The sequence below is a fragment of the Myxocyprinus asiaticus genome, chromosome 2, assembly GCF_019703515.2.
Source record: "Myxocyprinus asiaticus isolate MX2 ecotype Aquarium Trade chromosome 2, UBuf_Myxa_2, whole genome shotgun sequence".
NCBI classification, from domain to species: domain Eukaryota; kingdom Metazoa; phylum Chordata; class Actinopteri; order Cypriniformes; family Catostomidae; genus Myxocyprinus; species Myxocyprinus asiaticus.
In genome coordinates, this window is record NC_059345.1 from 49,709,694 (window position 1) to 49,853,872 (window position 144,179).

Below are 144,179 nucleotides of genomic sequence, written 5' to 3' on the forward strand. Positions count from 1 at the left end.
AAATCCGTTTCTCCCGTGTCTCCCGTTCGCTGCGTGTGAGGGACGCTGTCTGCATGACACGTGGAGCTGCTTCGTATGAAGAGTGTTCCCAATCGGTCCATTTCAGTAAGCAGGCTGTAAACAGGAGAAATGTTGGAACAGACCCGCAGAGATTGAGGAATAAGATATTAGGATTATAGCGCCATCTACTGTTGATGTAATGGCATAGCAAGTGATTAATATGGACCAGGATTTGGCAGGAACATTTTGTCATGTTAACCACGACGCGATTTGCCTGATCAAACAGCAGTTATAAATTCCACTCATACATTTATTTATTATTAATTGCATGGATACTTTTCATGAACTAAAATGCCACTTTTCATCGCAGTGTGTAGGCTGACATCTTAATCCTTTCTTTTCAGGGCAGAAAATGATTCTTATATTCTTAAAATTAAATTATAAAATTCTATTTTCCTCATTGCAATAAAACCATTAATGCTCCAGAGATGCCTGGTTAAATTTGTTTTGATATTCAGAACTGTTTTGTTATGATATTTAAGCATTGTTTTCTCACTAGTGATCTAGTTCCCTCCTCCCATCTGTAAATGGACTTCAGCACTCGAGCAACCTATTGAAGTGATGAAGACCCGCTTGATCCATTCGAGAGAGCACACTGAAGGATGCAGCACTGTTAATGTCTTACATTTAAAAGCGCGACTTGAACAAGTGTGGCATTATATAAATTGCTTTACAACCAACATATCTGATTATATCGCTGTGAAACGCTATGATCAACACCGAAGCGAGGTGAGTAGCTAATATCTGCGTGATTATATTTATCCGGTTTAAGTCAGTGGCGCACTATCGTCAGCTCATAGCATGCAGTTTACAGCATCACTGATTATTTCAGCTAAGATTTGGACCAAAACGTTTAGTGAAAATCACACCTCATGTAGGACATAAGACTCAATAACAGAGACTTTTGGGGGGAAAGGTTGCATTGTATTATTATTATTATTATTATTATTATTATTATTATTATTATTATTATTATTGACATGCAAAAAATAAATAAATAAATAAAAAAAAGCCACTATGAAATAATAGGCTAATATGTGCATTAATTATGGGCAAATTTGTAATAGCATAATGATCTAAATAAGTGTTAAGCAGAACAACTGCTGGATGTAATGGGGGAAATGCACACAAATGCAACATGATGTTCAACTTAAATATTATGCAATGATTCTAATAGTGTACCATTTCTGAAAATACATCAGGTAGATCTATGACCTACACTGTTCTCTCCTTATGGCTCAAAACTGTGAAGGATGTTGCCATTGTGTTCTATATTTAGAATCGTGACTGGGAATTTTTGCTTGCCGTGAAGAACACAGTGTTCTTGTTTCACGTTCTTACATCATTATCACAGTTCACACTCAGGGCAGCACATTTGACCTCTGACCTAGCAGTCATTTTCTTTATCATTGTGGTATTTGATCTTTATGTGCGTGCTCTATGTTATACCGCATAATTCAAGTTTTTGTTTCAGCACTGCAGGCTCCTCACTGTATCAACTGGTTACACAATCGCTCCTTGTTATGCAATGCTGGTTGAGCGTCTGTCATGCATTGTAGTACAGAACGGCTTGTTCCAATAATAATAATACATTTATATATATATATATACAGTATGTATATATATATATAAATATATACATACTGTATATATTAGGGCTGTCAAATTTTGTGACAAGGTTATTTCAACTCTTTCAAGGAGGAAGCGGGATACAGGTAACAATCCAACGTGCGTTTTTATTTCTCACTCAAACTTAAAGAATGCTTTTCAGCTTCAACATGATGACCACACACATGAACACACTGCTTTGTGCAACTCTCGCTGTCTCTTCCGGCTGTCTGGATTGCCCTTTTAAATCCCTCTCCGCTCTCATTACAAACACAAAACAGCTGTTAGAGGTGATTTCTCACAGGTGTCAATCCTTACTGTACTCACTCGCTCTCCACAGATGCTGCTTGGCCACGCCCCCATCACCACAATATTATTATTTGAGGGGCTTTCTCAGCAAATATTTATGTATGTGATTAATTGCGATTAATTCGATTAATTAAACGGCATACCATGTAATTAATTTGAATAAAAATATATACAGTATACACCGATCAGCCACAACATTAAAACCACTTGCCTAATATTGTGTAGGTCCCCCTCCTGCCACCAAAACAGCACCAACCCGCATCTCAGAATAGCATTGTGAGATGATATTCTTCTCACCACAATTGTACAGAGTGGTTATCTGAGTTACCATAGACATTGTTAGTTTGAACCAGTCTGGCCATTCTCTGTTGACCTCTCTCATCAACAAGGCATTTCTGTCCACAGAACTGCTGCACACTGGACGTTTTTTGTTTTTGGCACCATTCGGAGTAAATTCTAGAGACGTGAAAATTCCAGGAGATCAGCAGTTACTAAAATACTCAAACCAGCCCATCTGGCACCAACAAACATCCATGCGATTATCTAATCAGCCAATCGTGTGGCAGCAGTGCAGTGCATAAAATCATGCATATGCGGGTCATGAGCTTCAGTTAATGTTCACATCAACCATCAGAAAGGGGAAAAAAATTTGATCTCAGTGATTTGGAGTGTGGCATGATTGTTGGTGCCAGACGGGCTGGTTTGAGTATTTCTGTAACTGCTGATCTCCTGGGATTTTCACACACAACAGTCTCTAGAATTTACTCCGAATGGTGGCAAAAACAAAAAACATCCAGTGAGCGGCAGTTCTGCAGACGGAAATGCCTTGTTGATGAGAGACCAACAGAGAATGGCCAGACTGGTTCAGACTGACAAAGTCTATAGTAACTCAGATAACCGCTCTGTACAATTGTGGTGAGAAGAATATAATCTCAGAATGTTATTCTGAGATGTGGGTTGGTGCTGTTTTGGTGGCAGGAGGGGGACCTACACAATATTAGTCAGGTAGTTTTAATGTTGTGGCTGATCAGTGTATATACAGTATACTGTATATTAGTCACACAGGGCTGTATCTTTTGTCTTGTTTGTTCAACATTTATATCTGCCCTGTTTCATACAGGTCATCAATGAGACATCATTTTGAAAATTCAGTGTTGTCATTAGCAGCTCTTTGCTCTCCTGTATCTGTGCAGAGCTGTACTTTTGGATTCAGCTTGTGTGCTCCGATGGGTCAGGCAGCTGGCTCCAGGGCCTCTGTGGTGCTCCTGATGCCTCTCACCCACACAGGATTACCGCGGATGGGCAAAGGATGAGCACGGATCAGACTCAAGATGCAGTCCTTTACAAAGTGAGGCTGTCACCACCTAACAAAAGTGATGCCTACTTACCAAAGCCACATACAAGAATATATTGTCTTAACTGAGACTTCAGTGTTCTAATCTTTAACTACTGTACCTAATATGTGCTTATGCGATGCATGTGACTTTAAAGGAATAGTTCACCCTAAAACTAAAATTCTCTCACCATTTACTCACCCTCATGCCATCTCAAACTAGTATGACTTCCTTTCTTCTGTGGAACACAAACAAAGATATTTTGAAGGATGTATGATGTGTTTTTGTCCATACAATGAAAAGTAAGTCGATTTGGTCCAAAACTCTCAAGTTCCAAAAAGGAGGCATAAAGGCAGCATAAAAGTAACCCATATGACTCGAGTGGTTTAATCTATGACTACTGATGCAATACAATCACTTTGGGTGAGAAACAGACAAAAATATAAGTCCTTGTTTACTATAAATCTTGACATCTGGCCCAATTGGAACACAGTGGAGGAGTCAAGATGGTGATTGCATGTGGCTGCCTGGTACTCAATCCATCGAATGTATCATTATACATCAATAAGATGTTGAATTTTCATTTTCTAGGGTTTATCATCAACCTTTTCGTGACTGCGGTACATTTTAAAAGTATCCTAAAAAAAACTCAACCCGCAAATCTATAATTTTAACTACCGTATGCATTTAAAAAAAAGCCTAACTGGACGTGAAAACCGTGAACCTGGCAACACTGTGTCTGGTTTGTGTGCAGCGCTCTGTGCATATGTCAAACATGGAAGTGTGTGAACAAGCTTCTCTCATGTACATGCCAAGTAGACTGCGGATGTCAATATACAGTATAGTGAATATGGTCCTTTTTTAAGGATTTAATTTTTTCCACCCAATGCAACCATATCCCTTCAGAAGACATGGATTAAACCACTCAAGTCATATGGATTGCTTTTGTGCTGCCTGTATGTTCTTTTTGGAGTTTAAAAGTTTTGCACCCAATTGAATTATGGACCGCAACACATCATGCATCCTTTAAACTATCTTTGATTGTGTTCCGCCGAAGAAAGAAAATCACACAACTTTGGGATGGCATGAGGGTGAGATAATGTTTTTTTTTTCAAACTATTATTTAATTAACTGTAAGGATGTTATTGGGTGGATAGAAAAGCACTGATGAATGTAGAATAATCTGATAATTTCATGCCAGTCTTTGGTGTATCTTTGCTGCAGGATGGTAAGTTAACTGCAAAACAGGTGACCTCACTGGACAAAGAATCATCCATTCTGCACTTTCAGTATCAGCTAAGTGAGCAGTTGTCATGGGGTATGCAGACTGTACTCTCTGGCCACAGCCTCTTTGTTGGTATACCAAATGGAGAACTTCTCAAGGGCACCAAAGAAGGGTAGGAGATAAGTGTGGATTGTGCTCCTTCTGCCTTACTACACTGTAGGCTTATATGACGGAGCGAGGCATATTATAATTTTGTTTTCTCATATTATCATTAGGCCACTTTACATGTATTCATATATCAGACACTTTTATAATTTTTATGTAAAACATTTCTAATAGTAAAGGTAAAAAAATAAAAATACATAGTCTGTAAATTCAACATTTAGAAGTCTGAAACCGTTTAAAGCTGCATCAATAAACTGGAGCAATGCAAGTATATGCTAGTATACTGATAGAACAAAGGTCCTTGATGTAAAGGTGGAGCAAGAGCTATTTTAGCATGAAGGCACTGTACAGTGTAAAAGGATCACTGAGCCCCACTTCTGTCAAATTTAAAAGTTATGAATGTTTCAGAACTCTCTAAGCGTGACCTAAATGGTCTTGCATAACTAAATTTTTTGTATTCTCAATCTGTGTCCCAGGGGCAAATTCCTCACAGCCATATATTTTAACATTGAGATATTGGTGGAAGCACGTTTTCTCTATTACTTACTGCAGTTTTTCCCCTTTTCACCTCCTACAGACTCACCAGTGTTTTGGAGTTTGCAGAAGAGAAATTGAAGATCAATCATGTATTTGTGTGGTTCATGAAGAGCAGGCCAGATGCATGTAAGTTCAGGATGAGCACTGTGTATGACAAAAAGGCATGCTTAGTGTTTTTGCTTTGCCTTCTTGCTTTTATGAAAAGTTGCCATTTGTTTACTGTTTTAATAACATTTAATAACTTTTTTCTTTTCTGTCTTCCTCAGTACTCCTTACCAGAACATTCTTCTGCCTTGGCTTTGAGCTTGTGAAACCAGATCATCTAATAGCATCCATTGCAGGAGATTTGCGTCTCATGGTGTACACAATACAACAAATTCACTCATCAGAAGAATAACTGCAAGGCCTAAATATACATAATTATATAGATTGTTGCAAAGTGCACTCAATGCAAAACCTACAAAATAGTGTCTTTATTGTGCTGAACAAACATTCCACTAGTGGCATTCAGGATTCAGCAACTCAGTAGTTGAACAAACTTAGTGATCTTAAACTAATTTGTAATTTATAAACCAAAAGGAACACACCTTTTCACCCTGAGCATTTTACATTTTTTTATTTACTTTTCAATTGTGTTCAAATATAAAAAAGGCAGTATACTTGACCTGTTGCCAAATGTGTTCTCTAAAAGCTACCTAAAATACTTCCTATAAGTGTCAAATAACGTGTATGTGATATACACAGTGGCGTTGTCACAGTAAAAAAGATTACACATGCTCACTCTCTGAAGTTTGCTAAAAGAAACGTGCATAGCATGTGTTGTTGTACTATGTTCTCTGTGGCAGAAGAAAAACACTTTTTACTCAGCACTCTTTGTGCATTAGAGTAAGATCTGCATGTGTTAGTTTTTATTTATTTTATTTATTTACCTTTTTGCCTGTAATGAAAAGTGCTATTGCACTGTATGATTCCATCATTGGCTTTCTCAGTAAAACCACAAATAAAACCAAATGCAATAATGAAATATACTAATGTGCATTGAAGTTTAAATTGAAGTAAGCAAAATGTACTCATCTCACACTATAGAAAAGTATTTACCAACCTTCCCCCCTACCTCCTGAACATACCTCTGATTAGAAAACAATGTTAGAGTACATAATAATTTAATCAATATCTGCAGTGTTTTTGGTAATATAACAACATGAATATTAACATATATATATATATATATATATATATATATATATATATATATATATATATATATATATATATATATATATATATGAACACATTTTGGAAATTAGGCTCATATATAGACTTTGTTGTCAGAAAACACTTATAAATAACAAATAGAGACAAATGTTTACAATATATAATAATACAATACATTGCCTGTAAGACCAAGATGACACAAAGACAAAAGTTACTGAGTGCACCTTTAATCTCTCCACATCACCTAACAAACACAGGAATATTACTCACAGCAGAGGATTTAATGTTCGACAGTGTTCGTCTTGAAATATTTTGTTGATGTGGCGCTTTGCTGCAACAATAGACTAAACATAAAGCATTAAAGAGATTAAACTTCTTGCAGAGGGTTTTTACTGTGCCGACTGTTATTCACTGTTAAGCACAGCAAGCTATCCTCATACAAAAAGGCTCTCTAAGAAGATGCGCCTCTCAATTAATTTGAGAATTGTGTTTGCGTCTACCGTTAAAACCAGCACCACTAAAAATATGAATGTTAGTAGCCAACTCCACTAATCGACTAGTCAGTTGGTAGATGATTAGTCGATTACCCTAGGACATCCATAGTTCTTTTATATTACTTTTTTGTTCTTCACTTACATTGTATGAAAAAGAGCAGCCTGGACATACTGTTAAACATCTCCTTTTGTGTTCCTCGCAAGAAAAAAATAAATAATACAGGTTGCGTACGACATAAGGGTATGTAGATGACAGAAATTGCTTTTGTTTTTTTTTTAGAACGTATTGCCAGGGCTTGAGTTAAGGGAGGATGCGAGGAGATGCCATCCCCCTTGTTGCAAGAAATACAAAAAAGCATCCCCCTTGTTAAACCACCATCCTCCCTTACCATGTGTCCTAAGGGTCAATGAAGTGATGCTCATTTTTGTCCAGATCTTTGAAATTAAAAATGCATTTAAAAAAAATGCAATTCACACAAACCATTTATTTGAATACACCTCTTCTATGATGAACATTTTCCAGTTGCTGAGTTTAAAGTCATATTGATATTTTTTTTCTGGGGCTTAAGTAAAAAATGTCTTGTGGTGTCCAGAGACAGTAGAAAAAAAAAAAAAAAAAAAATCCAAAGTCTCATTAAAATGTGAAATTCCTGAAAAAAGGAATGTTGGCATGACTAGTGCAGAATAAGCAGTGAAAAAATTGTGTTTTAAAGTATGATAAAAAATGCTTTTGTCCACCAAATCAAAGTCATTGGGTGTAACCAGCATGTAGGTAGTTATTTTGTTGTTTATGTTGACCATAAAAACCATAAAACAGAGCGGACACCTATAGAACCTCAAGACTGAGCGTGAAGTTTGAAAAAACATCTGATATTTATTTTGACATGTTTATGAAAAGGCACATTTTGTTCATGTGGTGTAACTCTGAGAACATTTCTTGATATTTTTGACTCAGAAATTCATAATATTTATAAAAATATTTTTTTATCTCGAAAAATGTGTTTGAAAACTTTTGGAAAATTAATGATTCATTTGTTTATACTCTCATGTATTCAAGGTGCAAAGAAAATATTATCATACTTTTTACTTTATGGTTACACCACATGACAATTTTAAAGTTAGATTATTTTTTTTTTTATTATTATTTATGTATTATTTATTTTATTTCTTTGTAGAAAATACTATAAAGGTTTTTCAAAAATGTATAAAACCAAACTGGACACAAAGATTACATTTCTGAGAACATGACACAAGTGTTTTAAACTAGTGATGGGTCGATTATGAACGATTCGTTCATTTTGAATGAATCTTTTATGTGACTCAGAAGAACGAGTAGTCTCAGCGAGTGATTCGTTCATTTTGTGTTGGTCGCGCATGCGCATTACGCAACCACCGTTCGTTCGTTAGGTGAAAACCGCATAGGCACTGTACAGGAAACATAAACGATTAGTTCACCTCTCGAGTCTTCTGGTCCGAGTCGTTCGTTCATTTGTCACGGGGCAGCCGTATACGCTATGCACATACGGCTGTCACGTGACAAAAGAACGAACGACTCGGACAAGAAGATTCAATCCAGAAGTGAACGAATCATTTGTTTCTCATAATTTGTCCTTGGCTGCATTATACATTTTTTCTTATTGGGACTATAATCAAAGTTTGCGTAAGCAGACGTGTTGGGGGGATTTGGCTATTGGAAATGTAACATTTTTATTTAATTCTGCACGAAATGAACTAAATGACTTGAAAAAAGTTTCGTTCATTTTGCTGAACGAGACTCAAAGATTCAAGTCAGTAAAATGATCCGATCTTCCCATCACTATTTTAAACTAGATTTTTAAAAGATTTCTCATTATAACACCTTGTACAACATTATTTGACCCATAAGTATTGACACCTATTTCTGACACTTCGGTTGATGAACTTCGATCAGAGGGCTGTGATTGGTCAGTTTGGCAGTGTGACGCAGGTAGCGTCATCACCATCACTGTCGTGTGCCCCACCCCAGTGAACCGCTGTAGTTAATGCTAATGTTACTGAACACACACCAATGTCAACATACCGGTAAATATGTCACATTACTGAAACATCCCTGCTGCACGGTAAGGCGCCTCTTGGTGCTGTTGAAACGTAACCGGACTGTCATAGATAGTTCGTAAAGCTCTAACAGAATAGAAATGCTCACCGGACCTTCTGTCTATTCAGCCGTATGAGAACTGTGCTAACTAGCGCACAGGATATCATGCACAACCGTGTGCTTTTACAAAGTCGAATCTCGATAAAAGTGGCATTGTTCATCTAGACATTACTTGAGAAGGAAGTATTGTGTTCCAGAGAAGTGTCTGGTTTAACAGCAGTAACATATCCAGGCTGAATGAACACTAGCAACTGTCTGACACTTAATACATGCTGTTTAGCTATTATTGAAGCAAACACTGCAGCTTGTATAGAGGCTACTCTACTGTGTTTATCCAGAGGTTCTTAATTTATAATGAAAATATAGCAGCTAAATTCATGTTAATATTTCAGTATTACTGCACATTGATTGCAACGTATTTTTTTCAGTGGAAGGATGAGAAAAGACACATGAGGTTAAAGACACACCTTAAGGAAAACGTGTTTTTTTTTTTTTTTTTTTTTTTTATGATCACAAAGTGTATCAAGGTTGAAAATTTTTTTTATTGAATAGTGATGGAGCAAACTGATTTATGATGGAAGGTTGTTTGAATTAAAAAAAAATATATATTTTTTTAAAAGGTGGCACCCACATTTGGGGTAAGAGGCATTGGTATTGTGTAAAAGAAGTGGTATTGTTTAAATATAGGGGCAATAAAGGGAAAATTTGTCAAGTAAGGAAAATAGTTTTGAGACAGCAAGGTTTTTTATTTTTCTTATTTATTTTTTATTTTTTTTATAAAAAAATAATTGAATGCTTATTCAAAATAAAATAAAAATCTATTAATTTCAATCACATTTGGCATTTCATAACATCTATATACAAATTAATCTCAATTTTAATTCAGTCAATGTGAGCCCACTTTTAACATTTTGCATAACAAATCTATTCGCCCCACTAAAGAAAAACTTTTTTTTCTCGGTTTAATCACATTGAACAAAACAGAAAATGATAAATAAGTATTTTTTGTCTTAAAATAAATTTGATAATTTCAGGGATTCTCATTAGCTACAAAAAAAAAAAAAAAAAAATTAAATATTAGATAAAATTACCTCAAAATCAAACTTTAGACATGCAATGATTGGATCAGGAATATTTTGCCTAAATCAACAACTCAGTCTTGTGGAAGTTAGAACGGCTAAAATAGCTTAAAGCACCTTTATGATGTGTTACATTCATACGAGCAGACAGAGAAGTAAGTTTGAAGTAAGTTTGGAGCAGAAGAAATAGAAATAAACCTTGTGTAAATATTCAGCTAAGCTAAAAATGCTGTTTCTTGCCATTTTACATGCACATGATACCAGGCACGGTCATATTTTTTATCAAGAAAATCCACGTTGGATCATATATATATATATATATATATATTATTATTGTTTTTTTATATCTAGTATAACCTTTGATATTAGGACAAACATCTTATTCTTGATAATAATTTTTGTATTGTTTTCCTGTAAAAATATCTAAAAATCCTTAAAACAAGATCAATTTGATTAATCTTGTTTTAGAAACAACACTGCATAAGATATTTAGGTTTTTCAGAGAATGTATTTTTAACATGTGTATTTTGTCTTACTGTACTGGCAGAGTTTTTATAGTCAAAACAAGTGAAAAAATCTACCAGTGCTGAAGAAGTAATCCAAAGTATTTAGAATACATTACTGACCTTGAGTAATCTAACGGAATACGTTACAAATTACATTTTACAGCATGTATTCTGTAATCTGTAGAGGAATACATTTCAAAAGTAACCCTCCCAACCCTGTTTACTGTGTAAATGACACAGAGAAGACACACGCTTACTCTATTTCTGTGGAGTGATAAAATGATGAAACAAAATTTCAAAGGTTTTGCTTCTTGAGAAATAAGGGCTTGTGGGTTTAATCAGAGCATTAAAATAAGGTGTGAAAGTAAAGAAATTAGGACAGAAATATTTTACTATTGCATAATATAATGTAAAATAATATTAGATTATATAAATATATAACATATATTTTATATGATATATAATTTGATATATAAAAATTATATATTTTTAATGAGTTCCAAAAACAACAGTATAAAGGTAAAATTGACCAAAACTAAAGTTGACCAAAAAGAGAGACATATTTTAAGTGTTTAGAAATATTTAACTTTATTTTGCATGTTATTCATATAGTTTTAAATCCTTAAAAGGAAATCATATATACCTATTTTATTATTTGATTTATATATTTGAAGTTAAATATGTAAAAAAGATTTAAGGTGTACCTTAAGAAATTTAACAAATTATTTGACAATTAATTAGGAATGCACCGATACCACTTTTTCTCTTCCGATTCCAATATCGGAAATCTCAGTATCTGCTGATACCGATCTTTACATTATTGTGTGGAACTAATTGGGAGTACCCTTTAATATGTAAAGAAACACAAACCTCTAACTGCACATTATTTCAATATAAATGTATAGCTTATTAAGAAAAACTTTGTTAACTAGTATACTGGATAATGTAGCAGCAATATTAACAGTCATTCCAGTATAAGTCATCAGTAGAAAAGAAGCTGTTTTTTTTTTTTTGCTAAATGTTTTCAACTTGTATCTGGACTTTAAAGGATTCAGATCTCTTTTTTTGTTCAATTTAGTTGTAAGATATCAGCTCACTTTTCATTCAAACAGTTATTTTTTGGAACCCATTCAACTTAAATATTATTATAATTTTTAAACAAATGATAATAATAATAATATATTATAATAGTAATATATAGTAATATATCTCAATCATGCTCCTTTTGTCACGGATCCACTGGTCTCTCTCTCTCTTTCTTCCTCACTGCCATCACAGCGCTCACTCTCCCCTGAGTTCTGATTACACGCACCTGCATATCATTAGTGGCTAATCAAGCACTGCATATATACCCTGCTTTCACACACACTCTTTGTTCTCATCGATAGTATCTCTGTGTCTTGTTTGCAAGGCTGCGTGCTAGGTAGGACGTGTCCTTTGAAGGCTGCGGTATATCGAGCATCCTCCTTTAAACAAGTCTCGTTTAAATGAGATGGCCTTCGTAGGACAAATGGAAACGTAACGTAACATGGTTGCTATGACAGCACGCCACTCTTTAACGAGCGCGAGCGCTTTGAGTGAGAAGGGAACAAAGTCCCTCTGGAAGGGAATGTATGAGGTACATTTTAGGAGAGTTATAATGATGTAAAGAGAAAAGAAAATAGATTTTATAGGTGTACTTTCAGTCTTATATTTTAATTATATATTAATATAATTATACATATTATATACTCTGCACCCATCTAATGAGGTACTTCAACTTGGGAATTAACATTCCTTGCATTTGAACATCATATTTACGGGCAAATTGGCGTCATTTTTTTAGACATTTCCATTGAAGCAAAGAATTGTAGGTTGTGAGTGCCCGCGAAGGATACACCTCATGCATCCTCTGAATTCCCATGAAAGGAGGTCGCATTCGAAGGCTGAATTCAGAGTGTCCTACTCGCTTTTCTGAAACGAGACAGCCTCGATGACGTATGCGGCCGACAAATGCGACCTCGCGAGGACCCAGCCTTCAAAACGAGACAGCCCCAGAGACTCCAGACCTTTCTACTATGTCAAACCATACCTGTGTCTTCATTATTGCCTGCAAGTATCATAAGACTGTTGTGAGTTATCTGTTCATCATGTCTATACCTTGTCTGGATATTACTCACCTGCTATTTGCCACTCTGCTCAACTGAATTTACTCACAATGTTTACATCACTGTTTCAATCATCTGTTCAATAAACCCTGCTGCTGAGTTCATATCTCTGCCTCCATGACACCTTTAACTTTTAAACCCTCACGCTTTTATTTTGACATTCTGAAATGTCCAGGACGTCCTGTATGTGTCTATTTGTAGGAAAGTTTACAGTAGTTAATTTCGCTTCTTATTCAAATTCTGGTAAAAAAAATAAAATGCACCTCTGGTGCCGTTCTAAATGTATATTATAAGTGAACCAAACTATTTAGTATCTACATCTGAGATGTTGTTCGTGAATAGTGCTCTAATATTGTGCACCGCTGTGAAGGCTAAAAATAGGCGCGCATGTGTAAACAGAGCAGCGCCATTCAATAACGCACTGGAGCTGTGCGTGCATTTTATATATTTACTTATTAAACAGCCTTTTGTGATTCACAGAGCTAACGCACGTCTTCAGGTGGCTTTGAATAAAATGCACGAGTCATATGAACTACTTTAATTGTGTTTTAATGGGTCTTTTTTTTGGAGCTTGACAGTAACAAACATGACTAACACACAGTATCGGATTTGGATCGGACTCGTCGGACCGATACCGATCTGTTTAAAAACGTCAGTATCGGAGCCGATACCAATCCAGGTATTGGATCGGTGCATCCCTACAATTAATCATGAAAGCCCTAAAAGAGACAAGTAAGCATCGTAGCCCTAAAACAGACAATTAATTGTCATAATCGCAATTATTTGTTTGACAATGAATCGTCAGCCAAATTTCACAATCGTGACTGCCCTATAGCCGATTCTTGCATTTGTGGCAGCACATCCTCCTCACATTTTACATATGTGCTTATATATACTTATTATATATAAAAATTCTTGTTAACCCCCAAACTGTTATTTTCCAAGAAGCCTGGGTCTGATGCCGGGCACTACAGGCTGGAAGCATGCAGCAGAAGCGGAACATTCAGATCATAGAATGGGAGGACTTGGACAAACGCAAGTTCTACTCCTTTGGAGTATTCATGACCATGGCCATCCGTGCCACAGTCTACCCGGCCACACTCATTCGCACCAGGCTGCAGGTTCAGAAGGGAAAATCGCTCTATGCTGGGACCTACGATGCCTTCTTGAAGATTCTCAGAGCTGAAGGTTTGAGAGGACTTTACAGGGGCTTCATGGTGAACACGTTCACACTCATATCAGGGCAGGCGTACATCACCACTTATGAGCTGGTGAGGAAGTATGTCTCCAACTATTCTAAAGACAATACGCTGAAGTCGTTAGTGGCAGGAGGGTCGGCGTCACTAGTAGCCCAGAGCATTACTGTTCCTATAGATGTAATATCCCAACAGCTCATGATGCAAGGCCAAGGGGAGCATCTGAGCCGCTTCAAAACAGCTTCAGGAGCACGGCATCCATTATCATTTGGGCAGTCGAGAGACATTATTGCACAGATATTTGCTGCAGATGGCATTCGTGGGTTCTACCGAGGATACGTGGCTTCCCTTCTGACATACATCCCCAACAGTGCGGTCTGGTGGCCATTTTACCACTTTTATGCAGGTTCGAGTTTAAGAGAGGCTTTTTTTTTTACCTTCAGCTGACGGATTAAATCAGATGATCAGTGTGCTTGTTCAGTTATTTTGTGATGCATGTATTTGATTGACACTTATTTACATTCAACTGTAAAATTAGATTTTATTTCTATTATGTTGATTGATAAAATACTTTTCTAAATCATGTAATCAAAAGCTGTCTTTAGTTAGCAGCCCATCTGCCTTATTAGAGATTGTTATGCATGGGATCTTTTAAATAACGAGTCGAGCTGATTTTCAAGCAGTTGAAATGAATGTATTCTTATTGGCTCCACAGAACAGTTGTCCAAGATGGCTCCCAGTGACTGTCCTCATCTAGTTCTGCAAGCTGTGGCTGGACCTCTAGCAGCTGCCACTGCTTCCACCGTCACCAACCCCATGGACGTTGTCAGGGCAAGAGTTCAGGTGATTCCCATGCACACTGTAACACTAAAATCAGACAATAGACTGGTGTGTGTAGTAAACATAGCAATGTGTCACTGAATGTGTTTACATGTGTACGTGTAAACAGTGCCATTTAGCATTTTAATGACTGTTTGTTTGGACAGGTGGAGGGCAGAACATCAATCTTTGAAACTTTTAACCAGTTGATCAGAGAGGAAGGATTCTGGGGGATGACCAAAGGGCTCTCTGCTCGCATAATATCTTCAACACCAACAGCAATAGTCATGGTGGTTGGTTATGAAACTCTTAAAAAACTCAGCCTACGGCCAGAGCTGGTTGACTCCCGACACTGGTAAAACGGGAAAAAAAAAACTTGACAGGTTCTAAGTCATCTCCACTATAACTTTTCCACTCCATCTTATTTGTCGTTTTTCCTTTTGAACTTTCTGCCTTTTGATGCTTTAGTGTGACATAGCAGATTTGATTTAGAGTTTTTATGGAAGTAGTTTTAGGTAATTGTAACATTTCAGCTAGAGCTGTTATTTTAATGGAAAAACACTGCTCAGGTTTGCAATAATCATTGTAAGAGGCACATTAATTGTTCTGAATGATTTTTTAAGAAGTATGAGATCTAACAGATTGAATGTTCTACAAAAAGAGAGTATTTTGTCACTAATTTATTCTAAATCATTGTATAAGTAGTAGTTGAATGGATACAGAATATTTCTTTTAATGTATTTAATTTAAGGAACTCGCTGTATCAGGCTGTCCCCACAGTGTCATTTTGTCAGTAGTAGTGCAATGGATATCATAGTGTAAATCATACTTTTTAAGGTTTATGTGCTGTAACTGTCTCCTCGCATACTATGTTGTCCTTTGAATGTGGGATGTTGTGATGTTTTAATTTGCCAAAGTTAAGAGATATTTAAGGAAAAATCGTGTATCTGTTGTTGATGAAGATGAATAATGAAAACTTCAAGTTAAATTAGGTGTGTGTGCCCTTTAGTTTCAATTTAAGGTTTTAAAGGGATAGTTCACCCAAAAATGAAAATTCTCTGATTTACTCACCCTCATGCCATCCCAGATGTGTGATTTTCTTTCTTCTGTAGAACACAAACAAAGACTTTTAGAAGAATATCTCAGCACTGTAGGTCCATACTATGCAAGTGAATTGTGACCAAAACTTTGAAACTGCAAAAAGCACAAATAATCCGTAAGACTCCAGTGGTTAAATCCATTTCAGAAGTGATCCAATCGGTTTTGGGTGAAAACAGACCAAAACATAACTCCTTTTTCACTGTACATAATGCCATTTCAGTCTCTAGGCACAATCATGGTTTCGAGCTAGATTACACTTCCTAGAACTTGACGCATTTGACCGTTGTACACAGGGGCCTCCATTTTTTCCTGGGAGGCAGCAGATGCCCTAACCCCATCCTAATCCTAACCATATGGAGCCTGTAAGGCTGAGGACCCTGCAAGGAACATTTCTCCCAACGCGGATGCATGCGCTAGAAGACGCTAGGAAGTGTTATCGAGCTTGAAATCATGATCGCAAAGAAGACTGTTGATGTCAAGATTTATTGTGAAAAATAAAACTGATTGGATTTCTTCAGAAGATATGGATTAAACCACTGGAGTCTTATGGATAAATTTTATGCTGCCTTTATGTGCATTTTGGTGCTTCAAAGTTTTGGTCACCATTTACTTGCATTTATGAGTAAATGAAATAATTTTCTTTCTATGAACTATTATTTAAACAGAACATATGATGCAATTGTGTGAGTAGTAATTATATTCTAATCCACATTCCTTATTTATGGTGTCTGTGAAGCTGCTGCAAGGTCTTGAAAGAAAAAAAAAATCACATGTAGATGTTTAATTGGCAAAGCTTATTTAGCACTCCTGGAGTATGCACTTTGCTATTCTATCTGTCACCACTAGGGAGCAGACACTGACAAAGAGTTGCCTGGAAGCACTGTGTATTTTGAAAGCATCTAGTACACTAAACTGAACTGGTCTGCTCCAGTACATAAGCCATCCCAGTAAATCACAATAATCCCAAAACAATCACAATAATAGTTTTGGACTATTAGTTTTATATAGTTTCTGAGGCATAAAAGGGTTTATTTTTTTAATGATTTTTACCTGCAGTTTTATTTTATCCTCATCAGGACTACTTTGGAACCACAGGGCACATACCATACCAGACAGCAAATCAATAGATTTACCTTGAGCAAATTAAACTAGTATATACAGAAGGTTTCAACAAATTAATAGATGATACTAATGACAAATATCATTACAGTAAAATAAAAATAAAAAATCAGAGCTTATTCCCAAAATATCTTTGATGGAAAAAAAAAAAATACACATTTGAAATATAATTTCAGAAATACTGTATGTTGGACATGTGTTGTATAACTGTTGAGCTAATAGAAACATATTAAGATAGGTAAAGGATTCTCTGGAAACCACCTGACTTGATCATATAACTTTATAGATAGAATATTAAACATTGTGATGATCTTATCACATGCCATGACTGCAAAATGTATGTACACAAGTGTCACCTTAAAAACAATAAGGGAGTCTTTGACCAAAAAGTAAATTAACACCTTAATAATGCAAAAATGGACAAGTAAAATGCATTTATACATGATACATTTAAATGGGGTTTCTTGTTGGTACCAAGAGTTTAACTATCCTTCTTGGTGACATAAATTCAAAGGCAATGGATAAACTGAAATAGCTTTTTATGCAAAGATGAATCAGTTTAGACCAAAGGATTTGCTCAGAATGTCTGGGAAGGGAATATTCATTAGTTCAGTTTCAGTACAAGTGCACTGTCCCCTACAGTGTGTTTTTCTTCAGGCAGTAGAGTTTCTTTCTTCTTTGATTTAATGATTAGTGCCAGAGCAGTGCTTCTGTAAAGCCTGGGGGTCACAAATGAGACATGTTTCCCAGTTGCTACATCAATCTGAGGGTTAGAGTTGCTTGAAATCAAACTATGGGAAGGGGTGATGTTACACATTCAAAATGTCTGCATTTTGAAAGATTGCATCTTTAAAACCTGACTTTTTCTGTGTGTAGGAAAGAAGCGAAATCTGCCTGTAGCATACGCTGATTAAAAGTGGAAAAAAACAATAAAAGGTTCAATATCATACCATTTATTTATCACATTTGGGATTGCTTTTTTCTAAAAGCTATGATGTTATAGAACTGAGACGAGACTAAGGCAGTGAAAGACAATGAAGAACACAATAAAAATAAACTGGGACAGTATGTACAGAAACTATACAGGGGTTACAGAAAATGTATATTTACATAGAGAATATGCCATTTCTCTGCCATTACATAATTTTCATGCTCCACATACACCGATCAGCCACAACATTTAAACCACCTGCCTATATTGTGTAGGTCCCCCTCATGCCGCCAAAACAGCACCAACTCGCATCTCAGAATAGCATTGTGAGATGATATTCTTCTCACCACAATTGTACAGAGTGGTTATCTGAGTTACTGTAGACTTTGTCAGTTCGAACCAGTCTGGCCATTCTCTGTTGACCTCTCATCAACAAGGCGTTTCCATCCACAGAACTGCCGCTCACTGGATGTTTTTTGTTTTTCGCACCGTTCTGAGTAAACTCTAGAGACTTTTGTGTGTGAAAATCCCAGGAGATCAGCAGTTACAGAAATACACAAACCAGCCCATCTGGCACCAACAATCATGCCACGCTCCAAATCACTGAGATCAAATTTTTCCCCATTCTGATGGTTGATGCGAACATTAACTGAAGCTCCTGACCCGTAAATGCATGATTTTATGCACTGCACTGCTGCCACGCAATTGGTTGATCAGATAATTGCATGGATGATTGTTGGTGCCAGATGGGCTGGTTTGAGTATTTCTGTAACTGCTGATCTCCTGGGATTTTCACACACAAGAGTCACTAGAATTTACTCAGAATGGTGCCAAAAACATCCTATCTCAGAATGCTATTCTGAGATGCGGGTTGGCGCTGTTTTGGTGACACGGGTGGGACCTACACAATTTTAGGCAGGTGGTGTGTTGTGGCTGATCGATGTATATTAAGGCATATAATATAATCTTTTAGAGTAGAAAACAACAATGGCAAGTTATGAGCATGTTTACTGCAATATGTTGTGATGGGCTGCGACTTGCAGCTGTGATTAACTAGGGCCTCAGGCAAGGAAATGCTGCAAATGATCCATATCTCAGCCAGAACACCATGACACAGACTTTATAACTGGGTCCAAAACCACTATCTTACAGCCTGCAACGGCTATGGTCCACTGAAAAGAGCATTACTGTCCTTTCTCATAACACTCCCTATTTTATGAACTGGCATGATTCATTTTGGTTTTATTTGGTTTCTCTGAATAACATTTATCAGAAAAAAAAAATCCAAATAGTTATCTAACTGTTAGAGTAATAAAAGATGAAAAATGCAATTGCTGAACCACATTATTTTATGGTGCTTCTGTGACATTTTGTCTTATGTGTCAAATTGGTCTTCTGGATGGATCTTGTAGTTGAGCTGCTGCACAAATTGGTCATGCATGAATAATTTCGTAAATGTAGTTGGTTATGTAATGCAAATGTTAAAATTTATCTCAATACAAGTTGTGTGCTATAGTAAAAATGTTTGGATGTCATAAGCAGTGTTGGGTAAGTTACTCAAAAAGAGGAATCCACTACAAATGACTAATTACTTCTCTAAAATTGTAATCAAATTACTTTACTGATAATTTAATGGGGAAGTAATCACATTACAAATTACCTTACTTTTAAGTTGCTTTTCAAAGCAATTTTATCAGAATATTGTTTGTTTTTCTGCTCAACGATTTCAATATGATGTCTAAATTTCATGCTTGTTCGTTGTCGTCACTTCTGCTGTCACAGAAACACAAAGAGATGTACATATAAACATAATTCCTGTTTTAAATGGTTTCTACATAAATAATATTATTTAAGAGAAATGTGTAACCCAAATACTTAAAAGTAATTTACTTTTTGACTACTAAAGTAATTAATTAAGTAAGCCATGTAAAAATCATTTTGCAAAAATGTAGGCACAGTGACATGACTGTATGAGACACGGTTGGGTTTACAACAATGTGAGGATGAGTAAATGATGACAAAGTAATCATTTTTGGGTGAACTATCCCCCACATAATGCAAAAACATGAGAGCTAAGGTGTGATGACTCAATCACTGATTAGTTTGAGGTCAGCATCGCTAAATGAACAAGCAACAGTACTTCAACAAGTACTGCTCTTCACCAAATTAACCCCTGGCCATAATCAAAAAGGGCATTGGGTGCTCCCACTGGGAGTAACTTCCATTAGGTAAAATTCTGAGTGAAAAATGACAGTGGGCATAATAGATGCACTAATGAGTCTGCAGTGTCTATATCTGTAATGTCAGGGGACAGGGTGTTGTCAAACTGGGCCTTGTCTCTTTTGCCGAGCTGGAAGTTGATAGATGTTCTCCATTAGTGTACGTCAGTGGGTGATTTGTGATGTAATCTGGTATGACCTCAAACCGGCTCCATCTGAGCCCCATCAGAGGAACAGAGGTATGATAGAAAGCTTTTAAAACTCTTTGTCGGTTCACAGGCATGGGTGTTCACAGGGTTATTGGTACAGATTACGTAAAACAAAATTGCTTAAAAGCATAGTTGACCCAAAAAAGAAAATCTTGTCATCAATTACTCTCATGTTGTTTCAAACAAGTATGACTTTCTTTTATTCCATGGAACACAAAAGGAGATGTTAGCACTCTACAATGAAAGTAAATTGTGTCTGAGGCTGTTATATTGCATATTTACATAACATAACACAGAAGAAAGTCATACAGGTTTAAAACAATATGTGGGTGAGTAAATGATAACAAAATTTGGTTCCACTTTATATTAGGTGTCTTTAACTACTTTGTAATAACATTAAAAACATGCAGTACAATGTAGTTATTGTGTAATTACATGTTGTTCTGCAAAATTATTATAAGATTCACATTTGCTGCTACTAAGGTTAAGGTACGGGTATATTTAGGGGTAGGGTTAGGGTTAAATTTAGGGGTTAGGGTTAGGTCCAGGATTAGGGGTTAAGGTTGATAGTGTACCTACAGATGTAATTAAATGCAGGTACTTTAAATGTAAGTAAAATGCAACAACACATATGTACATAATAAGTAAATTGTATCAAATGCTTAAGTAAAAAGTAGTTAAAGACACCTTATAAAAAGTGGGTCCCAGAGTTTTTATTTTTGGGTGAACTATCCCTTTAAATGCAATAGTCCATTTACTGGTCCACTGTTAATTAAATGACATTGTAATATAACTTTTACATTTTCTGCATGTTCTTAAGGGAGGGATTTGAAAAGCTAAAAAGGGGCCTTCCATATCATGGTCTTGGCATAGAAAAGTCTATTTTTCGGACCACACATTGGCACAGTCATTGTATAAAAACCAAAGAGAGAAAAGACACATTCACACACACACACGCACATACACTAACATCTAAGGGCCCATACCAAATCAATTGATTGATGGGACAGACAGTGGATGATGAGGGTGAATAAGGGAGTAGGTGGGACCTTTCCTTCTCTTGGACACTTTTTGGGGAAATGACAAAGTGCTCTCTGCCCTCTCTCTACATTAATTATCAACTTCTCTCTCAAAGGCACTTTATCAGAGAATGAAACACCATCAGGACAGGAACAGATCAGACTGCAGAGGAGAAGGAGGAGGAGGAGGAGGAGGGGGTTGTTCGGCCTGGGACCCCTCTTTCTCTCCAGGGGCTTCTGTCCTTCTCTTGTTTCCAAGTGTGCTGCAGGTTGTTTGAGGGAGAAAAAAATTAAAAGTGTGTACACTCCCAATTTTATCAGCTGGACTTATTTTAGCAAATAAGTCTTAGGAATTAATCCTAAGTGCCATAGTAGCACTGTCAAGAAGTTTATAAAGTCTATTGAAAGAAAAGGGAAACCTGTTATAACCTAAATTTATTTTCATCCCAAAGTTGAATGCAACTGAGAGTGGCAGGAAGTATAAACTGACTACTTAACTCTACAAGAGCTTTATATGAAAGTAAATGTGACAGCACGGCTAGTATTAAAGTGATTAGTTCAAGAGTGCGAGATGAATGAGAAGCATTAAAGAAGGGAGGCTTCTGTAAGCCATTACATTCATCTGGGCAGGAGGGAGGGATCTCTGACGTACACCACAGATGCCTGCTATCAGCAGTGGTCCAGAAGGCATAACAGAGAGACAGAAAGAAAGAGAGGGTGACAGTGTAGAAGAGAGAGGAAGAAAGCAACGGAGTTGATACTGACAGGTTGTTAGATCTGGAAAATAAAAAGTGGTGCAAAGCAAATTTTTTCATCTGGTCCCTGAATTAAAAGTAAGGCAAGTTTTTTTAAAGTAAGGCTGATAAAAAGTGAGCAAACATGGCCAATTTCGCAGGAACCTGGAAGATGAAGAGCAGTGAAAATTTCGAAGAACTCCTCAAAGCGCTTGGTAAGAAATCTGCTCAGTTTGACTTTGTCATCATTTTAACCTCCACTAAGTGAGCAGTGTGTATGTAGTGTGATCAGCAGACTATTTTATCCCCTTGTCTAGGCTGCATCGGGGCTCCTCTCTTCTACTGCTTCTTCTTCAATAGTATATTCATGGATTAACTAGTGTGAAGAGTAAATCACTATTATTTTCGGGCTGTTGGGCCGCTTGTTCAGTGTCTTTTGTTTCTTTGGCAGCATGTGTTGCCTGGATTCTTATTCAGATTCTCAAAGCTAGAGACAGTGTAGAGTCTTAGCAAGGGGGACAAAAAATGCACTCTCTACAAGGGCTTCGATTAACAAAAAAATAATAATAATAATAATTAATGTGATTGTTTAATACCAATAAAAACTTAAAGCATAGCTACTATATTAATGATTTAGAACTGTTTCTTATGATTTGGAGAAATTGTCTGATTGAGTCTTGTAAGACTTTTTGCTTGTAAGATATTTTTCAAGTGAAAAAAGAAAGTCATTGTGAATAAAATTGAAGCTTGCGGTTCCATAGAAAACTGCTCATCCTCTGAGATGTTTCCAGGCAAAGAGAAGAGAATTGAGTGTATTCATGCAACTAATCAGACAGTTACTCACCTTGATTGTTTACACTACAATCATGTGGCAATAGTTCCAATACGATTGTAATTAGTCCTTGCAGAGATTCCACATTGTCTAACAAGGCACAACACAAGGCCAAGAGCCAAGGCATTCCTTCCAATCAACACTCTGTCATTGCAAATCCTTATTTGCAACATCTGCTGATAACAATCTGCTCTGTGGTGACTTGATAACTATTTATGCAGAAAATGGCACAGCACGGCTCTATGAATGCTTGCTTTGCCCCAGTTACTAAAATCAGTCAATCACTCATTTAAAAAAGAAACATGAAAGCCACACAGATGCAATTCAGATATTTCTTTGCCCTGGTATCTACTGCAGCAGATTCAAATAGATGATGTAAGTACACCCATCTTGGGGAAATTAGTGTGATCTATGCTAGAGGATAATTACAACATGAAGAATCAAGAGACATTTGAGAGTGAAGAGAGTGTTTATGGAGATATTTGATTATTAAGAACTTGACATGATTATTGTATACAATATATTGTGTATATATTTATAAAGCCACTTATCATTAACCACGTAGAGCCTTTAGGTGCTCCTACTCTTTGCTTTAATGACATTAAACAGAATACTTTGCAGAAGCAAAGTGACTAAATTGGCATCATTAATTTAGCATAATATATGCAATACAGGGGTGAACGCTATGCTGAGAAAGGTAGCCTGTGCAGCAGCCTCAAAACCCCATGTGGAGATTCGTCAGAATGGTGAGCAGTTCTACATCAAAACTTCCACTACTGTTAGGACCACAGAAATCAAATTCCAAATAGGAGAAGAGTTCAACGAGGAGACTGTGGATGGTCGGAAATGCAAGGTAATTTCAGCTTTGGAGTTTGATTTGTTCATTTTAGAATTAGAATCTCTTTTATTCACCAGTATATGTGAGATGCCAGAATTTACCTTGGGCACATTGGAAATCTGCTCAACATGCAACAACAGACACAGTTACAATGGTAACACTTTACAGTTCCATTCGTTAACATTAGTTAATGCATTAGGTATCATGAACTAATGCACAATATATTTTTTTCAGCATTTCTTAATCTTTGTTAATGTTAGTTAATAAAAAATACAATTCATTGTTAGTTCATGTTAGTTCATATTGCATTAACTGATGTTAACATATACAACCTTTGATGTAAAAAATGTATTATATGTTGAAATTCACATTAACCAAGATTTCAAAAATGCTGTAAAAGTTTGGGATGATAACAAATGGAACCTAATTGTAAAGTGTTCCTGTTAAAATAAACACAATGAGGAATGTACACATTGAAATATACAAAGTTTAACACAATATACACATTACAATATTAACTGCACAATATACAGTCTACAATGTATACAATAGAGGATACACTGAAAAAATATTAACCTAAAAATGTGTTTTGTGTGGTAACATCTAAATTAACTGGGTTTATTCAAGTCAAAAGCATTTAACATCACTGCATTACACCAACAAACCTAATCTTAAGGGTTAGAATGGGTGGAAATAATGTAACATTTGCAGGTTACAACATCTTACTTTTTGGAATAGAAATAGTGAGTATCCAGATGTGTAAAGTGTGTGGAATGTATGTGTGCGTGAATGTGCACAGCTTGAAAATCGTTTTTTTTTTGTTTTTTGTTTTGTTTTTTTAATTTATAATTTATTTTTTAGTTAAATAAGAAAGATATTCTTCTAATATATATATATATATATATATATATATATATAAAAAATAGAACCAGAAGACCATAGCGTACACTGAAAAAATGTTAACTTAAAAATTGTACTTCATGTGGTGCCATCTAAATTAACAGGTTTCATTCAAGTTTACTTTACACATTAGGTTACATGAACAAAACTAATTTTACAAATTAGATCAGGTTGACCGTTTACAGTGTAGTACTGTGTATTGTCTTAATTACTGTTTATAGGTTAAGGAAACTCTAAATAGACAGTTTGTGGTAGTGCAAATCTCTCCGACACCTATTATAAGACAGGTCACAGACAGTTTGGTAAATTAGATTATATGACACACAAGCCCCTCAAAGCAATACAGTAGGCTTATCTAGCCTAGCTTAAGTCAACCTTATGTCTTCAACCTTTTATGGATCTTTTAAAGGGATTCTCACTCAAATGGTTTCACCCATCAGATCCAGCACAGATAAGATAATGTTTGCATACTGAAGAATTGATGAGTGCTGATATGAAGGGATTTGTTTCCTGAGAGCATATATTTCATTCTGATCTTGTCAGCACATCAGCAGCTGTTAAGAGGGCAGTGGGTATCAGTAGACCAAACTGTTATGTGTTGGAGAACTTTTTTTAACAAGCTAACCTTTGCAACTGCTGCATTTTTATGGGCAAATAAAAGTTACCACAGGTCTTGCACAAAATATGCATCTGTTTTAGACATAAATGGACACCCAAACTGTTTTGGTGATTTGGATTTCAACATAAATCACTCAAAGTTAAGCCTTTTTATTTAATAATTTAATTATATGCAGCACAGACAATTTTAGTTAAACAAAGAGGTTGATGAGTAGAGAGAAATTAGTAAGTCCACAGGCAGTGAAGAATCACAAAAGCTATATTATATAAACTGGTATTAACAGGGCTAGTCAGAGGGGTTATACTCAAGAGTGAAATATAACTGTGACTCATCGCAATGATGTAGCAGGTCATCTGTGGTGGTCATCTTTCCCCATTACTCATTACTATTGATTCACATCCTAAAATTAATGACCTAAGAGAGTTTTGATGTGGTTAGTAGATTCATAATTTGTCAGTGGAGTTTTTAACATGAATATTAAGGGTTAAAAATTATATGAATGTATAAGACAATGTGTGTATCTTATGTCATGTATCTCATGCTCCCTTGCTCCCTATTTAGTGAATGACTTAACCTTCAGTGTGCTGTCTGTCTACACTGGTCTCATAACAGTTTGAAATGTACCTTATTTTCATCCTAACTCCATGTAAAGCCTCTGAAAGCAACATTTTTCAGCTTTTGGATGAACCCATTGATTCATTAGTGTGATAATGCACAGTAAATATAGGATTTCTAAGGAAAAAATGCACTAAAGAACACATTAGTGTACATTGTGTTTAGCAGCGTGGCATTTCGCTATAAATCTTAAAAAATTAAAAAATATATTGGATGAAACTAAAGACTATCTTTTGACTCAAACAGGTTTCAATGTAAAAACTTAATCAGGTTTCTTACCAGATGTAGTTTTGTTGGCTTTTCTCCCAAAGACAAACTCTGCTGTGGTCAGCGCCATGTTGTTTTGTCACGACTCCATGCATCTAAATTTTAAATCTTTACTGACAGTACAGAATCTCCTGAACTGATGTTAGTCAGTTTAAATTAATTGTATTAAAGACAAAATACAACGTCCATGCGTGTGTGTGCCGGGTCACACAAGGTTAAACACATTTTTGAGTCACGAATAGCATGACGTTTTTTTCTTAGGGTTACTCCATTTGAAAGGAATGAAATGTGACTTTTCATTTTTAAATTTTTTTTAAATATCTGATATTTTTTAAAACTTCACACAAAGTCATGAGAGTTGAAAGGGGTCCTCTCTGGGGGGGGGGGGGATGAGCATCACATCATTGACCCACATACAGAGACAGATGTCCATCTTCATAGGGCTTTGTTGTGTTGTGAGATTGCCATTATCCTGTAATTGTTCACAGAGCGTGGCCACATGGGAGTCGGAGAACAAAATAACCTGCAGGCAAACCCTTGTGGATGGTAACGGCCCTAAAACGTACTGGACAAGAGAGCTGCGAGGGAATGAGCTCATCCTGGTGAGGAGTTTTTTTTAATCTGCAGGATTTTAAGCCATTCAGAAAGATCTTTTTAGACAAAGCCACTATTTTTGCCTCTTATTCTCTCACACTGGAGGTCTCTAAGCGTGCTGATCATTTAAATTTGTCTCCTTTCCTGAGAAAAACAATTAGACAAATTCCATTCAGCTTTACGATTACTGTCACCCATCAGAAACGTCTCTGGTTGCCTGTATTCGTGGATTTTATTTATTTGTTTGGAATTTAAACAAAAATGCAGCATGGGTTAACATCTGGCCTTCTCTGTTTCAGAGGCCAGATGGACAACAATAAACTGGCCTTATAACTAGGGAGAGGGTTTTATTACTGGCTTTATTCACTGGCTTTGCTGCCCCTGAGGGACATCAAATGTCTTCCTTTCTCGTTCAGATATCTATTGTAAACTTTAAAGTGGATCTTTGAAAGATTTTCAGTGGGTCTTTAATATGATTTTCACCATTTTTCACATGGGTCACTGAAAATATGTGCCATAAAAGCAGTTCATATGCATTAAACAAAGGTAACTTCTGAAAGACTAGTTAACAAGACATAGAGCAGTATCCTCTGCAAAACCTACAAGATTTTATTAATGCAAGACAAAAGTTGATTTTATTTAAGTTTAAGTAGCATGATATGCTATGTGTAGCTCATAATGGCTTTATAAAACACTTGTTAAGCCAAGGCCCAATTTTGTATTTGGTTATTCCAATATATTCCAGTAAACAGTTGTTAAAATTTCCATAGCTAAACAGTAGCTCTTATTAAAAAATAAATTACCTCAACAGAGGAATATGCTGGACCATTAACACAGCACAACTTGTGTCCAGTCATATTTCTGGTACATTAAATGCACTCATGGACCTTGACACAGTTGATGGCATTGCAGCACGCAAAACACAAGACATGTTGGAGTCACATCTGTGGCTTATTAGACATAGTAGTTAATGTTATGCATCGCAGCAAAATGGTGATGCATTTGGCTCACATCAAAGCTCCTTTAAGCTTATGAGTGAAGAGAGGCTTGTGAATGCATTGTGGTGAATAAGAGGTGATTCATGTCTTCCCCATTCAGCACCAGCTGTTTTGTCATTAGTTGAATAATCACGCAATCAAGAATTAGACCAACTGCAACTTATTTTTAAACGACTCACGTTGCGAATGAATGTAACCTTTGCTGTTGGTACAGCTTTTGTTTTTGAAATTAAAATCTCCTTATGAATTTAAATCCATTTATTTTTTAAAATCATGTTTTTAAATAATTTCTGTGATTCCTGAGACATTGGACTAAACCAGGTGCAACCTCCTGCTTAATCCATTGTCTCACAAAATGTTTTCCTTGCAATCTCTCAGTATGAGTCAACACTGTCAAATACAAAGACAATATATACTGTCCAGTGTTTAGAATAAATAGTGATTCATTTTTTGATGCATAAATTAATGAAGAATAGATGATGGATTTTGAACAGATTTTCAGCTCCATCTATTGAACTGTCACCAGATACTCTAACAGTGTTGACAGCTTATAATGTTTACAAAACTGAGTGGCTTTTTAAAGCATTTTTCAGTTAAATTATTTCTCGCATCCCAGCTTAATATATAGAGTTAACTATAAGTAAGCTATTTGTTGGTTGATTTCACCTAAAAGTGGCTCTGTGACACTATCAAAAGTTTGCTCTGCTTGTTTGAGTCCACACATTTCCAAAATGTAGAATGTCAGAGGAAGAGTCATTTATACTCATGTAGAAAGCCATACCTGATTGGACGAATCAGTAATAATCATCAGGAAAGCGCTATCTGATTGGTTGCATAAACTGTGACCTATCCCTAACCCTAACCAACTAGGGGTGCGTTTCCCATACAACGGCGTAACTCACTGCGTAACCACCATAGTACGATGCATCAATGTAGAAATTAACTAGCTACTCACAACTGTTTCCCGAAACCATATAACTTGGTTGCATCATTGTAGAAATTAACTAGCTACTCACAACTGTTCCCGAAACCATATAACTAGGTTGCATCATTGTAGAAATTAACTAGCTAGTCACAACAGTTTCCCGAAACCGTATAACTGGAACCACGTTGGTTGAGCTGTCATTAATGATGTTACTCAGGGGGTGGGGTAATAACTTCCACAAATATTAAATCATAACAGCTCATTTACACGTACACCAGAAAGCCGTTTAATGCAAGAAAGCTGCTGAAGAAACGAAAGTGGCATGCACTTTATAATGCGACAGATGCATTGCGCTGCAACAGATGGGTTTCCCTCTTCATTACACTGCGCATGTGACGATTCAGAACGACACATTCTGCAAAAACCCGGAACAAACTGTTTTCTTAAATGCATGTAAACATGGTCAAAGTGTTGACAGAATGAAAGTATATAGAGTAAAAGATATAGAAGCCTCAGTGGAGTGAAACAATGTCCACACAGCAAACTAACAAGGAACTATGCTTCTAATCATAGGTGGACAGCTGTTTTGGGAAACACCAAATCGTTGAACTATGTTGCTAACGATGGAACTTGTGACTTTGGTTGGCTAACAATGCTTTTTGAAACGTACCACAGGTAGTGCTTTCCCCATAAATATGACTCCAACCCGACACAACAACATTAGCTCAAACCATGTTGTGTTTGAGTCTGTTTCCAAAACAAACTTGTACAACCAATGGAAGATGGTGACATTTTTCTGGAAACTGTTTGAAAACAGTGACTATTTTTGCAATACAGTTTAGTGATACTAACTACACACTAGCTTCGAAATATTTTTTTTATTTCTCTTCCTTTGTCAGAACATTAGTAGTCTAGTAATGGCTACTAGGTCAATGGCACGAGTTATGGTCTGATAAAATGGTTAATTTGCATTAAGAACACTCTAGTGATCAATTCGAATTAATTTTAAAGTGGAAATGTTTTTTTTTTTTTTTTTTTTCAAAACTAATGAGACTCCCTTGTCTCAAGAATCAGATTTGCCTGGTGTACCAAAACACTGTGTATTATAAATGGTTTACACAAACTTTACATCAGCATCACTAATTTCCCCTCCGTAATGCTTCACGCGTGTAGCGCTTGGTAAAATGGCCACATAACCATAAATCTGGCATCATGCAGCAAGGTTGCTGGCAGTGACCCAGAGCAGACTGTGCAAATAGACCTAATTGATCATGTTACATGTAGGAATGTTGGCAGTGTGTAGGGGCCTGACACTCCTCTTTCTAATGTCTCCAAGGGCACTGCTGTACACAGCAGATGGCCTGTCCTAACACCATTTTTTAAAGAGTGCGTGAGGTGGTCTCTCTTCATGCTCTGGAGTGCAGATGGTGTATGCTGTTGTCAGCTGCTCCAGTTCTGTTTAGTTGTGCTTTTTAAATGCCAGTAAAGATGGAAGGCCAACATCAAGCTGCCAGAGGGAGCCAGTTCTCTTCCTATTCCTATGCTTGACATGAGTGATGGCTTATCACTCTCAAACCTGAGACTGGATCTGTCAGACTTCTCCAGATCCACTGAGGGCAGATACCAATCAATACATCAGTAAAAGCATTACAATGATTCCAACAAGCAACATATGTACAGAGCTGGTGTTACTTACAGTGCTAAAACTTTTCCCTTGTCAGAGCAAGCTCTATTTTGTTGCTCTTCAGTATGGAAGCCCCAAACTACAATGCGGTTGACTAATGTCGCTATGACTGCTATGAGATACTGGACAATTTCTCCTCAGGTGTTTAGACAATGGCATAGATTTTGTTTGAATATTGGGCGGGGGAGGGGAGGGGGGCTCCAAGTGTGAAACTTGGGGGGTGTAGTGTGTCTGGGGGCATGCTTCCCTGTATTTTTCTTTGTAAATAACTTTGTCACTACTTAATTTAATTACTATCTATCTATCTATCTATCTTGGTACTAACATTGGGAAATAATACAAGTTTAATTTATTCTTATACTATAATAATAGCAGGACTGCATCATTAACATCTAAAGGCCAAAACCCCTTTAGCCATCAACCCATCCTTGAAATATATTAAGAGTCCAAGCATTTATGATCAAAAGATTGTTTCATTACATCACATTATATAGTGCATAATAACTGTTGCAATGAATGCACAGTTAAATACAAATATATATTCATAACATAATCTTAAATATTTGTACACTGTGTATATGATCAAACATTCCAACCAAAGGTTGCACTAGAAAAAAATCTTTATCCGTCACCCTGATGGACTGAGTTGTAACATTTCCGTCATGGTCTATTTTTTTCTATTATACTTGTTTTCATTTCATAGGTACTAAGGCTACATTCAGGGTGTAGCATCCATTATAATGGTATATACATGAAGAAGTTTACATACAATTAGGTTGAAGTCATTAAAACTCATTTTTTAACCACTCCACAGATATCATACTAGCAAACTATAGTTTTGGCAAGTCGTTTAGGACATTGACTTTGTGCATGACATGAGTAATCTTTCCAACAATTGTTTACAGACAGATTGTTTCACTTTTAATTGACTATATCACAATTCCAGTGGGTCAGAAGTTTACATTCACTAAGTTAACTGTGCCTTTAAGCAGCTTGGAAAATTCCAGAAAATGATGTCAAGCCTTTAGGCAAGTAGCTTCTGATAGGCTAATTGGAGTCAATTGGAGGTGTACCTGTGGATGGATTTTAAGGCCTACCTTCAAACTCAGTGCCTCTTTGTTTGACATCATTGGAAAATCAAAAGAAATCAGCCAAGACCTCAGAAAATTGTGGACCTCCACAAGTCTGGTTCATCCTTGGGAGCAATTTCCAAACACCTGAAGGCACCACGTTCATCTGTACAAACAACAGTACGCAAGTATAAACACCATGGGACCATGCAGCCATCATACCGCTCATGAAGGAGATGCATCCTGTCTCCTAAAGATGAACATAGTTTGATGCGAAAAGTGCATATCAATCCCAGAACAACAGCAAAGAACCTTGTGAAGATGCTGGAGGAAACAGGTAAACAAGTATCTATATCTACAGTAAAACAAGTCCTATATCGACATAACCTGAAAGGCTGCTCAGCAAAGAAGAAGCCACTGCTCCAAAACCACCATAAAAAAGCCAGACTACAGTTTGCAAGTGCACATGGGGACAAAGATCTTACTTTTGGAGAAATTTCCACTGGTATGATGAAACAGAAATTGAACTTTTTGGCAATAATGACCATCATTATGTTTAGAGGAAAAAGGGTGAGGCTTGCAAGCCTAAGAACACCATCCCAACCGTGTAGCATGGGGTGGCAGTATCATGTTGTGAGGATGCTTTGCTGCAGGAGGGACTGGTGCACTTCACAAAATAGATGGCATCATGAGGAAGGAAAATTATGCGGATATATTGAAGCAACATCTCAAGACATCAGCCATGAAGTTAAAGCTTGGTCGCAAATGGGTCTTCCAAATAGACAATGACCCCAAGCATACCTCCAAAGTTGTGGCAAATTGCTTAAGGACAACAAAGTCAAGGTATTGGAGTGGCCATCACAAAGCCTGATCAATCTAATAGAAAATGTGTAGGCAGAACTGAAAAAGCATGTGCGAGCAAGGAGGCCTGCAAACCTGACTCAGTTACCCCACTTCTGTCTGGAGGAATCGGCCAAAATTCCAGCAACTTATTGTGAGAAGCTTGTGAAAAGCTACCCAAAATGTTTGACCCAATTTAAACAATTTAAAGGCAATGCTACCAAATACTAACAAACTGTATGTAAATTTCTGACCCACTGGGAATGTGATGAAAGAAATAAAAGCTGAAATAAATAGTTCTCTGTATTATTATTCTGATATTTCACATTCTTAAAATAAAGTAGTGATCCTAATTGACCTGAAATGTCAGGAATTTTGAAAAACTGTGTTTAAATGTATTTAGATAAGGTGTATGTAAACTTCTGACTTCAACTGTATAATAGATATTGACTCCCCAAGTGTGGTGAAACCAAAGAGTTCTAAGGTGAAAATTCTACCTGTCAATCAACCGCTGCACAAAAACAAGATTTTTAAACTTTGTCGATTACGTGTGGCTTTAAAAGGAAATAATCGTCCAGTCGGAAAATGTAAAAAAAAAAAAACAAAAAAAACAAATTGCATACATACCTGTATATGCACAAGTTTACGGAACTATTTAAGAGTGTCTGATATCAACATAAAGTGACAGATTAGAAGCACACACACATCTGAAGCTTAGTTAAGACAGGTACTCCACTAAAATTACTGAGAATTCTGCTCTAAATGTAATGTTTGCACTTAGATTAAATGCATGTATAGTTGGCAGAAACAATACACCACTTTTTTTGCGTTTAATTTTTAATGCAGTAACACTTTGACGTAGTGATTGATGTATGCAATCATGAAATCAGAGACCCTCTCCCTGAAATCCGAACACAACTGGTCAAAAGAGACGCATATTATCAGGTGCAGTCCCCCCCCCCCCCATAAAGATGTCTATAGCCTATAACATTAAAGTTATACAAATGCAGGTATATAAATACATAAATACATACAGTGAAGTGCACATGCGCTTAAGTTGTTTCCACCTTCGTCTCCTGTTGTTCACTAGCCTTCGTAAAAGCAACCACCCAATGGTGAGTGTTGCCACCTTGTGGTTCCAATAATCATTACAAATAATTCCTGGCACATGTGCAGACTATGCATATAGAGAATATGCGGTCAGTGAAAATGGGTTAGCATGTGTACAGTGCTCTAGCGCTCTGCTTAAGACATTTACGTCACTCTCCCTGTACACATTTGCTATATCGTACATGTAAAAACCAAAGTATACTTTGGGCTTAAGAATTTTTTGTTACCTTGCGGTTCAGGGCTTCCTTACCCCAGTGTCGCATGTACTCAGTCTATGACACTGCAGAGTCACATGGAACTAAATGAACTGTGAAAGAATAAATGAGTTCATGACATTCTCTCTATTTATTTTTTTTGATTGCTCAGACCTTTGGGGCCGACGATGTGGTGTGCACACGGATTTACGTCCAGGAATGAGCACCAGGATGAACTGGATGGAGTGATAATCCGGCACTTTCAACTTTAGAAGAATAACCTTATTTTGTCATTAACTTGCACTATAGTGTGTTAGTTGATACTTTCTTCTGTTTAAAGACTTACCATATTTGTCTACTTAGTGTACTCATTAGATTATAATTTTTATGTTTCTTATTATGTTAAAAAATACAGTGTTAGTTATATTCAAGATTATTTGCCAAACATTTAGAGCAATTTACTAAAATACAACAGTTTACTGCAACCATATTTCATTGTCTTGTCTTTTTTTATTCATTGATCCTGAAATAATAAAGACACTTACTTGTAGTTATTAGTGATATGAGTGTAAACTTTTCTTTTTACCAAACTTAAAACCAGCATGTTTTACTTACAGAAAGGGATATAATATTATCCTTACCTGATGTGACTATCATATTTTTATTTTACATGTAAAAAGCCTATACAAATTTAAATGTTCTCAATAGCAAAGCGTGTTAATCTAATTATTAGAGACAATAAAATATTCCCTAAAAAGTAAAAGTGCAAAAAGGTGAAAACGTGGCATGGCTAATGGCTTTCATGCAGGGTCAAAAGAAAGCTTTGGCATCCTACTCTCCAAGTGGAAATCTCATCGTTTTCCATTTTATGCTTTGTGATTTATGGACCTAGAAAGCCTTTTACGACCCATTTCTCCTGCTTAACTACACTATGGGGCCAAATTTTATTAAATAATGAGCCATTTTTAACAAACACCTATTCCTCCTCTGTGAGTTAAATACCACCATAGGATTTCTATTACTCTCCTTGGTCCTAAAACCCAATGGGATTTTTTTTCTTTCATTGAACTATAAAAGGTTTATTTTCTTTAACATTAAGTGTTACAGCTGATAGTTCATTGCATTTCCTAACAGAGAAAACTATAGAAAAGGAGTATGAGAACTCTTGCCTTTCAAATTAATAACTGCATGCTTTAGTGTGATGATAGGATGTTTTGTAATGTTTTAAGTCAACTTCATAGTCACAGTGAGGAACATTACACTGTGCCCGAGATTATGCAAATGCTCCCTCTGCAGCCAGTGTGGAAAACTACAGAGCATTGTTTCAGTAAATCAGTAAGCAAGCAAGCATGCATTATTGATTTCATTAAAACTTAAGTTAGAATTTCAGCTCGACACACATCAGGGTAATCTACTACAATTCTGGTTTATTTCAATCTTTAAAACAATAATGAATAATATAAAAGGGCTGTACATGAGAACATAGAAACATGCCATCATTGCCATCTTTAAATATGTTTTTACAAATTTGTCAGCACTAACCCAAGCCTTAGAGCACCTAAGTGTCCCAAGTTCCTTTTCCAGACTTCTCATTATAAGAGTGCAAAATGGGACCAAACAGAATCATTTCGAAGTTCTACTCAGAACACAGGCAGTGATATCACATATATTAATACGAGTTCAGATAAGGGCCAAATATAGTGCCATGAAAAATGATCCAATACAGCATTTCAGGTTCTGGACAAACTCAAAGCTGTCGAAACGAATATTTCCATGACCACATAAAGAGAGGAGACAGAGTGACCAGACAAAAACACTTTAAACAAGAACTACCTTTGGTAAGAATAGTCATAAAGTGTTTTCTAAAACATCCCAGCATTAGCTTCCTCCAATGAGTTGATAAGGAAGTCTAACAACAGAACTACATAACAGTGAAGGTTCTCAGAATATAAACAGTCTGGCATATTTACATTGTATTTACATTACAACAGCGTTATGTAACTGTACTTATTCTGGTGATCCTGATTGACACTTTGTGGCTGGTATTTTAATTAACAGTAATACCTTCATTAATGGTGCTGTTATTAACCTGTGAAGAGAGACTTCTGAAATAGACCTTGATTACATTTTGTGTAGACTGTGAACAATACACTGTAGAAATTCACATAATCAGTCCTGGTTTAGCTGCATAGCCTGACACAGAGGCTTTTTTAAACTGATTAGAAATGTTCTGTCATTGTCTGACATCCTCTTATTTTTTAGCACATATGTGGTTACAGTTAACCACAAAAGACATATTGCTAATCAACTACTATTCACCTTGAAGAGATGAAAAATAAGAAAACAATATACAAATGGGCATGGACTTGACCTATATTTGTAAACCATCCTTTACAACAAAAAGATGTACTTTTTGTTTTGAAAACCAACTAGATTTGCAGCATTTGCAAGATTCCATACGTATAATCTTGCCCCCATGATTGAAGGACACTAATTATCTGGCTATAAAGTCCAGGAGAAAAAAAGACTCAGATCTAAAAATTTTAAAAGGTAGAAATAAAAATAAAAAAGAGTGAGCAATCTCCAACGAACTCAGTGGCGGTCAAATTTTAATTTCAGTGCTACTTCAGTCATCATAAAAACAACATAAAATGGGGGACCCTCCCCCCTCTTGAAAACTTGAGCTTTACAACGTAGTGCTGTAGGTGACTTTATATTTGTTGATGTTCTGAAAGTGAAGGATCTTGGGCTCACAGACGGTTCTGCAGGGCAGCAGCCCCTCCAGACCCTCTCCCATCAACCACTTGTAAGTAGTGGCAGCCATGTCACTGGTCACATGGTCTTTCCGCCACCTATCCAGCCACATCTGAAAGCGCTGGTGCAGACGAGTGCTTACTCGCTGGTGAGACTGAAAATAATCAAGCCAAAAATAAATAAATAAATAAATAAACCATCAATAATGAAGCTTCTTGAGCTATTGGCCCTGTTTACACATGGTATTAAAGGAATATTCTGGGTTCAAAACAAGTTAAGCTCAACTGACAGCATTTGTAGCATAATGTTGATTGCCACAAAAAATAATTTCGACTCACCCCTAATTTTCTTAAAACAAAAAAGCAAAATTCTGGGTTACAGTGAGGCACTTACAATGGAAGTCAATGAGACCAATCCATAAATGTTAAATTACTTACCGTTTAAAAAGTATAGCCACAAGACAAACAATATACGTGTTAACATGATTTTAGTTTGATAAAATCACTTACAAGCCCTATAGCCAATTTTACAACTTCATTGCCATGACTAAAAATGATGATTTAAACAATTTTACAGCTCAAATAATAAAAAGAGTTTTAACAGAAGAATAAATGTAAGTGCTTTTATAAAATTATATGCTTCATATTTCTGCCATTAAATCCTCCAAAAATTGGCCACATTCACTTCCAATGTAAGTGCCTCACTGTAACCAAAATAAAGAAGATTAAGTTTTTTTTAAAGGAGGAATTGTGAACGAATTTTTTTTTTTTTTTTTGTGGTAATCAACATTATGCTGTTGATTGAGCTTAGCTTGTAATGAACTCAAAATATTCCATTAAAGGGATAGTTCACCCAAAAATAACAATTCTCTCTTTATTTACTCTCCCTCATGCCATCCCAGAAGTATATGACTTTCTTCTACTGAACACAAACGAAGAGTTTTGGAAGAATATTTCAGCTCTGTAGGTCCATACAATGCAAATGAATGGCTGTCAAATTCTTTAAGATCCAAAAATCACATATCCATCATAAAAGTAATCCATACGACTCCAGTGGATTAATAAATGTCTTCTGAAGTAAAATGCTAGGTGTGTGTAAGGAATAGATCAAAAATTCACAAGAGTCGAGGTAACACAGCCTCTCACGTGATGTAAGCGGGTTGGCAAGCTCATGCGAGAACTGACGTGTGAAATACGAAAAAATACGGAAGCGCAGTGTAGTCCCCATTCGGCTGGTTTGGACAACTCAACTGTGGCGCCATCTTGGAACGGTCAACAAGGACAGCCATTTGAATAGGTTTGAATGCAAGTGAATGGATGAGATGCCTCAGACCGAGCTCCTTTCTCAGACCGCTTCATAAACTTTTTGTATGGAAACAGTATCGGGGTCCATAAGAACAGCTGCTAATAAGGTATCTACGCATTACTATCTATGCAGAGGCTTACACACGTCACACGAGAGGCAGTTTGAACTCCACCCTCGCCAACAAGCTGGCCAAAATTTTTAGTAAAAAAAAAAGTTTTAAATATTGATCTATTTCTTACACACTTAGCGTTTTGCTTCAGAAGACATTAATTACTCCATTGGAGTCGTATGGATTACTTTCATGATGGCTAAACGGTCACCATTCACTTGCATTTTATGGACCCTCAGATATTCTTCTAAAAATCTTTGTTTGTGTTCTGCTGAAGTCATACATTTGGGATGGCATGAGGGTGAGTAAATAATACAAATTTTCATTTTTGGGTGAACTATTCCTTTAAGATCGTTTTTGTCGTGTGGCTATACTTTTGAAACGGTTGCAATGGTATGGATTGACCCCATCCACTTCCATTGTAAATGCCTTACTGTAACCCTGATTTTTGCTTTTTTTAAAGAAGGGACAAGTCAAAATAAATTTTTGTAGTAATCAATATTATGCCACAAACGCTGTCGATTTAGCTTAATTTGTATCAAACCCGGATTATTCCTTTAATGTTTACACTTTAGCACAGTCTATTTGTGATTGGAACATATGAAGATCCGTACTTACTAGGTGTAAACGGTGCCATTGATCAACAGTTTTTTGAGATTTTAAGGCAGTCTCCATTCTTCCATCGTCTACATACCTGATGCGCTCTCAGTTGTGCTGTGCGTCGATACATGTAGTCTTCTGACTTGAAGACATACACCATCTTGTAGGAGTTGAGCTTAAACATACACTCCATCTTTGAGTCCTCACTGCCCTCTGAGGATTTCTTGGCTGATTCTTTGGCCTCTCTCATCTGCATCTCTTGGCCTCTCTGGCACTTCCGGATCCGCCTGAGGTTCCTTTAAAAGAAATGGCAGATAGCTTTTTATTACTTTGTTTGAAACCTAGTCTCTTAAATTCAATGCAAATGCTATCAAACAAGCTAAGGCTCAGCATCTGACAGAGTAAGGAGAAGATCCCAATTAAGAAAAATTATGCACCAATGCAACTGTCTACAGTGCACCTTGGTCTTAACAGATATGACAAAACAATCTCCATTGAAAACTCATATCCATGGCAAAACCATTTTGATCAAGCACCAAATCCAGATTTCTAGGAAAAAAGGATGTGTAATTTTCCTGCTTCAATTAAAGACTAAAATTAAAAGTATACTTACCAATGGTTACAGATGTGAATGGGCATAGAAACCATGACTGTTATTTTGAATTCAGGAGTTCACTTAGAGAAACAAGCCAATCGTCCCAAAAAAAGAAACCAGGTAGGCAATAAGGTTAAAAGGCCAGGATATGGGTTGACATTCTGCATTACGCATTGCATTAAGACCATGCACTAGAAATGTTTGATGCATTACTTTTCTTAGCAAAAACAGTAGAGCAATGTCATCTACTCAACCTCACACTGCACATAAACAGAAAAAAAACAACAACAAAAAAAAAAACTCAAAAGCAATTAATCAATCCAAAAAAATATAAATAAAAATGAACGCAATTTTGATTGTCTTTTTCTGGATGAACAAGGAGACATCAGAGCATCTCTCCAGCACTGCACATAAAACATGCATGAAAGAAAAATAAAAAGAACAAGCAAATCAAACACCCTCCCATGCTATAGCTTGAAGGTCTTTTGGAAAGAAATACACGCACATTTGAGGATACAATTCAGACCAGAATTTTATTGACAAGCCCCTCTCTGAAATACAGCCGTCTTTGTGTCAGATCACGGTGAGTTCAATTTTGAGTCTCCACTTTGTAAACTGACAACCCCAATCCAACTTAAGAGAGAATCAGCAATGGGAGGACACAGCATCTCAGAGATCTCAGCATACAAGGTCTACTAAGAAAGTCCTAACAATGAAATCTTACAGACTATAAAAAACATTTATACACATTGATGAAATCAAGTGACATACAGAAATATATCTGGGAATAGAATTACACAAACAGACCACAGCACACTTTATGTGAGAAAGCAAAGAAGTTTTCTGAAACCCATGAGTGGGCCGTTTTTAAAAGTTTCTGAAAATCTGTCAAAAGGAAAGTACAGATCTGAAAAGAGAACTCTGCTTTTTAAAAAATGACCAACATATCAAAATGCACAGTCTTCAGCCTCTTTAGAAAGATGCACTTGAAAAGAATATAATTAAGCAACCAAACCCTGTTAAGAGCAGGATATAAAAACAGCTTCCACATTCTCAGATGAAAAACAAATATTATAATGAAATGAATGGTCCACCTCTTTACCAATAATCATTAAATGTGTAATAAAGTCTCAATAACAATTTTACCTTAAAATTCAAAAATCGGTGCACATAATTTTAGATAACACCTGCAAACATACTCCACAAACATCATACTTACAATTCATAAATAAAGGGTAAATAACCTATATAACTGTACTGTGGCCACATCTGAGCAGAGAAAAACAGCCTAACATTGAGTTTTCATTAAATAGGTTCTCAGTAAAGTGCGAATGCAAGCAGGCAGAGAGCTCATGTGTGCTTGGGTGGGAAAAACAAAACACCAGGCGATTACAAACAGGCAGGACTTTTACACTGTGACTCCCAGACATTTCCCAAGACCACCATAAGCATTCCTCTGATGTTTCTGTCTTGAACTGATGCTGTATGGGATGGGGGCAAGTTTAAAGGACTCATGGCCCTGAAGATGGGTGTACTTGACTGAGCCTCACCTGGGTAGAAACACAGGCTTCTGGGAGAGGTGCTCAAGCAGCTCTGGAGATGCTGAATTGGTATTCAGATATCGCTCCACATAGTCTGGCCAGCGCTGTAAAACACATACAGATATTGAAGGATAGAGCTCTTATAAAGAGTCAGTGTTAATTATAAGTGGCAGTATTGCTGTTAGGAACTAATTGGCAAGAAAAATGTCATCAGCATGTGTTGTGTGGCAGGTTTACATGTTGTTCTACATGACTCATTTGCATTTATGCATTAATTTATTATGCAAAGACTGTGTTCATGTATTTCACTACTAAACCCATCCACTGTTTACCACAAGCTCGAAAATATACATACTCAGAGCTGTTCAGCCGTGACGTCAATTTGTAGGCAAACCCGGAAGTCTAATTAATTCGCCATGGGTTCCCTCTGTATTTTCCTATGGGTTTTTATAATGGGGGTTTTCAACTTGTGTGTAAAATAAGTTCTGTGTTATACATTACTTGACGATACGTGGATGTTTTGTTCTACACCATAAACTACACACAGTCATACCTCAAACGTGAATTTTGAAACCACCGTGTGTTTACAAAAAAGAAAAAAAAAAGTATATCATTCAATACAGCTGACTGAGTGTAATTTATGTTCATGTATCGTCAAGTAATGTTTACCATGGACCTTATTTTACACACAAGTTGAAAACCCCCATTATAAAAACCCATGGGAAAATCCCTAGGGAACCAATGGTGAATTCTCTTCCGGGTTTTTGGACTACAATCTGAACAGATCAATATAAAGTGGAGTACGATTAAAAAAAGCATACCTGAAATTAAAAACAAAAAGTACTACAGGAGCAAAAGAGAAACTCAAATAAAATGACCAGCGGTTTCTTTGCGTAAACAAAGCACAAAATATGACACAGGGTCAGAAGAATGATTTATAATTGTTTAATAACTATATGAATGTTTGATTAAATATAATAAAACTGTAATTACAATGTATTTACAGTGAGAAATATCAACACTACAGTGTTTGTGTTACACATTATGACGTTACTAAAATTACTATAGTAATAAATATAATGTTGTTTATTTACATGCAGCCGCACAAAACCGTTACGCAGTGGGTACATGTAGTTAATATTACTTAGTACTTATGTATATACTAGGGATGGGTAAAAATAACGATCTTCCGATGCACTGTGATCTACAATTGTACAACCTCGATATTGATTCTTATATCTTTTACTCTATGCGCAACCCTCCACTACAATGAGAGAAAATCACTAGCATTTGCAACCAAATGTCATGCCATGCGACTAAAATGTTTAGATTTGGCATCTGGCTGGTAAACGTTTAGATTTCACTCGCCAGTAATTGTGTAGTATAGTGGTGAAGTATTCAGCAGTGAGATACTTTCACTGCATGTTGAAAGTAAAAGTTTGGCTCGACTCTTTCTGCGTGTCTAAAGACGAGATGCACGCATTCCATTTGTCATTGAATAATGTCTCAATACAATGACTGAAAAGAACAGACTAGGTACATTACAAAAATTTACATTTTACTAATGTACCTAGTTAAATGGTCCTCTGTATAATGAATCACATTAGCTGAGAGAGAATTTCTTTCATATGTAAGCAAAAGGGACATAATATACCAATATGAATTAATATCAAATCAAGAGCTTGTGAATCGGAATTAATTTGGGAACCCTGTATCAATAACCCAGCCCTAATATATAGTGTCTATTAATAAAGCCTATATTTTTTTATGAAGGTATGGCTGATGTAAAAGTTTTTTCAATTTTCATCCACAAGTGCCATGACTGATTCATAGCTTACTGATACGTGTTTAAGGTGATGCACCCACATAAAGTAATCCTAAGGATCTTCCAGGACAAACCATTTTTAGCCACATTTGTGTGTTTGTTTTTCAAATGTGGTTTAAAGTACAGCTCATGCCTTTGATGCCTCCATTCTTTCATCATAAGCAATGCTCTGAAAGAGATGTCTCGCAGCCATCCCTAATTTCCTAATAAAGTGGTTTTATTTTAAACAGGCACTCAGAGGCTACTCCTCACCACTTCTACAAGAACTGCATCCTCCTTTAGAGTGTCGATTTGCAGAGCATTGGAGATGGACAGCAATATTGTGTAGGAAGGGTCAGACTTTAGATCAAAGGCCTCCTCCAATAGTCCATTATGGGCAGAGCACTTCAAAGTCTTGAATGGAAATGTTCCGACGAGGCACTTGGGCCATTTAGGAATAAGTGTCCCCAACAACTGTCTGCAGCAGGTGGAAAGGAAGTTGGATCAACTTCGGAGGACCACACATGACTGTGTACCAGCTGTTTAAGCAGGTCTGAAATCTGCATTGGCTCAGTATCTGGTTCATCTACATTGAGTCTCCGCTCTTCAGAGGTGCAACAGAAAAGCACAAGTTCCTTTCAATTTAACACCTCTTAAAGCACTAGGGATCTATTCCTGTTGAAGGCTGGATCCTAGCCATCATTAAATAAGTCGGCTGAAGGCCTACTGTACAGCACAGTTAGTAATGGAATAGCTCAAGTACCAAGTGTCCAGAGAGAAGCTTTGTGAATGAGAAACTATTCATTTCTGAATACAATATATACACAACTCGTGCATCACTATAATCATCTTTTCAATGGTTACATTTACCCGTCAAAACTTAACTAGTTTGCAACTGGTCAGCAGTGTTAAGACTGCATTTATACGGTATTGCTCATCACCACAAACGGTAGCACTGCTTGGCAGTTTAATGGCCACAATGCTATACATTCCAATATTGTTTGTTTAATTGAGCCATGTAGTGAAAACCATACAGAAGTTAGTATTATTTCATTGTCTGTGCATTACTGGATTCTTGTTTTACTATCATGGCAAATTGAATCCTCACACAAATTGAAGAAATATAAGCACCATAATATTTAGATTTTAAAACTTTTCAAATGTTGAATCTTGATCTTGAACAGTCTTAAAACTTTGAAATTGTATGTTGTTTGTCAAAATTCATTTTAAAACAAACATTGTCAATAAAAACACCACTGTATGGCCAGAAGCAATCTCAGCCTCAGGTGGCATGACCACAGACCTTTCACAGACTGTATAATTCATAATACACAAATAAATGGCAAATGATTTCTCAAAACTTAACATTCCAGTTAACAATTAACTGATTCACTGGCTTTATGCAATTTCAGGAAGTCAGTGACTTATTTACATTTATGCATTTGGCAGATGCTTTTATCCAAAGCAACTTACAGTGCACTTATTACAGGGACAATCCCCCCGGAGCAACATGGAGTTAAGTGCCTTGCTCAAGAACACAATGGTGGTGGCTGTGGGGATCGAAACAGCAACCTTCTGCTTACCAGTTCTATGCTTTAACCCACTACGCCACCACCACTCCTCATCAGACCACCAGCAAACAAAGTCTTGTTTACAAGGTACCAGGCTGCTATTATAAGCACTTTCATGAAAGACTTCGTAGAAGGATGAAGTCTGCAAAGTTGTGGCATCAAATCTTCGAAAGACACCGTTTTCTTTTAGACACTTTGTAGCAAGTTAACAAGGTATCCTGTATATTATGTTTTGGTTTAATGATTACATTTAAGCTGTAGGCGCCCCTAAACATTTAGTAAATTGATCAGCTTTTTACAGTTTATGTCTCTCAGACAGCACCTTTCTGTTGTCAAATTCTTGCCCTGAATAAGCTGTAAAGCCTGGTTCAAGTCTGGTTATGCAAGGCTAAACCAGCAGTACAGCGCATTTTAACTGGTTAAGGCATAAACTGAACTAAGGAATCTTCAGCAAAGTCTTTGGCATGTACCTCAGCTTCCACAGGTTCATCAGAGTTCTCTTCCTCTGTGTCCAACAGTTCCACAGCCAGCTGCACGGTCCCCTTAGTCTTCTGGAACAGTAACTGGAGCAAAAAACAAAACAAATGAAATACATGCGTACATAAAACGACACATATAAACACAGAAATACTGTATGTGTGGTTAAAGAAAGGGTAGCATAGAAAAGAGGTAGCAGGTAACAGAGTGACAATGAAAGATGCAGGCATTAAAGCAAAAGGCAGTGATTCTGGCCAATTAAGCCAGTTTGACTGATCACATGATGGATGGCCAATTGTTTGATTAAAAAAAACAAGAAAAAGGTCTTATCAGCTTTTCCTATATAACCATCCTTTTCTGTGACATGAACTTTTTGACTGCAATTACTGCCATCTGTTACAGCTAGTCACTGTTCACCACACCCTAAAATAAAGACACTAACTGTTTTCTCTGCCAATATACTCTTCTATCTATCCATCCATCCATCCCTAACTCAACCAATCTATAACTCTATCCATCCATCCATCCCTAACTCGATCAAACTCTATCTGTAACTACCTAACACTTTCTATCTGTAACTAACTAACTCTGTCTTTCTGTAACTCTGTTATTAACTAAATCTAACTAACTAAATCTATATATAACTAACTAAATCTACAGTGCATTCTGAAATTATTCAGATCCCTTCATTTTTGTTTTCCACATTTTGTTATATTGCAGCCTTATGATAAATTGCTTTAATTTATTTTTTCCACATCAATCTACACTCCATACCCAATAATGACAAAGCAAAAACCAGATTTTTGATAACTTTGCAAATAAAAACAAAACAAAACAAAACTGAAATAATCACATTGACATAAGTATTCAGACTCTTAACTCAATACTTATTTGAAGCACCTCTGGCAGCGATTACAGCCTCAAGTATTTTTGGCTATGATGTGACCTGGATTTGGGGATTTTCTGCCATTCTTCTCTGCAGATCCTCTCAAGCTCTGTCAGGTTGGATGTGGACTGTCGGTGGACAGCCATTTTCAGGTCTCTCCAGAGATGTTCGATTGGGTTCAAGTCCTGGCTCTGGCAAGGACATTCACAGAGTTGTCCCTAAGCCACTCTTGCGTTGTCTTGGCTGTGTGCTTGGGGTCATTGTCCTGTTGGAAGATGAATCTTTGGCCCAGTCTGTGCACTCTGGACCAGGTTTTCATTAAGGATATTAAGGAAAAACACCCCCACAGCATGATGCTATCACTACCATGCTTCACTGTTGGGATGGTACTGCACAGGTGATGAGCTCTGAAGGCAGTTCCTTTGACCTCATGAATTTTCAGCTGTGAGACCTAATAAAGACAGGTGTGTGCCTTTCCAAATCAAGTCCAATCAATTGAATTTTCCACAGGTGGACTCCAATCAAAGTGTAGAAACATCTCAGATGATCCAGAGAAATGGGATGCACCTGAGCTAAATTTCAAGTATCATAGCAAAGGGTCTGAAAACTTATGTCAATGTGATATCAGTTTTTTCTTTTTAATAAATTTGCAAAGTTATCAAAAATCTGGTTTTTACTTTGTCATTATGGGGTATGGAGTGTAGATTGATGTGATTTTTTTTTTTTTTAAGTTGCAACATAAAATGTGAAAACAATGAATGGGTCTGTATATGTATCTATACCTAACTAAATCTAACCATCTATAACTCTATCTATCTGTAACTCACTCTGTATGTTTGTTTGTCTGTCTGTCTGTCTATCACTGATTAAATCTATCTATAACTCTATCTCTCTGTAACTAACTGTAACTATCTCTGTCTGTTTGTCTGTCTAGCACTAATTAAATCCATCTATAATTAACTATATTTCCTACAACTATATCTATCTATAACTATCTATCTATCTGTCTGTAACTAACTCTGTTTATCTACCACTAACTAAATCTATTACTAACTATATCTATCTATAACTAACTAAATCTAACTAACTATTTATAACTAACCAACTCTATCTATCTATAACTCAGATATCTATCTATCTATCTATCCGCACACACACACCCCTCTGGAAAAAATTAAGAGACCACTGCAAAATGATCCGTTTCTCTGGGTTTAATATTTATAGGTATGTGTTCGAGTAAAATGAAAATTTATGTTTTATTCTATAAAGTACTGACAACATTTCTCCCAAATTCCAAATACAAATATTGTCATTTAGAGCATTTATTTGCAGAAAATGACAACTGGTCAAAATAACAGAAAAGATGCAGTGTTTTCAGACCTCGAATAATGCAAAGAAAACAAGTTCATATTCATTTATAAACAACACAATACTAATGTTTTAACTTAGGAAGAGTTCAGAAAACAATATTTGTTGGAATAACCCTGATTACCAATCATAGCTTTCATGCGTCTTGGCATGCTCTCTACCAGCCTTTCACAATGCTGTTGGGTGACTTTATGCCACTCCTGGCACAAAAAATCAAGCAGCTCGGCTTTGCTTGATGGCTTGATGAATCTGCCTGATTCCAGCCTTGCTGAAGCACCCCCAGATCATCACCGATCCTCTACCAAACTTTACAGTGGGTGCGAGACACTGTGGCTTGAAGGCCTCTCCAGGTCTCTGTCTAACCATTAGATGATCAGGTGGAGGATCAGTGATGATCTGGGGGTGCTTCAGCAAAGCTGGAATCGTCTTTGTGAAGGATGCATGAATCAAGCCATGTACAAGGTTATCCTGGAAGAAAACTTGCTTCCATCTGCTCTGACAATGTTCTCCAACTCTGAGGATTGGTTTTTCCAGCTCGACAATGCTCCATGCCACACAGCCAGGTCAAACAAGGTGTAGATGGAGGACCACCAGATCAAGACCCTGTCATAGTCAGCCCAATCTCCAGACCTGAACCCCATTGAAAACCTCTGGAATGTGATCAAGAGGAAGATGGATGGTCACAATCCATCAAACAAAGCCAAGCTGCTTGAATTTGTGTGCCAGGAGTGGCATAAAGTCACCCAACAGCAATGTGAAAGACTAGTAGAGAGCATGCCAAGACGCATGAAAGCTGTGATTGAAAATCAGGGTTATTTCACAAAATATTGATTTCTGAACTCTTCCTAAGTTAAAACATTAGTATTGTGCTGTTTAAAAATTAATATGAACTTGTTTTCTTTGCATTATTCGAGGTCTGAAAAAACTGCATCTTTTTTGTTATTTTGACCAGTTGTCATTTTCTGCAAATAAATGCTCTAAATGACAATATTTTTTATTTGGAACTTGGGAGAAATGTTGTCAGTACTTTATAGAATAAAACAAAAAATGTCATTTTACTCAAACTATAAAGAGTAAATCCAGAGAAACTGATAATTTTGCAGTGGTCTTTTTTTTCAGAGCTGTATATCTATAACTAACTAACTAACTGTTTGTCTGTCTATCTATAACTAACTATCTATCTGTAACTCCATCTATCTATCCATCCATCTATAACTAACTCATTATCTATCTATCTATAACCAACTATATCTTCCTACAACTAATATATATATATATATATATATCTCACTAACTACCTATCAATCCATCCATCCATCTATATCTAACTAAAATCTATAGCCAACTAAATCCATCCATTCATCACTAACCAACTATATCTTCCTACAATATATATATATATATATTATATATATATTATGTATATATATATATAAAACTCACTAACTATCCATCCATCCATAACTCACTAAATCTATCTATAACTAACTATCTTTCTATCAACTGTATATACTCTTTTTTTCCTGAATTTTTTGTACATACTGAGATAAGATTTAATGAAAAAATATAAAAAAATATTTCATGTATTTCTCAGTTTCTTGGTAAACTACAAGAGGTACCTTAAAGCAGTTCTCGTCAGACATCAGCTGCTCTGCTTTTCGCTGGTAGGCTGTCTCAGCTCCGGCTCTAGATGTTTGGGAGGACAGGGACCCGCCAGTGGCTTTGTTGGCACACTCACTAAGATAAAGATCAGTCACCTGTACACAGATCTCATCACTGACTATATGCTGCAGCTGTGGGGAAAAAAGGAGAGAGAAAACAGTAAAATGAAGGGATTCTGCACAGAAAATGACCTTTAGAAAGGGACTCTGTATGCAAATACCCCAATGCAAAGTCCACAATGCTAAAGCCACAATAACAACAATGGCAAAGACACATTCACAGACAATGTTGACTTAATATTTAAAGAAATAACTGATTAGGAAAATGAATTATCTGAATGTGAAACATCTTCATATTTGTCAAAATGCCAAAAGACGTCCAACACCTTAAACCAAATTGTGACCATTCAGAAGTCTAATAAAAATCATTCTACAATCTCTGAAGTAACTCTAACCTGTCTGACTATACTCTGAATGAGTTTGTCCATGGTGAAGGCAGTGTAGGCATGGATGGTGAACATTTCCCTCAGCTGGTCCTCGTATTGAGACGTCTCCATGTTGCCGTCCAGAAGGTTTCGCACCATTTCTAAGAAGGCAGAGTAGTAGTCTTCAACATCAATGTCCACTGCAAAAAGAAAGACATTTTTATTTCAAAGTCCAGCAACAGCATTATAAACAAATTAGAGACTTAATCTAAAAGTCTCCTCTTAATTGCCTTAGCAGTTTCCATGGTGACAGGGGCTCTGTGGGTTGCAGACAAATCTGTGTGAAATAACATTAGTGCACACATGCGTTAAGTCCCCTTAGAGACCCCTTAAAATGACAAGTGAAAAAAAAAAAAATCAATTTAGGAGGTGTAACACTCACTTTTCAACCTTGTGGTTGAACTATGCCAACACAATGAATACCTGTGTTTAGTGAAGATTTTGTCATTAATTGCAAACCCCAATATTTTTTTCTTCCTTCCATGAAACACAACATGAGATGTTAGGTAGACTTTCCGAAAGCTGCTTTCATGTACTTTTTTTGGGCTTGGCAGTATAAATGACCATCCCCTTTCCTTACAAGGAAAACAGAAACTCAGACCTTTTGCCTAACATCTCCTTTTGTGTTTTACTGAAGAAAGAAAAAATAATACGGGATGAGTAAATTACAAAATTTATCTACATGAAAACATTAACTTTGTACAGATATAAGCATTTAAAATGTAGTCTCTCTCTTTCATGGTTCATTAAGTACTCAATAACGACAGATGTGTTCTGCTTTGTAAAGTTCAAACTTACTAGGTTCTTTCAAACGCAGCTGGATAGCCGGACTGTCATTCTTCTCTCTTTTCAGTCCCAGTACATTCCTTTCCCACTCCCTCTCTCTGGCATCATCTTCTATCTGTTTCTCGGCCTGCCCATAGATCCGTAACAGCCGGGAGCACAGGATCTGGTGTAGCCTTAGGAAGATGTACCAGTTATTGTTGACATAGAATAGGTTATAGGCATCATCACAGTTATTGAGCTTTTGCTGGGTAGCTGGTGTATGGCTGAAGAGGAGCTTCGACTTTGTTGACGTCATGCCATTGTGTTTTTTAGTCCCATCTTCATCTGGTTCAGTCTCATCTTCCTCTTCCTCCTCTACATCAGAAAGCTCTCCACGCCGGGCAAACAGCATGTCGGGGATGAAATGGTAGATAATCTGTTTGATTTTGTACTTGTCGTCTTTGTGGATGCCAGACTGCCTCTTGACATGATGGATGATGAGAGCTGCTGCGTCCTCCAGTATCTGGCTGTCCTCGTACACGAGGATCATTTGGGGGCCTGAGGGAGGGGCTGTGTTGTCTTCTGAAGCTTGCTCTTGTCGCTAAGTGGGTGACAAGATGGATGGTCATTATAGCAACCACAATAACCCTTAAAAGGATAGTGTACCCAAATATTTACATGTACTCACCCTTATGTTCTTCCAAACCTGTATGAGTTTCTTTCCTCCGTAGAACACACACAACAAAAGACATGTTAGGCAGAATGTTCACTTTCATTGAATGTAGGGTCCTATGATTTCCAAGGTGAGGAAAACATGGATAGAATCACGGAATATCACGGAATTTGACATTTGGGATAACATTAATATATGAACGCAAAAATGATAAAATTGTGATATTTCCTAGTGTGATGATTAACCATAGAAGGCTGTGATTAAATCAAATAAATATACAGTCTGCATGCACTGCGCACTTCAAAATTAGTGTGTGAAGCCGGCCGCTCATACATCGATAACACTGCTTTTGTCCCTTTCAAGGCTAAACAGTCTCTAAATATTAGCATCACACACGCTCTGTGTGTAGCAAATTACAGAGAGCAGAGCTCTCTTTAGCATTGAAGCACACATCACATGCAGACTATTTATTTATATTGCAGCTTTTTGTGGTTTAATAAGCACACTTAACCATACAGCGAACTGCTTATCCGGATTCGAGAAGCTATCAGAAACAAAGAGAAAATGAAAGTTCTTCACTCCAACATAAAAGATTCTGCCAAATTAAAGGCTCAATTTAACTAGACGCATAAACTTCAAGAAATTGCGAGAGAAATATATCACTACTATATTGTAAAATTGTATATTCAATGTAGCAGTAGTAGTAATAACTAATAAATCAATAAATCATTACATTATATCTAAGCAATATCTCACAAGCAAGAGTGTGTTTGTACTGAATAATATCTTTTAACAATGATTTCATTAATACTGCGCTGCTCTGCTGTGCAGCACTGTATTTGACAAAAAAAAAAAGTGGATTCTGCTGTGAAGATCTGTATAGAAGCACTTCATTTGATAAATAAAGCAATGGTATGTTGAAAAGAAATTGTTCTTTTTTCATTTGATTAAAGTTCTAATAAATCATTTAATTAGACAGTTTTTTGATGATAAAATGTTATTAAACTGAAATACGGAAATCAGAAATAATAAAACGGAATTTCGCAAAAAATTTAATTCAAGATCTCACAGGGTGGAATGAAAGAGGAAGGTGACTGAGGCTGTCATTCTACCGAACATCTCATTTTGAGTTTTGCTGAGAAAAGTCATATGGGTTTGGAACAACATGAGGGTGAATAAATTAAGACAATGTTCATCTTTGGGTGAACTTTCTATAAACACACACAAATACACACGCATAAAACGTGTGTGTATTCATACCTCATCATAAAGAGTCTCGATTTCGTTAAGCAGCGTCTTGGAGCGGAACACCTTTGTGTCATTCTGTTTGAAATTAATACCCTGGTGATCTAAAGACTTGAGGTAATATTTCTCGTTCTGTTCCCTCCAGATCTTATTGAAGCCACGCTGAGCCTCTCGCCACTCCTCATCTTTAATTTTCAGCCTGAAAAGACAAACATATAATGAATTCATAATGAAATGAAAATAACTTTCAATGACAATGCTCTCCTTTAGCTGTCAAAATTATTTGTTGTTTTTGTCATTATTGTGTTCAAACAGCATAAAGTTGTCCCTTAAAAAATAAAAATGAGTATATACCAAGGTACTGAATGATTACCATGACCATGCATCTCTGCAATTACATGGTACTCCAAGGTACTTCAAATAATTTTTTTGTTACTCTTTGAAAGTCTTTCAAAGATTCTATCCACTTTAATAGCTTTATACTGGCTGCAATGTATGACATTTTTATAGTTTTATGAAGAACATCCATCTTCTGGCAGTAAAATTAATGCTGACCTTTTGAGTACAATAGGTACAGAGACAGCAGGGTTAGTTTTGAGCCCGTCTATGATGTCTGGAGCTTTGTCTCCATATATCCTCTGGATAGCTTTCCGATGGATGACCTCAGATGAGCCTCCGATGGAGTTGTCCAGCCTGAACTTGGCCTGTTCCTCAGCGGACATGCGCGAGAGCCGCTTTTGAACGGTCTCCAGAACACGGATGGTAGCGAGGTTTGTCTCCAGAACCACATCGAGCTGCATTGCACATGACATGTTTGATCAAACACTAAACTGAATATCCCACAACACAGATCAGTGTGGCAGTGCAGCTTTATTAAACAATAAAAAAAATCTGATATTATTTTGCACAGATTTCTCATTTTTACCAGGAGCTTCTCATTAACCTGAGAGGTTTTCTTTCCTTACCTCAAAGCGCTCATCTTCACATCTATATATATGCTCTTCATACTGGGTCTTTTTGGAGCTGACGAAGGTGGAGTCTTCAGACCAAGATGGAAATGACACCCAAGTATCATTAAGCACCTGAAAATAATGAATCATTGGTATCTTTACGACTATTGCCGTTTAATATATAATAATATATATTTTTTTTATAAATCTGCTTAAGCACAGCATAATTTAGTACCGCAACAATTAATGGATAAAGTCCATAATAACCGATAATGAAAATCATCTGCATTGAAATCAGTCTCCGCAGTCTGCGCATGCAACATGAATGATAGGTCTAAATCTGCATGACACATAAAACAGTATTACGTTACATTGGCCTTCTTTTATTAGCATAACTTTAATGGCAATAGAAACATGAGGTATTATTAATAAACAGATTTCTTAACAAGACATATGCGAGTAAAGTGACCCTGCATTTGAAAACATCTTCCTTCCTCCAATGGCTGGTTCAAATTGGCTCCAGTACCCTAGTTTGTTTACACGGCAGTCACAAATTGCTTGATGCATAATGGCAGTAAAGCTACAAGTACACAGTGCCTAGAACTCTAACCAGATGATTAATATTTAGATAGGTCTATCAGTAATTTAACACTGATGCCCGTCATTTTAATACTGTTCTGTACGCATCGGTTCCGCTTCCAGCCAAAGAAACAAAACGCTATGCTCGAGAGCCCCTTATGATTCACATTGCGTTTATTCACATTACTTGCATTACTTTCATTAATCTCTATGAAGTAGATACATTTGAATCCCTGTCTTGCCAAAGCCATCGTTATTTATTTCAATACATTTAGTAACAGTTAATAAATTTCGGCATTTGACAAAGTTACACACAATTTTCATTTTTGCAAGTATTGGGGGCCTGGGTAGCTCAGAGTATCAAATCGTGAATTCATTATCGTCAATTGAACCACATCGTGAGATGAATTTTTACTCCCTTAATCGTTTATGTTTTTAACAAGACTTTTGCATAAAATACAGGAGATAGAAATTTGCTTTTATTGTCCGATTAATCAAATAAATAATCGAAGATGAATCGATTTTCAAAATAATTGTTAGTTGCAGCCCTTGCATAATTCATAACTTCTGAAAACCAAATCAAAATATCACACGAGAACCAAGATTGTTGCTATTCAGGGTACTTATTGTGTGATTTCAGGAAACCGATTTTCAAAAATCATTTTGATGCACCAGTGAATCATTCAGACTGATTTGTGAACCATTTTGACCAGTTAACCAAAAAAATAAAAAAAATATATATACATATGTATATACATATACACACACACACACACACACACACACACACATACATACATATACATATATATACACATATATATATATATATATATATATACACACACAGTGCATCCGGAAAGTATTCACTTTTTCCACATTTTGTTATGTTACAGCCTTATACCAAAATTGATTAAATTCATTATTTTCCTCAAACTTCTACAAACAATACCCCATAATGACAATGTGAAAAAAGTTTGTTTGAAATCTTTGCAAATTTATTAACAATAAAAACCAAAAATAAATCACATGTACATAAGTATTCACAGCCTTTGCCATGACACTCAAAATTGAGCTCAGGTGCATCCTGTTTCCACTGATCATCCTTGAGATGTTTCTAAAACTTGATTGGAGTCCACGTGTGGTAAATTCAGTTGATTGGACATGATTTGGAAAGGCGCACACCTGTCTATATAAGGTCCCACAGTTAACAGTGCATGTCAGAGCACAAACCAATCCATAAAGTCCAAGGAATTGTCTGTAGACCTCCGAGACAGGATTGTATCGAGGCACAGATCTGAGGAAGGGTACAGAAATATTTCTGCAGCACTGAAGGTCCCAATGAGCACAGTGGCCTCCATCATCCGTAAATGGAAGAAGTTTGGAACCACCAGGACTCTTCCTAGAGCTGGCCGCCCGGCCAAACTGAGTGATCGGGGAGAAGGGCCTTAGTCAGGGAGGTGACCAAGAATACGATGGTGCGTTTCTCTGTGGAGAGAGGAGAACCTTCCAGAAGAACAACCATCTCTGCAGCACTCCACCAATCAGGCCTGTATGGTAGAGTGGCCAGACGGAAGCCACTCCTCAGTAAAAGGTACATGACAGCCCGCCTGGAGTTTGCCAAAAGGCAACTGAAGGACTCTCAGACCATGAGAAACAAAGACTGAACTCTTTGGCCTGAATGGCAAGCGTCATGTCTGGAGGAAACCAGGCACCACTCATCACCTGGCCAATACCATCCCTACAGTGAAGCATGGTGGTGGCAGCATCATGCTGTGGGGATGTTTTTCAGCGGCAGGAACTGGGAGACTAGTCAGGATCGAGGGAAAGATGAATGCAGCAATGTACAGAGACATCTTTGATGAAAACCTGCTCCAGAGCGCTCTGGACCTCAGACTGGGGCAAAGGTTCATTTACCAACAGGACAACGACCCTAAGCACACAGCCAAGTTAACAAAGGAGTGGCTACGGGACAACTCTGTGAATGTCCTTGAGTGGACCAGCCAGAGCCCAGACTTGAACCCGATTGAACATCTCTGGAGAGATCTGAAAATGGCTGTGCACCGACACTCCCCATCCAACTTGATGGAGCTTGAGAGGTCCTGCAAAGAAGAATGGGAGAAACTGCCCAAAAATAGGTGTGCCAAGCTTGTAGCATCATACTCAAAGACTTGAGGATGTAATTGGTGCCAAAGGTGCTTCAACAAAGTATTGAGCAAAGGTTGTGAATACTTATGCACATGTGATTTTTATTCTCTATATACATTCCCAGGACTTTTAAGATTTTTAGTTCCATCACTTTTTCAGGCCTAGAAAACACAGTTTCAAAATTATTCCCTAATATTTTCAGGTTTTCCATGACCATGGGAACACTGGCTATCTAGTTTGAGGGTGTTTAGTGAACCAGTATAAGAACAATTAATACCAGCTGCAATACTTTCAGATTGCAAATCAGTGTTCATGATAAAGAAATAAGGACAAGACCAAATAAATTAAACAGCTCCCTGATTCTGTACTGACCTCTTTGCAGAGTGGAGTCCTGCCTGTGCATCTAGGCTGCTGGAAGCTCTTGGGCAGAGCTCTGTAACTGGAGCCCAGTCTCTTGCAGGACGCATAGTCAATCTCCATAGCAATGCCTTCAGTGGCCCGTTCTTTGGGAAACCTCTCAATATGGGCACACTCTCTGTAGCCAAGGAAATTCTTGAACCAGGTAAAAAGCTCTGGGAATTTTCTGATAAGACAAAGAAACAACCACAAAAATTTAAAAATTGTAACATGTTTAAAACTATTTTATAACTAACAGTCAAATAACTATATTAAATCTTGAATCTAACTCACCCTAAAAAGGGTAAAACCAGCTGCACGAGTTCAGCTCGTGATATCACTTCTTGATTGAAGATGACCAAACAGCGCAAAAAATTGTCATATGCCTCTGAACTCCGCAGGGCCTTCCGCACCTGTCAAGGTAGAATGGGCCAAATAACTATAATCCTTCTATACAGCTTAATTTATTGTACCAACATAATGCTGTTATCTCAATTCTATTGTAATGCACTGCAAAAATATTTAAAGCACTCACCTTTTCAAAAAAGAGAGATTCAGCACCAATTCCAAGTTTGCTAGCTTCAGCCATTGGATGGTCTTTTCCGATAAACTTTGGTTTCTTCTGTTATAAAATAAATAAATCACGTAGTTGAGTATACAGTGTAAAAACAGCAATAAAGCATTGTTAACTCAAAGTCTGTCTAAAAGGTCACCTTAACAGGGGATGTGTTGGGGGGCCCTGTGTGCCTGCGGATCTGACAGCCATTCTGGTTAAACCTCTGCTTGTTGTTCAGTTGGGGTCTCTTTACTGTGCCTCCATGATCAATACGTACAGACTCCGCCTTCTCAGCTGTAGTCTTGCTCAATAACTGAGGGAAAGAGAAAAAAGCTTGTGAACAAGAAATAAATCAAAGTGTAAACCTTGCTTTTTGGTCGTCATCATTATCATCAATTCTCAACAGAATTACTGAAATCAACAGTTACCACTGAATTGTTAGCATCTGGCAGGAACTGGCCAAATTCTGAAAGGAGATCTTCTTGGTTCTTGAAGAGCTGAGCCACCTGGGCATACACCTCCTGCTCCGTCAGAACAGGTGTGTAGTTTCCTCCTGCCTCTTTAGCATTACGCTGTTCCTTCTGTGTACACAATATATACAAATGATATTTGTGCAGTAAATGCCTAAACTGGAGGGCTATAAATATATTTAGGTGAATCAAAATGTTGGTTGCAGTCCACTGCTGTACAAGATTATTCCATCAGTGAGTCTGATCCATTGATGCACTCACCTGGTATGTATGTAGAATCTCCAAGAAGGATTTATAGACATCTGGCTGGCCCTGAAAACGGTTCTTGATTTTGTTTACATAGTTGATGGCGTGGTTGAACTCTACAGGCTGATTGTTCTGCAGTGGAGTAGAGCCCGTAGTGCTGCTGCTGACGGGAGTGTGAGACTGGACCGAGGGTGAGCGAGGGGAGGCATACGAGGGAATGGACGGATTGGGCTGGCTGGTTGGTGTAAGTGCAGGAGACTGCATTGGCTGTGGAACATAAAACTAACTTTAGAGCACTTTGCAAATGTACATCTCCATTTTTTGTTGAAACGAATGTTAAAACAATTAAAATAAAGCTCATTTGCATCATACCTTGCTAATCTTGGCAGGGGTTGGCTGGCTAGGGATGACCAAGGCAGCAGTGCTGGTGGGAGCTGCTGGTTGGGTCTGGTGCTGTGCTGGCTGGGTTATGGGGAGGTTTTGAACAGATATCCCATGTGGGGTGATGTGGTGGATCTGGCCTGGCGTGGTCACGTTGACCAGATCATTGGTCTGAACCTCAATCTTGTAGCCAGGGGGCAGGAAGGTGTTGAAGCCCATGATGAGGTCAGGATGGCCTTTGAAGAGCTGGGAGACTCTGCTGATCACACCTGGTGTATCGATGCTGAGGACACAAAGACAGTAAATGTATGAAACATATTTGTTTTGCAATGCCCCAAGAACTAGTCCATGAAAACTAGTTCTAATAGTATTCATTAGGTAATTATTGTACAAGAGAGAATTATTTTATATATATATATAAACATTGCTTATAAAATCAATCAACAATTTCTCTTTGCCTGGCCAACTAGAGAAAAGAATTCCCCATCTTTGTCACACTGACAAGAAAGAGGAGTCATAGCACAAGAACAGCCACAAAGGAACCAAAAAGACAGGTTAAGCGTTTAGCTCAGCAGCACTGGCCAAAGTCACCAGGGCACCCGGAAACTAGATGAACCCTTTCATGGTATAGCCCTTCTGGTTCAGGCTCCAAGAACACAGCCACCCCCAAGTAAAGAATCTAACAAAAATCAAACTGACCTTTGAGACTTGAACTCCTTCATTATATCCAGGAAGTCATTGTAGACCTGCGGCTGATTGCCAAACTGAAGCTTAACTTGATCCAGATAGGAAAGAGCATCTTCAACCTGAAATAAAAATTAAAACCATCTCAGATCTCACACGTCAATGCACTCCATCACTCTGCCTAAATGTGCAGGTTCTAGTGTGTGCTTGATGGATTTCTTACCTTCAGTCTTTGAAACTGTTGTTGGCCCAGTGTTGGGGCAGAGGCCGAGATGGTGTGAGAGTGACCCTGGCCTACAGACTGGACAGCTGGCCCATGGTGATGAGGCCCACTGTGCACAGCTGAACTGCTGGTGTGTCCATGTGCCCCAGAGCTCTGGGCCACTGACAACTGTTGGGAGAAGTAGTAGAAATAGCTAATTATTAAGGCAGTTTGCAAGTGAGTGAGTCATGACCCCTTGACACATTGAAATGAAGTGTGTATATATATATATATATATATATATATATATATATATATATATATATATATATATATATATGCCCCAAATTCTTGCAGGTGGTATAGCTGCCCATTTGTCTTTGCAAAATGCCTCCAGGTCATGCAAAGTCTTTGAACGTCTTGCATGAACTGCACGTTTGAGATCTCCCCAGAGTGGGTTGATGATATTAATGTCAGGAGACTGTGATGGCCACTCCAGAACCTTCACCTTTTTCTGCTGTAACCACTGGAGGGTCAACTTGGCCTTGTGCTTAGGGTCATTGTCGTGCTGGAATGTCCAAGAGCGTCCCATGTGCAGCTTTCATGCAGAAGAATGCAAATTGTCTGCCAGTATTTTCTGATAACATGCTGCATTCATCTTGCCATCAATTTTCACAAGATTCCCCGTGCCTTTAGAGCTCATACATCCCCAAAACGTCAGTGAGCCACCACCATGCTTCACAGTGGGGATGGTATTCTTTTCACTATAGGCCTTGTTGACCCCTCTCCAAACACAGCGCTTATGGTTGTGACCATAAAGCTCTATTTTGGTCTCGTCACTCCAAATTACAGTGTGCCAGAAGCTGTGAGGCATGTCAAGGTGTTGTCGGGCATATTGTAACCGGGCTTTTTTGTGGCATTGGCACAGTAAAGGCTTCTTTCTGACAGCTCGACCATGCAGCTAATTTTTGTTCAAGTATTGTTGTATTGTGCTCCTTGCAACAACCACATTGACTTTTTCCAGAGCAGCCTGTATTTCTCCTGAGATTACCTGTGGGTTTTTCTTTGAATCCCGAACAATTCTTCTGGCAGTTGTGGCTAAAATCTTTCTCGGTCTACCTGACCTTGGCTTGGTATCAAGAGATCCCCGAATTTTCCACTTCTTAATAAGTGACTGAACGGTACTGACTGGCATTTTCAAGGCTTTGGATATCTTTTTATATCCTTTTCCATCTTTATAAATTTTCATTACCTTGTTACGCAGGTCTTTTGACAGTTCTTTTCTGCTCCCCATGGCTCAGTATCTAGCCTGCTCAGTGCATCCACGTGAGAGCTAACAAACTCATTGACTATTTATACACAGACACTAACTGCAATTTAAAAAGTCACAGGTGTGGGAAATTAACCTTTAATTGCCATTTAAACCTGTGTGTCACCTTGTGTGTCTGTAACAAGGCCAAACATTCAAGGGTATGTAAACTTTTGATCAGGGCCATTTGGGTGATTTCTGTTATCATTATGATTTAAAATGGAGCCAAACAACTATGTGATGATAAATGGCTTCATATGATCACTATTCTTAAATAAATTAAATTAATGTTAAATAAAACAGTTTTTTTGCATGATCAGTCATATTTTCAAAATCAATGCCAAAATTTCACAATTTCTGCCAGGGTTTGCAAACTTGAGCACAACTGTATATATGGGATGTCAACCAATTACAATCTTTAACAGAATAAATTACATAATGTGCCAATTAATGAATTTAATTAAATCGCAATTAATCGCATACCAATATTTAATGAGAAAGGCCCCCAAATAAAGGTAATTTAGAATAATTCTTAACATATAAGCCTAATAAATGTTATAATTCAGATACATTAAGTTAAACAATTTTCAAACTTTAAAAAAAAGCATCTTGAAATTTGTGCATTTTGTTGTGCGCTGTTCAGCTATCTTCGACCGCAAAAGCACATCATCTGCGCAAGGCTGTGCTGCCTGCTTGTTGGTTATACAAAGCGTGTTGCCTGTATAGCTCCACGCTGACTGCCTCCTATTGTATCAAGAACCCTGTTTCCACCTGGTATTAAGATGCATTTGGGGTGATCCAATCACATGTGGTCAGCCCTAAATACAGGTCTAAAAGTAGTCTATAATGTTTTGTGATCAAATCACAAAAACCACATACGAATGTGGTCAAAAACGCATGTGACCAGATCACGAGGTGTAAACGCTAATCCGTCCAGTATGTGTCCCGACCCCTCACCTGTCAATCAACCCCTGTGCTAAATAAGTCTTTAAACTTTGCAGATTATGAGCGGCTTTAAAAGGAAATAACCGTCCGATCTGAAAATTTTAAAAAGCGGATACATCAATCACGAGAGCTTCAAGGATCTTCTTTAGTGTGTCTGATATCAACACAGATGACAAGCACGATCACCTGAAGCTCCTTTAATACAGGTAATTCACTCAAATATTCTGCTTGACATGTTGCGTTTTTGCTTAGATTAAATTTCAACATCACCTGGGAGAAACAGCACTCCATTTTTTTTTCACTTTCTTTGTCTTTTCTGACTTTTGTGCTATATATATATATATATATACATATACTCCACTTATATACTCATATACCTCTACTCCAAATATAATTAATGAGTTATAGTTTGCATCAGTTCATTACTCACTTCATGCTTTAACATTAAGCATTAGCTTATAGTTCTATCCATACAGTGTAACTGTATATAAACATTTATACATTATAAATAAGTGTAGGGCTGCACAATTAATCTAAAATATTATCAAGATTACAATTACAGCAATTATAAAAATGTGAAGTGTAAATTACAGCATTCCATTTAAGTTTACTCAGAGCGAAACAGTCTGGCTCCGGAAGTCCCATTCATTTTTTCATGTTAAACCATTGAATATTCTTCTGTTAAAGCCATCAGTCAGCATTATTTCAAATTCATTGTTTAAAAATCACGTTCAATAACGGACTTCCTGGTGAAGAACTACATTACTCGTGGTACAGCATTGAAAGATCCACCAATCAGATAACTGCAGCCAAGCAAAAAAAAAACCCCGGAAGAGACCACCGCTTTCATGACGCACTCTGAGTGACGCATTAGATTTGATCTTCCTTCACCCTCAAACCACTTATTTATTAGTATACATCAGAATATTTTGCAATAAACGTAAAATATATTGTTTCTATACTTTTAATAAACAACCTAAAATCAATAGTTTTATATATTTCCATCAGTTTTTATCCAATTACATCATTCGCAATGCCTCATGGGATTGAAGTTTATGCCCTCGTGAAAGATGGTAAGTGCACAGCCTTGCACCTTTGTCTTTTTGTCAGATTTTCAAATACTTTTTTTGCTTCAACTCAAAGTTTGTAATGTTGTGATTCACCTCGGAGTTGGTTGGTTTGGTTCATGGTTTAGAACTCATTTTTTGAAGGATTTAAAAAAAAGTAAATGTAAAAAATGAATGGGAACAATACTTCTGGAACCAACACGGCTGAAAAAGTGGATGTGCACTGTCGCGCCCCACTGCGGCAAACAATATTATTTACAGCATATTTTTTGGGCCGTTGTGTGCATGAATGCAGAGGCAAATCCGACACGGTTTAATTATTCTAAAGGCATATCATACTGCTCACTATGTAAATTAGACTGTGCACAATTTATTCAAAATGAGTAACACTTCTTATTTTTCATGCAATTAAAATATAAAAGCAATTCAGGAACACAGTTCTCAAGTTGTTTTGATGCACAGCCTACATAAAGATTATGGCATGCAACTTTCCCCCAGAAAATAAGTATTTAAAAGTAAATTCTATTGATCGAAATGAATAATTGCAATTACAATATCAAAGGAAATAATCTGCAGTTATGATTTTCGTAATAATCTTGCAGCCCCTAAATAAATTGTGCATTTTGGTACCTGGTAGGTCTGAGAGACAGAGTACTGCATGCTGGACGATGGCTGCATGTTGTCCTGTGCAGTCTCGTACATGGTGGAGGCAGAGTTGAGGACGCGGTGCTGAAAGCTGTCCGCACCCCCAGGGAGCCTTCGCTGAGAGCCGATCACTATTTCCTGATCCTCCAAGTGCCGCTTCATTACGTACTCATGCTCTTCAACGCAGCGGAATCTACAGAAAACAGCATATCTTCATATAAAAGCTTATACTAAATATTAAGGATGTCCACAAGTAATCGATTAATCGAGTACTCATTCTGCACCAGCTAGTTGACTATTAAAAACAGTACTCGAATATTGCAAATTAATTTTGTGCAGTGATAAAATGTTTCAAAAATTATAAAACTGTGATAGCCTTTAAGCAGACTCAGAGTTAATATATGTTCATTACCCTAATGCCGCCAGTATTGGTTATACAAGCTCCTGGTGTGTGCAAATGTTTTGTTTTTTACTTTTCATTAATTTTTTTCCAAAAGCATAGTTTGATGAAGTTAAACTTATTCTGAAACCGTTCTTGGTAACTTCTGTGAATAAAACACATTTTTAATTTCAAGCATGTACTTATTTTTAATTGAGTAATTAAACGATTTTTAATCAAGTAATCCATTACTCAGTATTTTTGTTAGATAAAGTACTACAAAACTATTAGCTAATGTACATCCAAACTAAATACACACACTATCGGACTAGAGTTTGGACACACTTGAATTCATAAACCTTTTGATGTAAAGGGATATGCATAAAAGCTTGAAATTGGCTTTGCAGGCAACTAAAAACTGTCCCTATGTATGAATGTCTTTACACTACAAAAAATGCATTTGTTTATTTAAAGGATCAGTTGTATCAGACAGTCAAAGCATTCAACAAGTCCAGCATGGGAAACAACATGCTTAAGCAGAATCTCAGGTGTATACCTCATTAAGTATGTGAAGAGTTGTAGACAGAATGTGGCTACGTTGAAGAAGGAATAATATAAAGTTTTGATCTGTTTAACGTTTTGCTCACTACATAATTCCCATACTTCCATTTGTGTTATTTCACTGTTGTAATTAGTGATAGACCGATATATCGGCCGATTAATCAGCTGATATTTGTCAATTTTTCCGATTATCAGCCATTAACTGTGTTTGCTTGGCCGAGAAACACAAGTGTTAACTTTCCCTTGAGTCAGTTCCAAAATCTACCAATAGATTTGTCAATAGATAATAAGCTATTTCTGTTCTCAAATGCTTTTTTCTTGAAGTTTTAGCAAACTGAAGTAAATATTGTATAAAATATTGTTTGTTTCACTTCAGAACTTTCGTGCACATCTGATTTGTTGTTGTTAAATTGTATTATGCATATCAGCATTTTTATCGGCCATCGTCCATCCTGCTCTCTAAATATTGGTATCGGCCACTGAAAAACCCATATTGGTCGACCACAGGTTGTAATGTAATGACTTATTCTACGATGTGGAAAATAGTAATAAATAATTATTTTGACTGGTAGTGTACATGCCTAAGCTGGTTGGCTGGTTTTAACTGGTCATCCAGCCCAGCCAGACTGGTTCTGAACACATTTTAGCAGGTCAGGCTGGGAGACCAGCTAAGACCACCCAGGCCAAAAAAAAGTGTTCAAAACCACTCTAAAACCATCCTGAGCAGCTATGACCAGGCTGGTTAGTTAAGTGGTTTGAGAAGGGTTTTGAACACTTTTTAGCTGGTCAGGCTAGGCGACCAGCTTAGACCACCCTGACCAGTTAACACCAGCTAAAGCCAGCCTGACCAGCTAAACAAAGTGTGTTCAAAACCCCTCTAAAACCTTCCTGAGCAGCTATTCCCTGGCTGGGTGACCAGCTAAAAGCAGCCTAAGCTGGTTGGCTGGTTTTAGCTGGTTGCCCAGCCTAGCTAGGCTGGTTTTAGAGGGGTTTTGAAATCATTTTTGCTCGTCAGGCTGGGAGACCAGCTAAGACCACCCTGGCCAGTTAAAAATAAAGTGTTCAAAACCACTCTAAAACAATCCTGAGCAGCTATAACCAGGCTGGGTCACCCATCCTAGCTAGGCTGGTTAGCTGGCTGGTTTTAGAGGGGTTTTGAACACATATTAGCTGGTCAGGCTGGGAGACCAGCTAGCCTCCCAGCTTAAACCAGCTTGGCCAGGCAGGGAGACCAGCTAACACCAGCTAAAAAAATAAAAAGTGTTCAAAACCCTCTAAAACCATCTTGAGCAGCTATGACCAGGCTGAGTGTCCAGCTAAAACCAGCTGTTTTTTTTTTTTTTGTTTGTTTGTTTGTTTTTTTTTAGCAGAGTAACGATAAAGAAAAAAGGAATACAAAGGGTAATTAAAGGGTCCAACAGCACCTGCTAAACTAACATAAAATGCCGTTTATGCATAATAGCCCAGAAGAGCTTAAATAAAAACGCTTTAAATTCCACATTGTCTTGAAAAAAACGCAACGTGTCACCAGACTGCTATGAAGAGCTCAACTTTATGGCATCGAGTAAAGCTTGACGTTTGTGACGCCTGTCAAATCATGACGTTTACTCTTGGTTTCTTTTATTTACTCTGGTTTTACACTGTCCCCTCGGTGGAGTTTAGATCAGTTTGGCTAACAGATACAACAATGTTTTGAGCATTTGCCATTCCTGACACAGAGAACGCGACAAATGTTCGACGATTACAAAGCGTTGCAACTTTCTATAACTAAATAATGGGTTTACAATAAAACTGCGGAAGCGGGTGGTAGTATGTAAACAGTTTGAACGAGGAGAAACATGCTAGGGCATCTAACTATTCTTTGAATGGCTAAACTTTTTCACCCAGGCCAGCCGGACCGTGTCTCCTCCTCCTCTTCATCGGCGTGAGTGTGTGTGTGAGTCAGGCCCCACACACCAAACACACACATGCACTGTGATCTACACACTTGTTACACATTTGTGTGGATAACTCAATCGGAAACCCTTATAGTACTACATATTTACATGCATACATGTTTACTAAAGCTTTGGCAATGTAAACGCTTTTTACTGCCTATAAAGCTTCTTAAATGTCTATGAAGCGTAACAGGAGTAGTAACCGCCTCTATCCGAGGAGACCAACACAAACTAATTACTCCAAAATAAACGCGCACCTATCGCTACCTCGTCAACAACGTTTAATAAATCATTTGACACCGATAAAATGTGAGAAGGAAGCCTAACCAGCACTCGACGCAGCCAAATGTTTCAAGCTACAAATCAGGAAGTCCTGCTGGATGATTTGTACCGGTAAGCGCACACACAACTGCTCACTGATCAAAGCAGCAGCCCAAAATACGTCAATAAATGTATACTGATCGCTGGCTTGTCAAAGACAGCGGATGATGGCCAGACATTCATGTTGAGCAGCTGATCAACACAGCAGAGCTTAAAAACCTTAACTAGCCTTTCAAGCTAACTGCGGCTAACTCGCGCCTCGACAAATACTCTTATATAATCACTGCTGTGATGACATTAATCACTTCAAAAGGGCCCAGCATAATGTCGCTATCTCTAATTTGATTTAGCGGCTATATGGTAAGGACAGCGCTGCAAGTGTCATGAAGTATGAGAGTTAGCTACTTTTAGCCTGGATGAAGCAGTAAGACAACGGCAGCTAGCGAGCACACAACAGCCAACTCACCCCGCAACAAACTCTCCAGATCACTTCACTCTGTTCACGTCGATAAATCAAGATCGATAAAGCAAGGTAAAAACGCTCTCAAACGTTGAATCGTGTCGCATTCAGGTTTGAATGTCAAATTAAAATACACGTAGCCACCATCCAGTCGAGGCGCCAGACCTCAAATTGCATGCTAGGTTGCTAATTGGCTAACATGGGAAAACAACCTCAGCAGGAGGAAGAGTCGGAGGCGTGGTCTCCGGAGGGGGCGGCCTCAGAACCCTCCCACCGAAGAAAACGATTGGTGGAATACTGATGATTTTTGAACATATCCGATTTGTACTGGCTTAACCTAGCAAGTCAGTCCACCGTCGGCCATGTTTGGAACGCTCTTGGGAGGTTATTTCCAGTCATGCCAGTGCAGCTCCTATCTACTTGAATGGAGGAAGACCGAAATCTCAAAAGTGGTTGGTCACGATTACGATCAAAGAACATATTTCAAATCAACAATAAAAATATGACAATACTGGAATCATAAGTTGTGATTCTTTACCTCATATTACTCTAAAAAAGCAATTTTTCAGGCTTGTATAGCTAATGCGCATGCGCGTTTTAAAGTTGATTGACAGATGATGTCTGTATCTAAAAGGTGATTGGCTCTTTTACCTGTAAGGCGGGACTTCCTTTCTACATCCGCTGACCGTTGGGCGCTCAGAGCTCCATGGTTGAGCGTTCCAATTTCTCCCATTCATTTAAATACAAGTGGCACATCTCTGCTAAATACTCTCTGATTAGCCCGTCTCCTTTAAAAAATGGAGGCTGTCGTTGGGAAGTCCAATTTATAGTAGCGAATCGGTTCGTTCGGATGGTTCAAAAACGATTCACAACCGAGTCATTATTCAAACGTGAAGTGGCATTTTACGTTTTATTTTTGTAGTAAAATTGCTGTTTATTACAGTATTTTCATTATTAGGTTAATTCTATTGCGTCAAATGTTGTTTATTGTTCCAACATTATTGTTAACAATGTTGTTAAGAACATCACTAATAAAAGTTTTGCCAATATATTAATAATAATGTTAAAGAATAATAATATTAATTGTTCCCATTTCACACTTTTTTCTGCTCTCTTACAGTTGAGTGATCGACCAAAGCTTTGCGAATCGGTTCGATCGAGTCATCAAAAAGAATCGGTTCACAAAAACGAATTGTTTGCGAATCAGACATCACTACAAGAGGAAATACGCCATGAACAATCATGGTAGTCATGCTGTAAGATCGCTTAAAAAAAAAAAAAAAAAATGTAAAAAAAAAAATACAAATAAAAGACTTAAAATGTGAGTTCAAATGAACTGTATTTTTTGAGCTCCACACAGTGGGTGTTAAAGGAATATTCCGCGTTAAAAACAAGTTACGCTCAATCGACAGCACCTGTGGCATAACGTTGATTACCACAAAAATGTATTTTGACGCCGCCTCTCTGCTTTTCTTTAAAAAAAAAAAAAAAAAAAAAACCGAATACAAATCTGGGTTACAGTGGGGCACTTACAATGGGAGTGAATGGGGCCAATCTGTAAACGTTAAAATACTCACTGTTTCAAAAGTATAGGCACAAGACATAAACAATATTTGTGTTAATATGATTTAAGTGTGATAAAATCACTTACTAACCTTTTCTGTTTAAAGTTATAGACAATTTTACAATTTTGTTGCCATGACGATGTAATGTCAACAAACCCTAAAATTTCTGTAAAAAATTATGATTTAAACAACTTTACAGCTCAAATAATACATGAGTTTTAACAGAAGAATGAATGTAAGTGCTTTTATAAAATTATAAGATTCACACTTCTGTCTTTAAACCCTCCAAAAATTGGCCCCATTCACTTCCATTGTAAATGCCTCACTGAAACTGTATACGCTGTAGCATTTTTGACAGACACTCCAATCCAGATCAACGTAAAAATGCAAAAAATATAATAAATGCTTGGTTGCCGATGTAAGTGACATGAAAGAACATTAAGCCTATCTGGTTTTGGTGAAGTTGTGTCGTATGGACCATGCCACTTTTGAGAACAGATGGCAGGCATGCAATTCAGAAAGTTATGCTAGGCTAACTATAAAGCACATACAATTTAATACAAATAAACACACAGTCATTTTTTGTATGTGTGTCATGGTTAGTCTAAGTACAGTACAGATTGAGTCTTGAATGAAGTCTGAATTTTCGAAGGGTGTGAGTATAGAAAGGTGAGGACTTTACTGTGTCAATATTTCTATAATTATTATATTATATTACATTGTATTTGTATTATATTATTTATATCTTCTTACTGTTTACCATGTAATTTAAATAGATACAGGGTCACCATGTCTCCCTTTAAATTGCCCCCTATATTGCCAACACTTCTGTATTCTATGATCTGTATTCTTATCTACCTGTCTTGGTTATTACTCTCAGCATGATTTGTGTGGGGTTTTTGTAAGCCGCTTTGGAACGAACGTGTCTGCTAAGATGATAATTTATGTATTAACATTTATTGAATTTCCACAGAGATAGTGAGCTGTGCTGTTTTAAGTCACACATGATCTTTTGTTTAAAAAAATCTGCCTTTGTTTGAGGATATAGTCAGGGGCGGTGCCATGATTTTTTCACAGCGGGGGCCGGGCAGGATACCGTGATCAGTTTGTGGTGGGTCCGACTGGGGGGGGCACATGGGGGGGCCAGGCTTCTGTCCGGTTTGCACAACTTAGTTTGTAGTTTTGATTTTGTGGTTATAGTTTTGAGAAATGTGATAAAGGTTTCAGGAAATGTGTCTCAGAAATTCAGAAAAACAGTAATATGAAAATTACAGTAAAACAAAAATTATTCTCTTATGCACACTCTGGAACTTATTGCACTGCATTTTAGTACAAAAGTTTGGAATAATGTTCAGATTGTGATCTTATGGAAAGAAATTGGTCCTTTAATTCACCAAAGTGGCATTCAACTGATCACAAAGTATAGTCAGGACATTACTGATGTAAAAAAGGTAAATTACTAATTTGGTACAAGAAAATCACTTGCCATTATATCAAACACAGTTGAAAGCTATTTGGTTCATTAAATGAAGCTTAACATTGTCTTTGTGTTTGTTTTTGAGTTGCCACAGTATGCAATAGACTGGCATGTCTTAAGGTCAATATTAGGTCAAAAATGGCAAAAAAGAAACAGCTTTCTCTAGAAACTCATCAGTCAATCATTGTTTTGAGGAATGAAGGCTATACAATGCTTGAAATTGCCAAAAAATGGAAGATTTTATACAAACGTGTACACTACAGTCTTCAAAGACAAAGGACAACTGGCTCTAACAAGGACAGAAAGAGATGTGTAAGGCCCAGATACAAATAAACATGAGGATAAGTACATCAGAGTCTCTAGTTTGAGAAATAGACGCCTCACATGTCCTCAGCTGACAGCTTCATTGAATTCTACCTGCTCAACACCAGTTTCATGTACAACAGTAAAGAGAAGACTCAGGGGTGCAGGCCTTATGAGAAGAATTGCAAAGAAAAAGCCACTTTTGAAACAGAAAAACAAAAAGAAAAGGTTAGAGTGGGCAAAGAAACACAGACATTGGACAACAGATAATTGGAAAAGAGTGTTATGGATCTTAACCCCATTGAGCTTTTGTGGGATCAGCTAGACTGTAAGGTGCGTGAGAAGTGCCTGACAAGACAGACACATCTATGGCAAGTGCTACAGGAAGTGTGGGGTGAAATGTCACTTGAGTATCTGGACAAACTGACTATACATTGTGATAAATTGAATGCCACCGGTGAATAAAATTACCAATTTTTTTCCATAAGAGCAAAATCTCTATTCCAAACTTTTGGCTGCCAGTGTGTGTGTATGTTTATATATATATATTAGTTCACAAGAAAAGAAATGAAAAAAAGAGATTTATTTTGTTATAGTGTTGTTCATGTGAGATAGCATGCACTTTAGGTTAATTGATGCAGACATTTTCAATGCATTTGCTTGAAATGAAAAGAACGTTTCTGCATGCCCTCATGGTGGGTTTGTAAAGCAATTGATTGTGCCCACCAGAAATAAAGAGCTAGAGACACCACTGATGGTGAGATATCCAAGTCGTACTGTCAAGAGGGAGTGTAAATGGATGATGAGAACTGCTTTGGCACTGTTCTGTCATTAAATTAGTCATTTAATCCACAATTTATCCTTACATTCTTACTGCACATTCTTCTATTTAAAAATTAATCACTAAGTGTCTTTCTGCACTTGCATTTAATGAGAGACAAGGTGATTAAATGGGCACAGTGTGATTCCTCTCTGAGAGCTACAATCGCCACAAAAATTAACCTTCAAATTAGGCAAAGTGAGATGGTGCTGGATTTATGTAGCAGCGAACAATGGCTGTATGCTCTAGCAATATTGCAAATGTTGTCATCATATGTAAATTTGTGTATTATTAATGTAGTGTTTAATTTGAAAATTAAAATGTTTTACAAAGGAATATATTTTCAACCTGAAATTTGTTGGGTAACACTTTATTTTAGTGTCAGGGTTGAGCAGGAGTATGCTGTGATTTTATTTTCCTCTCCTTCACGATTGTTGCCTAAATGCCACATGACAAACTGTGTGGTTGGTCGCTTTACATCTCTTGGCTGGTCGCTTTGGTTTATTTTCTTCTTTTTTAAGTGGGCAGTGTTTGGACAGAAAGTGCAAAGTGGATCAGACTTTAAGTCCAAGTTTGGTTACGTGAGACTAGCATGCGACTTTGATAGTCTTTTATGTTAGACTGTACAATGTAAGTTTATCTAGACTTTCGTCATATCTGACAACGGTAACTGGCCATTTAAAGTCTGCATTGCGTTCTGATAATCATTTACACACAAAATTCATTTTTGCAATCTAAATAATTTTGTTTGTGCACTGGAAACTTCTGTCACCAAGACAAATTCCTTGTATGTGTAAGCATACTTGGTAATAAAGCTCATTCTGATTCTGATTCTGAATCTTTTGCCTGGAAAAGAAAAAGGTTTAGTGTCTTTTGTCAGTTTAGGGTGGAGAAAAGAGGATGTCATGGATGTCACTGAGCAAACTGGGTACATTTTTACAGACAAAATATGATGGTTACATTTTGATAAGCCTAGAGTCAGAGTTTTTCTCTATATCACACACACAATGTGTTCAGTTGCTGTGCTATGCAGTGAGCATGTCACACAGTGCAATCCAAGACTGATGATTATGCCTTACAGTGTAATTTTAAATTTAAATTTGATATCAATTTTATTTGTATAGAGCTTATTGTTCTAAAGTAACTTTACAGGAAAAAAAAAGAAGAAAATAGATAAAAAATAGAAAAGAGGTTGCGTTATTTTTTTGTTGTTGAAGAAAGATCTTAATATCCCTAATCATGTAGGATATTATTTTTCTTTAGCTGTAGGCCCACTGCCACATTATTTATTAGTGTTATTAGTCACCATAATATTTCTAGTTCTGTTGTTTGCCATGTGTTTTTGTTTTTTTGGCCTTCCTCTTTCTGTCCTTAAAATTTGGTTTGAAGAAGATGATTGCACAACACAAACAGCTAAAAAATAAAAAAAAGAATAGCAGTCCCCAAAAGATATTTTGCCAATTTCAATTGGCAGTAAGCTGAGTGGTTTTGGCTGTGAGTGCAATATTGCACTGGGGAAGATTCTAGAACCAGTGAGTAAAGCCAGTTATAGTGGGCAGTCTAGTGCATAAGTAGTTGTTGGCACATGACAACTGGTGGTGTTCCAGAGAGGATTCTGCTCCTGCGAGAGAGCTCCTACTGTGGACTTTCCTTTTTTGCCATCAAGAAGCTGTAACCAGTGAAACATGTTTTTTAATATTAAGAATAAAATAGAGATATGAAGAATATTAAGAGAATATTACAAATGAAAAAAGCTGCAAGCACCAAATCAGGGTTCAAGAGGCAAAGGGCCTTTAAGCGCATGTGTTTCAAGATACAGTAATAAACATTTTTCAAATAGCCTGTTAGCAACTAAAATAGCAATAAAGCACAATAATATTCAGCAAAATCAGGTAGATTACAATCGAGATATAGCCTTTTATAACATTCCTGACTATTAAAGGGCCATTGTCTGATTTCCACCAAATTTTGCATGCATCTACAGAATCACATCACATATACATTTGAAATATGAATTCGGATGTGGCATTTAGGATTTATGGGCTTTTGGGTAAACTAAGCCACAGCCATATTTTTGAATCACTCTGTTATAGCCTTGCCAAATGCAAAGTTCCTATTTTTATATATAATTATTAAACTAGGGAGTCTCCAAATTTTACTGCACTGGATTTGTTGACGTCGAGTGAAAGACAAGGTTGCAAAAGTGGGCCTCAAATATTTAACATATGATTTGTTTGAGACCAATGGTTCTTGAGGTAAAATTGTTCAGAATGATGAAATCTATCATATCAATAAATTGCATCTTGTGTGAAACACAGCAGAATATACAGTACATCCATTTACAGGCATGTCAAACCTCTGGGCCCAAGAGTAAAACATGCCCCCCTGAGTTTTGTTCCAGTCTGCCTTTGTTAACCTTATCTGATTGCTGCAAGAAGTTTATTGGTCGATGGTGGACATGTTTTTTAAGATATGCGACTGTCCTCATAGTCATCGATGGCACCTTAGACAAAGACACTGCATGCAAAATTTCAAATCGATCAGACCAATGGTCCCATAGTTAGAGCATTTTAAAGATTTTTATTGGTATTGCCCCACAATGAAAGTGGCCAAGGCGCGCACATTTATTCATGTCCTCAATTTGACTACATTATTGACCCATATTTGGAGAAAATATCCAATTAACGATTGGGACACCAGACAATCTTTCTCTACTGGTTTACTTTCGATCGGGCGATCGGTCTAAGACTACTTTGCAAAAAATGCAATATGGTGAAACGTTTTAATGGTGGAACTGCAATCGGAGACATTTTGTTTACCTTAAAGGTGCTGTAAGCGATGTTTTTCTAGGGAAAGTATGCAAAACATTTCACTACTCTTTATGTATATTAATGAAATAAGTGTTCTGAGATACCTCACTGGACTCTGTGACAGCTGTAGACTTTGTAAACAGCGAACAAAAATATGTCCACAGACCACGGACATTGCTTTTCACCTGTCATTTTCTTCGATCCCAGAATGTTGTATTTGAAGCGGATCACTGAGGCTATGAATCATAATGTTTGTCAGTTGAGGGCGTGTGGTGGAATGATCTGCCCCTCCGGCTCGTCATCGTCACCCTGCCTCTTAGGGCTGCCCTTCAGCCAGGCTCACGATGGGAGTTGGGCAGGAGAGTGAGAAGAGGTGCATAATTAATAAGCCTCGTTTTGACAGCAGTGAATGAAGCGCACCTGTTGTGAATAATGCTTCATCACTGCTGTCTTTAAAACATAAAGCGCACCTCTTCTTAGGAAGCCAGCTTCAAATCTCCACGTGTGCACACACTGGCATCCTCGCACGCCCAGGACCAGAGCTGGGAGTGTTCGGAGTTGGACGCACTGCCAGACCCATTCCTCGGAGCCCCTTACTGCTTCCTCTCTTTCCAGAAGAACGCTCGACCATGTCCTCACCTCCACATACCCGCTTGACTCAGGCTGGGGAACCGTCCGGTTTTGTCAATTTGGGGCAGCACCTGAACGTGACCCCCAGATACCGTACCTCCACCCACCCAATTGCGCACTTCTTCGGATTTGCCGTGAGCCCCGCTTGTAGTAGCAACCTCAGAATGGCCCCCAGATGCTGCATGTGCCGCTGCCAATCATTACTGTAAATAATGATGTCATCCAAATAGGCAGAGGCATACGCAATATGCGGTCTGAGGACCCTGTCCATAAGATGCTAAAACGTAGCCCGGGGCCCCAAACAAACTGAACGGAAGGGTCACAAAGTGGTGTAAACCAAACGGTGTGGAGAAGGCCGTTATGGGATATGGGCATTAAGGGGATCTGCCAATATTTCTTTATCAAATCTACTGTCGAATAAAAGTGAGCCGCGCCCAACCAATCGAGCAGTTCATCAATACGAGGCATTGGATATGCATCAAATTTTGACACCACATTGACTTTCCTATAATCCACACAGAACCGGACTGAGCCATCGCTCTTAGGTACCAGAACCACCAGGCTGGCCCAATCACTGTGGGATTCTTCTATTACCCCATATCGAGCATGGCCTTTAATTCTTCCTTACTACCTGTTTCTTGTGTTCAGGTAGGCGGTAGGAATGACTACGTACCACTACCCTGGGGTTTGTCTCGATGCGATGTTCTATGAGATTAGTGTGGCTGGGAGAGGTGGAAACACATCAGAAAAATCATTTTGCAACCTGGCCACCTCCGTACGTTGCGATGGCGAGAGGTGGTCTCCACAAGGGACCGGGGTGAACTGATTGGCTTTTAGATTCACCTCCAGTTCAAGCTCCTCCCTTTCCTGAAATACCGTCACCATGGATACGGGAACCGCCTCTCTCCATGGTTTTAGGAGGTTGAAGTGGTAAATCTGACATGCTCTGCCCCTATCCATATGCACTTATAGTCACATCTCAGTCAACTTCTCCAACTCGCCATGTGACCTCAAAGGGCCCTTGCCACTTCGCGAGTAATTATGAGCTCAATGTGGGCAGCAATACAAGTAATTTATCTCCCTGTGCAAACTCCTGTAGCTGAGCTCCCCTGTTACACAGCCAGGACTGATGTTCTTGCGCCTGTAGCAAATTCTCCTGTGATAGTCACCCCAGTGTGTGGAGTTTTGCTCTCAGGTCAAGAAATTATTGAATTGAATTTTTACTCAGTGAAAGTCCCTCCTCCCAATTTTCCTTCATAACGTCTAGCACGCCACCGGGCTTACGCCCATATAACAATTCAAATGGGGAAAACCCCTTGGAGGCTTGCAGGACCTCTCGCACTGCAAATAACAGGGGTTCAATCTACTTATCCCAATTCTGAGCATCTTCGTGTACGAACTTACAAATCACATTTTTTAAGGTCTGATTAAATTGTTTGACCAAGCCGTCTGTTTCTGGATATTACACGCTTGTCCGAATCGATATAACCCCCAGAAATTCGTATAGCTCGCATAGTGTATGTGACATAAAAGCAGCGCCCTGATCAGTGAGGATTTCTTTCGGAATCCCCACTCGGGAGATTATTCTGAAGAGTGCATCCACAACACTACGTGCTGAGATGTTACGCAGAGGCACTGCTTCTGGATATCACGTTGCGTAATCCACTAGGACTAATGCAAAGCAATGCCCACGTGCTGTCCGCTCCATGCCAATTCGTTCGAAGGGGCCTAGGCCATGTCTCCCCAACCAGCACTTAGCACATCCCACACCGACTTTCTCACAGGACCCATCCACACACAACCCCTTCAATAATAATCGAAAAGCTGGCCAATTAGTTCCCAGTCACAGAGCTGCTGAGCAAAGGCAAACGGGCGGCCGACCTCACTCAGCATCACGGAGCGGAAGCGCTGGCAGTGTTCTTCTGGGCTGCATCCGACCCATTGCAGGGTGGACTTCTTCAACATCACGTAGTCTAGGAGGTCGGCATCCGGAAGTTGTTGCACCATGATCTGGGCTTCCCCAGTCAGCAGTGGCAGAAGATGTGCTCCTGTGGCCATCACAGGGCTTTGGCCGTGTGCTCAAAGAGATTGAGGTAGGCCTCTGGATCATCTTGAGGCCCCATCTTCTTGAGCAGCATGTGAGGGTTCGCTGCTGCCAAGGAATGGGCGGCGGTAGCCCCCTCCTGGGGTACTATGTTCCGCAGCACCCGCCATTCATCCTCCTGGGCCCGAAGGAGCGCCTCAAAACGCAGCTGCTACTCCACGCGTAGGTCCACGAGGGCCTGGTAGATGCTGGCAAGATACCTGAAGACTTCCTCCAGCGGTGATGACTCCAAGGCAGTATTTCCTTCTTCCTCTTATCCTGGGTTTGGGCACCAGTGTAACGAGTTCAATGGAATTAGGAAGCAGGAGACGGCGATTCCAACTCAGGTTTGTCACTTTTATTAATAAACAAAAACAAAATGCATCCACGTCAAGCGTGACGGTGAAGCTTCAAACAGCCAGCAGCGGCAAACACACAAACAGCATGTTTTTTTATTTCCCTCTTCTCACTATGAACACAGAAACAAGCAATTACCAACAATTCATTTCAGGTGAGAACCCTTACCGTTTACACTCTTTCCAGATGAACACTCGACCATGCCCTCGCCTCCACAGAAGGATTTAAAAAAAAAGTCTATGGAAGAAATTAATGGGAATAATAAATCTGGAACCCAGATGGCTTAAAAAGTGGGTGGTCACTGTTGCGCTCAATAGGGTTTCAGCACTTTGTGCTTGAACCCCTAAATATAATAAAATATACATGAATAATGATCAAACATAGTCAAACTCTCAAGACTGGCAGATGAAGAAATGTTACCATTGCCAATAGGGACACTATAAAGACAGGAGGTCAGTAGAATACTTCATTACTGAGGTTAAAAAAATTCTTAGGACAAAAGAACAAACCCAAGAAGAGTCGTGGGCCTATTGTCTCACTCTTGAGAGGCTCTGCATTAGATGCAGTGCACTTACAGGAAATATAGGAGACCGTCTAATCAGTCTAGTGCCATCTTTAGCCATTTTATAAGAATTTTTTGGCAAATAGTAGTGTTACACAGTTATTTGAAACTTTGTACAATTGAAAACACTAAAACCCCTGTTAATAATCCCAAGCATTACCTCAGCTCTGTTTTAAGGATGGTTTAACTTATGAGAAGTTGATCTGGAGAGACCAGTTCACTGAGGGTCTTGTAGGTGGAAGTGAAACAATTTATCTGGTCCCCATACACCCTTCTTGAAATTTGTTATGAAGTAATTTTTCTGTCTATGGAGGGCTATTGACCTTGTAGAGTGTCAAACAACAGTTTTGTACCTGTATATTCTGAGATAATTAGTGAGACACAATGCTCACTGGCTCCTAAAAGTGGTAACCAGACAAAATAAACAGACAAGAGTCAACTTTCTCAGAACAGACTAGAGCTGTTAAACGTGTGTAATTTTTTTCGATGGCAAAATACTTTCTCCTATTCCATTTTAATTGCACAGACAACTGTAAGTTTGTAGGTTGATTCCCCTGAAAAGTGTAAACTTTGTGGCTGTGTGGCACTATCAGTACATTATTTGAGTGTCCCAACCAGTCTAACATAGCAACATTAGCCGCTTTTCCACTATCGGTCCAGTACAAGCCAGGGCTATCATCTGGTCAGCCAGGACCAATAGCCTTGGACCTTTAACCGCAAGACCAAAATCAATCTGCATTCCCAACAACGTCACACACCCTGCCCATTTCAAAAGCAAGAGGGAAACTCAAGCCGAGGTATCAGACTCTGGAGACTAGCTAGCCCCTGAAATTAACACGGATTTGTACTGTGCCATTTTATTTAATTTTTTTCCTGAACCTGTACCATTGTGCGATTGATACACAACTTGGCAAGTTTGCCGTAAATATACTTAATCATGTCTTTGTTTGGCAGGCGTCATTGATCTTCAGAAGAGCCCTGATTTTGTTTACTGACCAGTACTGCCGATTCTCCATTCTCTGTTGATCTGTTGAGGTTAGCTGGTGGCTAGATATGAAAAAATTGGGAAATTAGTACCTTTTGCTGACCCGCTGGCCTGCTTGTGCTAAACTCTGCCTTTGACACTGACCCTGCCTCAAACCCCAGTTGGCCTTCTTTGACCCAAGGGTAATTGGACCGTTGGCCCCCTGGAAGCCCCAAGGGGACACGATGAAGCCCCAGAAGTGACAGTGGGAGTGCAACTGGCCCTGGCACGCACTAACACGCCCTCATTTGGCCTGACAGTGGAAACGCGGCTATTGATTCAACCAATAGAGTGAGTTTAGGGTGGGACTATGTGAAAGTCCGGACCTCTGAGCCTGGATCTCAACATCATTGAGTCAGTCTGTGATTACATGAAGAAACAAAAGCAATTGAGACGATGGCAAGTTCTCCAAGATGCTGGGAACCTCTCTCCCAACAACCTTGAAAAACTGTATGCAAGTGTACCTAGGAGAATTGGTGGTCACACCAAATATTGGCAATATATTTGGCATTATTTTTAAAAACATCCAATATTTACAACATTTTTCACAACAGCCTAAAACTTTTGCACAGTACTATATATGTATTATCAAAATAGACATCTGGAGTTTAGTGCCTTCAGTGCACCAAGAGGACCCGTAACAACAAGTGAATCACAATCTATGTTGCAAATTTTTATGAGCAGTAAACCAACTGTATTTACGTGTTTTCCTGTGCATTTTCTGTTTTTATTTATTTACGTATTTTGGTTCTTTGATTTTGGCCCTTCCTCTTTGCTCACTTTAAAAAAATTTGGTTATAAGATTATCATAACACACAGTCAGTGGCTGAATCCACTAAACCACTTGTGCCACTTTTGCGCACAGTATATCAGTGCAAAAAAACAAGTCTTAATCACTAACAACCCACAATCCTGTTTAACCAGGAGTCAAGTATAGCACTGCTTCTATTTAAATTAGGCTTATATTAGATTGCACCTTATTCACAAAAGTCATCCCAGTTTGCCTGGCATCGTTAATATTTTGCTATTACCACCTGTGGAAAGTACATAATTGTGTATATCTGAGTGATTATAACATAGTATTTCAAGAGAATAGTGTTATAACCGGCCAGTGACACACTACACAGTCGAGCACACTTTCGGCATTCAAGTGCCTGGATCACAGTGGTGGAGCGATGCTGTACAGTCCTAGTAGAATGCAATAGTCTACTGCTGCATCCTCCACAACCTACACACCAGTGTTGTAGTATTCGAGATCGGTCTTGGTCTCGAGACCACAAAGAGGACTATGGATTTTCAACCACTGTACCCACTAGTGTGCCATGAAAGACTGTCAGGTGTGCCATGGAAAATTATCAAATTCCTTAAAATAAATAAATACAGTTTTTTTTATGGTATTTTAGTGAAGGCATAGAGATGGTAGAAGAGTTTTAAAGTTGCCAATTCAGTATATTTTCCATTACAATGTATTTTATGCAACCAGTTTAAATATTTTGTCCATCATAACATTATTGTTCTAACAAACTCTAGTCCGCTGTCAAATGCAACATGCCCACAAAATGATGCTTTATCATCACACTTGTAGTAAAAACATTCAGTAAGTGAACTGAATGAATGAATAGAATACAAAAGGGTGTATTGTTTTACTCAGACTAAAAGCTGTTTATTTGTGCACAGCATAGAGTTACAGATGTTATGAATAGATGTGGCTTACTTATCGCGTTTCTGTCATGAAACATAAAAAGAATATGAGAAACTGTTACATAATATTACTAAAAGCAAATTCTCCTGTTTTAAACATGTCCAAAAACACAGTGATATGATGTGTAGATTCTGAGGTACTGTAATCTTCACGGAGCGCGTTTGACATCTGAACCAGTGAATGGGCCAGGGTGGCTGCTCCCGGGTACTAGTGCCTGCCGGATCTAACCTCTGTCAGTGTGACTTATGTGTTTTTTTTCTCTCTATAAACAATGCAATTTTGACCCGGAGCGAATTATAGTCAGGTGCGACTTTATTTCTGGAAAATACAATAAATAATAAAACATGAATTTGTTGTGCCGTTGCAAGGATTAATTTGCAAGAACAAATCTACAAATTGGAAAAGACACAAATTTGTTGATTTTTCATTATCCAGTTAGTGCTCTTTGCATCTTTGACCTCATTATACAGCGCACCTATGTTACTTGCATTTTTTGCATTGCCTAATTTCAAACATTATGAGTTCACGCTACTAAGACAGACAGAAAATATGGACAAGTTCTTGAAAAGGAAAACTATCGACGTTGGTTATGTGAGATAGTGGTGTGCCATGGGAGTTTTTTAATCGTAAAAAGTGTACCATGGAAGAAAAAAGGTTGGGAAACACTGACCTAAACCACAAAGAGTTCATCTGCAAAAAAGCATCCAAAAGAAAACAAACAGCAGTATGTCAATTTTGCAATGCAATGCTTTCTGAGATGGCTGGGACCACATCAAACTTTTATCTGCACTTAGAAAGGAAGCATAAAGAAAGGTAAGCTAAGTGTAAGTGATGCTAGCAAAGCTTGCTAGCTAACATTAGCAATCTGCCTCTTGCTGCATTCCATTCAACTCGGAAAGTCGGATTTTCCAACTTCCTACTGGGAAAAGTGCAATGGAACAGCACTTGAAGTCATAATAACAACTTGGAAAGTTGTGTGGAAATTTATAAACTCCGATTTCGCCGAGATGCAGGTGCGTGATGTCACACAATTTTGTTGGCACCCAGGAAGATTAATTAATATTGATAAATTAGTCAAAGTTCCTACATTTCATGATATTAAAGCTTGTTTAACAAATGTTAGCAGAGTAGCAGGTGTTCAAAAATTATACTCTCTTTTGATAATCGTACACCTGTAGCACAAATGCTAGCATTGCAGATTGTTTTTGAATTGGGTTGTTAAGAGACATCTCTGGTGATGTCTAACAGGACATAACAGCTAACAGGAGCATTGCAGTTTTGTTTCCTTTAACGTCATCTTCCGAACATCTGGCACTGGAATGTCAAGTGGAATATCCCACATCTGATTTGAATGGAACGCAGCATCTGCACCTAAACTCATCTTCACCCCTCACCTAAAAGAGATTTAGCGAGTATTAGCTATACATATTAGCTACGTATGTATTTACTTGTTATATGTTTTTTAGGGCGCTAGCTTCAGTTGCTTTCTAGCTATTTGGCACCTAGCTAGGTGTGCAAGCTACCTAATTTAGTTAACATATATTGAGGGATGTAGCTAATGCAGTGTTAACTTTGTGAGAGATTGAGGGTACAGGGCATGTAGTGACAAATTGTTGATCCCAAGTTACGTTTTTGCTTGTGATAAACAATGACGAGACAGGCCACATAAAGCTATGTGGCTAATGTATATAAAGTTACGTTTCATCAACGTTAGCTAATGTCAGCTCCGACATAAATGCTGCACGCCTCGGTAACACACCCTCACTTGGGTGAAAGAGCTAGAGATGTGATAGCAGGGAGTGGAGACCGAGTAATGTACCTCCACTTATATGAAAAATTTACATTTTAAATAGGCTGCTTTGCTTATGTTTGGCATTCTTTGTTCTATTTTCTAGATTTAGCTATGTGGTTAGCAAATTGCACACATTTATACAAGGCTTGTTGTTGGTTCAAAAATAATAATAATAAAAAAAGAAAAGACAGAGAAAAGTGAAGACTTAAGTACTGAATAATTGTTTGATATATTCTGTGCGTAATGATGGTTTCTAAGGGAAGAGCCATCCAGAAAACCTGATGCGATGCTTGCACAAAAAATTTATTGTTTTAGGTGGATGGTAAAACAGCTCCTTAGTGTGTGTTTGTATTTGTTTGCTCATAGAAAACAAAGGAAAATTCACACATACAATTCACCTCTGCAATGCCTTTTCATTATTTTATCAAGACATTTCTCATGGTACACTGATACACACACACACACACACATACAGGTGCATCTCAATAAATTAGAATGTCGTGGAAAAGTTCATTTATTTCAGTAATTCAACTCAAATTGTGAAACTCGTGTATTAAATAAATTCAATGCACACAGACTGAAGTAGTTTAAGTCTTTGGTTCTTTTAATTGTGATGATTTTGGCTCACATTTAACAAAAACCCATCAATTCACTATCTCAAATAATTAGAATACATCATAAGACCAATAAAAAAAACATTTTTAGTGAATTGTTGGCCTTCTGGAAAGTATGTTCATTTACTGTATATGTACTCAATACTTGGTAGGGGCTCCTTTTGCTTTAATTACTGCCTCAATTCGGCGTGGCATGGAGGTGATCAGTTTGTGGCACTGCTGAGGTGGTATGGAAGCCCAGGTTTCTTTGACAGTGGCCTTCAGCTCATCTGCATTTTTTGGTCTCTTGTTTCTCATTTTCCTCTTGACAATACCCCATAGATTCTCTATGGGGTTCAGGTCTGGTGAGTTTGCTGGCCAGTCAAGCACACCAACACCATGGTCATTTAACCAACTTTTGGTGCATTTGGCAGTGTGGGCAGGTGCCAAATCCTGCTGGAAAATGAAATCAGCATCTTTAAAAAGCTGGTCAGCAGAAGGAAGCATGAAGTGCTCCAAAATGTCTTGGTAAACGGGTGCAGTGACTTTGGTTTTCAAAAAACATAATGGACCAACACCAGCAGATGATACTGCACCCCAAATCATCACAGACTGTGGAAACTTAACACTGGACTTCAAGCAACTTGGGCTATGAGCTTCTCCACCCTTCCTCCAGACTCTAGGACCTTGGTTTCCAATGAAATAGAAAACTTGCTCTCATCTGAAAAGAGGACTTTGGACCACTGGGCAACAGTCCAGTTCTTCTTCTCCTTAGCCCAGGTAAGACGCCTATGATGTTGTCTGTGGTTCAGGAGTGGCTTAACAAGAGGAATACGACAACTGTAGCCAAATTCCTTGACACATCTGTGTGTGGTGGCTCTTGATGCCATGACCCCAGCCTCAGTCCATTCCTTGTGAAGTTCACCCAAATTCTTGAATCGATTTTGCTTGACAATCCTCATAAGGCTGCAGTTCTCTCGGGTTGGTTGTGCATCTTTTTCTTCCACACTTTTTCCTTCCACTCAACTTTCTGTTAACATGCTTGGATACAGCACTCTGTGAACAGCCAGCTTCTTTGGCAATGAATGTTTGTGGCTTACCCTCCTTGTGAAGGGTGTCAATGATTGTCTTCTGGACAACTGTCAGATCAGCAGTCTTCCCCATGATTGTGTAGCCTAGTGAACCAAACTGAGAGACCATTTTGAAGGCTCAGGAAACCTTTGCAGGTGTTTTGAGCTGATTAGCTGATTGGCATGTCACCATATTCTAATTTGTTGAGATAGTGAATTGGTGGGTTTTTGTTAAATGTTTTTGTATGATGTATTCTAATTATTTGAGATAGTGAATTGATGGGTTTTTGTTAAATGTGAGCCAAAATCATCACAATTAAAAGAACCAAAGACTTAACTATAAGATATAAGTATCTATATCCACAGTAAAACAAGTCCTGTATCGACATAACCTGAAAGGCTGCTCAGCAAGGAAGAAGCCACTGCTCCAAAACCACCATAAAAAATCCAGACTACAGTTTGCAAGTGCACATGGGGACAAAGATCTTATTTTTTGGAGAAATGTCCTCTGGTTTAATGAAACAAAAATGTAACTGTTCGGCCATAATGAACCATTGTTATGTTTGGAGGAAATGGGTGAGGCAAGCAAGCCGAAGAACACCATCCCAACCGTGTAGCATGGGGTGGCAGCATCATGTTGTGGGGGTGCTTTGCTGCAGGAGGGACTGGTGCACTTCACAAAATAGATGGCATCATGAGGAAGGAAACCTGTGTGGATATATTGAAGCAACATCTCAAGACATTAAAAAATTAAAAGTAAAGCTTGGTCGCAAATGGATCTTCCAAATATACAATGACCCCAAGCATACCTCCAAAGTTGTGGCAAAATGGCTTAAGGACAAGAAAGTCAAGGTATTGGAGTGGCCACCACAAAGCCTGATCTCAATCTGATAGAAAATCTGTGGGCAGAACTGAAAAAGCATGTGCGAGCAAGGAGGCCTACAAACCTGACTCAGTTACACCAGTTCTGTCTGGAGTAATGAGCCAAAATTCCAGCAACTTATTGTGAGAAGCTTGTGGAAGGCTACCTAAAAAGTTTGACCCAATTTAAACAATTTAAAGGCAAAGCTACCAAATAATAACAGTGTGTATGTAAACTTCTTACCCACTGGGAATGTGATGATTATTCTGACATGTCATATTCTTAAAATAAAGTAGTGATTCTAACTGACCTAAGATAGGGAATGTTTTCTATGATTAAATGTCAGGAATTTTATACGTATTTGGCTAAGGTGTATGTAAACTTCTGATTTCAACTGTAAAAGGCAGTAGGTCTAATGTGCAAAAAATATCTAAATTAAAAATTGTTTGGAAATAAAGATGACAGAGCAGATTTACTGCATGACATTGCATAAATTATTTATGACCACTGACCAGATGCTTTGCAACAGTTCAGCAACTCTTGTCCTCTGTAATATTTGCCAATGTTGTGACCTCTATCTTTTAAAATATATTGACTGAATTTTGTAGCATAAACTCCATTTCAACATTATTTAGTGTGCCTTTATACAGCAAATTGTAACTGATACATCCACACAACGTGACGGAATCAGCTTTGAAGTATTTCTGAAGTATTTACTCTGATTTAATTTTTAATGCTGCAATATGTAGGCAATATTCTCCATATGGTAATGTGATTTCAGCAGCTCATGCATTTCTCTGTTTCATTGCGACTTTACCCTCAGTGTGACATCTGCCCTTGGGGGCATCTGAAATTGCACAATGATCAGAAATGACAGATTAATGCAAATTCAAATAGTCCTGCTGCTAAATATCCATTTAGGGTAGACACAAAAGTAGTGGAGGTCAAATGAGCCCTCAGCTGCGGAGATGACCCATATGTATGGCTGTCAAATATTGATCTCCATTTCAGACTCTGCCAACATGAATTTTGAAGCGCCAAACAAATCTCTTAAGAACTGTGAATTACACAAAGAAGAATCTGATACAATCATAAGAATCTACATAATCCTTTAAATGAGTGTCTGCCACTTGTAGAATAAAATAAATTATTATTAAAGACTGCAGATAAACCAGGAGCAGCCTTGTAAAATCAGTCAAATTTTCATAGAAAATCCCAGCAAAGGTGTCCTCAAAACTATTCTCTCTTGCATGACTTGCAAAATATTCAGAAGAGGGCAATTTTGGGGGAAATTAAATCTTATTTTGTCCCTTCAGTGACAGTCTTTGTCCCATTCTCCTTTCAAGCTGAGAGTTCCTGTAGTGATGTTCTGTTGCTTGTACCAAATCCATGTCCACTTGGCAAATCACACTCCACTCATGTCCCCTGGGCTGTCTATTCTTCAAGCTCTGGACCTCTGACAACAGATATAAGAGACCTGCTTAACGGCTCAGCAAGGTGTAAGGGTGAGTACAGAAGTCCAGCTGAACAGCAATGCCTTTGGGCAAGCGTCATCCATGACACATACTTAGCAACTTACAGTTCAAGAACTGTATCTATTGTTTGCACTTGGGTCCAAGCATGATACCTTCATTATTACCTCTGGTAATCAGATTTCTGCCAGCATCATGGGGATTTGACAAATGACCCTGTGCATCTGGCCTGACTCCCCATTTCCTCCTCTTCAGGCTCTTCCTGTAAATGTGTCCATGCATTCTAAAGTGTGATGTATAATGGTCTCCGGCACTGTCAGATATATCTGAATGAGATTGTTGTATCTTTTATTGTTCCATTTCCTTTGCTGAGGCAGTCAAATCTGAGAATGGACATTTAGATGCCTAAACAAGCTGGATCTCCTTGTGAACGATCATGTTGTGCAGTGTTGGTAGGTCACACATGGCTGGCATAGAAAATGGTAAGAACAGAATATTCCACAGAAACACTTGTGATTTCTCTCTGTGCCATTGCTTTCTCAGAATGCAATTTTCTTCAGAATGTACTCTTCATAAATGTTCCATTCTTCTTTATTTTGTTCCTAATTGCTTTTTAGCAAATGGGAAATCATTTTGACTAACAAATGCAATGTGATTCAGTTTAGTTGCACATTAATAGCATTATAATTAGCTAGCAGAAATGTAAGGGTAATTCAGATTTAATAAAACAAAATTGTTAATTGTGAAAATCATGCTAAATTATAATTCAGCATCTTAAAGCTCTAAAACTTAAGGTTGTAATTCTAAAATTCTGTCAATTTTCTCAAATTTCGGAATTTTCCATTTTGGCAAAACTGGTAGAAATCAGAGATATCTCTTCTGGTTTTTAAAGAGCACCTATTATGGTTTTTAAACGTGCCTAATTTTGTTTTATAGGTCTCATACAATAGATTTACATGCATCCAAGGTCAAAAAACACTTTAATTTGCTCATAATTTAAATTGCAGCATTACCTTTTTTTCCCAGTGTCAAAAACTACTCATTCAATGATCCGTTCTAAAGGATTCATTCTAAACTCCTCCTTTCAGAAAGCCTACTCTGCTCTGATTGGTCAGATGTCCCAGTCTGTTGTGATTGGTCTACCACTTAGTGTAGTGTTTGAGGGCGGGTCAAAGCTGTTCGCGAGCAGCCAATGAAGACCAGAGGTGGGTTTTTTTGTTCCCAAATTACGTAGGTTAGTACAGGAAGTAAGTCTAGAATTACTAACGACTCGTTTCAGGTGTTCAGAATCGGTTCTTTCTTTTGGGAGTCAATAACTCCATATGTCATGCACTTTGATTTTTGAAACTTTGCAGACTTTTTTACATTCACAAACAGCTATATAACACACTACATGAAAGGTAATATTTGAAAAACCATAATAGGTGCTCTTTAAATTTGTAACACTAAACATATATTGTTCACAAAAACCTTTTCATTGAACCAAAATAAACTGAATCACATGGAATGTAAATGTTTAAATTCTAAAGTAATTTCAGTATATCACTTATGGACTTAAAGTCACTTAAAAATAGAGTAAGGCAGCTTATTACAAGCCTAACAGCTAACACTTTTTTTTAAAGTTTTTGCTTATTAAATTTTTTTTACACATAAAGACCTGAATAGCATGTTTTAGAAATATGTTTAAAATGATGTACACTCAAATGAGATGAAGACTCCAGTCATATCAGTAATGAAATTAAAGCTGTTTAATTTTACATGGAGTGGGCCACCCCCTCATGGGCGCTGCCATGATGACAGCACATGACACTTTGTCATGCAATTGACTGAGTTACTACCACAAATAATAACAATAATAATAATAACAAGTTTACTTTATATAGCACTTTCAGCCAATGGTCAAACATAAGTACATGTAAACAAAACAAGCAAACCAAACAATATTACAGCAAACACAATATACTTAATATACAGACAATAGAGTCAAAGTCAACAGTATAGTCCAGAGTGATGGTAACAGCAGGATTGTGATCCCACAGACAGACCAAACAGAATGAGTGCAAATGAAAAGATAAACTTTTAACGGCAAGCGCGAGCACATGACGGTCAACAGCCGGCAGACTTGGGCTGGGTGATAAGACGATGTATTCAGATATCGACGATATCTGACAAATATCCCTATCCTGATTGCGACACTCATTGACAGATGATGATCGATGATCGATGATCGGGAAAGTACCAAACCATGGAGCTACAAAGTTGCCAAATACATTAAATAGTAGCCCAGGATATGAAATTGGCACCTGCTAAATGCGGGCAGCCTATATCATGCGCATGGTGTGTAATTTTGCTCATCTACCCGCCACTGTGGCTGGCTAACTGTAAGATGTCTCATGACACATCACAGTAAATGCTGTTTGACACTAAGACACGCGCTTGTAGAAACACACCATATTATATTTTGAAGAACGGATGAAAGAAAGCTATCGATGTGCATCTCTGATGCGATGTTTGTCCAGAGGCGTGCAGCGCAAGTGTATCTCATGGAACATGCAAATGTAGAGTTCTCACTCTTTCTTTTCTGTTTTAGTCATTCGAAAACTGTCGTCTATGATAATGCTTCAAATGATCTCAGACCATCTCAGGTGCTCAAGTTTAGTTTGCGTTTTTTTCTACGGAGCAGTTTGTGCTTAACATGCATTGTGAACGCAACTCCGCAGGTTCACTTTATAGCCTATACATGTTTATACAACCTAAACAAGTTCACCCTGAACCTAAAATTGATTTATATTTCAATTATTATTATTATCATCATTATTATTGTTTACATTTATAATTGTCTTTAGATTTTGTATTTTGTAGAATTTGTATTAGTAATTTTGCACCTGTTGTAGATGGATTCTTGCGTGATGGCAAATAGAAGGGTGCAATTTTGTAAGTGCAATTTAAACACAGAAATATATTTGGTTTAAGTTTTTCAGGTTTCAAAGAATTGCCCAGCCCTACGGCAGACAGCTCGCGATTGATTCACGGCTGCATGGTCACACTTTAGCGTGCAACAACGATGCAACCGATGGGATGAGTAAGAGCCAGCTAAAATTTTGAGACCCAGATATACTTCATACGAAATTGAAGAACAAACAGGTATGACGTCATGTAGAACAAAATCTGGCCAAAAAGAAGGTGTTTTTGCAATCATTTCGGTGGTTCATAACAGCTCGCCTGGTTGAACTTTTAGGAAAACTTCTAACCGACTGCTAAACTCCTCCTTACTGCCATTGGTCCACATCATCGGTAGGTGTGAACTGAAGGTCCACCTACTACTTTGTTTACATTTTTCAGTCAGTATTCAACATGAACACACCTGCATGCAAGACCATGCCATGCAATTTTTTTTTTTTGGTTTAATTAGTCTACAAAAGGAACCAAATCTACTCAAATACTCTCAAGTGCCCATTCACTCATGTGCCATCTGCAGCGAAAGCCATTCACACATATGCCCAAAGTAAGATATGCCTATCATCATTCTTTTGTCTGTATTCTGAATATTAACACTCTTTTATAAACCTATCTTTGCAGTAGTATCAGTGTCATCATAAATTACAATAACAGTGTAACCGTTATTGAGTATTAAGTCTGCGTATAGCATGTTAGCACATTAGCGTCATGAATTCAGAATCTAAACAAGACAAATAAATTTTTTTCTACTGCATATATTTACACTGGCAGCCAAACATTTGGAATAATGTACAGATTTTGCTCTTATGGAAAGAAATTGGTACTTTTCACCAAAGTGGCATTCAACTGATCACAATGTATAGTCAGGACATTAATAATGTGAAAAATTACTGTTAAAAAAAAAAAAAAAAAAAAAAATATGTTCAGAACTTCTTAAACTACTTCAAAAAATCCTCCATGTGCAGCAATGACAGCTTTACAGATCCTTGTTATTCTGGCTGTCAGTTTGTCCAGATACTCAGGTGACATTTCACCGCACACTTCCTGTAGCACTTGCCATAGATGTTGCTGTCTTGTCGGGCACTTCTCACGCACCTTACAGTCTAGCTGATTCCACAAAAGCTCAATGGGGTTAAGATCCATAACACTCTTTTCCAATTATCTGTTGTCCAATGTCTGTGTTTCTTTGCCCACTCTAACCATTTCTTTTTGTTTTTCTGTTTCAAAAGTGTCTTTTTCTTTGCAATTCTTCCCATAAGGCCTGCACCCCTGAGTCTTCTCTTTACTGTTGTACATGAAACTGATGTTGAGCAGGTAGAATTCAATGAAGCTCTCAGCTGAGGACATGTGAGGTGTCTATTTCTCAAACTAGAGACTCTGGATGTACTTATCCTCTTGTTTAGTTGTACATCTGGCCTTCCACACCTCTTTCTGTCCTTGTTAGAGCCAGTTGTCCTTTGTCTTTGAAGACTGTAGTGTACACCTTTGTATGAAATCTTCAGTTTTTTGGCAATTTCAAGCATTGTATAGCCTTCATTCCTCAAAACAATGATTGACTGATGAGTTTCTAGAGAAAGCTGTTTCTTTTTTGCCATTTTTGACCTAATATTGACCTTAAGACATGCCAGTCTATTGCATACTGTGGCAACTCAAAAACAAACACAAAGACAATGTTAAGCTTCATTTAATGAACCAAATAGCTTTCAGCAGTGCTTGATATTATGGCAAGTGATGTTCTAGTACCAAATTAGTAATTTAGCATGATTACTCAAGGAGAAGGTGTTGGAGTGATGGCTGCTGGAAATGGGGCATGTCTAGATTTGATCAAAAATGACTTTTTCAAATAGTGATGGTGCTGTTTTTTTACATCAGTAATGTCCTGACTATACTTTGTGATCAGTTGAATGCCACTTTGGTGAATTAAAGTACCAATCTCCTTCGAAACAGCAAAATCTGTACATTATTCCAAAGTTTTGGCCACCAGTGTAGATCCTAACTGAAATCCCTATGATCAGTGTTGGGTAAGTTACTCTAAAAAAAATAATTAATTACTAACTACTAATTACATATTCTTCAGTGTAATTAGATTACTGTACTAATTACTCTGTCTGAAAAGTAATTGCATTACTTGTATTTTTTCAGCCACGACCAGATGAAAAATACATGGATAGACATTAAACTGTTCTTTTAATTCTTTCAAATAAATCATATAAAATCAAATACATTATTCATGAACTGGCCAAAGAATTTAAGGGGGAAGCGTTAAATTAGAAAACATATATTTTAACATTAGACGTTAAATTTAAATTTTAAATTCACTATTGTTTTATATAGAATTGTTCTATAGTCTATACAGTATTTAATGCAATTACATCAGAAGTAACAGTAATTAAATTACTGAAACTTTAAGAGTAATCCCTTTACTTTTTCAATGAAAAAGTAATTTACAGTAATTAATTACTTAGCAATGCATTACACCCAACACTGCCTATGATTAATAAACATATAAGGTAGGATTCTAGAGTTAGGATGCTTCTGTAATACAGCCCCATAAACCTAAATTATATGTCCAATAAAGTGTTACATTTGCTCGTTCACTAAATGCAAAAGGTCTACTTCAGCCAATAAATTCTTACCAAAACAACTACAGAACTCTTGTTCAGCAAATTTTCAATTACCAACACAAGAAACATTAATTTATCATCATTTCATATTCATGCATGAGTTTAATTGGCTCTTAATTCATGAAGTAAACGATGTGCTCTTTGCTTCTGAGAGCAAAAATATTTTGTAAAGCAAAACACAAGATGTTGGCTATAACCTTAACAATGCTGCATTAGCTGGCAGTATCTAGAGATATGCAGGAACCTGGGAAGCTGGTTTGACACCAGTTCCCTTAAGAGATGCCTTAATAAACAGACAACTGACGACTGACGTTTTCATACCTTTAAAATGGTGGCGCACATATCCATAAACACTTTCACAAAACTCAATAATGGTGACAATTAACAAACATCATCAAGTAAAAAGATGAGCTTTGAACCTCGTACTAAAAAAGTCAGCTGACAGTAAAGCAATAATATTGTATTATATATTTTCAGGTTTGGGGAGTAACGGAATACATGTAACAGGATTACGTATTTAAAATACAAAATATAAGTAACTGTATTCCACTACAGATACAATTTAAATCACTGGTAATTAGAATACAGTTACATTCAAAAGTATTTTGATTACTGAAGAGATTACTTTGCATTTTATTGTCATTTGTTTCATTTAATATTTAGTCCTTTCAGATGGAAAACATTTATACATATAAATGATGCGATCCAAAGTGCATTTGAACAGCGGTGAAACACTTTCTTATGATGTGTTACATTCATACGAGCAGACAGAGAAGTAAGTTTGAAGTAAGTTTGGAGCAGAAGAAATAGAAATAAACCTTGTGTAAATTGTCAGCTTTACGTTAAGATAAAATGCTATTTCTAGCCATTTTACATGCACATGTTACCAAGCATGATCATATTTTTTATCAAGAAAATTCACGTTGGATCATAATTTCTTTTTTTCTAGTAAGACCTTTGATATTAGGGCAAAAATCTTATGCTTAATGAGAATTTGTATTGTTTTCCTGTAAAAATATCTAAAAATCTTTAAAACAAGATCAGTTTGATTTATCTTGTTTTAGAAACAACACTGCATAAGATATTTAGATTTTTCAGAGAATGTATTTTTAACGTGTGTATTTTGTCTTACTGTACTGGCAGAGTTTTTATAGTCAAAAATCTACCAGTGCTGAAGAAGTAACCAAAGTATTTAGAATACGTTACTGACCTTGAGTAATCTAATGAAATACATTACAAATTACATTTTACAGCATGTATTCTGTAATCTGTAGTGGAATACATTTCAAAAGTAAACGTCCCAACCCTGTCTATTTTTAATGAGCTTATAAACACAACAGCTATTATTACACAATTTGCAAGTTGATTTTTTTTCCCACTGTGAAGCTTAATGAATACTGAAAATACTGAAATAATCTTGCATTCACCCAAATAAAGTGCAAGATTAGAGCACTAATGAGTAGCTTATTACTGCCAAAATATGCAAATGGCAAAAAAAAAAAAAAAAAAAAAGAAAAGAAAAGAAGATTCCATATAGCTAAAAGTGAATAGACTGGTTTTATCTTCCTTTCAATGTCTCGGAGTAAATCACCTCATTTGTTTTGACTCACTATGCGCTGTCTTCTACAGTAGCTTACCATGCTATTCAGCATCATTCTGTTTTCTTCTGGATTAGGGCATGGGTGAGTGGTTGCTGTGGTTTGACACATATTAGTCCTTTTCCCCTGAGGTTTACATTGCAGTTTGAAGGCTTGCTGTGTTCTCTCTCAGTCTGAAGTGAAGAGACACCCAGAAAATGTAGGGCTTTGTACATTTGTGGTCTAGTCTGGGTCACACAAAATGTATTGGTCTGTTCTCAGCCAAAACCAATCCTATGTCTTCAGAACACATGGACGATTATGCTGCGTTTATGTCCTTTTTGGAGCTTGGAAGAGTTGAAATCCATTGACTTGCACTGTATGGATATAAACACATCATATCTCAATCAATATATCATTTTTGTTTTGCAGAAAAGAAAAAAAGTCATTCGAGTTTGAGTCAACATAAAGACGAATAAATGATGAGCGATAATTTTTGGGCGAACCATTCCTTTAATGCATATCATAAGTTTCAAAGTTAATAAATGAGCATAGTTGTGTAGGATAGAAACTATTTCTCTTTCTGCTCATCTGAACTAGTGTAGAAATGCTGAAAGACACAAGCACTCATTCAAACAGAGATAACAGTGTAGTACTGAAATATTTCACCTTACGTCCAAGCTAAATTTGAAATGTATTATACGCTAATAGGTTTTTAGGGAGTTTGATCAAACTTTAGACTAGATGTAGACCGATATATATCAGTTTTACCGATTAATCGTGACAATAGTTGCTTTTTGGAACTTATCAGCAAAAAATGTATGCCGATAGTTGCCGATAGTTTTTTCAAAATAAGAGTCCCTGGTGTGTTTCGGGCTTTTTTTATACTTAAACAATTATACAATTATACTTAAGTCCTGCGTTATGCACCAAATCTTCATTTTTTCTGGTTACTGTTTGGAGTTTGTCTTGAGCAAAAAGCTGCTTCTGGGATTTTATTCATTTGGGACTCTTTGTCTTTGCCTGCCATAGTAAAGAAAGAATTTATTTTTTGACATTGTATAAATCGATTTTAAAAACTATCGGTCGACCTCTACTTTAGACTATAAAAGGTGATAAATGATTGACCATGTACTATAATTGTTGTTCTTTAATGTGTTTGATAATTTACATTTAAGGCCTATTTAATGTTAATAATTTCCTTTTGAAATTTAAATGCCTATAATTATCAATTTTATCCTCAGAAATCACAAAAAACTTTTAATTTCATAGAGGTATCGGTATTGTTATTGATATCGGCAATATTGGCTTTGTTAGTACTTGTATCGGATCGAAAATAAGTGGTATCGCCCACCTGCATCGAGCCAAACGCCCAAGTGGATAACTTTGCTAACTGCTAACATCCAAAATCTACCCAAAAGAAGTCAGGTAAGATATGCTTTAAACTATTATTTATACTTCCAGCTACATGATATGAATCTACTCATCCACAGCTTTAATAGTGCCCTAAACATACAACATCTGTTGCAGCAGAACTCTGGTTTACATATACCCCCTGGGTCTCACACAAAGTTCCAAACCATCTCGGTCTTTGCATACCAATTGGCCAACTTTTAAATTACCTCCATTGTGGTCTGCCATAGGCCATTTTTTTCTTTCTTGATTAAGGGCTTTATATCAACATGTCTTCACAATATTTTGTTAGTGTTCTTAAAATGTGTTAAGGAGAAAATGACAAAGCCTTGCCTTTATGTTAGTCTTTCTTATTTTCCTGACATGTTTTTTAAACCCACATAGTGTATGTGCATTTAAAATTTTAATCTTTTTAATTTTGTATCTTTTTACATGTGCCTTAACATTTAGCAGTCACCCTGAAGGTTTCTAGGTTGTTGTGCACACTGGTGATACAATTGTTAGAGACTCTAAGACTGATCTACCAGGGCAGTTGGATCTAGGCCAGAGAAAACAGTGATATCTAGCAACATGTCTTTTCACTGAAATGCTCATTTTTCCCGGTGGATCAACATTTAAATGCCCTGTCCTACATTTGCTGCTACAAAAGATATTTTAAAAATCAAACCCACCAGAAGCCCCACTTACCTGCATCATCCAAAAATTACCTGTGATGTAAGTAGCTAGGTTTGTTGGAGGCAACTTTTATTTGGTGATACTGATATTGCAGTATGCATGTAATAAGGTCATTCAACGTCCTTTTGATGCAGCAGAACAGGGCGGCCTGGGAACAAAAGCTGGCTGGCGGCAAACCTGACTCATAATGACAGAACAGAAAGATTCGTCTCAGCTAACGGCAGCCTGTCATGATTCTTATGATTTCTGTAGCTCTTTTCACAGGTTTTTGTCCCTGAGCAGTTTGTCTGCAAGATGAAGTGCTGAATGAATTCACATTTGTTGTTATTTTTTATTTTATTTTTTACCAGCAGAATGTGAATGAATGAGCTTAGTGTGGCATATGACATCGCTTTACTATTCTGTAATTTTGTAGACACCACTATTATTAAATTTCTGAAATTAAATGGTAATGTAACAGGGAGTCTACCCACTGTTACATTACCCAAGGTAATCCGGAAGGTTTCTTGCAATATAAGGCAACTTTTATTAGGCAACTTTTACTCATTTTCAAATTCAAACCTTCACCATTTTGTAAAGGAATATTTTACAAAAAAAATTAACTTGTCTCACCCTCATGCTGTTCCAAACCCATCTGACTTTCTTAGGAACTCAAAAGGAGATGTTTCTATCAATATCCCTGTCCGTCTTTCAATAAAATAGCAGTTGATAGTGACTCACTGTAAAGCTTAAAAAAGGACCCAAAAGTATCATTAACGTAGTTTATGCAACTTGTGCATCATATTCCAAGTCTCCTGAATGTATATGTTTTTTCGTTTTTTGTGTAAAAAACAAACAAACTATTGCATGCCTTCAGAAGACTTGAAATATGGTGCACGAGCAGTGCTGGGTAGTAACGGATTATATGTAATCTGGAATATGTAATCAGAATGCAAAAATCAAGTACTTGTAATTAGTTTAAACTACATTTTAATCAGATTACAGTTACTTTCATGGATTACATGAATACATATTAATCAGGCAAAGGCAGCCTACAGCTGATATACGTTCGGTATATAATTCTTCGAGTGCTTTCGAATGGGGGGTTGCTTTTGTACTCTGCTTCAAAATGTACAATGTGCTTTTGTGACAAATTTTGAGACATTGATTCATAAATATAACTGGTCTGATCTGTTACCAGACATGGATGGTGTTTGTAATGCCAAAATTGCCTGAGTAAGAAAATTTCATAGTGCCTTTTTTAATTTCACTCAGAAACAGACAAATAGCGAGTAAAACACATACACACAAATCATCTCGATTCTCATATTTCAGTCCATTAAGTAAGTTTTATTTAATGCATTTAAGCAACATTATATCACAATGGTACAGGTTTATTCTACTCAAATGCATGTGACATTAAATAAACAAGAATTAGGTCAGAAGTAATCCTATAGTAGATTATATTACCTTAAAGATTTTATACAATAGTTTGCGTTACTGACTAAAATTAGTCATGTAATTTGTAATCAGTACCAGATTACAATTCAAAAGTAATCTACCCAGTAGGGCTGGGCGCTATGACGATATATATCCTGGCGACGATATAAAGTGTCAACCGCCAGAGATTTTGCTGTATCGTGTATATCGTGTATATTGCAATATGTAAATATCCACTTGCACAGCGTGGATTTATCTATCAGTGGGCAGGGCTTCACGTGAGACTGAAAGAATTGAAGAAACATGGACAGGGTTTTCTGGTATTGAACATTTTCTGTGACCGCCCAAGCAAATGTAATGACCTTCATCGCACATTTGGCGCTTTAAAAGCGCTAAATATTCTTCTCACCTGACACGCGAATGTTTCACGTGACAGTGGCGCGCGCTGTTTCTGGAGCTCCGAAGTGCACGTGAATCCAGCAGGCTTTCCGATATTTGTGCTCCACAGACAGGAGACCTGGGTCACTCGAGCTACTCAATCATTTTTGTCCCAGGAAAACCCCAAATGGAGAAAGAAATCTCCACAGAACGGGATGACTCCCAAACAGGTCAAGAAAATGAAGAGGATCTTGTTATTAAAACAGGTGCGACATCATCATGGTTCGCACGACGATAATCACTCATAATACAAGCAATCTGTTTCACCCCCTCAAAATGAAGCATGTAAAAGAATATTATGAAAGCCAAAAGATGAACTCCGCATTCATTCGGTCATTTATTTATTTATTTTGCAAGAAGTGTTATTTATTTGGTGTTTATTTTTGTTGTATATTTTTTTAAACGTATGTTTCATTTGCTTTGTGGCATTGCTTTGAGAAGATCTTAAGTTCCTTGAGCAAAGTTTATAATAATAATATTGGTCAACAACATTTTAAACTGAAATGTGGCATACTGTTATATTTAGCATTTTGGTAAGGTTGATTTTTGAAAACAAGTAAATTTTTATTTATTTATTTATCTATTTACTTACTTTGACATTGTTTGTCTTGTTCCAAATAAAGAAGTAGTTTTATTTTATAAAGTATTTAATTCACAGACTGGAGTTCCAAAAATAGGCATTACAATATGTTTATTTAATATATAAACACATTTTAATTAATTTTCCAGAAAACTTTTACTATATCGCGATATACAGGTGCATCTCAATAAATTAGAATGTCGTGGAAAAGTTCATTTATTTCAGTAATTCAACTCAAATTGTGAAACTCGTGTATTAAATAAATTCAGTGCACACAGACTGAAGTAGTTTAAGTCTTTGGTTCTTTTAATTGTGATGATTTTGGCTCACATTTAACAAAAACCCACCAATTCACTATCTCAAAAAATTAGAATATGGTGACATGCCAATCAGCTAATCAGCTCAAAACACCTGCAAAGGTTTCCTGAGCCTTCAAAATGGTCTCTCAGTTTGGTTCACTAGGCTACACAATCATGGGGAAGACTGCTGATCTGACAGTTGTCCAGAAGACAATCATTGACACCCTTCACAAGGAGGGTAAGCCACAAACATTCATTGCCAAAGAAGCTGGCTGTTCACAGAGTGCTGTATCCAAGCATGTTAACAGAAAGTTGAGTGGAAGGAAAAAGTGTGGAAGAAAAAGACGCACAACCAACCGAGAAAACCGCAGCCTTATGAGGATTGTCAAGCAAAATCGATTCAAGAATTTGGGTGAACTTCACAAGGAATGGACTGAGGCTGGGGTCAAGGCATCAAGAGCCACCACACACAGACGTGTCAAGGAATTTGGCTACAGTTGTCGTATTCCTCTTGTTAAGCCACTCCTGAACCACAGACAACGTCAGAGGCGTCTTATCTGGGCTAAGGAGAAGAAGAACTGGACTGTTGCCCAGTGTTCCAAAGTCCTCTTTTCAGATGAGAGCAAGTTTTGTATTTCATTTGGAAACCAAGGTCCTAGAGTCTGGAGGAAGGGTGGAGAAGCTCATAGCCCAAGTTGCTTGAAGTCCAGTGTTAAGTTTCCACAGTCTGTGATGATTTGGGGTGCAATGTCATCTGCTGGTGTTGGTCCATTGTGTTTTTTGAAAACCAAAGTCACTGCACCCGTTTACCAAGAAATTTTGGAGCACTTCATGCTTCCTTCTGCTGACCAGCTTTTTAAAGATGCTGATTTCATTTTCCAGCAGGATTTGGCACATGCCCACTCTGCCAAAAGCACCAAAAGTTGGTTAAATGACCATGGTGTTGGTGTGCTTGACTGGCCAGCAAACTCACCAGACCTGAACCCCATAGAGAATCTATGGGGTATTGTCAAGAGGAAAATGAGAAACAAGAGACCAAAAAATGCAGATGAGCTGAAGGCCACCATCAAAGAAACCTGGGCTTCCATACCACCTCAGCAGTGCCACAAACTGATCACCTCCATGCCACGCCAAATTGAGGCAGTAATTAAAGCAAAAGGAGCCCCTACCAAGTATTGAGTACATATACAGTAAATGAACATACTTTCCAGAAGCCCAACAATTCACTAAAAATGTTTTTTTTTATTGGCCTTATGATGTATTCTAATTTGTTGAGATAGTGAATTGGTGGGTTTTTGTAAAATGTGAGCCAAAATCATCACAATTAAAAGAACCAAAGACTTAAACTACTTCAGTCTGTGTGCACTGAATTTATTTAATACACGAGTTTCACAATTGGAGTTGAATTACTGAAATAAATGAACTTTTCCACGACATTCTAATTTATTGAGATGCACCTGTATATCATTATCATATTATAAAATGACTCATATCGTGATATAAGATTTTGGTCATATCGCCGACCCCTACTACCCAGCACTGCGCTCGAGTCTTTTGGACTAATTTAATGATACTTTTGGGTCCTTTTTGTAGTGACTATCAATTGTATTAAAAAGATGGACTGGAAGACTCATTAAAACATTTCGGCAAAAGAAAGTAATAAAGGTTTGGAACGACATGAGGGTGAATAAATTATGACAGAATTTCCATTTTTGGGTAAATGGCTTTCATACTTCAACACTTTAATTATTAATACAGAGCAGCGTAGTTTGGCATTAGAAAAAGTAAATGATATACATTACAAGGTACTGTGATTGAATGATGAATGTCTCTTTTAATTGAAAGACACATTGCAGTAAAAGTTTTTAAAGATCCCATCCCATATAAAGCATACATAATCTATACTCAAGTCAGTCTGCTGAGCAGTAAAACAACCAGCTGCCCCAAAGATCCTGCTCACAGCTCTCCACAAACTGTCAGGCATATGCTTCACTGGCCGAGGACTCAATTGGGTTTAACAACTGTTGTCGTGTTTTTCCAGAGGGATATGATGCCTTGACTGAACAGCCATGCCCTGCATACAAGTTCATTATGGCCATAAATAAAGCCTGAAGAACAGTTCCTGTGACTCTCGGACAGTTGGACAAAAGAACAGAATTTGCTGCAGGTGGTGTTTAATAATTCATGAACTTGTGAAACTCGCTACAAGTTGGGAGAGAAATTAATGTGTGGTAAAATACATCTGTTTTTAAAACCGCTCACCTCACTGCGGTGTTAAAACACTTAAAACAGAGGTAAACTTTAGGCATATGATCTAGCTAAATTTCTAAGGATATTTTTAGAGAGCTCTTAGATTTTTAGAGTTTATTAGAATTAAAGGAATAGTTCAACCAAAAATTTACATTCTGGCATAATTTACTCACCCTCATGTCATTCCAAAGCCATATGTCTTTTTCTTACACATAACAGAAAAGGAGATTGTGGCAGCGGGGGCAAGGTCGAGCGTCCGGTGAGGGAGAGAGAGAGCGGTAAGGGTGCATACACCTGAGCCAAATTATGACTAACACCTGTCTCTAATTGTAGTGAGATTGGGGAGAGCGGCATAAAAGGACCATGCCAGCACCAGATCGAGAGAGAGAGCCAGAGATCTAGAGTCCCGCTGAGTAGTTGATGTGTTAATGTGAAGCAAAAGAGTTAATGTAAAGCTAATGAGATTTTGTGAAGCTATTGAGTTATTGTGAAGCTGTAAGCTCAGAAAGTTGACAATTAAAAAGCCTTTCCTGAGACTGAAGAAACCCGGTTCCCTGTGTCCTCCTTCCCTCCCTGTGTGAAGCTTTGTTACAGAGATGTTTAAAGATAACCTTGTGTTTTGCAATACAATGGTAGTGTAGTGTCTCACTTTAAAGTTTAAAAAAGGACCCAAATGTATCATAAAAGTAGTTTATACGACTTGTGCATCATACTTCAAGTCTTCTGAAGGCAAATTATGAAATTTAAATAATTTTCGGAAAAATCTTGATGTCCGATATGTGTTCCTGGACGCTAGAAGCTTGTTCACAGTGGCGTATGTTCATATGAGAACTTGGGTTGTTTGTAGTGCTAAACTATACAATATGGGTTCCTATGGGTCATATGGGTTTAGAACAACTTGAGAGTGAGTACATTATGACAGAACTTTTCATTCTTGTGAACTATTCCTTTAAAATCACAGTCCTACATGGCATGTTCAATTTGTATTAGACAAATTTTATTTACACTCCCATTAAGTTAGCACTTACTGGATGCGTTTGAGCTTAACAGCCCAAGGTACTGTAAGTGGAATGGTGTTATGTATCCACTGTAGCACCGATGGCAGATATACAGTTTTTTGTAAGTTATGGAGCTACTGGAAGCTTGTTGATAAATCATGGCCTAAAAATGGGTTTATATTTTAATGCAAATCCTGTTTCTCAACTGTGAAAAGCCAAAAATAGGGAACGTAATGTTTTCATATGCTTGTCATCACCTGATGCCCCTGAAGACAGAGTAGATTTGTTTTGTGATGCCGCTGAGTATTACATTGACTGCAAGCGTTATATTTCAAAATTAGATTGCCCCAAACCATGAAACAGCTGCATAGAAAATAAGAATTCTCTGGAGCGCACACAAAATAGAACAAATACATCCAAAAATGAACCCACAAAACATCATGAAGACTATTTCTAAGACACATCGAGAACGAGAGGAATTGATTTCCTTTTCTTCAGCCAAGACTCATTAAAATAAATGGCAAGATCAAAAAGCCAAGTTTGATTAAAGCCACACTTTGATGTAGTAATTTGCCACCTGTGGTTGTGTGTCCCTACCCGTGAGGTTCAGGAGACAATTGAGACAGCGGCAAAGAAGATGACATTTCCCTTTGAAGCACATCTGTACTAACCCCATCCCAAAAGTAAGCCTATTTTCTTCCATCACTGTCACTGTTAGGTGTGAAAAATTCATCAGGACATTTTCAGCGGCAGGACTTATGTGGTTTATAGCATTCCAGAGACTCCATGAGAATGAGCTTATTCTGTAAATGTCAAAATGTCCAATGTCAAAATGTCCTCTATTACACTACAAACTTTCATCGTGTAATTCAACAGATTTCTGTTCAGTACATTATTTAGAAGAGAGTTACACAGAAATATTCCCAAAATGAGAGATGTTGAATGGTTGGCTTCTACTGCAGGGCAGCACTGAAGTTACACATGAGTTTTAACAGATTACTGTAGCTGCAGAAAACAATTAAGTTTTAAATTTGACTTTCCTTCTTAACTTGCTCAACAACTAACCTTGCATTATAACAGACCTGAGAACTTGGCTGAATTATAAGAAGTCTTTCTTATTTCACAGACCCCATGAATTTAAAATTGGAGCTTTGTGGCTTTTAGTCCATGTCTGTTAGCTTTGAGGCCATCTACAGAACTGTGCAAAAGTCTTAGGTACATAAGTTGTTTCACAAAAACATTTGTCTTAAGAGGGTTTTTATATCTAAATCTTTATTGTGTTTCAATAGGTAATATACATTTTAGACTCCCAAGTATTCCTTTTGCAAACAGAATAGAATGAAAGAACATGGAGCCCTGCAACAGATGGCATGACCCCCACAGAGCCCCCAACTGAACATCATGAGATTACAATAAGAGACAGAAGCAATTGAGACAACATAAATAGATAGAAAAACTGTGGTGAATTCTCCAAGAAGCTTGGAACATCCTATCTGCCAGCAACCAAGAAAAACTGTGTCCAACTGTGTTTTGAAGTCAAAGGCGTTCACGCCAAATATTGATTTAGCTTCTTTTTTTTTTTTTTTTTGGTTCACTGGACATGGTGTTAAGTGATAAAAGAAAACTACTTTTGTACATATGGAGTGGTGGTGGTGTAGTGGACTAAAGCACTGAACTGGTAAGCAGAAGGATGTTGGTTCAATCCCCACAGCCACCACCATTGTGTCCTTGAGCAAGGCACTTAACTCCAGGTTGCTCCAGGGGGATTGTCCCTGTAATAAGGGCACTGTAAGTCCCTTTGTATAAAAGCGTCTGCCAAATGCATAAATGTATGTAAATATATGCATTGATTTGAGGGTGCAATTAAAAAATTGCACCCTCAAGAGGCAATATGACAAAATAAAAAGTGTAAAGATGGAAAATTAGCTATCTGTAGAATTCAAGGGATAGTTCATCTGAAAATTTACAATTTTATCATACTCGCCCACATGTTGTACCAAACCTGTATGACTTCCTCTTTTCCGTGGTATACAGATGGAGACAGATTGACAGCCTCAGTCACCATTCACTTTCATTGTATGGAAAAAGATTCACTAAAAATGAATGGTGATTAGGACTATCATAAAACTGCCTAACATCTTCTGTCATGTTCCTTGGAAGAAACTCATATAGGTTTGGAACAATATGAGGGTGAGAAAATGATGCCAGAATGTAATTTTTTGGGAAAACTATTAAAGGAATAGTTCAGAAGCAAATGATAGGTGTGGGTGAGAAACAGATTAATATTTAAGTCCTTTATATATATATATATATATATATATATATATATATACACACATTTCCACTTTCATTGTCAAATTCTTCTTCTTTTGTGTTTGGAGATTCACATCCTTTGTGCATATATATCATCACCTACTGGGCAGGGAGGAGAATATATAGTAAAAAAGGACATAAATAATTATCTGTTTCTCACCCATCATATCGCTTCTATTTAACTACTGGAGTCTTCTGGATTATTTTATGCCGCATTTATGTGCTTTTTATACCTTAAAAGTTCTGGCCACCATTCACTTGCATTGTATGGACCTACAGAGTTGAAATATTCTTCTAAAAATCTTTGTGTTCACCAGAAGAAAGAAAGCCATACACATCTGGGATGGCATGAAGGTGAGTAAATGAGAGAATTTTCATTTTTGGGTGAACAATCCCTTTAATGACAATGACAAATGATCTGCAGCTCACCCAAAAGTACTAATTTCTGTAATAGGATTATGTGATTGTGTTTCCTTTTTATCCTAAATTGTCTACAAAGAGTCTGTCTTTGAAGAAAACCAGGTTGTTCAGAGGATATGTCTCAAACAGCTACTGTGGAACTGCCAATGCCAATATAGAGCTCTATAATACAGTATATAGTCACAAGAACCTTGAATGTTGCCATGTCCCACACAACAGCTCATCTAATCGGCAGCTCTGCATTGGTGTTCCATGGGAAGATTAGAGTGTTAACAAAAATGTCTAGGACAGATCCACAATGGATCACACATGCTCCCTCTCCCACACCATGCCTTGATCTGGTTTTACTGTGTAGAGATAAATCCCTCACACACGTAGGGTCGCCTTAATGCTTCAATGCCTTTCTGCCCCTTTCGTTCTCTTCCTCGCCCTCTCTCGCTCATCCTCCTTCTCTGCTCGGAGGAATATTGAGGCACCTATTCAATGTGTTTGTGCTGCTTAACAACCCCTGTGCCTTGTGCTCCACATCACCCTTCCCCTGCAACCCCCATCAAATCTGCATTTGTTTATCCCCCTCTGGTAATCTCACTCATCTCTCTACATGCCGCGCCACTGCTTCTCTCTTATTGTTTAGTATAATGGTGTGGGGACTTACAAGGATTTACACCTGATTATATTCCGCAGGGCGAATCCCCCATAGACTGACCTTGCAGTTCACTATTGCTATTGGCTAAGCAGACTCAGCCCATCCGGCCAAATTCCTTTTCTTCTCTCTCAAACACACACACACACGTTGGTGCAGCTATCATTATGAGGACTCTCCATAGACATAATGATTTTTATACTGTATGAACTATAGATTCTATCCCCTAAACCAAACCCTAAACATAACCTTGACAAAAAACTTTCTGCATGTTTACATTTTCAAAAAAACGTAGTTTATATGATTTTTAAGCAATTTGAATTATGGGGACACTAGAAATGTCCTCATAAACCACATTTATAGCATAATACCTGTGTAATTACCAGTTTGTAACCTAAAATAATTTTCCTCGTAAACCACCCAAACCTGCCCACACACACACACACACACACACACACACACACACATCTCTCTCTCTCTCTCTCCATTGGCTGTTGTTTATCCACCCTGTCTGTTTACCTCCATGAGTCATCCATTTGTCACATTGCAGCTTCTGGTTGCTTTTGACGAATGCTGCATTTTGCATAAAAGCCCGCCATTAATCACTCTGTTCTGGCAGAATGACAGAGAAGGGGAGACAGATACCACAAAGGTGTACTCAAATTTGTCTAACCCCCCCCCCCCCCACTTCCCCCCATGGGTATGACATGCCAGCATCCCTGTGTCCCCTCTCGTATTTCCCACTGCAGTCGGTCTGATGAACGTCAGAATTGAATTTCATTAGGAACACTGTCCCTGTTTTGAGCTTGTGCTGTTTCTCTCTTCACCAATCCTTACCCCACCCCCCCATCCTTATCCCTCTCTGCCTGCCTGTCTTACGCTCTCTCTCCCCTTCGCTTCCTCTGTCTCATCCATCTCTCCATCTCAATGCGCCACAGCTCCTCCCTCCACCTTGCACAGCCTCGACTCCTCCCTCTCCATCTTTCTTCAGTCACTCGCACTCGCGCTCTCGCTCTGCTGGGTATGGCATGTATGTGAGCAGGTGTACTCCTGTTTACATGCATGCCTGCATTTGGGACAGACTCTCATGTATTCCGTGGACTATAGCTGCTTTTCCTTCACACTCTGAGAATTTTCCGGATCTCGCTTTTATGAATTGTGTGCCGTTTTGTTTTTCCTCTCACTCACCTCTTCTGTGCCACCCTGCCACTCTGAACTGATCTGGATCTAAACTGCTTCCTGGCAGGATGGAATTGCCAAATTTAGACTCCACTGCATGACATTTCTGGTAAGAACAGTTTGCATTCAGTGCTAGATAAGCATTTTGAGAACTCTTAAGATGCTGCAAAGGGCTGAAGGGAGATGAGACTGGAATTTTCAGTGAGAAATGTGTCTTAAGATGGAAAGGGCATGCACTCAGGGGAGAAAGATGCTGAATAATGGTTCTGAACTGAGCACAGGACATAGAATTTGAAATGGATGTGGATTGCCGTTGCATAGGGAGGGGGTCATTTACAATAAATGAATATCTGCCAGTGTGAGCATTCATGCATATTTTCACCTGCACCCTGTGTTTATATATATATATATATATATATATATATATATATATATATATATATATATATATATATAAGCATCATTTTCTGCGTATTTTTCTATGGCCGGGGTATAATGCATGTTGTCTATGTTGCAGGCATGAATGTATGCATACACTTTTTGTATGTTTTTCTGGTTGGAAAATAATCTATTGCTTTCAATACCTTTGAATCTTATTTTCTTCCTTTTAAATTCACAGTCCTCATTATAGAGGGTCTCCCTGTTTTAATGCTCTGAACAAACATCTTCCTCCGCTGGTAAAGTGGTGTTTAAATAAATAACAACATTACACTTTATTTCTTAATCTTGGCAGGCTGCCCAAAATACATTAAGGCAGCCTTGGATGCATCAAAGATTCATGCTTTCTCAATGTCCTCATTGTTACATCCTTTACAAATGTCAGATCCATAGGCTCTCATATATATGTGCATTGTCTGTGCACATCCATAAAATACAAGATTCATTTTTTGTTAGCCCCCAGAAATGATCAATGCACATAGCTGATGTCTGAGTAGATTATGCTTTAAATCAAAGACACAGTGCGCTCTGCAAAACTTCCTTCTGCTGTATTTTTTCCCATACTGAACACAGGATTATCCATCAAAATATAATGCATCTGCAATATGCATATAAGCATGTATTGTGTAAGTACACTGGATCATAAAACAACTGCATGGCAACAGTGTCCTAGCCACATTTTGGAGATGCTGTAACTTGCCAGCATAGAAATCCAGGCCAAAACATAGTGCTGTGAGTGATGTAGTCTACTGTATTCAATGAGATAAGTTTTCAAAAAACTTGCAATTGTGTTCACAGACTGTCTACTCATTGAGCAAATTCTCTGTTGGTGGTAATAGCCAATATGATAATGTTGCAGTCTGATAACAAACACCAGATGAAACAAGATAAGGCAGCGCTGTAGGAGAACTACATCACCTCGCTCTTGTGCTGTAGATTAGAGCCTGTGTCTTTCAGCTCTTATTTTTTACAGCTTTTGTGAATTCTACAGCCCGGGCAGAAAAGGGGCCAAATCCCAAAAATCATTAAAATTCAGATCCTTGCCGATTATGACCCCTAAATCCCCCCCACTCCACCTTCCCCGCTCGCTCCCCTATTCATTTGCCCCGCTGTCTCTCCGATACGCTTTTCTAAGCACTCAGTGAGGGCCTGCTTTCAGCAGCGGTGGCATAGATAGACAGATTGGGCATGCATTTGTCCTCATTGTGGTGAAATGCAAGAATCAGACACCATCGGCATAGCGGCTCATTTCTGTCACACAAAATGAGGGACTATTAAAATGGGCTGTACATTGTGGAGAATCCTGAAAGGAATTGCTGTGAGAGGCGGCCGAGTAACATATTAGACAGCACACAGACACTCCAGCCTCCCACAAATGTTTTCAGAAGGTCACACTGCACACTCCCTCATTAAAATTTAATCATAACAGCTTTATGTAAAAAATAGAAAATATGAGACAGGCATGTAGGAGGGGGACAAGGCCCCATTCTGACTTTTTACCTTCCGTTTTGAGAGGGTATGTGCTCGATGTGAATGTAAATTATGTTTACATGTTCGAAGCAATGCCATCAATCATCTCAGAGAAGTTGCCATCGTATCTGATCTGATAATATCATCTGGGATGCTGTTGATGGGTGCGTTTGCACCTTATGAAAGCAGGGAGGAAAATATCATTGATTTTATCAGGCAGAGTAATAAAATTACTAGCCTTGGATGGAGTGCTGGTCAGAGGAACAATGCTTGCATAATTTAGGAAGCTTGAGAGTGATTATCCCGTGGCTAATTTCGTGAGATAAGCTCATTCCTAATAGAAGCATTGATAAAGAACTCCAAGGAACTCGGCTTGAGCTATATTGCTTTTGGGATTACGGTCGTCCTATATTCTCTCCACATTTTCTCTTTCCTTTTGTTTCAATTAAACCCAAAACAAAGGGCCCTGTGTTTAAAAGAGGGAGAGTAGTTGGAGTAATTACCAGCTTTGCCTGCTGGTAGCAGTGAATTTAAAGTGAATCTCGAGAGCTTTAATGAGGAAAGAAAAACACTTTATGGAATTATTATTAACCATTGCTAGAAAGCTAAAGGGAGGACTGATGTGGAACTGGGCCCAATTAGACTATGCACTATGAGAAGGAACCTGTCAGCGGCTGCAGCTTTGCAAATTTATCCAGACTATGGGCTGAAATAACTTATAATGTATCAGCGGGTTGATAGGTAGGCACTTATTCGATGGTGCTTACAAGGAATGGATGCGTTTCATTGTGAAGAATAAAAGAGTACTGTGAGACATTACAGAAGTGCATCTGTTCCATTCCCACCCCTTGATGGATGCTTATTTAAACTGCAACCATCACATATTGCTCCACAGGCAGTTAGTCAGAAGACCAATATTCGTTTGACAGGTCGTAACTAATTTCGTAAAACATTCATCTCATTTTCTCGATTTACGATAGCATGAAACTTCCAGGCTACCAATCGGCATAAGAAGCATGTTGCTCTAGGTCTGAACCTTCTTTTTGATGGAATTGTTTGGTTTCTCTTTACGCTGTCAGAGTACAAACATGGCAAACTATGAGAAAAAAGATAAGGAGGAATGTGTAGATCAAGCAAACTACCATACACACTAGAGTCATGTTTCAATATGCTGCACACAATTCCAGATAGTAAATATATAATATTCCTCTCCACGCACAAACCTAGTTTTGGCAGTTAAGTCATACCTTTTGTTTAGACGGTGAAAATTTTATCGCAGTGCTTGACATTTTCATTGCGATATCCTTGAGTTTTTGGTGTTTCAACATCAGGGTTCATGTTAGTTTTTCCTTTGGTGGAATGTAGCTTTCCAAACCTTGGGCTTTGATCTAAATCTTACTGTCATCAAAAAACCCAAAACAAAGATCAAAAGAAGGAAGTCAAATGGAAGCAAACAGTTGGAAGATACGTCTCTGCTTTGAATGCTGCATCCGTAGGCTTAAAACCCATGCTGATTTGGTATACAAAGTTGTTTGTGTGAGGTAGGAAGAAGACAAATGTATGGGGCAAGTAGGGCTGATTATTGATTTGGCTCAGGTCCTCTCTGATTAACTGCTGTTGTAAATACCGATAAAGACACCTGCTTATGTTGTGATGAATGGTAGCAACTTGATTTGATACTTTCAACTCTGGCAACTCTACCACTTTTTGAATTACCTATCATGGAGATATAAATGGAGAAAAAAAATTTGTTGGTATCTCACTCTCATTCAGCTTTTAATTATATATGCTAATCAATTTTGTTATAGGATACAAATGCAAGTATACATGTGCTAATACAAAAGAATGAAGACCAAAGGACCCTCAATCCCTTTCTCAAAGACTGCATAATTATTCTGTAGAATTAAATTTAAGACTCCAGTCGTGACCATGTTTTCATAAATGCATAAATAAACCAATGGGGTACATGTGAATTTGACATAAACACAGAATGAGGAGAGAGTGAATGGGGTCACCAGTGCTATTTCACAACTAGAATGCTGCATGAGACAACCAGTTTAGTAGATAACTATTATTTATTCACCAGGAATTATTATAGACCTATAAACCATTGATTGCAGGTAATTTTCTGAAATGTGTACAATGTGATCAGAGCTGCAAAGGAAAGTGAAGGAGAAAAGGAGATAGACACAGACAGAGAGTAAGGGATTATGAATAAACAGATTGGAAGAATGAAGAAGATTAACTCCCTCAGGCCAGTATAGCCAATTAGTTGCACCACATATTGCACTCTATATTGTCTATACTTTCAACTCACATTCGTTTTCTAATAGATTGTTGTAATATAAGAAAAAAATATGCTTAACTATCATTTATCAGTGCAAAGTAATCATTATTTAATGAAAAGAATGTAAAAAGCATTTTGTAATTGTGATTCCAAATTGTTTCCGCTTTTGGCTCACAATAGACCTTCATCAAAATTAAGAACAGTTCCCCTATGTAGGAACTCGAGCTGCGTAATCGCATTGGGACATGCCCTGAGTGTAACGTGGTCTGAAGCCCTTCAATTTATTGGCTGGTGTTGCTTAAGCAATGCCCCTAGGGAGCTACGTCACGGGCTCAATAAAAGCGCTTGCTTTGGTGCCATCGAGTCAGATTTTCTATTCTTAAGGAGGCCCTATTATGCTTTTTGGGATTTTACCTTTCCTTTAGTGTGTATTATAGCTGTTTGTGCATGTAAAATGTCTGCAAAGTTACAAAGCACAAAGTCAATGCAAAAGGGAGTTATTCTCTCCCACATACAACACTGCTCAAGAACTACAAGAAACAGCTGGATTGTAGTCCAGCCATTTCTTCCATAAAGTATCCACATGTAACACATTTGCATAATGGCTGCCTAAGGGCTACTTTGGCCCGCCCTCAAACAAACGTAGTTATAGCCGAGGCCAGGATGAGTTGGGTTAGTGTTGTCGCCATGTCGAGAAGACACTGTTTTCTTCACTGCAAAAGCAAAAGCTCTTTTTTTGGACTTCCAAAGGCAGACGAATTGAAGAATCAGTGGTTAAAATGTATTTTAATTATTTAGCAGTACAACCACAAACAATGCCGGATTTTCAAGACAGTTACTCCTGAAAGTTGGTGCAGTTCCCACTTTGTTGGGACAATCTAGTGCTTCAGGATCACAACTTGTAAGTATGCTTGATTATTTGTGGATTTATCTGCTACCGAGAGTTCAAATGCGGAGTCTTGTGTTGTAGCTACGGTGTACACCCAGTGCACAGCTGTAGGCCTATGCTAACTAATGTTATTGTGTTGAAATAGTTTTGCTAATCAGCTGCGGGTCCACTTTTACCTATAATTGTGTAGAATTATGTAGATTGTTTGTCGTTACTATCATGAATAGTGATCAAGTGTGGAGATTATTTTTACAAACGGTCATTTTACATCTGCAATACATGGTAGTGCTCAGCTAACTTGCTATGTAATGTTATTGTTTTGGTAAGGGTTTACTATTCAGTGCGGGCTTTTACCTAAAACTGTGTAACAAAGTGGTCGATCTCAAGAGTCTTATATAATTATAGAATTACAAGCTGTAATGTTATAGCCGCTATCCTCGGTAATCCATTGCTAAATTGCTCACTAACTCTCTAATACCCCTGGTAATGTCCAACCGGAGGTAAGCCTCTGTTCTCCATTCATATCTCGGGTGAAAAAAGTTTGGCTACACCCATTCCAGCAAAAGATGACTAACTTAGATGCACTATGTGTCTTTTACTTGAAGCTTTGTTAGGTTCACAATAATCAATAGTGTACTTGTAAGAAAGCTACAAAAGTAAAACTTACCACTATGAAACGTCCTGCTCAAGTCATGCTTGCGAAGGAGGTTCGGGTCAATCAGCTTGTTCTTCCAAACTTTTATTATCGGTTTTTGGTACAGCAAAAACCGACGCCACTGTTACCATAATTACAATAGTGTTTACAGCTGCTCAGGAAGCCTGTAACTCGGTTATGGTAAGGGGCGTTACATTTCCGACACACGCTCTACGCGGTTGTCCAATCACAACAGACTAGGCCAGCTGACCAATCAGAGCAGACTGGGCTTTTCGGAAATGGGGACTTCAGAGCATTTAAGCCAGAGGATGAAAATAGGTTTAGCAGAAATGTACAGTTAAAGCATGTAAACCTATTCTAGTAGACCCCCAAAATAAAATTATGAACCTATAAATTAGCATAATATGGTCTCTTTAAGTGCTCGTCTGGCCCATGTTGTACCAACGACTCAACATCGAAGTGAGGATCATTATTATTCTCCATTTTGTGTGGCAACACAGGATGGAATTTAAGAAGCGACTTGCGTCGTTTTATACAGCATAATTTCAGAGCAATTTGAATGTGTTTTTTTCCAGACATTATAAGGGTCCAACGGGGACAGCGGCGCTGTTTGAGGCTCACAATTTCTCACCACGAGGCGTTATCCCTACTTGTTCAAGTTCCACGGCCTCCAGATTGGAGCTCCGTGTGCGGGGGCAGTTTGGGTTTTTCGGCTTGTCTCTGAGAAGATTGGAGTGCGAACAGACATCGGATTGTTCCTCGTGTTTCTCGCCCTCCCCTTTAGCTAAAGCGTGAGTCTCGTCAGACATGCTCTGAGGCCTAGCTCAGTGGCCATTTTCTGACAAACAAGCGTGCAAAAGAGTTACCATGCATGTCTTGAGCCGTCGCTATAAATTTTTTTAAAAAAAAGCTGTATGAGAGAATTCGTGAAGGTAGGGAAACAAATTGGCCTCTTTGTCCCTATTGTCTTTTTCTGTGACGTTCTGGGAGAATGCACATGAATAATACAATGGAGGAGCGGCCTCTGCCTTTTTCTCTCCCCTCCCCAAAAAAAATTTCTTCCCGAATTCAGCCTCTGTCTCCATGACCAAGGGATTCGAGACATGCATAACAGAATTCGATGTTCATCGAGCACAAGTGTACACAAAACATGCAGTGAACATAAGCACCACACGTTGTCCCCCCATAAAGAATGCCAGGGCCATTGTAGCGAACCAGTTTTCTGAAATAAACGCCCCCCCCCAATGTTCATACCCGTTCAAATACTAGGGAAAAAGTATTCTGTCAGTGTCCTTGAAGTAGATACATTCAGGGCGCTCATCATTTATGCCTAAATATCAAATTACCTTCAACCAGCCACAGAATTGGAGGAGCGAAGGCTTACCTCCACTGTGCCACTGTTTCTGGGGCAGTCACCAAAAGTAAGCCAAGCGCGCCATCTAGTGGTTACTGGTTGCACTGCAGGCCAGCGCCATGCATTAATCCCTCTGTCTGCCCGTCTGTTGGCTTGGCAGCAGCTGTAGGGCTTTTCAAACTGGGTACTTAAAGCATGGTTATGTAATTCAATTCAGGCGGGCTCCGTCGGTGTTCAATGGGGTTGTTCCGACAGACGTTTCTGTTCGGGAAGCCCCATGTTTGATTAGGGAATTTCATTCTTTCTTAGAAAAAGGGGCAAAAGAGGAGATTCCCCCTTCTTAGAGAGAATGCGGCTTTTACAGCCATTATTTTCTGGTCCCGATAAAAGACGGTGGCTTGCGTCCCATTCTGGATTTTGAGAAGTTTGAATTTCGCTCTAATGAAATGTCAATTCAGAATGCTGACACAGAAACAAATAATGTCACAAGTGCAGCCGGGGGACTGGTTTGTGACAACAGATTTGAAGGACGCTTATTTCCATATTCAGAATGTGCCGAAGCACAGGTGATTCCTCAGATTCGCTTTCAGGGGCAAATGTATCAATTTTGCATCCTTCCATTCGGTCTTGCACTGGCACCACACACTTTCACAAAATGCATGGATGCAGCTTTGACATCCTTGAGGCTTCAAGGCATCCGCATATTTAATTATCTCGACGAATGATTGCCATTTGCCCACTCGGAGCCTTTGACTGCCCAACATCGAGATGTCATTCCCATTCATTTGATCTAGGGCTGTGTGTAACCTAGACAAGAGTGTCCTGTTGCCAGTTGCAGTTTCTAGGGGTGGAGCTGGATTCGCATGCGATGCAGGTGCATCTGTCTCCAGTTCACATTCTGTCATTTTGCCAGTGTCTAGCGATGTTCAGAGTGGGACGTATTCTCCCTGTGAGAACATTTCACAGGCTTTTGGGGTTCATGATCACGGCTTCCGCTGTCATTCCCCTGGGCATGTTGCATGCAAGACCTTTTCAGTGCTGAATGAACTCCACAAAGGGACTTCAACCACTGATGCATGTGTTCCGTCTCTTCAAAGTAATGCGTGGGTGCTACTGAAATCTGTTACCATGGAAACGGACCCGCCTTTTGATGCCAGGCGTTCCATTTGGACAGGTTTACAAATTTATAACGACAGACGTCTTCTCCACGGGTTAGGGCGCTGTATACAAGGGTCATCCAGCCTACAGGGTTTGGACGGGCCAGCAGCTATATTGGCACATAAACTGTCTGGAGATGTTCACAGTGCCTCTAGCATAAAACAAATTCCTCCCAGAAATTCAGGGCGTGCCATGTCCTCATCTGGTCAGACAATACATGTCCAACATCAATCACCTGTAGCAGCTGAGCATGTGCTTATCAATGGAGTCTCTGTCGGTAGACATTCTCTTGTCTCTTGTGTTATGCGCCAGATATGCAGGCTTAGACCTTTTCGTCCCGTCTGCGTTCCCTTATGGGATTTATCTGTTGTTTTAGAGGCACTCTTGGGTGCTCTGTTTGATCCCTTGGCAACAGTCGCTGATAAGTTTCTGACTTTTAAAACTGCCCTGCTAGTAACATTGGCATCGTTAAAAAGGGTTGTTGATACCTTGTCGATCAATCCCTTATGTATGGATTTTGCACCAGGGTGTTTTGCACAAAGTTTACCTTTGCCTTTGAGTATTCAAGCCCATTCTACGAGGAGCATGGCATCCTCATGGGCTTTGGCTAGAGGTGCATCCTTGGAGGACATTTGTAAGGTGGCAGGGTGGTCCTCTCCACATACATTTGTTAGATTTTATAATCTGGATGAGGGTTTGACTCCTACTTCCCAGGTTCTCTCTGTTGGAACTGGAGCAAACTCATAATTTTCTCTGTTTTATTCAGATGCTTTTGCTTGCATGTGCACCGCTATATGCTTGCCACATGGGCGTAGACAGTTGGCAGCTACTTTTCGCATGCCATGAATGTATATCATTCCCAATGTGAATACGCAGCTCGAGTTCCTATGAAGGGGAATGTCTCGGTTACATGAAACGTAACCCTGATTCCGTGAGTGGGAACAAGATGTTGCGTAAGCTTGCCATACTCTCTAGCAGCTGCATAGGCTCCTGCCTTCCTGCAGAAAATCTGACTCGATGGCGCCAAAGTGAGCGCTTTTATGGAGCCCGTGATGAACTAGGGGCTTTGCTTAAGTGCCACCAGCCAATAAATTAGCGTGATTGTACAAGGGCTTCAGACCACGTGACATTCAGGGCGTGTCCCAATGCAATTATGCAGCATCTCGTTCCCACTCCAGGGTTAGGGAACCAGGGTTATGTTTCACGTAACGAGACATTTTCATTATTTCTCTGCTTCTTCATCCTAAATTCATGCTTATGCATTTGTAGCAGTTAGAAATGTAATTAATATGTGATCATTATTATCTTGAACTTGAATTAAAATGTATAAAGCCTGTAGAATTTTTTTTTTATAAGACAGCACCCTGAGTCACAACATTTAATATGTTTTCACAAGCTATGATACAATTTACATTACTACTTTTTCCTCTAAAAATATCAAAATAATGAATCATCATACGATTAACAAGCTTGACTTCTGTGGTATAATGTTTTAATAGAAAGAAAAAAAATTGTGCTGTTTACTGTATATGTTTTCCACCAAGTGTAACTCTCTATAAATGGGTTATTAATTACTATGTAGAACATGTTGTTTCATGATTGGTCTTACCTACAGTACACTGGAAATTAAATCCTTTATTATAGCATTCACGAGCCTGAGAGGAGTGTGTTTAATGCTTTAGACTCATTAATCAGTCTGCATTAAATAACTTTAATGTAACATCACCATATACACAAGTGAAATAGTAGCTGAAAGTTTCGGGTTCATGCTACACAACAATGCAGAGGTGTATTGACAAATATCAGATCACATACACAATATACAATACAATATACACATTAAGCACATAATACACAATATGCAACTTCACAAGTAATTTATGAAGTGAGAACACAGTGCCAAATGGAATACACAATATATTTAAACACTAAAATACAATACACTACTCACTACAAATGTATGTGTATAAGTGTAGGAAAGAGAAACCGATAAAATGAAAGATTGACTTAGTTGAAGGAACAGTTCACCCAAAAATGACAATTCTTGTGATGCACAGAAATGAAAATTCTTGGACGTAATAGAAACTGAAAATTCTGGACACATACAGTATATATCATTTTATTATATTTATCTATTTAAATACACACATAACTACCATAACTTTAGGCTTGAACAACTAATATATTGTATATTTTTAAAAATATTGCACAAACTGACTTTTGCCTAATATAAGCACATCTTTACCCTACAAAGAATACACAACAATGGACAAATGCATATTTTCCTATTCTAATATTTTTCCTTGTATATCTGTCTATCATTCATGTTGTCATTATTGCCATGAGAGGGGGAAAATGGACTGGGTTTGTAACAGTAGTTGCTTTCACATAAGCAGCCTTTTCCAAACATTTTACTGCAATTTTCCATTTAGAGGTCATGTGTGAACAAGAAAATACCAGTAAATCAGCTCTTGCATTTTTCATGAGAAGTTGTGATATTACCTGAAATGTTCCATTTTGATGTGATGTGTGAACAGAGCCGTAAGATTAAGGTTTTGAGCACATATGTGTCACATATTCCCTGTTTTTCGTCTTGACATTTATGTTGAAATTCTAGTTTAGTTCCCTGTTCCTGTTAGTTTTGTAGTCCTTTGTAGTTTCTTTTCATGATTGGTTTTCCCCGATTGTTTCCCCAGGTGTTCCTCGTTCCCTTGTTTTCCCTTGTGTATTTAATCCCTTGTTTTCCCCTGGTTTCTTTGTCAGTCTTCATCTGTATTATGCTGTGCTTTGTTCCCTGTGTTTTGTTTCATTATGTTCTGAGTTACCTGGTTTACCTTTATTTTGCTGCATTTACATCCTCATTCCTCTCCTGTCTCCTCACAATATGAGATCAAGACACACTGATGTAAGAAGACTGCTTTGGGTCAATCACAAAGTTCTGACGGAGATGACACAATTACTTGGGAGTCAAAAATTTCGTCAAATTGGATAGATCAGAAATTAACCCATCTAGTTGCGGGACATCAAACATGTTTCATATTTTAGAGCCGATAATAGAGGAAATCTTGTAGTGTATGATGTGTCATGACTCATACAGTGTCAAAGTCATATGGTGAGCAGCCAATGGAAATCGAGCAAGCGGGGCAATGAAATGGGAACACGATGAAATAGATGCGAACAAGCTCTCAAAGTGAATCTAAACTTTTAACGCCACACCTCCTACTCACGTCACAGTCTCTGTCTTTCTACCCAAGACTGCACCCAAATGTGTTTGGCCCGTTTCTTTCAGGACTCAGAGCAGAGTAGCACCAATAACAATGGCAGTCAGTCTGAATCCTCACCTTACCAGTTGTAAAAACTTTAAACTTTGATACATTAAGTTTTATCCATGAATTTAGTCAGTATCTGAAATTGGATCTTCTCGATTGTTTAGGGCACCAACCAAGATGTAAGAATATAAACACTTTTGTGTTGTAAAAGGACTATTACATTGACAGACCCAAAATAAATCTGTTCTTGATGACATAATGCATCACTTTGGTGGTCTCTGCTGTCCAGGTTACTGGTGATAGATATTTTATATAAAAAAGCAAGTGTGCACATCATTCTGGTGGTGCACCACAAATAGTGGGTGGGGGTGGAGGGCTCTGGAAATCTCCAAGCCAATTTAACAGGTTTCATGTGTGAAAGTGGCTAGTGTCACTCACAGATCCAGTTTCAGATGAAAAGTGCCTCATACTCAAATTCTTCTGAAGGCACTGAAAAAAATAAAATAAAACTGGAGTGGGGTTTACTAAAAAAATCTAGGAAACAATTTCCATGCAGAAATTGCTAATAAATTTAACATACCATATTTTCAAGTATTGGCTACACACAATTCTTGGTGGCTTTAATTAGACATTCTCAAGTAAAGTTTACATTGCAATACTCTGTTTCAAATAAATTCTGTTTGTGCATTTTACTCAAGCAGTGTATAACTGAATTAAGCCATGCTTTTTTTAATGTATTTAGTCATGTACCACATTACACAGGGAAGCTCAATGCATGCTATGTAGTCTATTAGACAACATCATGCAAGCGCATTAATTATTCAAGCCCAGTGCATGCTGGGAGCACCAGCTTCGAAAAGTTAATCAAAATTTGCTTATTAAATTTACTTGTGAAATATACTCAAATTAACATATAAACATGACAAGGTTTTTTACTTTAGGACTGATACATGATGACACATTGTGAATATAACAAACAATCATAAAGACTATTTACTTAGAGGATTCATTTTTACATGTTTGAATTGAGTACAAATGTAGAATTTCCTTAATCTTTTCAACTTCAAGCTTTAACTTATTCAATATAAAAAAGTTCAAAATCTTTTCTGCTAAATTTTCTTCACCACAAAATATATTTTTTCAGTGTACAATATGTTTTGGTGAGAAACATCCAGAAATGCAAGTAATTTTTCTGTCAAAATCTTTACGTCCTTTGCACGTTTATGAGAGCATGAGAAAAGCTTGCTCACAGTGAGACCCTTGAGTTGTCTTTGATGATAAACAATGCAAGTTTTTGCGTGAACACGCAAAATATTGATTAAATCATCTCCTATTGTGTTCCGCATAAGAAATAAAGTCATACAGGTTTGGAAAGACATGAGAACAAATTCTGACAGAATTCAGACATGAAAAGTGTAATGTCTTAGGAAATGTTTGTTTAATATTTAAATACAAATACTTCATTTAATGTATGTCTCATTATTTATGTCACTCGTGCAACAGAACTATGGGTTTGACCTTAAAAACACAAATAAACAGTGATGTAGGAATGTGCAAGTGGGTCACTCTCCTGCTTTGCTTATTTGTCTTGCTTGGTCCAGCCGAGGCTCAACGGCAAGGTCAGGAGTAAGATGGTGAGCAGGGAGTGAAAATAAGGAGACTGTGTAGATGGTACAACGTGATATTTTTTCAAGGTTATCACTAGGGTGAAAGAGAGGTGAGAGAGTGGGAGAGAAAGAAGAAAGATGGACCTTTGGGTTGAATTACATTTGTACATGAGTGGGAGAGACAGAATATCATCCCGTGGGCACTCAAAACACATGAGCAGTGTAACATGAAAATATGAAATCAATTTAACGGATAGTCATCCTCTGCGGTCTCAGATGACAATGAATTTTGATATCGCCGTGACGGCTGTGTTTGGTTTTGTCTGTGTGTAATTTACTCAGAACAAAGCATCCTTGAAAAAACAATGCTTTGTAGACAAAGTTTAATCCTCATACTTGTTTAAGTGCTTCAACCTTAAACATTTATTTTCTCAGTTAGTTATTGAGGGTCTCTAGCTTAAACAGATAAATAGCTCGGTTTTCCAACGTTGGAGGCAGAATTGATTTTGCCCTCCAGCTTGACAGATGGCCCTGAAAGTAACAAATAGGGAAGAAGAGGACAAATCTTTGAAGCGCAACACTTATTAACTTCATGAGTGCTGGAAAGGTGCAGTAATCTAAAAGAGATCTAGTTCTCCATTAGCAGAGGAAAGGAAGCATCAGGCTGCTTGTGAAAAAAAAAAAAAAGCCTTGCTAATTCCTCCCACCAACAGATAATTGAAAAGCAAGACTGCATACCCTTCATGTATGAACTTCAACTTGATATAGACCTGTCAATTAACTGGCTTGTATTTCACTGAAATTGACTGATCAACAGTTTTTTGAATTGCTTTGGCATGCATGGAACGTTCCAACCCATGCAACCGAATATGAAAGCTAAATCAGTTATACAGTACTTCAGAATATTGAGTTACGATGAACGTTGCAATATGGCAAAATAGGACATCATGTATGAGGATGGAGAATACTGAGGGTCCCTCTCTCAAAGGAGCACTTGTGGTTGACACTTTATTTCTTTCCTTTAAGCCAGCGGGCAGACCTGAATGGGTATGACCTTCCCATGCTATTGAAAGAACAGAACAGAGAGGAAAATGTAATTTCCAAAATCTTAGGAAAGCAAGCTGCTTTAAACAGCACGCAGCCTGTCATGTGACTGCGAAGCTGTTGCGATGCTTGGCGTGAATGTTAGATAGTAATTATTAAACAAAGAGAATGCTTAGTGCTGTTCTAAAAAGAGAATGTATGCTCTATTGATGTTGATGTATGCTTAATCTATCATGCTCACAGCAAATTCACCAGTGTTAAAATTCCAGTGTTAAGCCATTTCAGAGTAAAATGTTAAGATTCTAATGTTAGATTTTGTAAGATTAACATTATTTGGTGTTAGAAGCTGGTATTGTGGGTGTAAAATCACAGAGTTACACGTATATAACACCTGCCAGTGTTATTTTCAACCTCTGGATATTTGGGCAGTGATGCTCGCTGAGGAATTTTCCAGACGCCATTTTCCCTTGCTTCGCAGAGAGCAGCAACTGGTGAGTAGAGCAACTTAAAAGTTTGCATGTCTTTACATTTTTTTTTATCGAAATGTGTTATTCTCTGCGTGTTAGTTTAATTTTTTTCAGATTCTGCAACAAATTTACATTTAATCAGATTATTCGTCGACATCGTCGTTGGCTACCTAGAAGGCCTGAACTATCCGAAGAGAGTAAATAAATTATTATAAAATAGTGTGTATTAAAGAGATCTTTAACGTCTGTGGGTATATTATTTAGCCATTTTTCTCATTAAGTCAACAACTGTCATGGCAGAGCAGCAATTTGAGGAGAGTCTTGCTGAACGAGTTCGATTATACAAACATATTTACAACCCCTCGTCCAATCGCCATTCGAATAAAACAGCGATTGAAAATGCTTGGCAGGAAATTGCAGCTTCCCTAAATTCTGATAATGACACTGTAAAGAGAAAATGGAAACAACTACAGGACCGATTTTTCTGAGCCAGGAAGAAATGGAAAGGCATCCGCAGCGGAGCTGCTGCAACTAGCTATGGATATCCAGTCATTTTGGACATTCTGGGATGGCTTTTTGACTTTGTGTTTGTGTGAACACCAGACCACAGAGTCAAATTTTCATGATTTGGTTTCGTGGCGCCTAAAAGGTTTGTAACCGGCAGAGCAACGCAAGAGTGCATGTAAAGTATGTACAACGGGACCACATATAGGCTATGCGTTGGCCAAGCACTCGTGTCTGCGTACTTGCGTGAAGTATGTTTCGGCCTTTAGAATCAGGTCAACACTACTATTTATTATTTAATGTTGCCAACTGTCTAGTATTATCCAGCAAGTCTCGTATCTTGGCATAAATGAGCGCACTTTGTTCCCTGTCTACACCGAATGCGAACATCACATCAAAAGCAGATAGATCCCAGAATAATCAATGAAACTGTGAGAGTAAACAGATGCCACACTCCTATTTGCACTGCACGTGCTGTCGCTACTAGTGTTCGCTTCGACGCGTCCAGTGTAGACAGCCTCAAGCTGCTGCGTCGTGTCAATGGACACGCGCGCCTGGTGTAGCGAGAAAGTGTATTGAAGCAGCTTCAAAAGTCTCAGCTTTTTGAACCCTGTCGAATGCTGAAATGTTGAAGGGAGACCTCCTCACCATTGGCAACCCTTATTATTTTTATTATTCATTAAGTTGAATGTATTTAACAGCTGCTGATTGTGACCATGATAATGGTGTTGATAAGTTCCATTTTTAAGATTTTCCATCTTAAAAATGGAACTTAGATACCAATCAATTAGAGGTTTGTTTTTATTTTTAGTCTTTAGGATGGCCACAAGGATTCCAAAGTAGAAAGTGATCCCATTGGTAAGTACGGATGAAATCAAATTAAAGGGACAGTTCACCCAAAAATTAAAATTCTCTCATCATTTATTCACCCTCATGTCATTCCAGATGTATAGTAGGGGTGTAATGGTTTGAATTTCTCATGGTTTGGTTTGTATCACGGTTTAAGGGTCATTGTTTCAGTACGCTTCGATATTTGCTTTATTCAGAAAAAAAAATATTACTGCCAAATCCAAAGAGTAATCTATTTGGTAAACACTTCAACAGGCTTGCCCTTAAATAACAATCATTGTTTTACAACAGTAACCTTAGTTTAACCATGGCATTTGTAGTAAAATCATAGTAACCACAATATAAACATGGTTACTGTCTTGGTTACAATATATAGTAAAATCATGGTTACTATATAAAACTACAGTATTACTGTTATAAAAACATGGTTAATTGTATCAGAACCATGATTTCTGCTCAGGAAACCATGGTGACAGCAATCATGGTTACTACAATATTACTATAGTAAAACCATGGTTAATTTTCATCAGGGTCCTTAACTAAAAAACAAACAAACATGTAATTCTCTAATTACTAAATCAACATTTTAACTTAATACCTGCACTAATATGCTACATGCATCAACATAAAGTGCATTTCAAACTCATCTCAACATATATTCAATATTCGGAAGCTGTACATCACTATAGAAGAAATAACCTTGCTATTAGAATGCATACGAGAAGGGATGTTGTGATAATGCTGCTTGAGTATTTTAATCATACATGGAAATCCCACATGAACACCCCAAGCGCTTGTTTCATGTCTGTCCGAATTAGCACTGAGTGTCTGCTTAAAAATGGAAGGGTGTGTACAGTTTCGGCTCACCTGCGTCTCTTTCCCTGGGTGATGTCGGCGTAAATTATTAATCATGTACCAATTACTATAACGGCATCTTAATGCCATTAATTAAAGCACATTATTGATGCTCGCTATAGATTACAGCTGCGCAAGGAAACAGGAAGAACTTCCATGCGCATTTTAAATAAACCCTCATGTGCATTATTGTCATATATTACCAGTATGCGGCACTCGTGTCGAGTGATGTCTGCATACAGTGCCTGTTTTGTAAACATCTTTTGACCATCGCTGTTGTAATTGACTGCAAAAAGAATATGTTCCCAGAAAGGAGAAACGCAGGGGGCTTCTCTATCAGCATCTCGTTTTCTCCACTTGCCATTTTCAACTACACACAACGCGTGCAGAACTGTGATGTCATCAAGTTGACCCATGTGAAAGAGGCAGAGCGTCCATCAACAACAGACCCATTCAGGTGCATTAATGGAGGTTGTAACTGTGCCTGTCTGTTTGACGCTTTGTTTTCTTGACCAAAACATGTGCTCCAGGTGCGTCATTAAACTTGAGGTGAACCAACTGCAGTGCTAATGCTTCCCGAACCATGGGTGGGGAACCGTACAATTAGTTTTTTTATCGAGAAACATTACACCCCTAATGTATATGACATACTTTATTCTGCTGAACACAAACAAATATTTGTAGAATAATTTTTCAGCTCTGTTTGTCCATACAAAAGCCCATAAAGGCAGCATAAAAGTTATGATAGGTGAGAAACAAAATATTAAAGTCCTTTTTTGCAATAAATTCTCCTCCCTGCCCAGTAGGTGGCAATATGCACAAATAATGCAAATCGGCAAAATGCAAGAAGAACATGAAAGTGGAGATTTACAGTCAAAAAGACTATAATATTGACCTGTTTTTTACCCACACCTATCATATTGCTTCTGAAGACATGGATTTAACCACTGAAGTTGTATTAATTACTTTTATGCTGCCTTTATGTGCATTTTGGAGCTTCAAAGTTTTGGTCACCATTCAGTTGCATTGTATGGACCAACAGAGCTGAAATATTGTTCTAAAAATGTCCATTTGTGTTCTGCCAAAGAAAGAAAGTCATACACATCTTAGATGGCATGAGGGTGAGTAAATGATGTAAGGATTCATTAAATAACTGACCAGATATTCATGGCAATGTTTGTAATTTGAATCCCCTTAAAGGTGAATTGCAGTAAAATGTTTTTTATTTTTCTGAATTTACAGATACTCAACCATTCAGCTCCTTTTTGCACAAGGAACAGCTGCCAAACTGCTTAAAAAGTGGCCGACTTTCTATAAAAAAAAAATAAAAAAAAAGAAAATCTTCAGACAATCGGTGACTTCTCTTACGAGTGCTTAAAGGTTTGCTGAAGTTTGCCAGAAACCAATACACTGCTGAATCCTTGGATGAGTGTCCAGGTACAATGGTACTGACCAATTTTAGTGAGTTGAATCAATGTTTAGTTGCTCAATATTTAATACTTCTTAAAATGTAAAAAGATCTGTCTTTCACGGGGTGATTACAATACTTATAGAAATATGAAAAATAACACTGAGTTAAAATTATATAAGATAATGTAACACATTGAATGGTATTTAGCTTTTTCCTGTGTCTTGCAGGAGCCTAGAGGAACACTTTGAGAATCATGAGGGACATCAGCAGCCATACCTTCTTCAGGGACCAGCAAGCAGACAATCAGCAGTTTTTATGTTGTGATGCACAAGGAACTGTTGAATATCATTGTTGGCACTGATTTTGTTGATAAGAAGCCAGTGCTTGGTAAAACTGTTTGCCTATTTACTGAGAAATGAGAGTAACTTTGTTTCACAAATGGAGACTACATTTGTAAAGCACTTTAATGCATTTTATGTTGAAAAATAAGAGTTCAGCTTTTCAATTCTGCCTGGTCCATTGCAGTACTATAAGCCCTTTGAAATTAAGAAATTGTGTGGAACAAATTCACTTTTCTATGTTGTACCAGACATTTGCCTTGGATGAGTCGGTTACTTGTTACCTGATGCAGTCATATACAGTGTGTTTTGAGTGCCCTGTAAAATTGTAACAATAAATGTCTTTTTTCTTTCAGTTTTTGTATCATGGAGTGGTTTGTGGAGTGGGGATGGGTGTAGAGAGCAAATGTAAACTATTATAAGGAATACCTACCATACTATGTATAATCAACACTATTTGAGTGTAAATTTAAAATTTAAAATTGAGCATAAACTACTACTATTCAGTGTTACTTTAACTCTGGTTCAGTGATAAAATAGAAGCTCTTATCAACCTCAATTCAGTGTCCTTATACTCCATACTGGTGTTAAAACTTTACACTCTAGGAGTTTGTCATTTAACACTATTGCAGTTCAACACTTGTCAACACAGTCAACACGTGTTTATTTAACACTTTTCCGGTGGTTTCCATATAAACCACCAGAAAGTGCTGATTTAACGCTGTGGAGCGCTTGTAATGTAAACAATTACACATTAAATTAGGTTTTTATAGGAACTGTAAATTTGTGTCAACAGAGATTGCCTTTTAATGGCAAGGTGATAACTGCTTGTTTGTACCCATTACAGTGGCTCAGCTCAAGGTTCAACTGGCTAGACTGTAAAGGCTGCTGCCTTTTAAATAACTACTGCATATTTCTTAAAATCAATCTGGCTAAAGGAGCACTGTCTCGATGTGTTCCATGCCAGCAACGGCTGGTTAAACTTAATCGCCCTGAGGTAGATATGCCTTTAAAGACACAATTCTCTACATGGAAATTCGTGTGCGGGGGTGTTGACTAATAAGATGAGCTATTGACCATGTGAGTGAGTTCACTATATTGAGAATTACTCAGTCAATGCAATATTCTGGCAGTGTAACAGAGAGAAGCAACGTTTTTTTCTTTCTTCATACATTATTCATGGTCGCATGACAAGCTTTGATTTGTATGTTTACAGAATGGGGGCTTCCTGAGCGATGATTTAATCTTTTAATTGGATAATAAATCCAACACTTTGTTTAGTGGCTTTTCAATTCCCATCAGTTGACCACCAAGGCCAAATTAGTTTTAAAGCATTTGCATACCTTAGCATTTGGGCTAAAAGAAAGGTTAGAGTGATTATGAAGCTTACTGTATAAGTGTGTGTTTATGGATCCGTAATTTATATTAGAAAACCTGCAAAACATTTGCGCTAGATGTTGATTAGGCTTTTTTGTTTTTAGTTCAACTACCATCATTTTCAGTTTGCCCATTGGCAACCATTCACAAATTGAAGGCCAAGAAATCAGCACAAATGTTTACAGTTTGCTTTCTGATCAGTGGTGAAACAGGTACACATTTCTGCCCATAAACTGAGCTATTATTGCCTGTGGGAGTACTATGTGACACCATTACAGTAAACAAAATACAAGTTTTGTTTTTGGATGCAATGGCCATGTTGAATTAGGAAAACTGTGATCATACCATAAAGACCTATTGTAATTGAAAGTGATTTTCTATCTGCTTTTGTTGGTTTGTTTGTTTAAATTAGCCAAGCAAATTTGTATCTTTTAATGGGGAAGCACCTTTGACCTCTATTCTTCTCAGATAAATCCCCCCAATTATAGTTAAAGGAATAGTTTACCAAAAAATCTCCCATAATATTGTTCCAAACTCTTAGGACTTGCTATTTTACTTGGAACACAAAAGGAGATATTAAAGTGAATGGTGACTGAGGCTAAAATTCTTCCTAAAAACTTTTCCTTTTGAGTTCCACAGAAGAAACAAAAAAGGAAAGTAATACTTGTTTGGAACATCTTGATGATGAGTAAATGATGACATAATTTTCAAATTTCTGGTGAACTATCCCTTTAAAAAAAAGGTTAAAGGCGTTTGTTTGGCAGAGACATACAAATTGGACAGAAATTTGCATCGCAGGATATGTCACTCATAATAACAGCTTAAAAAACTGTGTTATGGCTTAAGACACGAATGCCTGCTCAGCCGGGGAGAATCAGTGATAGATTCAGCATGATTAAAACGTCCCGTTCTTGGCAGCTCTGTTTACGTCATGACCTTCACCCTCACACCTCCTCATGCCACATGAGTCGTTTAATCGATGTAGTAATTCTCTCGCAGTATCCTGATCGCTCTCCTGCCCAGCTGTATGCAGATCACACTCGATAGATGAATGAGGGATAAGCACCCTTGACAACAACGGCCCTTTTGATCTAGCTGAGGAGCACTAATATGAAATTGTTATCGTTGGCGCCACTCAACTAATTTCACTTCGGAACTCAAAAGGATCTCACTCATATCCGACACACCTGAAGACACTTGGAGATGGAATTGGCAAAGCTCTGCAGTGGTGCTGCATTAAGCAGATGGCTGCATGTGGGCCTTTTCTTTTACCCCTCTTTTTTGCAGGCAGTTTCGGTTGATCAAAATATTCTGGCTTCAGCTGCTTCACAGTGTTTTGCTTTGCTCACAGAGCACACTCTGCATTTGCTTCGTTTTCAGTGAGGGCATATGAAAAATCATCAAAAGCCATGAGAATAACTGCCCTTGGGATATAATATTGCAGATGTGTAAATACAAGTCGGCTATGTGTGATTTTTCTTTTCATGTGTTGAAATAGACACTATATCTGGTGTGGAACTTAGATAATGTCATAATGCATTTAATTGAAGAAAGGAATTGTTATTCTAGGGTCTTTTCCTGAATTGAAGTCTTCACCTGAATCTATTGAATTTGCATACATGTATTTCAATTCACTGGTGCAAGGAGTATTTCATTTTAGATCACTTTCTCATGCTTTACAAATGGGAGCTACTCGAAGTATGCTTAATCAGTTGTTAAAGCTGGCCTGCCTGCTTAACATGATTTATATTAGACTAGTCCAATTAGCAACCTCATGTCTCATGGAATGCAACTTGAATGTCATTTGAGCAATTTGTGTGTGTGTGTGTGTCTTCAACATGTTCTCACTCCCAAGGCGTCAAAGACTGACGCTTGTGCATGTCAATATTTTACAAGGCTCTTGAAGAGCTCTAAACCTATACCTCCATCTTTTTCATTCTCAAAGAGACTTTGAGTTTGAGGTTGTTCAAATAATTTGGGAAGGCTTGGGACTTTTGCACTGTAAAATACTGGTGAATAAACATAGAACTGGTTTTAATATTCCCTCAGTCTCTCCCTATTTCAGTTCTGCAGTCTTTTACTTTGTGTAATTGCAAGGTTGCATTGTCATTGCAATACTAAGGTGGAATGTATCCTTTTTTATTTTCAGTTCCAAACATTTTTACAGCTTAAATATATAGTTCACTCATATGACATTCTTTCTTATGTGGAACCCCAAAAAGAGTGTCGCCATTCACTTTCATTGCATTTTGTTTTTTCATACTGTGAAAGTGAATGAGGCTAACATTCTGCCTAACACTTGTTTTTGTTTTCCAAGGAAGAAAGTAAGTCATGAAGGTGATTAAATAAAGACAGATTTTTCATTCTTTAGTGAACTGTCCCTTTAAATTACTGAATTTTTTTTTTAGTGGTCAAAGCCATTGGTTAAAGGTGCACTCAGTAAATTTTTGAAGTATTTCGAAGTGACTTATATTGGCTTACAGTGACACCTAGTGGCCTGGAAGCTGCGTCATTCAAACACAGTAGTTTTCATTTACCAATGCCAATGAAGAAATTAACTATGCACAGTAAACTAGGATTAAATTAATCCACTAATGAAAGGGTCCAATAACAGGACAATTACTGAGATTAAGCAAATAGTATTCTGCTGGTCAAGTGATCCTAACATGGCTGCCCCCATGAGGGCACCCCGCCCCATGTAGAATAAAACAGCTTTTATAATGTTACTGATATGACTGAACTCTTCATCTCACATGAGTGGTCGTGATTTGTTGAGTGGTCAACATATGTTTCAATATGACTATTCATTTCTTTAGAAGTAAAATGTTTTGTATTGTCTGCCCTGAATGTAAAAGAAGAAAAAGGCATGTTTTTATATTCGGCTACTTATACCATGTACCCTTTTACATCAAAAGAATGTCTAAAAATGAAATACCCAAGATATACTATATATATATATATATATAATTCAATGGCTGTATTTGTTTATTGCCAGTGATGTTTATTGTGGCTTTTCTTTTCTCATACAATGTTTTCCTTTTTCCATTTTTATGTCTCTGTTATATCATTAATCAAAGCTCTGGGTTGCCTTTACGCAGCATGTTCCAGTGCAGTGGTCAGTTACACTTTTTTCTGCATCAGCATTTTCTCTCAACACCATCTCTTGTATTTTAAGAACAGAAACTTGAAGATTATCTCTCAGTTGTTTTACCTTTTTGTCTTATACGTAGTTTGAATTTTGTCCATATTGTGACCTGCTCTATCTTCTGTCTCAGCAGGTTACTATCAAAATGGTGGCTGGAGAGGCAAGTGGGCACAGCTACCTGGTGGCATGCTGGCAGCCCATTCTAATCCTGATGCTGGGCACCGTGCTATCAGGCTCTGCCACCGGCTGCCCCTCTCGCTGTGACTGCAGTGCCCAAGAGCGCTCGGTCGTGTGCCATCGGCGGAAGCTGATTGCCCTGCCCGAGGGAATCCCCATTGAGACACAGCTGTTAGATCTCAGCAAGAACCGCTTGAAAGCCATCAACCCTGAGGAATTTCTTAACTACCCACACCTGGAAGAGCTACAGCTTAACGAGAACGTTATTTCCAGCATTGAACCAGGGGCCTTCAGCAACCTCCTTGGGTTACGGACACTGGGACTACGCAACAACAAGCTTAAGTTGATTCCTCTGGGTGTTTTCACTGGCCTCAGTAACCTCACTAGATTAGATATCAGTGAGAATAAGATTGTCATTTTGTTGGACCATATGTTTCAAGACCTCTACAACCTAAAGGAGCTGGAAGTGGGGGATAATGACCTGGTGTTTATCTCTCACAGAGCTTTTCATGGCCTCAGCAGCCTAGAGCACCTTACAATGGAAAGATGCAACCTGACCTCTGTGCCAACAGAGGCCTTCAGTCATCTTCACAACTTGCTGACCCTCAGGCTGCGGCACCTCAATGTCAACGTCATTCGAGACTATTCCTTCAGGAGGCTTTATCGACTCAAAGTCTTAGAGATAGCAAATTGGCCTCTTTTGGAAGCCTTGACCCCCAAGTCCCTCCATGGGCTCAACATCACAACCTTGAGTATCACAAACTGCAATCTCACTGCCGTCCCTTATGTGGCCATTCAGCACCTGGTGTACCTTCGCTTTTTCAACCTGTCCTTCAATCAGATTGAGGTTGTGGAGGGCAACAAAATGCACAATTTGCTGAGGCTCCAGGCATTTCACTTAGTAGGGGGCCGGCTTGTCAGCATCGAGCCTTATTCCTTCAGAGGACTCAACTACCTTCGAGTTCTCAATGTATCCAGCAATAGTTTAAGCACTTTAGAGGAGTCTGCCTTTCACTCGGTCGGAAACCTGGAGACATTGGCTCTTCATGACAACCCCTTGGCATGCGACTGTCGTCTTCTCTGGGTCTTTCGCCGCCGATGGAGACTCAATTTCAACCGCCAGCAGCCATCTTGTGAAACACCAGAGTTTTTGCAGGGTAAAGAGTTTAAAGACTTCCCAGATGTTCTCCCGCCCAATTATTTCACCTGTCAAAAATCCAAGATCCGGGATCACAAAGCCGTTCATAAATTTGTGGATGAGGGGACTACTGTTCAGTTCCCTTGCCAAGCAGATGGAGACCCGGCTCCGGTGATTATGTGGCAGTCTCCAAAAAAGCAATTTATCACTACTAAAAGCATTGGCCGACTGTCAGTGTCTCCAGATGGCACCCTGGAAGTTAGATATGCTCAAATACAAGACAATGGCACGTACATGTGCGTTGCCGTCAACGCAGGGGGTAATGACACCCGTTTGGCTCACCTACACGTTCATAGCTATTCTCCCAATTGGCCCCATCAGCCCAATAAGACCTTTGCCTTCATCTCAAACCAGCCCAATGATAGTGGTGCCAATGGGACAGGTGGAACAGATCCATTTCCCTTTGATATGAAGACTCTCATTATTGCTACCACTATGGGGTTTATATCTTTCCTGGGAGTGGTGCTGTTCTGTCTGGTGCTCCTGTTCCTCTGGAGTCGGGGGAAAGGCAATGCCAAGCCAAACATTGAGATTGAGTACGTGCCACGGAAAGTAGATGAAGATAACAGCCCAACTGAGGGGTCTCATAAGATCAGTATGAAGATGATTTAAAAGACTAATCACATGAATAGGTGTTCTTGACAAAAGACTGACCTTGAGGAATGAGGGAATAGTTATCTTTCAACCCCTTATGGAATTGTGAAAAGAACAATATTCCAACAAAAGCCTTTTACATTTTTTTACAGACTGTACAGATCAATCTCACAGGGATTGTGTCTTCAAAGGGAAAGCTGACAGGTAATTTGAGGGTTTCAAATATCTGTGTATTTCTTTGGGTAAGTGTTGAAAAATATAGTCCTGTTGAAATTTGTTGGAAAGCCAAAATCCAGAGGACCAGTATAAATATACTGTACCTGTTCTCTCGTCTCTTTTTCTGTACATAATTATTTAGATGTACATTGGGCAATACAGTGGTTGAATGCACCAGATCAGAGGTCACAGATTGTTCAGCCTACTGTAATGCATGTGCTATATATAGACACATGCAAAGTGTATAGGTCTTATGAAATCACTGTAAATGCCCATTAACAACTCTTTATAAGAGATACATTTGTTTAAAAATGATTTATTGTTTATGCTTGACGATCATTAATATCTCAAATGTCAAGTGTTAATCATTAAATATGGTTTGATTTTCGCATTTTCGATTTTGACACCTTACATAGTATCCTAAGCCAGATGTAGCTTTGAATTTAAAGCCATTTGCTTTGAATGAACATGTGACAAATCTGCTGGACCTGTGGTTGTATTCACACTAAACTACTATCTTGTCTGACAGATCTCCTCAGTTTACAATTTTATTGATTAAGTCATCAAAATATCATTTATTTGCCATGCTGTAATGCATTTTCTATCACTCGACAAGTGAGGTAGGTAAATTGTGTTCTTCAACCCTTCAAACACTTACAGTGCTGATTTTGGGACAATGGATGACTGTAAAACATATTAAAATGACAAGCTTTTATACTTCAATGTCTTTGTTCATTTATTTTGCTCTGTGCTGTGAATTAAATCTTGAAAGCTGGAGAGGTAAGCAGGTAGATTATTGAGAAGCTGCTCTAATATACTGCTAAAATCCTCACTATGCCCCAAACCTGTGTTATTATTCATAATTTTCTGAAAAATGTCTCTTTTCTATAACTATTCAGTTCAGTTTTAGTGGGTTGAATACATAATAAAGCTAATGAGAGTGGCTTTGAAGTGTTAAATCAACCTAGAATTATAGGTTTCATTTCAGACCACATATGCTTGACTGTTAATTGAATTAATTCATAATGCATTATTTTTCAAACTAAAGAAAAAGATGTGATGTAAAAACAGCAAAATTGAAAAAGTCCTTACTGTATGGCATCATTGTATTAACATAACATTGTGTCATTGATGTTACTTCTTTGTTTACCATCGTCTCACCATAAACATGCAGAAACAAATAGTAAAGAGAACTTTTTATATTCAGAGTTTAATTCAGTACACTTTCTATCAAGCTCTGATCCTCTGTTAACTTTAATGGGCCAAGTACAAGAGACAGGGTTTAACACAACAATAGAAACATCTCAGTGTATTATCAATGTTATTACAACTTCAATTAGTTCTTTAACTAAGTTTCATTGAGACTGTGTTAAATAGGAACTATATGCAATAATAAAGTCTCATTATTGTATACAGCTGTAATTTATGCTTGAAAAATGGTAGTCTGTGGTCACAATGCCTAAATGCTCCTAAAATACACACACTGAAAAATGTTAACTTAAAAACTGTGCTTCCTGTGGGAACATCAACTGGTTTGACTGAAGTCAAAAATATTATGGTAACATTTTACAATAAGTTAGTAATGCTAACATTAGTTAACTACATTAGTTAACATAAATTAACAATGAACAATACTTTTTCAGCACTTATAAATCTTGGTTCATATTAGTTTCAACATGTACTAATACATTTTTAAAATGAAAAGTTGTATATGCTAACATTAGTTAAAGCTTTATTAACTAGTTAGAAATATCTCCTTAAGTTAAGAATTGCAGGTTACAACTTTTTTGACAGTGTAGGAGCCTCTCATTTAAAACATTTTTGAGAATGGTCATGAATACCTGTATGATATGCAGTGACTAGTCTTCAACCAAAATAACATGTGGTGTCTTTATTCGCTCTGTTGAATGGTTTTGGGCTTCCTGCAACTCTGGCATTTCCTCACACATAGATTTGCACTCTAAAATAATCCATAACATGTTGTAACATATTCCCTAATATTCAGGGGTGCTGTGGTTTTTGAATGCACTCGTTTAGACACAGCTACAAGGCATAAAGCCACCGCACAAATCAGCGTAGGACCTACCTGACAACCCGTCATCTCCCACAGGGGTGTAATGGGGAGCGCATCAGCTGCAGTCTAGGCACAGAGGCCTCTTGTCTAAATGGGAAGAGATGGTTGTGTAAGATCGTCTACCTGCCCTTTTTCCTGTGAGATGACTCACAAACAGTTGGCCAAATTGCACAGTGCTTTAATACTGAGCAAATACAACAGTGAGGGAGGGAGCATTGAACATTAATGAGGGAGGAAGTGGAGCGTACTGACGCAAGAAAGAAAAGGCACAAGAGAAAGAATGGAGATGTGATTCATATTTAGTGAACTAAGCAGTGGCATGACCAGGCTTTTTTGACTGGGGTGGCTCATGTGGGGAACAGACTCATTCAAGGCTGAAGCGTTACTCAACTTCCCTGATAATAATAATAATAATAATAATAATAATAATAATAATAATAATAATTGGTCACATTTTATATTAGGTGTCTAACTACTATATACTAACATTAAAATACATAAAATGCAATGTATTTATTGTGTTACAACACATTGTTCTAAAAAATTCTTTAAAAAATGACATTTGCTGCTACTGAGGTTGAGGTATGCGTAGGTTTAGGAGTAGGAGTAGGGTTAGGAGTAGCGTTTAGGGTTAACAGTGTAACTATAGATGTAATTAAATACAGGTATTTTAAATCTAAGTACAATGCAACAACACGTATGTACATAATAAGTAAATTGTATTAAACGCTTAAGTACAAAGTAGTTAAAGACACCTAATATAAAGTGGGGCTAACAATAATAATAATAATAATAATAATAATATATGTACATTTTCAGGGATTTCAGTAAGCGAATGTTATTTAGTTAATTGATTAATTGTTATTACATTTTAATACTACAAAATACAGAAGACTCCAAGTAGCAAGTACTAATTTACATTTTGAATTTTTTCGAGTATATTTTTTATGTAAGTAGTGTCTCTTAAAACTGCAAAAACAAAAAAAAAAAAAAAAAAAAACAATTATGGACACTGCTTATAAGTTTACTATTTCTTAAGAACAGTGCATCACATTACATTGGACACTGTATTTCTGTGCAGTTTTGTGGAGTTTTAGAGAGATAAAGCTACCATGGCAGAATGTAACACTATGAAGTATGCAGTTGTTTTATTTTGAGACAATAAAGAAGATATTGAAGATATAACTTAATCTTAAAATAGGTCAACACATAAAAATTGTGGATAGATTTCAGTTTTGTGTATTTAATATAGACATACTGTATATTGGGACTGCCAAAGTAATTAGATTATTTAATTAAATGTTGCTCAAAACAATTTACTTAATTTAATATTAAAAGTTTTCCTGATCTCCAATAATAATAATAATAATAATAATAATAATAATAATAATAATAATAATAATTTAGCTTCTTTTCTTAAGAGATGCAGACTAGATTAATTAACACTGAATGCATTACAGAGTTAAATTAAATAAATATAGTCGATACAAAAAAGCAAATTTCTGCAAATTTTAAAACTGACAGGCCTGTTAATATTGTTAACTCCAAAACATACTAATGATAAAGAACCTGCAATATTTTACAAGATTCATGGTATCGTATTTTTAAAAGATATTTAAAAACTTTGAGGCAGATAGTTGCGTGTAAACGAGATATCCCTGCATGTTTGACAAACTATTTATGATGCACACCCATGTTATACACACCCCAAAACATCACGCAAGAAAGTGTGTTTGGTTTTACAGTACATGTCAGTCAGACATTTTGTATCTGAATGAACAGTTCTTGGCCAGAATAAGATGGTGAAATATGCAGAAGAGTACAGCACTACAGTTTTTGTCTAGTTGACAGGGCAGAAAATGGATAGAAGAGAGTACTGGCCTGTTCACTTTAAGCAGTGGTGATGGGACGGATGATCATAGTGCTTGTTCTCATGTTGTACGGCGTTTGTAGTGAATGGAACCGTTGTTTATAGGAAATGCTCCCTCACCTGATTCTGTCAAGACCCCTTCATGGGTGCACTTCAGTGTCATGGTCTCGCTGTGACATGCAGCACGATCTACAGTGCATATTCAAGACATATTCATTTTGGATGACTATACGCAGTGTTTCCCTTGAGTCATTTCTTGACACTGCTTCCCGTTTTGACTTAGTTTTATTGAAGGCTTGCCTCCGACTTGAGAAATTACCAATCATAGTTTAGAATCTGGGGTGGCACCTGGGGAGGGCTATCCATCAGGGCCTCATTTTCATTCTCATCAAAAATGGCATTACTATGAATAAGAGAGGCCTATAGAAGCCACATTCTTCAAAAGTGATTTATTCAGGCTAATACAAAGTTGACTAAAATATTTAGTAACTACAAAATAAAATTACATTTGAAAGGTAGAGAGGCATGTTTCCTGTCATTGGATTCCTTTCAGGACCACTTTTTGCTCCACATAAGTGTTTTTTAATCTGTTCTGCCTTCTTGGCTTGTGTGTCTGGAGGTCTCTGAACGTTGTTTTAGAAATGCTGTCACACAAGTGATTACTAAATTAACATTCTTATATGCAAACATGTTTTCAGCAAATTTGCATTTTGACTGTAACACATTATAGTGACGCACTCTGCCGCTGTAATATGTAGATTACTATTATGCATTTTTGCAAGGGCTCTTCAGCACCCAAACACCAAACAGCAGTGCAGTTTGTTAATCATACAGGCTATAGAGGGTATAATCTAACATTGAGTAGCTGTGACATCTTCAAGGTAGGTGTTTTCTGTGATTTAGAGGGAGGGAACTTCTCTGCATTTTATTATATCAGATTATGCTATTTTATGCATCTTGTTGAGTGTATTTACCCTGCGTCTTACAAAGCATTTGTTAATCTGTAGGCTCACAGTGGGTGTTGATGGTGGGTAATAATTTTTATCAGAATAAAAACTGTGATGTTTAAAGCATCATCTTGACATGATTTGTTAAAGGGATAGTTTGCCCAAAAATGAAAATTCTGTCATCGTTTACTCACCTTCATGGTGTTTCAGACCCTTATGGCTTTCTTTCTTCTGTGGAACACAAAAAGTAAGGGACTAACAGTTTCGGTCACCATTCTCTTGCATTGCATGGAAAAAAGATGCAATGAAAGTGAAAGGTGACTGAGGCTAACATTCTCTCTAAAATCTCCTTTTGTGTTTCACATAGGAAAGAAAGTCATACAAGTTTAGAACAACATGAGTGTGAGTAAATAATGACAGAATGTAAATTATTATTATTATTATTATTATTAATTTTTGTTGTTCTTGAACTATCCCTTTAAAATGAGGGGGTTAGAATGTGTCAGCGAACTAGCTTGTCAACAGCGAGGCACACAACAGACACATAAAAATGGAAAACTTCACGTGTTGATTTTGGTGCAGGTACGTTATCCATTGTGATTATGGTGATGTCCGAAGGCAGAAGACGACACTATTTGCTCCTGTATTGTTCTGTCCATACAAGCTCTGTTTCGTTTTACTTTCATCCTTAAAAACTCAGTGTAAAGCATAATAGTAACATTTAGACTGAGGAGAGATGTTGTGAATAAATAGAAGATAATAAAAAAATATGGCTTGTCTATATTTTCCTTGCAATCGATGGTATTTGTTGTCTATACACATAAACAATTCTGCATCTGTACCTGTTATTTGCTTCAGGCTGCATATTCAATATAAATTATGCTTTCTGGCTCATTCTATGAATGAAATCCACATGAGATCTGTAAAAGGGCTGTTTTAACAACTCAGTGATCAATGTGTGATTTGTAATATATACAACCTGCATTCATGGTTCTAATGCTAATGCTAGCATGCTAACCTTGGCCATAGTATGCATCTGTTACCCGCTTTTATTGTATTTTATGATGTTGTAGCATTATTCTGGCGCAACTTCACAAAACCAAGAAGGTGCTTGAAAAAAGAAAGAAGAGTAAAATTAAAAAGCAAATCCGGCAGCACTTGTGGAGTGGAGAATAATTCAGACTTTATTTTGCTAATGCATTTCGGCATCTAGGCCTTCATCAGGGCTAAAACAATACATGTGGATAAAAGGATTTTTCAAATACAAACAAAGGCAGAGTACAAATTAACAAACAACCACTCAATGGGCTAGAATGAAATCACATGGTATAGTACCTTCCAATTATATCACAGTGAGAAAAAAACATGATTAACTTTCAACCAATAGTATCTTTTTGTCTTCTTGTGACTTGTAAAAATGTTTCTTATTTAATAAAAATACATAAAAACATAACCAAACATTTTGAAAAATACATGAACAATTGTAATATGCATAAAAGAATTATAAACAAAGAGTTGATAAAATTAGGAATCTAAAATAATTGAAAAATTCTCTCTCTTTTTACGGAGCTGATCAATGTTGCCTCCTCTTGCTGGGGATTTTATATGTTCAATACCAAAGAACAAAAAGGAGAACATGGGATGGTTATGTTCTTTAAAGTGTCTTGCCACGGGATTGGCAAGGTCACTCCTTCTAATTGAACTCCTGTGTTCAGTGATACGGTCATTTAGGCAGTGAGACGTTTCCCCAACGTAAACTTTTTCACAAGGGCATTGAATTATGTATATTACATTTTTTGTTTTGCATGTGATAAAACTTTTTATATTAATATTATCTTTGTATACTGGATGAATGTATACAAGAGGAACTGATCCTAAAAGGGTATTAGTTACAGGTTACATTGGGAGAAGAGCTCTAACTACTTTGTCCCTAATGCTTCCTGCTCTTTTGTAGTTGATAAGGGGTGGATTTTTAAATGTATCTTTTAAAACTTGATCACTTTGTAACAAATACCAATATTTTTTGACTACCTTGCTGGTGTCAGTGGTTTTAGGGATGTAAGTGGTACAGTATATAAGGCCAGGTTTTGATGAGGAATTTCTGTTTGGGTACAGACAATCTTCACGACTTTTAGCATACACTCTCTTTTCTGCATTTAAAAGCCATTCTTCTTTATAGTTTCTCTCTCTGAATTTTGTAATCATTTGTTGTTTCCTTACTTCATAATCCTCACTGTTTTCACAAATACGTTTCAACCTCGTAAGTTGGCTTATTGGCAGGCTCCTTTTTAAGTGGGCAGGGTGAAAGCTTTTGTCATGTAGAAGAGTGTTTATATCCACTGATTTAGTATAGAGGGATGAAGAAAGACTTGTTCCTCTTTTCTTGACATATATGTCAAGGAAACTAATTTCTTCAACACTATAGGTTAAAGAGAAGTAAAGTCCACCAAAGTTAGTGTTTAAAAAGTGCAAGAAATCAGGAAGAGTGGTAACTGGGCCTTTCCAGAGTACAAAGGCATCAGCAATGTATCTTTTCCATGATATGATGTATGAGAGGAAAGTTTTTTTTATTTTTTTATTTTTATTTTTATTTTTTTTTTGTGGTTCGTATAATACAGTTTCTTCCAGAAGGCCCACAAACAGGCATGCAAAACTAGGTGCCATTTTTGTTCCCATTGCATTTCCTGAAATCTGTAAATATGGGGTATCATTGAAGAAGAAAAGGTACTTTTTTAAAACAAAAGAAGCCAAACTGGTTTAAAAGGCTTTTGATGGTGTTGTCGTCGTCCTCAAATTGAGAAAATGTTCTAATACCTCAAGTCCTTTGCTCTGGTCGATGTTAGTGTAAAGAGATTCTATAGCAAGGGTGCACACGGTTGTGTCAGCATCAGTTTGTGGAGGATCTTTTAGAAAAAGTAAAAACTGAGTGCTGTCTTTAATATAAGATTTTAAATTGGAGACAAAAGTTTTAATATGATGGTCCACAAAACTCGAGATTTTGTCTGTGAGACTACCCATCCCAGAGAAGATGGGTCAACCTGTGGGATTCTCAAGATTTTTGTGGATTTTTGGAAGTATATATAAGAAAGCCTTCTAAGGATGCTCATTGAGTAAAAAAGTTTATTCTTTAGGGTAAATATCTCCAGTGAGAACACCATCTTCAAGGAGTAATCGTAGCTCATCCTGAAATATTTTGGTTGGATCCCCTGCTAATCTCTTATAGAGTTTTTAAGTTGTCTGTATACTTCAGACTCATAGTCCATCTTATCCATTACAGCAATGGCACCACGCTTGTCAGCAGGTTTTTAATTACAATCAACTTATTTTTTTCAAGTTCAGAAAGTGCTATTTGTTGTGCTCTGGAGATATTTCTGTGGATAAGCTTCCCATTTTCCAAATGAGTTTCAAATTCAAATTCTGTCAATTTACAATATGTTTCTATTGTGTGATTCCTATTCTTCAGAGGGATAAAAGTGCTCTTGGGGTTAGAGGCTGGGTTACAAATAGTGTTCATAAAAAATTATTTTCTTCTTAGATCTCTAAAAAATCTTTGTAGATCTAAATAAAGTTCATAATTAGTTACAGAAGGAGTGGTGATGAAATTCCAGTACAGATATTTGAGTGGAAGTTAATTCACGCTTGCTTAGGTTGATAACTGGCGACCACTTGGGTGATGTTGTGATCTGGTCCATTGTCGATGGGGTAGGCCTCCTCCTTTTGCCCCTACGTGTAGATTGTTCATTGGAGGTCCTAAGGGTGGAAACTGGTTTGGATCCAAAAATGGAAAACTGTTATGTTGATGTCTTTGTGGTTTTGAGTGTGAACCACACTCTATTCTCCACTCCACAAGTGCTGCTGGATTTGCTTTTCAATTTTACTCTTCTTTCTTTTTTCAAGCACCTTGTTGGTTTTGTGAAGTTCTGCCGGAATAACTCTACAACATTTACTTGACCAGTATCTGGAACACACTCACCATGGGAGAATCCGATTTGACCAACATTGCTCAATCTCTTATCGGATCTTCTGGTGATGTCCAAGGAGCCTCAGTCTTCTGTGGTTTTAATCCAAATGACATATTAAGGGACACTACTCTATTTGAACATGATGTAACACAGGAACTAACTTGGAAAAATTGTATTTATTATGACAAAAATTTATTAGAAACAAATGGCAGGCCATCATTCTTTCAGATTATATAAGGAAACAACTTATCCCCAGAGGATTACGGATCTTTAAGGATCCCTCCTTTGGTAAGGACAATGCATAATTCATTACACAGCGGAATAGTATCCTCAACAAATGTTCATTGCACTTATGGCAATAACCTTTCAGTATCTAACTGAAGAAGAAAACAAACTTCAACAAAGTGTACAAGAGAATGAACAGCTACTTGAGCACAGTACTACAGATAACATATGGAGGAAACTGATATAAGTATTACTGAGTATGAAAAGGAGATCAAGGAACTTAAGAAAAATAATTTTTTAAGAGATGAAAGAGATTATAATACTGAATATGTATACCCTTGGTCAAAAGAGAACATCAAGTCCAACTCCTTCTGTGAAAATCTTCCCATTTTTCAAATCAGTTTCAAATTCAAATTCTGTCAATTTACAATATGTTTCTATTGTGTGATTCCTATTCTTCAGAGGGATAAAAGTGCTCTTGTGGTTAGAGGCTGGGTTACAAATAGTGTTCATAAAAAATAATTTTCTTCTTAGGCCTCTAAAAAATCTTTGTAGATCTAAATAAAGTTCAAAATTAGTTACGAAGGAGTGGTGATGAAATTCCAGTACAGATATTTTGGTGGAGGTTAATTCACTCTTGCTTAGGTTGATAACTGGCGACCTCTTGGGTGATGTTGTGATCTAGTCCATGGTTGACAGGGTAGGCCTCCTCCTTTTGCCCCTTATGTGTAGATTTTGTCATGAGGTTTGATTGGTTGGATGTTTGTTAGTTGGAGGTCCTAAGGGTGGAAACTGGTTTGGATCCAGAAAAAGGAAAACTGTTATGTTGATGTCTTTGTGGTTTAGAGTGTGAAGGAAATCTTTTTCTCTGATTTAACTTTGAAGACTCAACTCCTAGGTTTCTGGTTGAGGGTTTTCGCTGAGATGTAATATCTCCAGAGCACAACAAATAGCACTTTCTGAACTGAAAAAAATAAGTTGATTGTAATTAAACCTGCTGACAAGCGTGGTGCCATTGCTGTAATGGATAAGATGGACTATGAGTCTGAAGTATACAGACAACTTAAAAACTCAAGTTTCTATAAGAGATTAGCAGGGGATCCAACCCAAAAATTTCAGGATGAGCTATGATTACTCCTTGAAGATGGTGTTCTCAATGGAGATATTTCCCCTAAAGAATAAACTTTTTTACTCAATGAACATCCTTTGAAGGCTTTCTTATACATACTTCCAAAAATCCACAAAAATCTTGAGAATCCCACAGGTTGACCCATCGTCTCTGGGATGGGTAGTCTCACAGACAAAATCTCGAGTTTTGTGGACCATCATATTAAAACTTTTGTCTCCAATTTAAAATCTTATATTAAAGACAGCACTGAGTTTTTACTTTTTCTAAAAGATCCTCCACAATCTGATGCTGACACAACCGTGTGCACCCTTGCTATAGAATCTCTTTATATACACACATTATATATATATATATATATATATATATATATATATATATATATATATATATATATATATACTTGTTATTTATTTAAAGAAAAATATTTGATGCTGCTGCAAAGTTGGGTGATATATAAATTTACATTTATGATATGACTGTTACTATGGCAGAGAGATAAGAAGATTTGGCACATCAGTGTGTCACAGGTGTAAATGGCTTACAGAGTGCTGATCCACCCAAAAATTAACATTTCTAGCATTCGCCATGTGTCACTGTGTTCCAAACGAGATAAATCAGCCTCCGAAGGGCACTTTGAAGGGAGAACATTCATAATAGCAATGATGTAAGATCGCTTCAAACAGAATTTCCAATAAAAAATGCATTTAAAGGCCAGTTCCGAATAAACTTTATTATTTTTTTAGCCCCGCACCTTTCAGCCCTTCAAAGCTCTCACAGTGGATGATAAAGTCATCGAAAGGAATAGGGTGAAGGGATGATTACTTCTGAATGAAATGCACCCAGTATTGTTGTTGTTAATCTTCTCTGCTTAGTGTTGTGTTCAACTTCCGGGTTTAATAAATTTCATGCAGCACCTTCATTTTTCATAGCATACACAGAACACTGAGGCCTATTGCGGTCCAATGCTTGTGTATACATGCAGGATGGAACCGATCTACAATCGCATTATCTAGGTATGTTACTTAGATTTAGCAAAAACCAGACCAGTACGATTTTATTTGGACTAACGTGTTTACATGACATTTTAAAAAGGCTAATTATTGCTTTAGTCCGACGGAAATCGAACTTTAAATTGCATGTAAACACACTCATTATTTGATAGATTCTCTTGAATGTGTATTGCAAAAGCCATTTTAAAATGACAACCTAAATTTAATTTTTTAATTATGCTTTTCTTTTTGCCAATGCATGTCCCCATTTATCACCATTACATTTGAATGGGTTATATGGAAATATTAATACTCTACCTAAATACTTTTATTCAAATGAAAATAACATGCTTTCATTGTCTATGTAGTTTCTATCTAAAATGCTATATGCATTTTCTTGGAAAATTCTAAATTAGTCTTTCTATTCAACCCTGTTACACAGTGTAATTTCCTTATTTAAAAATAATACCTTTTCTGATATTACATTTCAGGGAGTGACATCATCAATGTATTTTTGATTGTGCTATAGTGAACATACTCAGTGATATACAAGTGATCTTGAACTTCATATGTAAAGTAGCCTATTAATACAGTGCATCTCTGCATTTTTCATGGTATCTAACTTCAATGTACTGTAGATCAGAGAGAGGTTGTTGTCTGTTGTCCAAAGTAAGGTACAATAAACTCCATTGCTGCAAATGTAGTTAACACCAAAATATAATGCTTGGTCATTTTCTTAAAAGCTCAACAACAAAAACAAGCATCCTATCAGAATCGTGTAGCTTTGTTCCAGGTAATCGGCAATATGCATTTATCAAAGATAGAGGTGTTGGTCAAGATCATTTTGAATTATTTGAAGGCATTTCTTATTTTTCACTCTGTTGAAGTTTAACTGTTGGCATGCAGGCACCCACTAACAACATACAGCACCATAAAACACTGCAGGCTTCCAATAAGTGTAATGCTATATCTTAAGAAATGAGAATAAAATGCAGAGGGGTGTTGTATGAGGTGCAGCATTACATTGAACTACTGCAATGACATATTATCAGATAAAGCTAGGCAGAAAGATATAGATTAAAGAACGACAATGTGATTTGCTGTCCATGAGTGTCTAACCGATTAAATCAATCTTGCAGGAGTAGATGCTTGGGGAGTGAATTATTTCATCATTGTAGTCTTGCTCTATATGCATAAAACAGCGAGGAGAATAGCTCAATCACAGAATGGTTTTATTGTAATATAGCCACTCTGGCGGGATCAAGTGGAGTCATTTATAATGTTCGCAAACAGCCAGGCATTTCGTGAATGAGTTAAAGGAACGGCGGTGTCTTATTGAGGCTTTAACTATGAGCCCTATATTGGATATGTCTCTGTTTGGCATCTTTTAAAACCAAGCCCCCGGTGTAATCTTATTGTTCTCTAATAAAGATGTCTGATCATTTCTTTTCAATTAACTCCACCGATCAAACTTAGCTCTCAGATTTCTAATCAGTTAATGCCACAATGAGGCAGGAAGAAGGCCCTGCAGCAGAGGGGAGTAATTACAGGCAGACTGGCCACTGCTGAGAGCCGATGACACAAAGCATCTGTGTGATGAGGAGCATGGAAGGAGGACAGTACTCATCAGAGTCTCACAGACAGGCTCACCACACGGGCTCACCTCTCCCCATAAACTCCCTTTATATAGGGTGAAAAAAGGATACGTTCTGAACATTTTTCATTGAAACTATTTTTAAAATATATTTTGAATGGCTGCATTGTCAACGTCATCGCATACTAGTTTAGGCTGAACTTAATGCTAATTTTTAGTAATGGATACAGACCTAATACAGACCTAATGATAGATGATTAAGATTAAAGGGATAGCTGACCCAAAAATGAAAATTCTGTCATCATTTACTCAACCTCATGTTGTTCCATAACTATCTTAGGCCTTCATGAGACTTGGAATATAACACACAAGTCACATAGACTGCTTTTATAAAACTTTTTTTTAAACTTTAGTCACTTTCAACTGCCATTGTATTAATAATAAACAAACAGGACATTCTTTAAAATTCCTCCTTTAAAGAAGAAAGAAAGACATATGGGTTTGAAATTATGGCAGTATTTTTATTATTGGGTGAACTATTCCTTTAAATGTCTCACTTTATTAGTTGTTCATCTTCACCTGTATTCACTAATGCCAGTAGATCAATCAAGGTATATTAAATCCTAATTCGATTGCACCAAACTTATTTGAATCTTATTTGATGGACAAAAATAAATAAATAAATAAATAAATAAATAAATTAATTAATTAATAATAATAATAATAATAATAATAATAATAAATAATTAAATAATTAAATAAATAAAATAAACAAAGAATCTGTAAAACAACTAAATAAAAATGGGACCTACAATTTTTAGTTGCCAAAAAGATGACAGACAATAAAACAATAAGCCACGAGGGGCTGTGCATTACGTTGATTTTACCACAGGTTAAGGGCCGTTCCTAAACCTCCCATACCTGTGGTAAAATCATTGTTATGCATGGACTCGAGTGGCTTATTGCTTTTATAAAAGAGCAGCAACAGAAATATGATGAAAGACAGCCATTTTTAATAAGCAGTTTAATGTAATAATAATACAATAATAAACAAATAGTCTGCCAGGTAATGTAGTTAATTTTCCAACTGCAGGCAGTGTGTGTTTGCTAGGCAAAATATGAACTTACTCCCTTAAAATACAGAAAGTGTTATGCCAGGTGAGTGTTTTATAATCATTTTACAACAGCTTCAAACCCGGTTCATCCAATCAGAATGTAGAGTCGGAACTATCCATTTTATAATCAAAATTAATTGCTGGTAAAAGTTTAATTACAGGTTAGTTAGGTTTTTTTTTTTTTTTTTTTTTGGTTAAGCTGTGTTTAAAATGAAATGGTGTGACACAAATTCAAACCTAAATCAACAGTTCCTGGATTAGCTCTAAACTCTGTGTAATTTATGACTTAATACTTATTGGTTCAACCCACCCATAGCAGTCTGTTGAAAACATAAGGAAGATT

General features: G+C 37.5%; 4 protein-coding genes and 1 pseudogene across 9 annotated transcripts; 4 read left to right on the forward strand and 1 right to left on the reverse strand.

The window, feature by feature from the left end:
• Positions 1–607: 607 nt before the first annotated feature.
• LOC127451541 (ornithine decarboxylase antizyme 2-like) lies at positions 608–6,266 on the forward strand (annotated as a pseudogene).
• A 2,644-nt stretch (positions 6,267–8,910) lies between these two features.
• On the forward strand, positions 8,911–15,767 carry LOC127451492 (solute carrier family 25 member 44-like). Of its 5 annotated transcripts, none has more exons than XM_051716243.1 (4): positions 8,911–9,008; positions 13,759–14,415; positions 14,725–14,852; positions 14,996–15,767. In XM_051716243.1, exons 2-4 carry the CDS (start codon positions 13,797–13,799, stop codon positions 15,185–15,187), a joined length of 939 nt encoding a protein of 312 aa, XP_051572203.1. In that variant the 5' UTR covers positions 8,911–9,008; positions 13,759–13,796; the 3' UTR covers positions 15,188–15,767. The 5 variants fall into 5 exon arrangements, with proteins under 5 accessions (XP_051572203.1, XP_051572221.1, XP_051572209.1 ...); XM_051716261.1 differs by having other exon boundaries at positions 8,927–9,008; positions 13,762–14,415; XM_051716249.1 differs by having other exon boundaries at positions 8,943–9,046.
• Positions 15,768–22,110: 6,343 nt separating this feature from the next.
• On the forward strand, positions 22,111–34,128 carry LOC127451550 (cellular retinoic acid-binding protein 1-like). The gene is made up of 4 exons (XM_051716295.1): positions 22,111–22,375; positions 23,667–23,845; positions 26,720–26,833; positions 33,819–34,128. Exons 1-4 carry the CDS (start codon positions 22,306–22,308, stop codon positions 33,867–33,869), a joined length of 414 nt encoding a protein of 137 aa, XP_051572255.1. The 5' UTR covers positions 22,111–22,305; the 3' UTR covers positions 33,870–34,128.
• Positions 34,129–35,056: 928 nt separating this feature from the next.
• Positions 35,057–65,927, reverse strand: LOC127451428 (paired amphipathic helix protein Sin3a-like). Its single transcript, XM_051716145.1, has 21 exons — positions 65,728–65,927; positions 62,049–62,256; positions 58,119–58,286; positions 57,911–58,017; positions 57,203–57,494; positions 56,846–57,097; positions 56,543–56,695; positions 56,272–56,427; positions 56,094–56,180; positions 55,853–55,971; positions 55,535–55,745; positions 52,451–52,567; positions 52,041–52,279; positions 51,501–51,684; positions 49,601–50,168; positions 48,773–48,942; positions 48,276–48,449; positions 44,396–44,488; positions 40,560–40,654; positions 38,509–38,710; positions 35,057–36,554 (listed from the first exon to the last, which is right to left on the reverse strand). Exons 2-21 carry the CDS (start codon positions 62,223–62,225, stop codon positions 36,333–36,335), a joined length of 3,786 nt encoding a protein of 1,261 aa, XP_051572105.1. The 5' UTR covers positions 62,226–62,256; positions 65,728–65,927; the 3' UTR covers positions 35,057–36,332.
• A 38,545-nt stretch (positions 65,928–104,472) lies between these two features.
• On the forward strand, positions 104,473–130,635 carry LOC127451464 (leucine-rich repeat and immunoglobulin-like domain-containing nogo receptor-interacting protein 1-B). 2 transcript variants are annotated; one of them, XM_051716199.1, is made up of 2 exons: positions 104,473–104,738; positions 127,877–130,635. In XM_051716199.1, exons 1-2 carry the CDS (start codon positions 104,727–104,729, stop codon positions 129,731–129,733), a joined length of 1,869 nt encoding a protein of 622 aa, XP_051572159.1. In that variant the 5' UTR covers positions 104,473–104,726; the 3' UTR covers positions 129,734–130,635. The 2 variants fall into 2 exon arrangements, with proteins under 2 accessions (XP_051572159.1, XP_051572164.1); XM_051716204.1 differs by having other exon boundaries at positions 127,880–130,635.
• The last annotated feature ends 13,544 nt before the right edge of the window (positions 130,636–144,179 follow it).

Excerpts from the sequence above, each read along its gene's own strand:
- LOC127451492 (XM_051716243.1), top strand. The coding sequence starts at position 13,797 with ATGCAGCAGAAGCGGAACATTCAGATCATAGAATGGGAGGACTTGGAC. Across the intron at positions 14,416-14,724 it reads ATTTTACCACTTTTATGCAG|AACAGTTGTCCAAGATGGCT; the intron begins GTTCGAGTTTAA and ends TTGGCTCCACAG. Across the intron at positions 14,853-14,995 it reads TTGTCAGGGCAAGAGTTCAG|GTGGAGGGCAGAACATCAAT; the intron begins GTGATTCCCATG and ends TTGTTTGGACAG.
- LOC127451550 (XM_051716295.1), top strand. The coding sequence starts at position 22,306 with ATGGCCAATTTCGCAGGAACCTGGAAGATGAAGAGCAGTGAAAATTTC. Across the intron at positions 22,376-23,666 it reads AGAACTCCTCAAAGCGCTTG|GGGTGAACGCTATGCTGAGA; the intron begins GTAAGAAATCTG and ends TATGCAATACAG. Across the intron at positions 23,846-26,719 it reads TGGATGGTCGGAAATGCAAG|AGCGTGGCCACATGGGAGTC; the intron begins GTAATTTCAGCT and ends AATTGTTCACAG.
- LOC127451428 (XM_051716145.1), bottom strand. The coding sequence starts at position 62,225 with ATGAAGCGGCACTTGGAGGATCAGGAAATAGTGATCGGCTCTCAGCGA. Across the intron at positions 57,495-57,910 it reads AAGGAGTTCAAGTCTCAAAG|CATCGATACACCAGGTGTGA; the intron begins GTCAGTTTGATT and ends TTGTGTCCTCAG. Across the intron at positions 36,555-38,508 it reads CACAACTGAGAGCGCATCAG|TCTCACCAGCGAGTAAGCAC; the intron begins GTATGTAGACGA and ends GATTATTTTCAG.